The following is a 143,050-nucleotide window of genomic DNA, read 5'->3' as shown; positions in this document are numbered from 1 at the left end:
ATTTCTCCCCTCCTCCTTGGTTTTCCTAGGCAGACCCCGCAGAGGCTCTCAGAACATTTAACACTCTAACCCTGTACTCCAAAGCTCTCATCTGATGAGGACATAGGAGGACACAGAGGCACGAGCCGGGCTTGTAAGGACTGAGTAGAAGAGACTCTGGGAGGCTAAAAGGGTAGAGCAGGGACCTGAGCCCGTCTGGAATGCTGAGGACTGTTTCAAAGGTGGGGTGGGCGGAAGTTCTCCGGGTTAAAACTTGGGGCCAAAATAGCTCCTCAGAAGTCTTGCAGCCCACAGCAAAGTAAGGGCGTGACCTAACGATGATAGACTTTGACCTTCTAGTTTCTTAGTTACACTCTGTCTCTAGAACAACTCTGTCTGCTTCCACCACTGCAGCCCCCACCAGGGTGGAATTAGCAGCTCTGATCCTAACCTGACACATGTGCAACACAGGCAGTGACCTCCATCTTTTCTGGTCACGTGCTGCCCTTGGAGCTTTAGATGGGATTGTTCTCCAGACATCCTTCTGGAGATTCTGGACTGAGCAGGTATGGGATGGAACCTGAAATTCTCCCGTAAGGCCATGATGCATATGCATGCAGGGTAGAGAATTTTTCCTCTCTGTAAGGAAGTTCCCCCTGGTGCCCCTGGAGCCATCTGGGAGGGACACCATTAAAAACTCCAGGGCTGAGAAGATGGCAGAGTTGGTGACATGCTTGCCTGCAAGCCTGAGGTCCTTAGTTTAAACCCTAGAACTCATGTTTTTAAAATGTTAGGGATGGCAGTGTGTTCTTATAACTCTAGAGCTGAGGAGCCAGAGATGAGCAGGTCACTGGAGATTTCTGGGCCAGCCAGCCTAGTCATTCAAGAAGTTTTGTGCTAATGACAGACTCTGCCTCATAAAAATAAAGCAGTACAAGGAATGTGATTCGGTTGGCAGAGTTCTTGCCTAGCGAATGTTAAGCCCTGGTTTCCATCCTCAAGACTGCATAAGCTAACTGTAGTGGTGGCCTTATAATCTTAGAACTCAGAAGGATTAACCCAGCAGGAATGGGGCAAGGGGGATTCTCAGGTGTGGTTTGGGAAACTGCTTAGTAGAATACATTCAAGCCAAGCCTTTGCTTCCTCTATGTCCTATGCACTTCACCTGAAGGCACATGCCCAGGGTCATGGAAGGGGTGGGGTTCATAAGGAAGAAGACATGCAGCGGTCACCACAAGTCCCTCTAGAAAGGACCCAAAAGTCTAGTAATGGGACAGCCACTATCCCAGATCACAATTTCCACTTTCTTGGGTGACCCCAGTCTTTGTTGCCCACAGGACCCCACCACCACAAGTTGGCACTCAAGATGGACAGTCATGGAGTCAGTGACCAATGTGAACATAGTATAGGTGACACCATTGACCTCAAGCCACAGGGGAACAAATAAAACCATGTGGAAGCCATCAGGTAAGAGTCAACTAATTGCAAATGTCACTTGATTCATGGATTGAGACTCCAGTTGAGGAGTTGAGTCAGTTTTTTTGTTTTTTGTTTTTTTTGGTTTTTACGAGACAGGGTTTCTCTGTATTGTTTTGGAGGCTATCGGTCCAGCCCGGCCTCGAACTCACAGAGATCCACCTGCCTCTGCCTCCTGAGTGCTGGGATTAAAGGCGTGCGCCACCACCGACCGGCTGAGGAGTTGAGTCAGTTAATGACTTAAATCAAATGATTAAAATTGATAAATGTTTTTTTCAAAAAAAATTGAATTTTTAAAAGAAACGTTCAGAGCTAAAGGGAAGGCACAAGAAAATTAAGAGCATGTACTTCTCCTGCAAAGAGCCCAGATTCAGTTCCCAGTATCCATGCTGGTTAGCTCACAGCTGCCTGCCACTCCAGCTCTGGAGGTGGGGAGTGTGGTTCAATGCTTCTTTTGGCATCTGTAGGTATGGGTACTCATGTGTGTCCGTGCGACATGTGAACACATACACATAATTAAAAATATTTTTTCAAAAAGCAACACCCAATAAGAGCCTGGATTATCCCAAAGTTTTAGCAAAGGGGTTGAAAAGTCTTTCTAAACTAAAATATGTTAGTAACTAAAATGGGAGTAAAATATAATTTTTAAAGTAAGAAGTAGTCTGTATACATGAACAAAATCTCATTGGGTCAGGCTTGTGATTTACAGGTAGACTAGTGGCTTAGATGCCACCTGTGAGGAGTGAGCCTATAGTTCAGTGATAGAGTACTTGCCAACATGGTGTGAGACCCCGAGCTTGACCCCTAACTGTACCAAAACCAAACAAACAAACACAAAAACACAAAAGGTCACATTCAATGGATTTCAAACAGATCCATCTAAAAAGAGGAGGGGGGAGTCTTTTTGTGATGTAAGAGTGGGAGCGAACTCCCTGAGGATGTGACACGGGCCAGACACTGTGGAGAAGGCGGGTGGACCAGGCTTCTGTGGTGTTTCCAACGCACTGCAGCAAGCATGAGAAGCAGCAAGTGACCACCTGAAAGGGGAACTCAAGACAGGATGCTTGTGTTCTCAGTCCCGCCAGGCCTGGTGCATCAGTGAGGAGACCCTCCGGGGTCCACACAGGCGGGCGGGGAAGAATGAGGCAAACTCTCTGGAAATCCTACCCTTCTTGTTCTCCTATTGTCCTTCTTCCCGCCTCTGTGGAGCAGGAGAGCCTCCCGCGCTTTATCAGTAGGCATGCCTGCTGATGCACATGTGCAGAGTTCACACTCTGCTTTCACCTTCGGTGTGAGTTCTGTGCTGAAGACCCATTTTCCAAGGAGAACCCAGGCTTCCTACACCCAGGTCCTCAGCTGATGCCAGGTCTTCATCTGACGCGGGGCTGCTTCTGAAGCCATTGCTGCCTCACGGACTCTGAAGGACCATGAAGAGCAGGTGAGGCCACAGTATTTTGGGGACCAGCTCTGACCTAGGTGACTCCTGCCCAGACTGAGCCCTAGAGCTAGGCATGGGCAGGACACATGATAGATGTCTACGTGATTGCCTAAGTCCTTGGTTCACTCTCTTAAGGCAATCAGACCAACCTACTGACAGACAGATGGATGGATAGATGACCGTAATGACAGACCAACAGCCAGCCAGCCAGACACACACACACACACACACACACACACACACACACACACACACACACACACTTGCCATGAACCCCAGGCCCCCCTTTACCTCAGTTCCTCTTTCTCAACTTCTCCACAGCCCACACTGCTCCCCACTTCTTACATTTTCCTTTCTACTCTTGTCCAATGGCTTCTAATTTCTAGGAAGTTCTCCAGTACTTTAACTTCTTGCCCAGCCTGCCTATGCCCTTCCTTCCCATGGTCAGTGTGACTGGGTGGCCCAGTGGGAACTACTTCTGCTTAGCAACAAGGCCCGGAGTTCCTCACTCTTCAGAGAAGCCCAGACCAAGCTCTCTTCCATCCACCTAGCGAATGGAACTCTATGCTAGGTTCATTCAGGGGCTCTGCAGAGCCATTAAAGGGACCTGGCATGCAGAGTCCAAGTACTTGGTACTCCGTGAGCCTCACAGACAAAGGTGAGATCTTGCTGTCCAGGAACCAGCCCAGATCTGTGGTTCCATCCCCGTGATGTTTTTGAGACAAATCACCCACCCTAGATTCCTTTCTGGGGACAAGAGTGGATGTTTACACAGATCTCTGCCTCACCCTAGCCCCACCTCTGAGGTGTAGGCTGAGAGTCTGCAGCTCAGCTGGCCCCAGTCCAGGATCTGGGAGATCCTGAGCCTGAATTCTAGGACCCAGGGACTGAAGACCATACGTGTCATGTGGCTGAGGAAACTATGCCTTGCCCTGGTTTACCCATCTTGATATTGGGTAACACGGAGCTGCATTAATTTGCCTGCGTAGCCCATCTCTTGGAAGTCTTGATGTCAGTCATTTTCACTTAGGATAATACAACCCAAGCCTGTGTTACCTGGCATGCTAGCCAGGACAAGATTCTAGGATGAGAGAAAAGCAGAGGGTGTAAGATCAGAATTCTTGGAAATCATAATATGGAAGAAAAGTTCAAACTGAAATAAAATATCACTAATTTAATATTTCACTACACTTTGAGGTAAGACCACCAGTTGGAGTTCAGCATTATGAACACACACACACACACACACACACACACATCCCCCCACATTCACACACACATTCTTCTACATAAATGCACATACACACATATACATATACACATACATTTACACACATACACATCATACACACACATACACAACACATACAAATACCAGACACACACAGATTTACATTACTCATACATCCCCACATACATATACATACACACACACACACACACACACACACACACACACACACACTTCTTAGCACTCCATGAGGATGGGGCTATTACTTCCTTATACAGATTGGAAGACTGAGGTTACTTAGAGAGATATCTGTTGAATATTTTTACCTATTGCACAGCTACTGAGGAGAATTCACTCTTCTATGATTTCCAGAATATAAAATTCAACAATTAAATGTGGGGGCAGGATGGAGACATGGCTCTGTGGCTCATAGAACTTGCTCATCTTGCAGAGGACCTGAGCTTGATTCCCAGCACAAACATAATGGCTCACACTTGCCAAGAATTTCCATTCCAGGGAACTCTGGACTCTTCTGGACTCTGGTCAACAGGTATATGGTACACAGACAGGCAAATAGCTCCTATACATAAATAAAATAAATAAAATCCTTTTTAAGTCTTAGAGGAGAACGTTTGGGAGACGTTGAAAAAAATCCCGAGTGTCCTCACACTGCCTATAAAGCCCCAGGCACCAGTCCCATCTACAGCCTCATCCTGGTGGGTGTACAGCCTGCAGGGGGTTACAAGAAAGTGCCACATTCCACTCTCCATTCCAACAGTAGTCCACTTTCCTCTTAGGAGGCCACCCATCATCCCCCTCTACTGACCTCTTGTCCCCCCTTCCTTCCATAGTGGCAGAATGAGAGCTGATGTATGAATTAGGGATCTAATGTGTTGGTCAACCTGACATGTGTAGGGTGAAGCAAAGGAACTCAAGGCCACCTCCCCGGGGATATCACAGACTCGGGAAAACAAAGGCACTGTTGCTATGCCTGAGGTCCAGTCAGACCCCTCAGACACCCCAGTGGGGCGATACCTTGGTCGCCTAGGCAAGCCAAGAGTTTTTCTTGAGGAGGTTGTGCCTGCCCGTCAGTGTGAAGTCTGAGCAAGGCGACTGCAGGAAGAAGAGTCCTTGTCAAAGCCACAGGAAGTACAGGATCCCTGAGGCCTCAAAAGGTATTCCATGTACCCGTAAATTCCATGGGAGCAAGGCTGGGAAGGAGCCAGGTAGAAAATGCCAGGAGAGCAGAGCTAGGCCAGATTCCCAGCAAGGGGACACCCATGGTGCTCATGGCCTTTGGAAGGGCAAGCAGTGGGGGTCGGGTTGTCCTGTGACACTGAGTGGCCAGCAGTCGGAGCCGGTTGACTCTTCGCCGATCGTGTTGAGCCGCCTCACCCAGGCCACCACACGTCTCTAGTGTCTCACCGTTTCCACTTATTTAATGGGCGATATAATTGAAGTACCTTCCTTGTCCCCTCCAGCAAATAGTTAGCAATCCTGTCAAAGGCCATGGCCCATCTGAAGGAAGCAAATTAAAAATAATTAGTAATGATCACAGTAACAGCAATAATAATTAATTATTATAGTAACAATGAGATTGAGAGGGTGAGCTAGCTCTACTTACCCAAGTGACACACTTCATCCTGTCCACATACTCCTGCAACAATTTTGTGTGTGTGTGTTCAGTAGTCCTGTGGAGAGACAATTACATTCTATCCAATCAATGGGATGTATGCTGTGTCTAGCAATAGCAATGGCAACAGCAAGAAGCCAGTTTGGGGTCTGTGTATAATTAGGCAGCACTGACCATCTTCTAGATGACCCCTGACTATTTTTTGAGCTGCAAGGAAGAGATGGATGGAAAAGCTTATTTCTGTGAGCCTCGGGCCAGAGGAGGAATCATCAGAGGCACTCATCCCACAGGAATGCTCTATGCACCCCCTAAAGGACCCTGAAGACAGAGCCAGCAGCTGTACAGGAATGAGGACTCTTGAGCAGGGTGTGGTGGTACATCCTGTGACCCCAGCCAGCACTCAGAGGGGCAGAGGCAGGAGGATTGTGAATTTGAAGCTATCCTGGGTTACATAGTGAGTGCACACACACACACTATCTTAATCTTCCACCCTCTCACCCCAGTCAAAAAAAGAAGAAAGAAAGAAGGAAGGAAGGAAAACTCTACAAGCAGTCATCCCAGGGGTGAAGGAAAACTTCATTCCTCCACATTTTCTCCTGCAGAGGCAATGGTAACAGGCAGAAGCAAACCAAGCTGTCACTGAGAAGTAGGTCACCTCTGCCTGTGAAGATGTGACCAGAGATAACTCTATTTGCTGGCACTAGACAGTCATTCTGCAGGGGACAGACTGCCATGAGACTCTGAGACAAAGTAGAGGAAACTTTTGAAGAAAAACTATACTCCCTGAAAACTAAGATGCAACTGACTTACATCAGAAAGGAAACCAAAGGTGGCAGGGATTTGAGACATGGAGGAGGGATTTTGGTTTTAGGAAGAATGCAGGACAGAGGAAGGGAGGGGTGGGGGAAGAGAGTTTCATCTGGAGTCAGGAATCACATAGGCTCTGCTACTGCTCTGTCCCAGATGTGTGTTCTTCTGCTAGTGACTCAAGACCTTGATTTCTTCACTTAAGAAATTGGGGGAAGTCTTCAGAAGATAATGGCTATGAAAGAGCAGTCATTTATTCACATTGAGGATGAATTTTGATTTTTTTAATACTGGTTTATTTTTATTTATGTATATGTCTGTCTTCATGTGTGCAGATGCCTTTGGAGGCCAGAAGGTGGCGTCTGATTCCATGAAGTGGGAGTTACAGGTGGTTATGAGCTGCCCATTGTGGGTGCTGGGAACTGAACCCAGGACCATTACTCAGAGAGAAGATCTTAAACACTGAGCCATCTCTCCAGCCCAGGAGAACTTTTTTTTAAAAAGAAAAGCATCTGGGTATGTAATGCAAGACTTTAATCCCATCTCCCAGCACTTCAACACCAGCCTTATCTACATAGTGAGCTCTAGGCCAGCCAGGTCTACACAAGGAGACCAATGGTGAGGCAGAGGGACTATAGGTGCCTTAGCCGCTGAGAGAGCACAAGGGTGATGGAGACACACAGGACAGCTCAAGTGGACAAGAGGCCATATTCACCATGTGTGACAATCTCCGGCAAAACTATTTAAACAGCCGGCATGGGTGCGTGCAGAAGCAACTTGAAGTCAGAGAGCAAAGGGGGCAGGCAACAGGAAGACGGAAGCCAACCCTTGTGCGTCATGTTTGCAACCCATCTGTAGGTATCTGAAGACTCCCTTGAAAGTGTGTGTTTTCAGCCGGCATGCCATCTAAGTCCCGGCAGAATCTAGGTCACTGTTGTACCTTCACATCAGAGGTGTCCTCTACAACAAAGACGGAAGGAAACCAGTAATTCTCTGCCCGGCTCTGTGACCTTCAAAGTAGGGGACTGATATGGAGGCATGTTCTCAGCTAGCCCATGATAGCCTACAGACAAGAATGACCAGGATAACCTCAACCTCTGATGCCTAGAGTGCTGGAGTTGCAGGCTTGGACTGAAACACCCCATGGCCACTGAGCTGGCTGCTTGTTTTTGTCGTGATCCTTGTCATGTAGAATTTTAATGACCATTTCAGGACAACTCTGATGATGGAATCGCTTGCTTGTGGGCAGTGACTGCAAAAGGCTGGAGTCCAGAAAGCTGAGTGTTTGCACACACATTACCATATCACCGCCCTATACCCTCCTCACCTCCCAGCCATGGCTGCCTCCACCCAGCACACTATGGCAGCCTTCAGCATGCCAGACCTGGGAGGCTGGTAGCTTCCACAGTCACGCGGTTTGAGTTGGATGCCAGAGCAGAAGGTGGGTAGGCTCAGCCAGGCCCTGGTAGCAGTGACTCACATGCCAGTGATGACTGAAAGGAAGGGAGAGTGGCGTTCGGAATCCACGGGGAAAGAACAGGCTGGCAAGGCTGGGTGAGCTTGGGTTCTTAGACGTCAGCTCTAAAGGGCTCACTTTGGGAACTGGGGGCAGAGTAGAGCCTCAGATATCCGAGTCTGTGCTGGGGTCCAGGCCTGGGGTCTCTAGGTAGGACCAGATATTCTCAGAGTCAGAGATAGTACAGGGTTGAGGCAATTATGATGAGTGGGGTGATGGTTGGTGGTTACAGAAAGGCCAGCGGTGATTATGATGTGAGGGTCTCTGTGACAGAGGAGTGTCCAGGGAAGGAATCCAGTATGATAGGACATCAGGATAGAGTGAGAAAAGCAGAAGCTAGGCCTCATGACTGAGGAATCAGGTGATTTGTGGGTGGGTTTCCTTGGCTCTAGCCTACCCCTGTCACAAGTGTGTTAGAGTCAGTTCTCATCCATGAGATACAGGCTGGTAACAGCAGTATCCAGGGAGCCTCAGTCGTCTGAGCAGGCTGGAAAGGTTTCCTGGAGAAATCATACTCAAGCAAAATCCTGTGGAGAGGGCAGTCTCCACACGACCTCCCTTGGGAAGGGCCTGCTGGATGTGTCCACACAGTCTCACCTCTATCCCCGAGGTTAATCTGCACCAGAGCTCCCACTGAGTCCATATTGCAGGTAGAATGAGAACCAGGTGATGAGCTTCCAGGGCAATTAGATAACCTGCCTCAAAAGTTAAGGTGGAGACTGATGGTGGAAGATACCAGCACCAAGCCCAGCTTCCACACCCATGCACACTCACCTACTCACACCCTCATGCACGTGTGCACACACAGACAACGCACGTATATATATACACTATAAACACAGAGAGAGTGAGAGAGAGAGAGAGAGAGAGAGAGAGAGAGAGAGAGAGAGAGAGATGCTTGGAAGCTGTTTTCGCTTTTACTGATAATAGCAGAGTGACATTTACTCATAAATAGCTTCCTAGGATTTTTGTGAGATTTGGGGTTTTTTTGGTTTGTTTGTTTGCCTGTGTTCCTTAAATCAGAGAGGCACTTGATACATACCTGTTGAATGAATGAATGAATGAGTAATTGTTGTTGCTTTCAGGACACTGTCCTGACTGCCTATGAAAGAAAATCCAAATTTGTTGGATAGCAGCAGCAATAAACACTGAAGTGGCCATGACACCGCTCATGATTCTGGTTCCTTCAGCCCTCACTGGCTCCACCTCTTCCATCTTTCCACTCTGGAAGGAAGGGAAGAACCTTTGTTCTTCGCCTCTGACAAGCTCTGGGCCTTGGGTCTGAAGTATTTGATTCTTTTCCACCTGAGACGTTATTTTTCAGCCTCCTCTAGATGGCAGTGAGGATAATAGAAGCAATGGTGGTGACTATGGTAGTGACTGATGATGGCTGGTGATGGTGATGATGGTGATGGAGGAGATGGTGGTGGTGATGGTGACAATGATGATGATAATGACAGCTGACATGTTGATAGTTATGGTAGCGAAAATAGCAGTGAAGGAGGTGGCAATAGTGACAATGGTGGTGATAATGATATTTTAGATGGTGATAACCATAGTGATTAAGATACTAACGCTGAAAAAAAAAGATACTAACGCTGATGGTGATGGCAATGATTGTGATGATAGTGATGGAGATGATTATAGCAATGGTGATGGTGGTGGTGGTGGTGGCAGCGATAGTGGTGATGGTAATGATGGTAGCTATGGTGATGGCTATAGTCATGATAACGATTATTAATGAGGTGATAGTGACAATGACAGTCATGGTAGCTGTGGTGGTGATGGTGGTGATAAAGGTGATGGTCCTAGTAGTAATTATGATGATGATGATGACAATGAAGGTATCGATAATGACGACAATGGTGTTGGGAGCGGTAGTAGTGACAGTGATTGCCATAGCTGTGAAGATGATGGTGGTGGTGATGCTATTGGTGATAATAGTGCTGATGGTAGAGACAGTGCGAGGGGCGTGGTATTGATGGTGGAAATGATGATGGTGGCCACAGTAGTCGTGATGACGCTGGGGCAATGATATCGATACTGGTAGTGGTGTGATAGCAGTGGTGGTCATAGCTCTAACGCTTGTGATGATGGGGCTGATGTTAACAACTAAACAGAAATTCACCCAAATAATAATTTTATCTCAATATCATGTGGTCAAAAGATCAAGTACTACATTCTAAACTCTCTCCACATTCTAAATTTTGAACACTTTTCAATCTTTATAGACTCTGTCTTAGCCTATTCTTGGTCATCTATCCCTGACTGACAATAGAGGGTTTGAAGGTCACCTTTGGCAGATGGATGAGGAGAAATGGTAGAACATTCCAGAGAAGGACAGGGCATTAAGAGGGTGCTCAGGTACCTAAAATAGTTATTTTTAACAATTCACTACAATTCATTCATTTATTCATCCATTCATTCATCCATTAATTCATTCAGCTACCCAACCGCTTTCTACTTTTCATTGACTAACGCCCCTGTGCCTCTGGCACTGTAGACCATAGTACTAACAAAGGCCCCCCCATATCTCTCCAGGGGCAACACAAGATCCCATCTTGTATCTGGGTTCCAGCGACAAAAATATCTATACCTTATAGTGTGTTGACTTAGATAATTAGGTATCCTAACCTGGAAATGTAACAAATCAAAGAAATCAGAGAGGGAGAGAGAGAGAGAGAGAGAGAGAGAGAGAGAGAGAGAGAGAGAGAGAGAGAGAGAGAGAGAGAGAGAGAGAGAGAGAGAGAGACCTCTCAAGGGAGCTGGGAGCTTTCTTTTTAATAGATGGGGTTTAATTCTATAGCCCAGAATTTTCTTTCTCCTGCCTCAACCTGAGTGTTGGAACTCTAGTATATACCAGGCTGGCTTTTCAAATGAACTCTTAGTACAGTGACACTGTTTTAGGCTTGGGCCTTGAGAAAGGCAGGAGGGCAGAGAAAAACATTCAAGTGGAATCCTGCTGGGCAGAATTATTTCTGGGGCCTGAAAAGTCACAGAACATGAGCTAGAGTTCTGTTGCTCAGTAGAGGCAGGCCAGCAGGGACAGAAAACTGTGCGAACTCCAGGATGAGGCCGGCTGCTTCCATTTCTAATCTTAAGGACAAAATGTTCCATCAGCTCTGTTTTCCAGCCTGGAGGGTGACAATGAGAACCAGCAGGAGTTGCTTCTGAAGACAAAACTCATCTGCTTCTAAAGGGTTGTGTCTGAGAGCAGGTTATCCTGTCCACTCATGGATAGGTTTGATCATGTTTCCTTCTTGTCCTTTCAGTGGTTTCTTTTAAATTTTTTTATTATTTTAATTTTAAATAGCTTGTTTTACATGTCAATCCCAGTTCCCTGTCCCTCCCCTCCTCCCGAACTCCCCCATCATCCCTCCCCCAGCCTTCCACCCTATTGCCAATTCCTTCCACATAGGAGATATCTAGAGTCTGTCATTTCACTCAGGGTAGGGTCCAGGCACTCCCCTAAGAGTCCAGGCTGAGAGAGCATCCCTCTTTGTGTTATAGACACACATGTCTGTTTATATGCCAGGGATAAGCACTGATCCACTGCTCAGGGCCCCATAGGTTGCCCAGGCCTCCTCACTGACTCTCATATTCGGGGGTCTGGATCCGTTTGGTCTGGACCCCAGACAGACAGCTGGGAGGCCAGCTGTCTGTTTGGGGTCCAAGAGCTCTCCCCTGTTCAGATCAGCTGTCTCTGCTGGTTTTGCCAGACCATTCTTTGCCAATTTGCTCATCACTCCTCTCTCTCTGTCACTGGGTTCCTTGGGTTCAGTTCAGTGTTTGCCTCTGCTTCCATCAGTCACTGGATGAAGGCTCCAGGATGGTTATAGACATTCCTTTTCCCCCATGACCTACTCTCTCTTCCTCTTCTCCCCCTCTCTTCTTCCCAGCTCCCACTCCCCGCTACCCCTTGCCGTGTTCCCCATCTGTTCAGAGGATCTTGCCTCATTCCTCTTCTCTTGGGTACCATGCATATCTTTTAGGTTCTTTCCTATTTCCCAGACTCTCTGTCAGTGGAAGTGCAGACTGGCACTATCCTGATCCATGTCTAAAATTCATATATGAGTGAGTACATACCATGTTTGTCTTTTTGTGACTGGGTTACCTCACTTGGGATGGTTTCTTCCAGTGTTATCCATTTACCTTCGAATTTCAAGATTCCATTGTTTTTTTTTCTGCTGAGTAATACTCCATTGTGTAAATGTACCACATTTTCTCTATCCACTCTTCAGTTGAGGGACATCTAGGTTGCTTCCAGGTTCTGGCTATTGCAAATAATGCTGCTATGAACATAGTGGAGCAGATGTCCTTGTTGTATGAATTTGCATCTTTTGGATATATGCCTAAGAGTGGAATTACTGGGTCTTGTGGTAGATTGATTCTCATTTTCCTGAGGAATCTCCATACTGATTTCCAAAGTGGCTGTACGAGTTGGCACTCCCACCAGCAGTGGAGGAGTGTTCTCCTCTCTTCACATCCTCTCCAGCATAAATTGTCTTCGGTGTTTTTGATTTTAGCCACTCTGACAGGAGTAAGATGGTATCTCAAAGTTGTTTTGATTTGCATTTCCCTGATGGCTAAGGATGTTGAGCACTTTCTTAAATGTCTCTTGGCCATTTTAGCCTCCTCTATTGAGAATTCTCTATTTAGTTCTGTACCCCACCTTTTAATTGGATCCTTTGGTGTTTTGGAGGCTTGCTTCTTGAGTTCTGCTCTTCAATGTGTTGGTACAGGAGACACTTCCTGAACATAACACCAGTGGCACAGACACTGAGATCGACAATTAACAAATGGGACCTCCTGAAACTAAAAAGCTTCTGTAAGGCAAAGGACACAGTCAACAAGACAAAAAGGCAGTCCACAGAATGGAAAAGATATTCACTAACCCCACATCTGACAGAAGGCTGATCTCCTTTCAGTGGTTTCTAAAGAGATGTCCTCCACACTCACTCTCTTGAACTCTGCCTCTCCTTCTTTAAATGGGACTTTGAATGTGGAGTACTTGCATAAGATGACATCTGCAGAAGCCTCCCTTGTATCATGGTGTTCTTTGTCCCGGTTAGGCCCTATTGCTGTTTCAGCCCCAAATGAACACACAGACGCTATGTTAATTATTAGACGGTTAGCAGATAACTAGGACTTCTTATTGACTAGCTCTGTCTTAATTATTAACTCATTTCTATTAATCTAAGTATTTCCACATGGTCTTACCTTACTGGGGAAGGGTCGGGACCTCTAACTCTTTTGGTGGCTCACATGGTGACTACAAAGAGTCTCTGTAGAGAAGAGAGCAATTTCCTGTTTGTCTCTGCTTATATCCTGATTCTGCCCAGCTACGTCACTTCCTGTCTGGTCAATCAGTGTTTTATTAACTAACCAATAAGAGGAACATATATACAGAAGGACATTCCCCATCACTCTCTCACTACTCACCCCTAGGTCCCTAAGCAGACCCTACATTACTCTGACTTCCTGCTGAGTCCAAAAAGAGAGCATCCAGACCGTTTCCATTGCTGGGGAAGGGCTTGTTTTCTCAACAAAGCCTGTCTGCATGCGGGCTCTCCCTGACCTTGTCTGTAGGTGACCCACCTCTGTCACTATTTCCCGTGGGGCTGCCCTTGGCTCTTTCTGCTAATGGATTGTCACTAAGCCTACCTGCAAGTAGGTAGACAGCCCTGACTGGGTGTATAGATGGGTAGACACTCATAGCTCTCTCTGAAGTGGCTGCATCTGGACCTTAGTGCGAATGAGATACCCCAGTCTTCATCCAGGGCCTCTTTCCATGTAGATCTGGGCCTTCCCCGCCTTCCTGGGAGCATCTGTGTCACTGCTTAACTCCAACCCTCTCTTCTCATCACTAATCAGTATGCCCTTTCTCTTACATGCTCTGTTCTCCCAGCTCCCCACAGATGGAATTCTTTACTTCAGTTGCACCCCTGCACTTCCTCAGAGTGTCTCCAGATTCCTTGGAGAGGGGAGACCAGTGCCTTTCTCTCCTACATAGCTGCATGCTTCCTTGAACACAGATCACATGCCATTTATAATTGCTGACCATTCACCTTCCTGATTTCAATGCCATAGCCCTGTGACCATAAGAATCTATGGGTCCAGCTCTGGTTGGGAAATGGACCTGCCCACAACCATGGAGATGTGCGAGGAGACAGCCTCCAGCTCTTGAGTTCTTAGGGACTTCCCTTCCCAGGGCAGGTGGCATCTATGAACTGAGTAAGATGGTGTGGTAGTTTGGAAGAAAATGGCCCCCAATGCAAGTGGCACTATTAGGAAGTATGGCCTTGTTGGAGTAGGTGTGGCTTTGTAGGAGGAAGTGTGTCACTGTGGGAGTGGGGTCTGAATTCTCCTATGCTCAAGCTACTCCCAATGACACAGACCACTTCCTGCTGCCTGCAAGATGTAGGCCTCTCTACATCTCTACTTCTCTACTTCTAACTCTCTGCGTCTCCAGCACCAAAAATGCCTGCCTGTGGTTATGTCCCACCATGATGACAATGGATTGAACCTCTGAACTGTAGCCACCCCAGTTAAATGTTTTCCTTTATAAGAGCTGCCGTGGTCATGGCGTCTCTTCACAGCAATAGGAAGGATAAGGCAGACGGAGGAGGTTCGTGGTCAGGCCATTTCATCCCAGCAGAGGTCTTTGCCTGGAAGCGGTCTCTTCTCACGAGGAGGCGAACTCTGTGGGCACAAGATAGTTCTCTCACCTTACACCCTCATCCTTTCGGTTCCTTCAACGGTTCCGCTTCTCTGAGGAGAGTCATGCATCCCAAACTCATCTCTGCACCTGCTTCCGGAGCAAACAGTGCAGACATCAGCTAGCTCTTTTCAAATAAATAAAATCTGTACATTAAAAATAAACTTTATTTTATTTTTAATTTGTATATTTTTATATACATGAGTACCATATTTGCATCACTTCTACACCTCCATCTCCCCCTCCAACCCCTCCCATGACCCCCACTCCCTTTCAAATTCATGACCTTTAATTATTATCCTCTCTCTCTCTCTCTCACACACACACACACACACACACACACACACACGACAACTTGGGATTCGATACAAGAGAGTTTGTCCCTAGTAAAACTGATTCTTCTTCTCTCAACAGCCATTGATTGTCTGTAGCTCTTTATCTAGGAGTGGGGTATTGCAAAATTTTCCCCATCTGGGGAGGTAGTGTTGTACCCAGAGTCCAGACCCCGAAAGACCAGATCCGAGGCAAAAACAAAGAGTGTTAAATTGCGAGCTCCAGCCCAGGTCTCGTCCATCTGACACAGCGGTGGAGTAGGAGACACCCCGAGTAGCAGTGGGACAGGGTATATAGTGGGGTAAAGCAAGGGGGTGTCTGGAGGGCTACAGACTGCATAGAAACAGACTCAGGATCGGTGTACTTCTGAGCTGGGGGCACCTGTCTTTGGCTAATTCGTCAGTTGCAGCTTCAGCGAAGTTGTTACCTCTTGGGCAGTTGCTGTGGTTACTGCACTCCACCTTTATAAGGCAAGTGTTTTCAGAACCTGCTAATTTAGTTCCTTACCATATAGGGGATATCACTGAGTTTCTTTTTAGCAATGCAGGCAAGAACAGGGGTGCTGTACAAGGCCGGGGGTGCAGCACACTCTGCCATATCCTGATGAGTCAGGGGCCTACATCCTGCTGGGCCTTTTCTGCAGCCTGTTATGGCTGCAGGATGACCAAGGCAGGGGTCTGGGCAAGAGCCTGGACTCTTCAGTATGTTGACTATTGTCATGCAGGTCTTAGCCAGGGAATCATATCATTGGATGCAGCATTACTGTTACATCCAGAATGCACTCTCTCACAGCAGGCATTCTGATCCTCTGAATTTTAAAGTTCAGAGCCTTAGGTGTAGGAGTAGTATTGTAGATGAACCAAATTGGATTGGGCACCCAAGAACACGTATTCTCTATATTTTGAACAGTTGTGGATCTCTGTAAGAGTCTGCATCTACTGCTGCTGTGGGGGAAGCATCTTTGCAACAGGCTGAGAGTTATGCTTCCTTGTGGATATGTAGATGAGTGTTCAGGATACAGGCAGAAATTATACTTGTTTAAGATAATGGCACTGGTAAGTTCTCCTCTAGGGTCTATGGCTTCTCCGGTGTGCTTAATTGGGTAATTTACACTACATTGCATGAGTTACTTCCTATTGGGCAGACCCTGAGTCTGATTAGGCAGCTGTTGGTCGCCCCCAAGATTAGGGTGTTACTATTGCACCACTGGGACATCTTGATGGACCAGTCATAGTTGTGGTTCCTAAGCTTGACAGCTGACACCACATGTCTTCATCATTCTTTTATTCAGCAAATACTATACACCATCTACATACAGATGGCATTCTGGAGCTGGAGGTTTAGCAGCAAGTAATGTGGGTTCCATGGATCAATAGCAAGAGATCAACAAAGACCTGGAAAGCTTGTGAATAAGAAGGTGGGAAATACTCTGAGAAAAGACAGGGATATCAGTTACTTTTCTCATCACTGCCACCAAAACTTGAAAACAAGCAACTTCAGGGAGGATTTACATTAAGTACATCCCATCGTGGTGAGGAAGGCATGATGACGGGAGTGGTCCATGGCTATGGCAGTAGCAAAGGAAGGCTGACTGCTCACATCTCAGAAGACCAGGAAGCAGGACTGGAATATTAAGCTCAACGTTTTGCTCCCCATCTCCATCCACAGAGATCTACTTCCTTTAGCCAAGCCCCACCTCCCAAGGATTCCACAACTTCTCTACGCAGAGCCACCAGATGGTGAGCCTGTAGGGGGCACTGTTACATCTAAACCCTAATAGCAGGACAGAGAGACAGGGGCACTTGGAATCACCCTGAATGTGGTCAGGGGCTTGTGGCTAAGAGTCTCTAAGGGGGATACCCACATTAGTGCTGATGTGTGAAAAGGATGCAGCTGTGTGGGGACTGATTGCCTAGCTGCCACACAGCTCACCAAAGGTTCCAAGTCTCAAGTGAACCTAGGAGGCTTCCCTAGCTCCCATTCCTTATGGGCCACCGTTGGCCTGTGTTCATGATCTCAGTGATGCCACCACTGCCCATTAGTCATTCCACCCAGATCCTTGGCAGCCACCCTAATGCTCCCAGGAGAGCCAGATGTCACCAACTTTCTGGGACAGCCACACCTCTGAGGCCATTTCTGGGCCTTATTTTGACCAGGCCCTTAGCAGGTCATTAGTTATTGTAATGCTCACCCAATGAGTAGTCCTTGTCCAGATCCAGTGTCTCTCTTGGCTAAGCTCTCTGTCAATGCTAAACTCACCTGCCCCCCCAAACTCCTGTCACCTGTAGTGTGAGGCTGCAGGGCATCCTGAAAAAGCAAGGTGGCTGAGGCCTGTGGTAAGTCCCCTACACCCCATCATTCTGGTAGGCAGAAGTGACCACCACACCATTTCCTAGCCTTGTTCTCTCTGAGACTCTAGGGAGACTCCTTCCTGCCTTTATCCAGTGGCTGCTGGGGGCCACTCATCCCTCATCACTCCAACCTCTGCCTCCACCACCCCATAGCTGACTTCTTGGAGTTCAAGGTCCCCTTTCTCAAAAGACACCAGTCATGCTAGGTTGGAGCACACCGACATTGCTTCATGTGAATTTTCCTCTGCAAAGATCCTGTTTTCCAAATATAACCCCATCCCAAGGGACTGGGGTGTTGAGACTTCATATCTCTTGTGGGAGGCGGGGTGCACATCTTACCCCTAAGACATGCCCTTACCTTCTTCGCTTTAATCACATCCTAGTTTCCTATTCTTCCCAAGGATCCATCTCCGCTCCATCCGCATCTGTTGTGTAATCACTTACTCAGAATTGAAACATTCCCTGCTGGAAGGAGGAGGGGGTGTTCATAAGACTCAGGGAGTTAAAGAAATAAGAGTCATGAGGTCCTTAGCCAAGGTGATTAAGGCAATAAATAATTGCTAGGGTGGAGAGACTCTTTAGTGGAGCTACCTCCAAGTTGTGCAGGAAGCTCCCAGGATGCAGCTTTCATAAGTCGCCACCCATGCTGGCTGAGATACGGCTGTCTTTGAGTCATCACTCGTGTTCCTGTAAATGACCCAGTCACCAAGCTGGGCTTGAGTGGGATCATTTCTTTGGTCTGTTGCAGTGCCCTCTGGGGTGAATATACATTAGTTCACATTTCCCCAGGGAAATTCGCATGGCACTCTCCAATACCTTGCTTGCCAGTGTTCAACCTTCTTTGGTCTATCAGCACAGCCACACATTCAAGCCTAAGTCTACTTGGAGCCTCAGTGAAGCAACATGGAGCTATCTGTGGCTAAAAGGACATGGAGTGTTGGGAAAGAGGAACCCACACGCACATACCAGCTATGGTACATTCACTAGCTGGTCTCTGTGGAAGCCATGGTGTCAGACCCACTCTGGAGAAACACTGCCTGAACCACAAGCCCTTGACCAGTTACCACTTGAGGATCTCGGGCTCGCACCTCCAACCCAAATGCCAGCAGGAACTTCCCACTGTGACCTTTCCACAGACACTGATCTCTCCTCCACCCAGTCCTGCTAGTGCCTCCCTAGTGCTTGTCCCCCAGCATCTGTTTGCTGTCTGTCCCCCACACACCAGCATCACCTCTCCAAGGACAGACTCTTTATCTTCCAGACCCTAAAACTGTGCCAGGCAGGAGTGGATGCTCAATAAATATTTGTTGGAGAGATGGTTAGACATACTTTGCTTTAAATAGAGTTACCAACATGGGTTTGTGCAGTCCAGAGTGTGAGCGAGGATGGCTGTGCTTTGGGTTTTGAAGAACACAAGCAAGCAGAGGGAAGATTGAAGTGGGGGGGGGTGGTCAGCAGACTTGGGCAGACCTGGGTCGTAGGAATGGGTCCCCTAGATGGAGTTGTTCCTTGCTTCCAGGATTGGCTCTCACCCCCATCACAGACACCAGTGTTAGGAGAGAGCAGCGAGGGAGGGGATGGGAGGGAGAATGTCTGGTCCCCTCCCATACCCCCCAGTGGGAGCTTTTTCTCTCTCCAAATTAAGTTGATTGTTTTATACTTTTTCTCTCAGTGACCATTACCTTAACAGGTTTCTGCCTCTCTCTCTCTCTCTCTCTCTCTCTCTCTCTCTCTCTCTCTCTCTCTCTCTCTCTCTCTCTCTGTCTCTCTCTCTCTGTTTCTCTGTCTCTCTCTCTCTGTCTCTCTCTGTCTCTGTCTCTGTCTCTGTCTCTCTCTCTCCTCCACCAGCTCCTCAGAGTCTCTTCCACTTGACTTTCATCTCTCTCGTCTCCTGCTCCCACCCTTCTCTCCAGAGTGTGCAAGCCCCACAACCCCCATAAACTAATCAATATGAAGCAGTTGGCAGGGAGAGAGAAGCAGCGGAGGCTGGAACCCTGACGCCCGCAGAGCTGGGCTCAGTCAGGTGTTCATTTGTGGGAGAGGCTCTCTGGGGTACATGGAAGTGCTAAGAATCTTCCATCAGATAAGTGTGTGTGGAAACTCCCCATGTGAGCCCACGATGACCCAACATGGGAACTTCTGCTGGCTCTGGCCAGGCCCTGAGATCCTTGAGGAGTAGGAGTAGAAGGAATTCAGCCTGAGAAAATTCTGGGAGATCCAATAGTCCCTAGGGTCTGGGGCTAGGGATCTTGGCTAGGAATTAAGTAGTATTTTGCTGCTATTGTTCTTTGAGGCATGGTTGATCTATGCAGCCCAGGCTGATCTGGAACCCTGTATTCTCCTGTGTTGGCTTGCAAGCAGTGAGACTGCCAGTACATGCTCCCATAGCCAGTTCTTATTACTGCTAAGTACTGTTGAGAATGTTATTTTGTGTTCAGTCTATATTATAAACACGCTTTTGGTGTTTTAAATGAGCAAAGTAGCCAAAAGTAAGCCAGCTAGCTATTTGATTGACAGCTGACAGACCCTTCCCATCCTGCAGCTGTTCTCACTAGGGGCCGGGGAGCTGTGTTTCATCTCCTCGGTGACTCAATACAAAGTCTGTGATTGGCACTGATGAGAAGCTTGGGGTTGGCACCACACATAAAACCAAGCTGTGACTGATGGAACTGGAAGCCATGAGTGTGTGAGTCACCCAGGCTATAGACAAGAGGCTTCCCATCTGTGTGCTGTTCCTCAGTGTAGCAGCATTGGGTCCCAAAGGAGGTTTCTCTACACACCTTTTATTGATGGTTCACAGGTTTTATTTTTCGTAGCTGGAGTGGCTGCCACATGAAGAGAAAGGTCTTCTGAGGGGTTTTAGCAGCTGTGGGAAGACGGTTGAAGAGTTCAGTAGAGCAACTGAGGGCAGAAACAGTGCAGCCCAGACCAAGAAGCTATAAGGAGGTGTGGTGGCTTGAAAGAAAATGGCCCCCAAAGGGAGTGGCGCTATTAGTTGGTGTGGCCTTGGTGAAGCAGGTGTGGCTTTGTTGGAGGACGTGTGTCACTGTAGAGGAGGGCTTTGAGGTCTCCTTTGCTCAAGCTTTGCTCAGTGTGACACTTAGCCGTTTCCTGTTGCCTGCCAGATGTAGGACTCTCAGCTGCTTCTCCAGCACCGTGTCTGCCTGCACGCCGCCATGCTCCAGTCCCCAATACCCCACAGGAATAGAAAGGCCTGCCACTCCAGCCTTCAAGACCTGCCAAGGAAGGGAGGACCATTGTCCCCGCTACTCTTGCCAGTGACCCATTCTTTGCAGAACTGCTCTGTTAGAGACTGGGTACTCTTGGCAGAGGCCAATCAAGAGTCTCAGAGTGGCCTGGAGAGATGGCTCAGAGGTTAAGAGCATTGACTGCTCTTCCAGAGGTCCTGAGTTCAATCCCAAGCAACCACATGGTGGTTCACAACCATCTGTAATGAGATCTGGTGCCCTCTCCTGGCGTGCAGACATACATAGAGGCAAAAAAAAAAAAAAAAGAGTCTCAGAGTGAAAGCATTTGCGCACAGGTTCTTTGTTGTTTGTTGGCTGTTTGGTTGCCACACTCTGTTGCCACCCAGGGCTTCAGTGTCCACTAGCCCATGAAAGTTTTCACTCTCCCATTTACACTGCGTCTGAGTTATCAATAAATAGAAGTTCCCTTCTATGTGAACTGAATGGAGAATGTTCCCCCATTGTCTCAGGCATCTGAACACTAGGTATCCAGTAGGTGGCACTGTGTGGGGAGGCTTTAGTGGGGCAGCCTTGCTGGAAGTGCATCCCTGGGGTCTGAGAGGTAAAACAAACCAAACCAAAAACAGACACCTCTCTTCAGTTCCAGTTTACTCTCTTTGTTTCCTGTCGTGGTTGGAGACGTGCCAAGCCTGCTGCTTTCTGCCCTGTCTCCCTACACAGTGAACTATTAGCTCTCTAGATGGCTAACCCAGCATTAGCCCCTCCTTATGTCAGTTGTCTTGGCCATGGTATTTTATTACAGCAACAGAATATCAACTGATACACACTTGTTGGTTCTTTTCCTCACTATCTGTTCAGTTCATTCTTGGTGTGTATGGAGGGACGGGGGTGGGGTAAAATAACACAAGTTAAGAATTGACCATCTCATCAGGGACTATGATATGGTCGCATAGTTCACTTTCTGGTTCACAAATGGCTCCTGGCTCTTTAAGATCTAAGACCTCTTCCTCCCCCCACCCCCACACAGACACACACACATACACCTGTCTCTTTCCCCAGGAAACAACTCCCACAGTGCTCAATGGGAACATTAGCACTCTCCCTTAAAGGTGAGCATCCCAAAGCCAGGATATAGGATGCTGGGATACAGCCAAGCGGAGCATGGCAGAGACTCAAGTCAGAATACAGCAGTGTAGCCTCAGATGACACAGATGGAGAAGCGCTTCCTCCACACTCTCCTTTCTTGTTACACTGTAACATATTGCACCAGAAGATTACACAGGGACGCTGCTGTCACAGCCAGTTGGGTGAGGAGGGGTAGCCACAGATTCAGTCTAGGCAAGGTCATGAAGAAGAAAGTTTACTTCTTTCTGTCAACCCTCTCACCGTCTCTGGGAATGCAGGTGGTGAATGGATGACCCTGGGCAGTGAGTAGCTGGGCAGATAACTGTGCTGCTGTCACCCAGTGGCTTTGTGTCATCCAGACAGCAGCCCATGGTACCCCTTTCCTTCCTTGGGAAAGCAGGACTAGGATTCAGAGCCCAGGTTTGGGGTGGAAAACAGCTCACATTCCTCCAGGGTCCCCACTTGCCAGCTGAGTCTCCACCGCCCTCCTCCCTCTCTTTGTCTGTAAGAAGGAAACCCTGGCCCCAGCCTTTGAAGTCCATCACACAATTTTGACAAGACTAGAAACTGTGACCAGAGGGATAGGGGGCATGAAGTTGAGACCCCCAAATTAGCAATTCCATTTATACATGAGCTTATCATTTTTACTGTTTGGAGGTTTCATACATTTACATAACAAATTATAGTCTTTTTCATGCCCTGTGGGTCTCTTCTCCATGAACCCTCATCCATATTTGTATGTCTTCTTCTGTGCAATGTGATGATCTACTGAGTTTAACTAGAGTTTCTTCTATTTTTATTATTTTCATTTTTGGTTTTTGGTTTCTCAAGGCAGGGTTTCTCTGTATAGCCCTGGATGCCCTAGAACTAGCTCTGTACACCAGGCCAGCCTCGAACCCAGGGATCCTCCTGCCTCTGCCTCCTGAGGACCACCTTGCCTGGCAATTAGAGTTTTTGCTGAGCAGGGGTGAGAGTTCTTTCCTGGAACCAAGAACAACCTACCAGGGTCTACATCACTGAAGAAAATAATACCCTGCCTCCTAATAACTACTAGTTGCCAGTATTTCCCAGGAAGGAGTGAGGCCTCATGGGATCCTTCCCTCTCCGTGGTGAGATGTTGAGGGATGCAGCCATATGCAGGTCTTGTGCAGACATGAGTGTGCCGGCTAAGCCGCGTTAGGAAGACATCTTTTTGCTGCCTGTCACCCCAATCCTTGGCCTCTTATACTCTTTACACCTTCTCTTCCTCGGTGTTTTCTGAGCCTGGGGTAATATATACCCCAGTTAGCACCAAGCATCCACCATAACTTGGTTTCGGCATCAACTTCTTCCTGATAAGTAAGAGGCTTCTGGGATAAAGATGGTGCCCTGCACTAATCCGTGGCCATACACATGGTGTCTGGAGGGCAATTTCACACATGACCTTTGAGCAACACAATGGTAGCAGGGTCCCCTCTAGGGCCCATGACTTCCCCAACCATAGGTTTACAGAAGCAAGCATGCATTTGGTGACATACTAAAACTTTATAATACAACCAATCCTAAGGGTGCCGCAAAGCTACATCTAAACACTTAATGTTTTTAGAACTTGATGGATATAACTATCCTCAACGCCACAGAGATTGCATCCTGATACCCCAGAGTCTCCTGTGGGGTGAGGGGTGAAGGAGGTGGAGAGAGAAGTCACACACCTTGGGAATAGGCACATGGGCACCTGCCCTGCTCTGTACTCTCTCTCCAGTGCAGGTTCCTGTTTCTCTGTCAGCCCAGGCCATTCCTCTGGCCTACTTTTCTTGGATCTCATGGCTGCCACACAGTAGGACTGCAGGAAAAGGCAGCCTGTGACACAAGGATAGGTTTGACTCCCTAGCCAGGCTTTCCACTTACAATATGGTATGCAGATAAATCATAAAGCACTTCTTTACACCCAAAAGTCACACCGTAAAGCACTGGGAAGCAGCACACAGTAAAGTTGCCCTTTGTGTCCTCAGTTTACCCATCTGTGAACACAGGTTTCCCAGCCTGGGCTTCGCCAGCATTTGAGCTGGATCATTTTTACCTATGAGATAAGGATCCTCTGCGTTCCAGCATCACTGGAGTCACCTCATGAGATGCCTGTAACGTCTCTCCCCACCCCAGCCCACCCCCAGTAGGAGCCAGAAAAGTCTCCAGGGGACAAAAGTGACCTTGAATACCTCTTGCTTGTGGCTCTGAGGTTCCACTCAGGCTCAGCTACTTCTGGTATTTTGAGATTAAGTCAGGAGGCTGGCTTCCGCAGAGACCTCAGAAACACGCTGCTGCCATGTGCTGGACGATATCCTCTTTCTAGCCTGTGGTCTGCAATCTCTCTCGTGCAAATTGGTGTGGAGAGGATGGTCCTGCAAATGGACGGGGAAATATGAATGTGAGGGTTGCGTGTGTGCTCAGGACAAGAGTCAAGTCGGGGAAGAACACAGGTTTGGAGGCTGGTGTGGTCCTTCTTGGAAAGCTGTGGTCTTCCTTACACTTAACGGTCTCGGTGAAGGGAGGGAGGGTGACCCTCAGAGACATGACACCCCATTCCCACATGAATCGTGAGAATGCGTTTTTGGCCATGGTCTCCAGGGTGGACACTCAGAATCAAATGGCTCCGCTGTACTGTGTAGCTTGTCAACGTGCCCTCTGTGAGCTCAGACCCCTCCCCCTCCTGCCTCCATGCTTTACAGTGTTGCTCTTCGACGCGCCCTGGGTGAGCCTTTAATTTAGATAGGGTAAGTCCTCAGGCTTTCTCCTTTGTAAATGGCCTCTTTGATCCTTTCTGATTTCATTTGAATTGTCCCCCCATACAGAGTACAGATCTGACAGAGAAGAACTTCATGTTCTCTTAGCCAAACCCATTCAAACCAGCGCTGTCTGGCATATACAGTGGGTAAGCCGTTGAAATCCGGGGCCTGTGATTAAAAACTGGAATGGCTAAAAAAAAATCTAAATTCATGAATTCCTTGAAGTATGGGGGTTACTTCTGGAGTCATCTTTGGATGATACACTACAGTGAAGTATCACCCATACCTTCCAGCAAGAGCAGAGTCGCATCCAAGATGGCCAGGAGAATGCAGTTTCCATAACAACAATGGAGCCTTTGTCTGCTCAGCACACAGGGTCAGTAGCACCTGCTGATAACTGATGTTTAAGAACCTGACCCTGTCACCTTTAATCCCAGCACTTGGGAGGCAGAGGCAGGAAGAAGGACTATGGCTTTTTTCCCCAGGAGGTTTCCAAGACAACAGACGCTGTGGCTTCTAGTGAAGCCGGGGCTGTGTCTTCTCTCGTCTCTCTAGCCTCCCTCAGATGTCTGGTCCAGCCGTCTTAGCTGCTGACTTCCCGTATGTCCCAGCTGCACTCTTCCCTCAGTGTGGGGGATCAGCTACACTTGTCTATACGGTTTGAACTTGTGCTTAAGGAGAGCAGCCGCGTGAGGCCACTACCGGCAAGACCAGAGCCATAAACCTCACGTTGCTACCTCATCCCTCTGCTCTTGTGTTTAGCAGCTCATTCCCACTCTGCAAGATCCCAAGCTCCTGCCTCAGGAACTGCCTCATTGAACCTTCCCTCTAACTCCAGGGCCGTGTGCCTGCATAGCATGGGGCAGGGTTCAATTTCAGCATGGTGCTTGCTCAACTCACTGCCTGTCAGGTAGAACACAGAATGCCCTCCCCTCAATACTGAAAATCCTCAGGTGCCAAATGCAGTCGCGAGGGCAGCCTGTTGCAGAGGTTTCCTCTCTTCATTGACTCTTCAGAGAAAGCTCTGCTTGGAAAGAATGGGCCCTCTGTGGTGTGGCCAGGACTCTCTCATCTCTGTGTCCAGGCTTGGTAAGTCCTGTTCCGCTCTGTAGGAAGAGGTGTCTGGTTTGATGTGGCTCTACCACCATCAGAAGAGCAAAGGGGCTTGTGAGAGGGCTCAGCAGGTAAAGGTACTTGTTGTGCAAGCCTGGAGAGCCTCATGCAGGTAGAGAGATAACTGACTCCACAGAGGCGTCCTCTGATCCCTCCACAAATCAATCAATCAATAATCAATTCAAAGCTAAGAACAGAAAGCCAGGTGAGCTCCCCATAGCTCAAAGTTCCCTTTTCACTCAAAGACCAAGGACAAGGTCTAGGCTCACCTGAGGGTACAAAGAGTCACCCCACCTCTGAGGTTGAGTTGTTGAACTGATCCCCAAGTGCTTACTATGAACTGATTGGACAGTTATCAGGCCCACATTAGGAACTCCTTCATGGCTCATTGCCCCTCCAAACTCCAATCTCTGTCCTGACATGGGGCCAAAGGACAGCCAGTGTTTGCTCACAATGGGGACACTGGGGCAAGGGGGGGCTGACTGGTGTCTGAGCTATGGCTTCCTGGTTTTTGTACCCCCTTGTGTCTGATAAGAAAAGCCTTCCTTGGGGAAACAGAGAAGTGAGCAATGGAAAAAACATCAATGAGACACGCTGCTTGCCCTGTCCTGGTGTTCATGTGCTAGGCCCTAGTTAGCCCAGGGCTGCCCTTGACCCACCCCCATTACTGCAGGTCTCATCTCTTGAACTAAATGTACTGTCCTTAGGGTCCCACGTGTGACATCTCAAGGGTTCCAGTCTTGGGAATTAGTTTGGGGCTGGAACCTGGAGGCCCCGGGCAGTTTCTCACCCTCATTTGAACTATCGCTCTCCAGTGACAGATGCCCACCCTTCCTCACAGTGACACTGAGAACTTTCTTACCTGGCTCATGAGGGCACCAATGTCCACTGCCAACTGAAGCCCAGAAAATGTCAGTTTATATTCGCGAAGCACATGGAAGGCCAGGTCTTTCCTGGGAAAACCTCCTCACATTACGAAAGCACAAAGAGACATACCACCCCAGATTCCCTTTGGAGGTTTGAGGAGTGTTGTCCTGGGGGAGGCTGGCTCACTTCCGGCGAGGAATCTGTGCTGTACCCATAGTCCTATTTGTTAATCACTAGTTGATCTGGAGGCAGCAGGTCGGGGGCAGAGAACTTTATTTTCCTGAGCACCACAAGCTACTCTGTAGCTCAGATAGCCACCCAAGGCCAATCCAGGATGGACTACGTCATGAGAACCCAGAGATAAGGGGAACAATATCAAAAGAGGGTGACTTGCCACCCAGGTTTGCCTAAGACCAAAAGCTCTTCCGAAGTCACAGGACTTTGGAGCTAAAGCCAGGGGAGTCTGGGACCAACTGGACAGTTGGTCACTCTCCCTACATGTTAGAAATGCCGAGACTAGATAGAAACTCTGGTGTGCCTGTGTTAAGTGACCCTGCTCCTCTGCTAGGTTGCTGACACTCAAACCCCTATTCCACACAGCTAGCTCAGGGTAGCATCAACCAAATCTTGGTTTTCCAAAGCTCCCAGGGCAGGTGATGTTGACATACCAGAGGGCATTCTGGGTAATTCACTTAAAGTCACAGAAAAGCACACAGTCCTGGAGCTGGGCTTAGGAAACTATGTGGGGGGGGGAAGGAGAGTCTAGGAAGTCAGGTGTGTTATTGAATCCTCCCTCCCATGATGAAAAGCCAGGCAGAGAAAGCTACTGTTGGGGCTGTGTCCAGGGTCAGTGAAGAATGCAAGATGTAGAAGTTCTAACAAGGAAGCTCTAATTTTAAAATAGAAGTTAAATATACATGTAAGAATTATCATTGAACCATGTTCTTGAATGTGGTGACCCAAGACTGTAATCCCTGCTCCTCAGGAAACTGAAGCAGGATGCTATCTTTAATGCCTTCCAGTGTTAGAGAATTCAAGCCTGCCCTGGACAACTTAGTGAGATGGTATCTCAAAACAAAAAGCAGGAAGCCAGGCGGGCCTTTGACTACACCTGTCACCCATATTCTCATGCCGTACTAACAAATGTAAAAACAAAAAAAAATCCTGGAGAAATGACTCAATAGTCAAGAGCACTCTGCTCTTGCATAGGACCTGGGTTCTGTTCCCAGCACCCACATCAGATAGCCCACCTGTAAATCTAGTTCTGGGTGATCCAATACCCTTTTGTCTCCTATATGCACATATGCTCATGTAGGCACACACACGTACATAAATAAAAATAAAGACATCTTTTCTTAAAGGTGAAAAGTGACTGGGGATACTAGAGTTAAAACTCAATGGTATGACATTTGCCTAGGGTACATGAGGCCCAGAGATCAATTCCTGGCACAAGAAAAGAGAATAAAAATAGATAGGTAGTTTGAATTCCAGATCCAAGGGCCCGTGCAGAGTTTTGCCAAAAATGCTTGCCTTGCCCACAGCTGCTTCCCAGTGTCCAGGGCAGAGTGTAATTGTGACCAAAGAGACTGGCTTACAAAACCATGGACGGTACTATCTGGCACTTTGTGGGAAGTTTCTCAACCCTAGACTGAGAGGGAGGGGGAGAGAGAGAGAAGACAGGGTTCCTTGTGTGTAGCGGATGAGTGGTCCAAAGAGAAACTCCCAGGATGTGCCATGGGAGGTGGGGAGGGCAGAGAAGGCCAGAGAGAGGAGCAGGGTGGTTACAGGGCTGTTGGCCAAGAACCTAACAGTGGTAGGACCGTTGGATGGAACATGGGTAGACTGAGTGTAAAAAACTGAATAGCCTGTCTGGGGCAAGTCAAGTCCGTTGTGAGAAGGGGATCGGTCTCACCATTGTAGGCCTTCACTGACATCTCTTCCCCCGGATGTGGCAACGAGAGGAAGACGGGTCCTTCCTTCTTCCACCTGGGAGAGAAGCACAAGAAAGTGAAAGAGAGTGGTCTGTAGACTGGGCAGCACAGGGAGGGTGGCAAAGGTGGTGTCTTTTCCCTGGATGACTGAGATAAAGTCACAGGGAAGGGACAGAATGGAGGGTGTCTGGCAGAGGAAGTCCAGCTCTGGCTGGACCTTTGCAAGTCGGGCAAGCTCCCAGAGGTGGGGGCATAGGCATGTGCTTCCTGAATCGAACGCTACGTGACCAAATGGTAGTGTATCACCACACGCCTGGAGGGTACCGGCATTCACTTCCTTCCACTGACAGAACTGAGCACAAGCCTCCATTCCACGTGTGTGAAAAGCCAATAAACATGGAGAAAGAGGAGAGCAGAGGGGCTTTATCAGACAATAATAAGAGTGGAGGGGCTAACTCCGGAACACACCGGCGACATAGGCATCTTCTCTTTGGAAAGACCTGTTATTACATGTAGAAGGGATTGTATGTTGTGTGTTCAAAGATGCCTTACAGGAAAATCTTTGGATTTTGATTTGGAAAAATCACAGAATTTATCTCTAGTGTGAGGTTAATTCTAGGTCAGTAAAGAGGGAATGGACAGCTCCAACTAGCTTAAACCAGTTCCTTGATGTTTTCCTGAGGAGAACCTCACTTGAAATAAGCAAAGGAACATAGCAATTTAAATGGATATTTGCATTTACACGTAATATGATGTACCGTCATTTACAGGGCCATCCCAAACAAGCATAGGTGTTAGCCCCTAAAACTCCCTACCTAGTGATTGAATCTCCCCACGTCTGTGTCCATGCCTGCTAATGTCAGCTATGCAGGGCTCCTATCTGTTGCTGCAATAGCCTTGGGGACGGGGTATCATTTTCTCTGCAGACCTGAGAGATCCAGCATGCATTGCACTCACTGCCTACTCCTTCTCCTGGCTGGACACCTGATGCTTTCTCATAGCTAGCCAGCCAGCCCAGGAGTCTGACAACACCGCCAACCAAACCGACAGAGGGTTCTCACAGTTGAACATCTCCAGCTACCAGATTGCCCATGGCAATGCCAACTTTGCCTTCAGCCTCTACCACCTGATAGCATCCCAAAACTCTGAGAAGAACATTTTCTTCTCCCCACTCAGCATCTCCATCACCTTGGCTGTGCTGTCCACGGGGGCTGGAGGGGACACCCAGACTCAGATCCTTGAAGGCCTGGGCTTCAATCTCATGAAGCTGCCATTGCCCGAAATCCAGGATGGCTTCAGGTCCGTGCTTCAAGTGATAGGTGGTCCATCTGCTGAGCTGGACATCTCTGTAGGCAATGCACTGGTCCTGAACCAGGACCTGCAGCTCTGCCCTGAATCTGTCAACACTGCTGAAGCCTCCCATAACAGCAAAGTCTTTCGCAGTAACTTCAGAGACATGCAGAGCCTATGACTTGGCTCATCAACAACTATGTCAAGGAGAAAACCCGTGGCAAGATCAAGGATTTGGTTAGTGGCCTGAGCCCCGACATTAGGATGGTTTGATAAATTATGTCCTCTTCCGAGGTGAGCTCAACAAGGCGCCAGGCCACTGCCGAGCATATGCTCCTGCTGGGAGGTAGGCAAGGGTGGGCTGTGGCACCCAGGCACTGCTAGCTGTTTCCATGGTCCCATTTTGTGAGGACCTTGGGATCTCAACAGAGCTAGTCCTCTTTCAAACTCAGCTTTTTATGTTTACTTTGGAGGGGTGAGTGCGTGCCGCAGCACACATGTGGAGGTGTGGGAGATGGTTTTCTCCTTTCATCACGTGTGTCCTGAGGGTAACGCTCAAGTCATGAAACTTTATGGCAGAGCCTCTATAGCCTGTGTGATCTCCACAGCTCCAGATCTCAGCTTGTAACTGGTTCTGATTCAGGATCCACCAGGAGCAAAATGCAAACATTCCCAGACAATCACCCAGGCAAATTAGTCACCACACCTGTGTGCCACATGTGGCGTGTTCACACACCACTGACCACCCCAAAACAACTTCCTTTCAAAGATTCATTTTGTTGGGTTTGTTGTTTTTGTTGTTGTTTGCTTGTTTAGTTGTATGTCTGTATGGGGTATATGCCTGTAAGTACAGGTGCAGGCCAGAATCAGAGGCATCAGATCACCTGGAACTGGAGTTACATCTGGTTGTGAGCCACCAGCTAGTTTCTGGGAATCGAACCCCAGTCCTCTGGAAAAGCAACATGTGCACCTAACTTCTGTGCCCATATCTGTCTAGCCCAGTGCTTCTCAACCTTTCTAATGCTGCAACCCTTCAACACGATTCCTCATGTGGTGACCCCAACCATAAACTAATTTTTGTTGCTACGTCATAACTGTAATGTTAACTATTATGAATCAAAATGTAAATATTTTTGAACATAGAGGTTTGCCAAGGGGGTGGTGACCCACAGGTTGAGAATCACTCTCCTAGATGATTCTCAGTTGAACCAAGCTGCCGATCAGACCAACCATTCCTCCTAGATGGCTTGAATGGGGTGCCACAACAATGAGGAAGGGTCTTCAGTGGTTATACCATGGCTCTGGGATGCAGGTGGCACTCCCTGAAGGAAGATTTGGCTTCTCTGTCTCCCTTATCCCTCAGGTCTGTGGAAGAAACCCTTTCCTTCCTCGGAAGTCTTCGACAGTAACTTCTACGTAGATAGGAACACGGTCCTGAAGGTGTCCATGATGCTGCGAGATGAGCAGAAACTGGTTTCTTGATGAAAGACATGTGCCCTGCACGGTGCTGCGGATGGATTACAAAGGCCATGCTGTGGCATTTTTCATCCTTCCTCAAGAGGGCAGGATGGAGGAGGCAGAGCAGGTGCTGTCCCCAGGCATGCTAAAAAGGTGGAACCACTTGCTTCAGAGTAGGTCATCAAGATGTTACATGGTATTCAATCTACAGTGCCATTTACAAATGGGCCCTTCTCATGAAACTCAGTGGCCAGAAACTGGATTGACCACTATCCTGTGAAGGCATTGGCCCTGGCTCTGAGACTTGCCTTATCTTTTTAGACAGCGAACTCTCCCATGGTGGTTAGCCCAGGGTCCTGCTCTCATTTGAGAGAACCTCTCTAGAGTTATGGTCTTGAGTTCTTCTGTTGCACAGGCCTTGGGTAGAGTGACTTTACCTCTAAGGGTCAAACTTTGTGCAATGAATATGAGCATTGCCCCCCCCAGCTAGATGACTGAGCTGATGTAGAAGGGTTAAGAAAATTCTATCCACCCACCCAGGTTCATGCACAGAGAGAAAGAGAGGGAGGAGGGAGGAAGAGAAAGTATCCTGCCCCCCCCCAGGGCCCCTCAGGTCCGGTTACAGAAATATCTTGTTGCAGTTCTCCAAATTCTCCATTTCAAATTACTGTGCACTGGATGAGACTTTGCCCAGCCTGGGTTTCCAGGACCTATTTACCAGGCACCCTCACAGTGGTGCTTCTGGAAGCCAGACTCTGATGAAAACAAAGGCAATGGCTTCCTTCTGAGGAAGGCTCAGATCGGCTGGGCACCTGCTGCTTTAAACAAGACAGCTTCCCCTCATACTGAAGCCCTGAGTGGCGGTGATTTTAGTCATACGGAAGCAAAAGACAAGGCAGAGGCCTCATTCAGGCCGGGCTTCACCTCAGCTGAGACAGGGCATCAACCCATAGACGTCGGCTGGCCCAGAGCAGATGTGACCCATGGGGTGGAGGGGCTGGCACTTGTCTCCTAGAGTACCCGCATCCCTCCACAATGCAGCCTCTAGGGAAGAGGGGTGTCCAAAGGCAGTAATTCCACCAGATAAACTGCAGGCAACTCAAGAATGCTCAGAGGAGGGTCAGTCTTCGCCAGAGGAGAAGCCCCTTAATTGGTTGTCCAATACCAAGTGGTCAGCCCTGAAATCATACACATACAAGAAATGCTAAGAGGAGGAGTTAGAGAAGGGAAAAGGACGGGTGAAATGGTGTAATTATGTTTCAATTAAAAAATCACTCCTCTAGATGGCTAAGTAGACATCTGGGGCCTGCCACCACTATAGGCACCTAGCGGAGGTGTTGTCAGCCTCATGGGTGCTTCTGGAAGCCAAACTGAAGTGGAGTAGAGTCATTTTCTTCTGAATTAGGCCCAGATCAACAGGGCCCGGCTGCTTCAGGAGCTGGCTCAGACAATAGAGAGAACTCAGTTTTTTAAAGCCGGGGGTTGTGACAGGTGCCTGTAAACCCAGAGGACAGGGGTTTGCACACTAGCCAGCCTACCTCACCAGAGAGAGAGAGAGAGAGAGAGAGAGAGAGAGAGAGAGAGAGAGAGAGAATATCTAACATGTCTCCTCTCTTTGCAGTTTCCCAAATTCTCTATTGCAAACTCCTATGCACTGGACAAGTGGACAAGATTTTTCCTGACCTGGGCTTCCAGGACCTGTCCACCCAGCACACTGACTTCTCGAATATCAACCAAGAAGAGAAATTGCAGTTATCCAAAGTAAGTAAGAAAGTGTCATCAGCCCTGTAGATCTGTCTGAGAGACTTCTGCCCCTGAGAAGGAGGGGGCAGTAGAGACCCTCCCTGCTACCATGCAGTTTCTGAGTATGCTCAGTCTTCCACGGGTATGAGCACACACCCAGCAGCACACCAGTGGCGGGACATAGTCTCAGTGGGGAGATGATATGACAATGGCCACCCATGCCCTCAGACACTTCTGGGTTAGGCCAGGGGTCTGGAACTGAGGGTAGGTCAGAGGCATGGGGAGTGAAGAATGCACTATAGGGACAGCAAAGGGGGGAGGGGCTGAAGCCTGTACTGGCGTATTTTCATAGGAGAGCCAGAGATCCATTACTTTACACGTGGGGAGTAGACATAGTAACGGTTCACCCTACGAGAGGACTCTGGATTTCTGTTTTACTCCTTGCCTTGGGATACTGCCTGATCTTTGATTTAATTATCCTTATCCCTAAAGTGGCCACAATGATGCTGACCTCCTAGGAGGTGACATAAATACAGAGAGGCACACCGAGGGGCTCAGGAGTGACATCTGTCGTTACTGTGCACTTTTGAGAGGCTGTGAAGCCTGTTTCTCTCTTAGGTTTTCCACAAGGCCACCCTGGATGTGAACGAAGTCGGCATGGAGGCTGCGGCAACCGCTAGTGTCTCTGTCACCTTTTTATCCACCCAGCACAAGAAACGTGTCCTCGTATTCACCTGGCCATTCTTCACAGTGATATATTCCACCAGCACCAAGAGTATCCTCTTCATGGGAAAGGTGTTCAACCCCACAACATAGCTGTCCCAGGACTAGCTGGTGTGTTGCCAGCAGGAGCAGTGGTTCAGGAGGGCTGGGTAGGAATAGCTCTCATCTGTGACATATAAGAAGCATCAACTCACAAAGACAGAGAGGTCACTGGTGACCTGGAGAGCCCCCTCCAGCTGACACCCATTCAAAAGTCAGAGTACATTAGGGACTATGGGAAATGGTCATGGCCCTAGCGAAGCCACAAGCCCAGGAAGAGGTTGGAATAACCCCTCAGCTCACAACAGAAAGTGTTGCCAAGGGAAGCGGCAAGGGCAAGACCAAGGAGGCTGTTCCCCAGTCAGGCCTCTAAAACACAGCTTTGAACAGGACCCAAGGCAGCCTCAGGAGAACACTGACAGGGGAGGGTCCCATAGGTGGACATTGCCGAGAGGGATAGTTCTGGGGCTCAGTACCCCTCCTCCAGGTTATACTCACAAGCACATAGAAGGGCTTAGAACTCAAGAGGTCCTGCAGCTCCCAGAACTGCGTGGCTGAGCCCAGGACAAGTTGGATTCTGGTTTTCAGCATCCCTGTTGGAACTAAAGTCAGGCCCAGGCTGGCTTATGCCCCTCTCAACACTCACAGATGGGTGAGTGAATAGAAGAAGGCAAGCTGGGAGCCCGTCTAGGTTTGCTATGGCAACGACCCTGCCAGAGTGACGCGTGACTTCGTGAGACCCCGGTATGACACAGCAGAGAAGACGAAAGTGCCTCGCCCTCAGATCAGGGAGAACGATGCCTCCTTTTGCTGATGCTGTGCGGCTCCCTATTGAATACAAGTTCAAAGCTTTCTACGAACAGCCACGGCCTCTCTGGCCTGGCGCGTGCCGCTTCTCCTGCAGTGTGTCATGTAACTTTAATCACAGGTCTCTTTCATTGCCCGCTTCTACTACAGCTTCTCATCTCCATGCCTCTCTCTTGCAGCCATTGTCTGAGAACCCACACAGGACCAAGGTGGTTTGTAAGCCTCCTCAAGCCAGACTGTCTTTCCGTCATCATTCTTGGCTAGCCTGAGCATCACTTTTCTCCCCACCTTACCCTACAGCCTATCAGATGGAGCATCTTAGAGACAGGGCCTTGTTATTCCCAAATTTCCAAAGCTCCCCTGGCTTTAGGTAATCCGTATAGCACAGGCCCAGACAGAAGAATGAATGAATGAGTGCATGCATGCATGAATGAATGAGTAAAGAGAAAGATAATGAATGGAAGTTTACTGAGTTATGTTTGCATCACCTATGCCTAGTATCAGACAAATATTTAGTTGCTCAGGTGTCGCTGTAATGATAAATGGCACACTTGTTGAGAGTATAAGTAACTGTTTATTGTAGAAATTACTTACAAGAGAAAACAGGCAACCAAGGTGAGTCAGTAGCTTTCGTCACAGAACTGGAAGCCAGAAAGAGAGCGTGCCTCTCTCCTGTAGCGCCTTTTATTAACTCCTCCGTACAAGCCTCTAGCCACGCCCAAAGTGGGCATGACTAGCAGTCCTAATGTCTCTTCCTATAATTCCCCTTTTAGTCTAAAGAAGATTTCAAGCTTAAAACAAAACTACCTTGTGTCAATGAACAAAATGTCTCAAACATCTATCCCATCTAAGCCTAAGCTTATCTAAAAGAAATACCCAAGTTTGAACACCTCCTTCTAATCCCAACCCTAAAATAATTGAAAACTAACACTAACAGGTGTAAACTATCTTGCAATATCAACAGTAGGGAGAGGGGGCGTGGAATTCTCAAAACTACTTCTTGTTGAAATGGGACGATGACAATCTCAAGGGAACCTGTGGGAAGAAAAATGTTAGTGTAACAAGAATCTTAAGTAGGTTAGATAGTCTCTGTTTGGCAGGAGATGCTTGATTGAAGTTCTTGACTGGAGTTTCATTGTTTATTGAAGCTCTTGTCTGAAGCTCTAGTCAGATTGTAGAAGGTGCACTGTATCAATTCCTTGGTCTGCAGTTGTGTCGAGTGATGTAGTTTCAAGCCAGTTTTAGGATGATACTTGTCAGGTTGAGTCGATGATGTGGAAGGGTTCAAATGCATCAAGTTGAATAAGGTGGAGTCGATGTGGGGCCCAATTTTCTTTCTGAAGTGGTTGAAGATTGTTGTCAGGAAGTTTTTTGTTCTCTAGAAAACTCAAACACTAATGTTAACAAAGAAATTTTTAATGTTTGTATGTATGAATACTGGGAAAGGCAACAATAAAGAAGATAGTAAACATGAAGGAGATTAGACTTTCAGAAAAAGAAATTCACAGATGGCAGTCCCTAATTTTTTTATCTTATATCAATGGCTCTTTGATATAATACAGAAATTTTTAATTTTATTTAAACAATATGCTTGGATTTAGAGTAGGAGAGCCAATCCAACTCTAAAGCCAGCTTCAGTTAAATGAATGGGGACTAAAGCATATTAAGAAACAAAGAGAAATGGGTATTATAAAAAAACAATATAGAGAGATTTAGACTTTGATATCACACAGTGAGTTATTGTTTGTTTGATGGTCTTCAGGGTAGCTATCCATTTTTCTTTAGGTATCCATATGCCTAGTATTTTTTTGTTGAGTTTTTCAGTGAAGAAAAAAAACAAAACACTTCTCTTTCCTTTTATGAGGTCACCTTACCCATGGTAGATTATGACCTTGTAGATGAGCTGTCATCTTTCCTCCTCCTGAGGTGTCATTTGTTTTGATTGAATCTTGATTGATTTTGATGGAATCCAAAGTTTTTCTTCTCCTGTGGAAACAAACAAAGGCAAAACCCCTCCCCCAACGTAACACATATCCTGGTTTCCAGACTGAGGTCATAACATCCTTGAAATACACCAGTTGTTTTAGTTTAGAAGTTTTTTCTGTAGCTCCTAGCCAATAAGAGACCCTATCTCAAAAGAGCAGAGTAGATGGCTCCTGAACCATGTCCCCTGATACACACACACACACACACACACACACACACACACACACACACACACACGCACAGAAAGACACATACACACACAGGAAACAGTCATGTTGGGTTAGAGAACCATCCTGATCCAGCATGACCTTGTATTAACTAATTACATCTTCAGCAAGGACCCTATTAGTAGATGAGGCTACTGATGTCCTTGGGGTTGATACATCAACATTAGACCTAGAAGAGGGGAAAATTCAGTCTTGAAGTCATGTAGGAGGACAAGGAAAGCATTCTGGAGGCATGCAGGGGCTTGCTGGGCTGATATCTATCAAGATAATTTCCTCTTAGTCATACCTGCTCCACATTTGGATCTACCAGCTCCACCTTGTGCGAGCAACTACAAGCCCCCGGCATGGGGACCTTGGAAAATGTCACAATGCTTGAGTCTGCACTCTGCACCATGCTGGGAAGAATCATTCAGTAAGCCCTGGTTTCAAGAGGAAAAAAAACAATCTCATAAGGTTCCCCAGGAGTCCTGGGTATACCTTTGTTCTGAGCCAAGAGCACTGTCATTTACATCAGCCACCCAGACGTTGAGATTCTAATCTGCTGCCTGACCTGGAACATTCCCTTCTGCCTCCTGGGCCTCAGCTGGGTTCTTAGGACGTACAGGATGGACACAATGACCCCTATGTTTCTGGCATTGCCAGACTTTCTCAGTGTAGCAGTTATCAGACTTCTAGGTTTGTTATCTGGCAAGCACACAGGCCTGAAGGAAGTGGTTCAAAACCCGTTTCCCCAAGTCCATGGGAAACTGACTGCAGAAAATGAAGAATCCAGACTAGAAATGGGGTAGTGTTCTGTTGTGTCCTGTTCCCTGCCTCTGCGACGTCAGTCTACAGTAGCCTGCCACTGTTACCTCCAAGAGTGTCCTCAGAGCCAAGCAATGGTGGTGGAAGTGGGTTTGGAAGCAGTGACAGGCAGACTGATGAGAGCCTGCATCCTGAGCCACGCTGCCTGCAACTGGCCTGTCGTCTAGGACAAGGCAATGCAGGCTGGGGGCAGTGCCTTGGATGAGCAGGTTTCTTTGGTGACAGGGTTTCGAGGGGACCAGGGGATCAGAAGACAGAAGACAGAGAAGATAAGGCAGTTTGGGGTCAGGAAGTCTTGCACAAGCTGTGTCTTATGCCAAGCAAATGTCTAAAGAAGTTCAGTATCTTATATGCTATTTCCAGGGAAGAAATGGGACAGAGCCAGAAGAAACTATCATAAAATGGGACTAAGTCAGAGGGAAGCTAATCATGTTGCTAAAGGGGAACAGGGTATCTCAAGAACATTAAGACAGAGCACACAGCGACCTTGGGACTGATAAGTCCAGTCTCTTCAGGGGTAAAAGCCAAGTCCCTGGAACAGAAAGCAAGTCCACCCCTGAGAAAGGACACAGAATTAGGTCCCTTTTGTCCTTTCATCAGGGCCCCTGAGCATCTTTATCTTGGGTATACACTTGAAACTTTAAGGCCCATGGCCCTGGTAGCTGCAGGGAGGGGGAAGGAGAGAGGGACCTCACCCTCAGGAATTGGCAGTAGGTGGGGAAGCTCAGGCTCTTGGCGAGTAGAAGCACTTGTCTGTAGTCTGTCTGACCTGTGACAGGTGGACCCAAGTCATGACTCCTTGTAGCTGACAAGAACTTCTTAAGTTTTCAAAAGAGAAAAGAAAAGGAAACAAAACAAAACACTTACTTGTACTAGCATTACCATTGTTTGTAATTTGCACTGAAATCCTCTTTGTGGAAAAGTCTGTAGACCCACATCTTTGAGTCACAGGAAAAGCTTGGCGACCCCAAAATGTTTCTGAGTTAAAAGCAGTAGCAGTCCTTCCTCTGTCCAGAGGGCTGGATATATAGATCCGACAGAGATGTTCTCAGCACCCTGAGAAGCACTTTTAAGTCTGTACTTAGGGAACAACCACAGGAAGTTTAAATTCGATTAATGGTAAAATCTGAACCTTTGAAGTCTTAATATAACAGCAGCATTCCTCAGATCTTTACAGCTTGCATGCAGGCACTTTAAAACATGCTCGCAGACCCTAACATCTTACATTTTCACATCCCCAGGCCTTTATACCTTGCATTTACATACCTCCAATTACTTTCTTAGACTCCTGCAACTTACAAACTTCAAACCTCTTCTTTCTAGCCTATCATGGGACATAGTCGGCTGGTCACTGAGCGCTGTCATTGCCAAGCAAGTTCCTTTAAATAAAGGGAATAGTAAAAGGTTACATTGAAACCTGTTTTGTGCCTTCATCATTCTTTTGATGTGAGGTCGGCCTAGTGAGATAAATTGTCTGTATCTGCCTTTTTTTCAGCAGGAGACCTAGCAGCTCTAGGAAAAATAAAATCCAAATTTTTACAAAAGTGGAACGAACTGACCAGGCAGCTGCAGCCTCACGGGAGGAGCTGGGTACCTGCTGTTGAACTGATAGAGCTACAGTTAGGCACCCGCATCAAAGATCTGAGAAGGATCCATTGGAACAGGAAGTATAAACCAAAATGACCTCTGTATCAATCAAAATGATAGGAACGTTACCAGGGCCCCTAGGCTCCTGTGATGACCTAGGTGGCTTCACTGAGGGGCAGATGTCGATCTTCAGCCATCACACAGGAGAGCTTCAGTCTTCAGCTGCCAGACCGAGAAGCTCTGAGAGATTTTCCTGTGGAGGAAAAATTGGGAAAACTGACCTACTCTGGTGAGGTGGAGTAGGGCAGTCAGTACAACAGGCTGTACAGTTTGGAGATGCCCTGGCAGTGAGTAGGGCAGAGAGTAATTCTTTGCCTAATGGTTAACATGACCACAGTCCAGGTGGAGTGGCCTGTGCCCCATCAGCTTCTTAGGAGACCTTAAGGTCGCCGGTAGGAGATGGCTGTTGGGTTCTGGAGTTGCACGAATAATGAGGACCACACCACTGAAGTCTACTAACCAGAAGCAAATTTTATTCCAAACACCATGGGACACAAAAATTTCTAGTTAGCTAGGGCCAAGGACAGAATTTGGGCTCCTGACGCTAAGACACTTAGTGGAGGTTTTGAGCTTCTTATAGTAAAAATCAAGCACCAGGTGATGGATAAATGGGATTTTTATAATCTTCAGATTAGGCTTTGGGGACAGTTAGGGGAATTTTTACAGTCTTGAGTTTAGGCCTTGAGTCATGTAATATTCCGAAATTTACAACTTTCGATTTCAGGGTGTTAGTTCAAGATATTTTCAAAAGCCAGTGGCTACCTTGACACAGCTGCCTTCCCCTGTAGCTGAAAGAAATGCAGGGCAGAGGGTCACTTGGAGGCAACTGTTAAAGGTTAACCTTTGTCCCCAGAAGTTATCAGCTCCCACTTTCCAAAATATGTGGACATCCTGAAAGGATAAATAAAAAGAAGAGCAAAGCGGGTGTGTCCTTCAGGCCCTGCCAAGGTATGCCACTGAGCAAACCTGCCACACCGAAACAGGGTTGGGGCTAGAGGTTTGTTGGGGGAAGGGGAGGGGGAGGGTAAGAGAGTGAAAGGCCTTATTGGAGTGGGGACCTGAAAGGGGGAGGGGGAGGGGGAGGGGGAGGGGGAGGGTAAGAGAGTGGGGACCTGAGAGAGGCAGACAGATGAGAGGAAGAACAGAAGCGAGAGAGGAGAGAAGAGGTGAAGAGAGGGTAAAAGGCAGGAGAAATGAGAGAAAAAAGAGGTAAAGAGGTGTGAAAAAAAAGAAAAGAAGAAAGAAGGGAAGGAAGGAAGGAAGGAAGGAAGGAAGGAAGGAAGGAAGGAAGGAACCTGGCAGGCACCTTTTAAGAGTGCGTGTGTCTCATAGCTGGCGGCGGGTGATGACATGACTGCTTGGTGGCAGAGGCAGACTGCTGGGCCATGGAAACTGACTTACAAGTTTTCATATTCCTGGGCCCATCACTGGCGTGTCTATCTAGCACAGGACACTTTCTCACTAGGCATTTGAAATGCCATGTCCAGCCGATCTCTGAGTTTGAGGACCCATCTATTAAATATATCTGTCTTTAAATACATTTTACTTACTTTTAATTACTTGTTTTAGGACTAACCATGAAGACGTATGTACTAGGTAAAATAAAGCTTGTCCCTGTAAATGAATTCCGTTTGTACTTAGCATGACTGTCAGCATAGTTCTGAGACACTAAAGACTTGATCATTTATGAGCTGTCTGATCATTAACTTGCACGTCTCAGTTATCTTTAACAGTTCACGAGATAGTAGCTTTTATAAGATTGGAAGTTTACGGCTTTATCCCTGTTAAGTTTGAGCCTTAAAGATTTGAATTGAAGGTTTAATTGAAGATCCTTTGGCTTTAAAATAAAAAATTAAACCATAAATACAGTCAACTGGGGGACAGGGAACTTTTTTTTCAGCCTTTCTTGGTTCACCTTTAGAGAATAGCCTGGCCTCTTGTATGACTCAGTTTCTCCAAATAGCTAAAAGCTTAACCAGGTTATGAAAGACAAAGAAAATAATCTCTTCAAGTCACTTACTGTTAACCTGGGTAGCCCTTAGGAATTTGTAAACCTTATTTACCAAACATATCTAATTTTTCAAGTGTATGTTGTTCCTTATCCAATTTTTTCTAGAAGCCCAATGTTGAGCTTTTACCAAGGACATAAGTAGTTAGACATATATCTATCTCTAAGTCAGTTTCTGTTAATCTGATTATACCTTTATAATCTTAGGAATTTATCATTATACAAAAATCCATCCATATCCAAAATATTTTGGAGAACTGCTGCTGCTTCAGTCTAAAAAGAAGATATAACAATAAGCAGAGGGCTCAATAGGCCTAAGTTTTGTGAGTGTTGACTTACTTGGTTTATACCATCTGGTCTTTTTAACCAAGATGATAGTTAAGTTACGTAGCATGTACTCTTTTTTTTTTTTTTTTTTTTTTTTTGAGACAGGGTTTCTCTGTGTAGCTTTGGAGCCTGTTCTGGAACACACTCTGTAGACCCAGCTAGCCTAGAACTCACAGAGATCTGTCTGCCTCTGTCTCCCAAGTGCTGGGGTAAAAGGTGGGTGCTCCACACCTGTAATACTCTTTTTTAACCATGGTAAAGATGGCTGCCAGCTGCTTTGTTGCTTTCATCCTGATGATGTCGTCAGCCAAGATGGATGTGAGCCACATGGCTAGTATTTAAACAGCATCTATTTTCCTAAACGAGAGTTGGGCCCCTGGGCCACGTAATGTGTGGTAACAAATTAAGACGACCTATGTATAGATTTTTCAACTGTCAACATTGTGTTACAGATTTTTAACCATACCCAATAAACTTAAAATCCTGAGATAGAGTTCACACAATATTTTTAAGAGAATTTTTGTTTTAGTGCAGAGTTCGAAGAAATCATAAAGATAAAAGATTTTCAAGAGAGGAAAGGTTAGAGACAACAGACTTTTGGGAGGCAGAGAAAATAACACTTAGATAGAAGAGATTAACATCACTTGTTTATGCAGTGGCAGAAGTTGTTACCATTCTTTGACCATTGAGCTGTACTGAGGCCAAACTGTTTGCAGCAACACAATGAAGCTTTAATCCCCGAGTCTGAGGACGAGGAGAGAAAGGGTTTATAGGCCTAGGAGAGTGTAAGACTAAGTAGACTGAGAGACTTGTCAGAGAAATATACAGAGGACAAGTGTCCCTTTCCATGTGATTGGAGCCCAGTACAGCAAAAGGAGCCTCCTGGTACACCAATGTGGTTGTTGTAGTAATCCAACAGAGACATAGCAGGCAGCTCCAGGGTGACACTTACCCAGTAGGGGATGAGAGACAACTGGTTAGAGAGGTAGAGGAGAAAATAGCTGAAGCAGTGGACTGAATGAGTCTTTGGGGAAAGGGAGGGGCTTCAATAGATGGAGAGGAATAAGTGTCTTCGTAGAAAGATACCCATGGCTTCAAAAGCCAGAGAGAAAGAGAGACATGTCATGAGTGCCCAGGAAGTATAGGGATGGGGGTGTCCTTCTGTACATGTTTCTCATATTGGCTGATGAACAAAACACTGACTGATCAGGCAGGAAGTATAGGCTGGGCTAGGAAATGAGGAGAATCCTGGGAAAGGTAGTCAGGGAGAGCCCACCAAGGGAGTCACCCTGTAGACCACAAAGGAGTAACAGGTTCGAGCATTCTCCAGTAGGCTAAGACCACATGGAAATACATAGATTTTATAGAAATGTGTTAATAATTAAGACAGAGCTAGCAATAAGAAGTCCTAGACATCAGCCAACAGTTTAATAATGAATATAAGTCTCTGTGTGGTCATTTGGGGCTGGAAGCAGCAGCAGGACCTGTCAGGGAAGAAGAACCATCAGCAATAGTATAGCAGACTCCAGGAGCCAGAGAGACACTTAATGAGTAGGGTAGGAGAGGCGAATGGTTAGAGCAGGTGGTAGAAAGAAGCAGCTAAGAGGCAGACTCTAGAATTTGAAGTCAAGTATGTTGAGTGGAAGAAACCAGCAGAAGCAAATGATCCATGCATACCTCAGGACAGTTGAGTCAGCAGCTTGGCTCAGTTAGGAGAAGCTGAGTTCCTTGAAAGGAAGCTCATATACGCCCCTCGTGGTTTTCAAGCACCCGACAGTGAATTGAAGACATAGCCCCTCCAAGGTTGAGGAGAAGGTTTTTATTGTAGATATGAGAGAGAGTACAGCCAGAGACACCAGAAAGATTCCAAAGCAGGGAAAGAAAGTAGTAGAGTAAACATAATCAGTGAGACCAGGCCATGAGGGTGGGGGTGGGGGAAGCAAGAGAGGAAGAGAGAGAGAAGAGTGGAGACTAGCAGACACTTTGGATTGGTAATAGGCACTGCCAGCTACACAGTTAGCCATTTTCACTGAGAAAGCCTTGGATCAGTCTAGCTATCAACAGCTCTCTCCTTATTTTTCAAACTTGTGCCTCAATGTCTAAGAGAATTTTACTTTTCCTAAACCAACAGATGTCTCAGACACCAACATGGCCCCAGGTGGTGGCCCAGACCCCAGGCACTGGCGCAGTCTTCATCAACACAGACCCTGGCTGTGGCAGGACCGTGGACCCAGACATGGCTCTTGGCAACAGTCCTTGTGGCAGCAGCTGACAACACTGGCCACTCTTAAGTGGCCTGGCCCCTGCAGCAGCAAGGTCCTCAGACACACCAACACGGTCACAGGTTGTAGCCCAGACCCTGGGCATCCACATGGCCCCTGGCCACAGCATGAGCCAGGGACATAAACATAGACCCTGATTTACCGCAGGACCACAGACCCAGACACGGCCTTTGGCGGCAGCCTGGGTCCAGGATGTCACCATGACCACTGCATGGCAGTGTGGCCTGCAGTTACCAACCTGGCCCCAGGCGGAAAGCCAGACCACAGTCCCTTGCAAGGCACCCAGTGGTGACAAGAGCCACAAACACCAATACAGGCCCCCCTTCTGCTTCAGGGCCCCTGACCAAGACCTGGCCCTTGGTCATAGCCCAGGCCCAGACATTACTCTGAATTGGGGTGGCCAGCTGGCCATTCACGTCAGCCTGTTCCTCACCACCGTCACCTCTCCAGCCCACTTCCTCGCCATCCCATGAACCATTCTGCCTCTCCCTCTCTTCCACCTACCCACCCTGTATTCTCTCACCAAAATGGTGCCCAATCATCCGACCCCAAGTCTCTAGGTTGGACCACAGGTGGCACTTGTTTGAGTCCTCTGCACCCCAGTCCTAAAGAATAGCAAGGAGCTGTTGCCTTTCCTCCCTCCCGTGACTGGGCCCAGAGACCTCAAGCAGCATTTGGTATGATGGCACCCAGCTTGGTATGATGGTACCTGGTTGATTTGTGACCCCCCCACACACACACCGATTCAGTTCCAGAAGGGGCTGAATGGCCCACATTTTAATTTTTTAATAACCTGTAAAACAAATTTCTATCCTCATAAAACTACTTTTTAATATCGAGATTCTTGCAGTCATGAGGATGAATAAATACCCTTTTTTACTTTTACATAAAACTGACTAGGAAGGACTGTTTGGAGCAATGATCTTTTCAGGCAATGGCAGGTCATTGAGGGACTGTTGTACCTAGGAGCTGGAGCACTCTGCTGTCCTCTGAGCTGGGACTCTGAATTCTGGCTGTGTCCCCCATCTCCATTCCTACCCCTCCACTGTAAAATCCCCTGCTGTAGTTGGGGGAGGGGATCTAGAAAACAAAAACAAAAACAAAAACAAAAAAACCCAAGTAGGCTTTTTTGTCCAAAATGCTTTGTCAGGGATTCCATGCTCCTAGGGCTTCTGCAAATAAGGGGTGGAAGTCTCTATTGTGGGATCTAATAATCCTGTCTATAACATGGCCGGTTAGCTCAGTTGGCTAGAGCATGGTGATGATAATCCTGTCTATGTAAAAGAGGGGGGGGATAGACTCTGCTTAATGTGTTAGAGTTACTTGTAGGTGATTTTAAAACTGCATGATCAAAAACAAAACAGACACCATAAAACCCAAGCCAAAACAAACAAAAATCACTTTCTCCTCATCTTCCAAGGCATCAGGAAGCCAAATCAATTTAAGTACTGGTGTCACAGGCTGGGCAGTGGTGGCACATGCCTTTAATCTCAGCACTTGGGAGGCAGAGGCAGGTGGATCTCTGTGAGTTTGAGGCCAGCCTGGTCTACAGAGCACATTCCAGGACAAGCTCCAAAGCAATACAGAGAAACCCTGTCTTGAAAAAGCAAATCAAACAAACAAACAAACAAACAAAAAGCAAAACAAAACAAAAAACCAAGAACTAGCATCACTTTGTCCTTAGATCCTTTTATCTTCATTTTTTTTTTGTCTGTTCATGTCTATCTTTTGTCCCTTAGTCTGTTTTGGAGTGTGATCTATGACCAGATTTACTGGGATGGTGAATTAAAATTGAATCAGCCTTACACTATGAATCTAAGCAAGTTCTAATAAAATTTTACCATACAAATCCATCAATATGAAACTCATATGGCTCCTCTGGGCAATATTTTGTCTTTAAACTTTTGCCTACGTGTTTCCCAAGGGCAAGATTTTTTTAAATGAAACTAAAGTATTTTTTATAAACACTTTAGCATATTATAGGAACTAGAATGCAAAAGCAAATAAAGCATTTAAAGGAGAAAATGTACCTGTCTTAGTTAGAGTTTCAATTGTTGTGAAGAGACACTATGACCGAGGCAACTCTTATAAAGGAAAATATTGGGTGACCTACAATTTCAGGGGTTCAGTGTATTATAATCATGACAGGACATGGCAGTACATAGACAGGCATGATGTTGGAGAAGGACCTGAGAGTTCTCCATCTTAATCTGCTGGCAACAGGAAGTGAACTGTGACACTTGACAAAGCTTAAACACAGGAGACCTCAAAGCCCACCCCCACAGTGACACTCTTCCTCCAACAAGACCACACCTACACCATCAAGGCCACACCTACTCCAACAGGGCCACACCTACTCCAACAAGGTCACACCTACTCCAACAAGGTCACACCTACTCCAACAAGGCCACACCTACTCCAACAAGGTCACACCTACTCCAACAAGGCCACACCTACTCCAACATCTCTTAATAGCGCCACTCCCTTTGAGAGCCATTTTCTTTCAAAGACTGTCTTAAGAATTTTGCTATGCCTGGAAGCAACCTAGAGGTCCCTCAACTGAAGAGTGGATAGAGAAGATGTGGTACATTTACACAATGGAGTACTATTCAGCAGAACAAAACAATGGAATCTTGAAATTTGCAGGCAAATGGATGGCACTAGAAGAAACCATCCTGAGTGAGGTAACCCAGTCACAAAAAGAGAAACATGGTATGTACTCACTCATATATGAATTTTAGCCAGCATACAATCTCACTGCCAGAGTGTCTGGAAAACAGAACCTTCATCTAGCGACTGATAGAAGCAGAGGCAGATACCCACAGACAAACACTAAACTGGACTCCTGGAATCTAGTGTCAGAAAGGGAGAACTGATGGGCAAAGGAGTTAAGACTGGGCTGGTTTAACCCACAGAAACAGTTGACCTGAACAAGGGTGAGCTCTTGAACTCCAGATTGATGGCTGTGTGGAAAGCATGGAACTGACCCAGACCTCCTGAATGTGCGTGTCAGTGAGGAGGCCTAGGTTATCTATGAGGCCTTGGGTAGTATTTATCCCTGGTGTACAAATAGACTTTGAGTGCCCACGCCACAATATGGGCGGCTCTCTCAGCCGGGACTCTTGGGGGAGGGTCTAGGCCCTGCCCTGGATGAAATGACTGTCACTGGAGATCCACCATGGAGGGCCTCACCCTCCCTGGAGATCGGAGTGGAGATTTGGTGGGGGACTGGGGGACCTGGAAGGGAGGGCAGGGGAGGAGGGGAGGGAGAGGGAGCTGGGATTGACATGTGAAACAAGCTTGTTTCTAACTTAAATAAAAATAAATTAAAAAAAAAGAATTTTGTTATCCAATGTTTTATTCCCGATGTTTCATTCGGATGACCTCCCTGGCCTGACTTTTTAAAAAGTTATCTATGTATTATGGCCATACTTACTCTTTTTCTCATGTTCAGGTATCCCTGTTTAGTTACTATTTGACCTGAACCAGCAGGTCATTCTTTGGTGACAGGGACCTGAGAGAGCAGACCAGGAGATCAGAAGATAAAGAGAATAGAAGATTAAGTTTGGGACCAGAAGGTATTTTTGTCTATGTCCTATGTCAAGCAAGCCTCTTATGAAGTGCGCTATTTTACATACTATTTCCAGGGAAGAAATGGGACAGGGACAGCAGAAACAATCACATGATGGACTAAGTCAGAGGGGAGCTAATCAAACAATGTTACACAAAGGAACAGGGTATCTCAAGATCATTATAGACCAGAACACGGCAACCTTGGGACTGATAAGTCCTGTCTCTTCAGGGGAAAAAGCCAAGTCCCTGGAACAAAAACATCAACACTTTTAAGGCTCCAACCTCAGCCCCAGACTGGCATTGCCAAGTCTCCTGACGAAGACACAGAACTAGGCTCCTTTTGTCTTTTATCAGGACCTCTGAGAAAGTCTGAGAGCAGCCCAGCTCTCAGTGGGGCGGAGTTGGGACAGGGTGGGGACAGAGCCTCTGTGGTCAGTGACAATTTCAGGCTACAATTTAGTCTGCCCTCTGTCCTCTCCTGAGCCAGGTGGACTGCCACTGTGACACTCAGTCGCGTTACAGAGTAAGTACACCTGCTGCTATGGGACCTGGTGGGCTTGAGGATGTGGGTGGATGGGGCACAGACCCTAGGCATGCCTGTCCAAGCTACAGCCAACGACTCCCAAGAATGAGGCTCAACACATAATCCTAAACTTACTTAAAACATTATGAGAAAAAAATTGGTGACTTTTTTGTAACTCCATTGTATATTGTTCTACAAGTCTGTCTTAAGCCGTTGTCTGCTTCACCAATCTTTCTACAGCACTGGGTACCGCTGCTTCTCTCTGCAGCCCCATAGCCTCCTCCTCCTCCTCATCTCTTGGTGGATAAGGTGGGACTTTCTTTGAGGATGTCATCCCCCTCATTGTGTCTCTCACTTTGCCCCCCTCCCCGACTTTTCCCTCTCTGAGAACATTTTCCCACTCTCCATTCAGAACCGCTGCCGCGATGAGGCTCTTCTCCATTCTGTGCTTGCTGCTCCTCAGCCTCGGGGTGGCCTCTCGCCCCCGCTCCCGCTCCCGCTCCTGGGAGAAGAAGGTGAAGGAGTCCTCTGTGGGTGCTGGGGTAACTCCCAGAAGCGAGGACTTTGCCTTCAACCTCTACAGGGCCTTGGCTTCTGAAGCCCCTGGTCAGAATGTCGTCTTCTCCCCCTTGAGTGTGACCATGAGCTTGGGCATGCTCTCTCTGGGGACTGGCTCCCACACTAAGACACAGATCCTGGAGGGCCTGGGACTCAGTCTCCAGCAAGGCCAAGAGGACAAGTTCCACAAGGGCTTCCAGCAGCTGCTGGAGAGGTTCAGCCAACTTAGAGATGACCTCCAGTTGAGCCTGGGCAGTGCCCTTTTTGCAGACCCAGCAGTACATATTTGGGACAGCTTCCTGAGTGCCATGAAGACGCTGTACATGGCAGACACTTTCTCTACCAGCTTTGGGAACCCTGAAATGGCTAAGAAGAAGATCAATGACTATGTGGCCAAGCAGACCAAGGGCAAAATTGTAGACTTGATCAAGGATTTGGACAGCACCCACATCATGGTGTTGGTAAATTACATCTTCTTCAGAGGTAAGCGTTAGGCTCAAACTTGAGCTTCCTCTCTTTTCTGTTTTTATTGCAAGATAGCATTCCTCTCTCACAAAAGAACAACTCGTCCAGGTGCCAGCTGGATGGAGAAAGCAGTCACGTGTGAGACAGAGCCTCCCTACAAGACTCTCAGAGATTCACCAGGCAGCAGCTGGCCCCTGTCATAGCTATCATAACAAAACAGTACTGATACCAAATCCACTAGGACCAGGAATACGGACCTGGTTGGGTTCAAAATGGCAGGGGACAGGCATCAAGGGCTTCTGAAGGTGAATGTGTTAGTTACTTTTCTATTGCCATGATGAGACACCATTACCAAGGCAGCTTATAAAAGAAAGCACTTGCTGGGCATTGGTGGTGCATGCCTTTAATCCCAGCACTTGGGAGGCAGAGGCAGGCAGATCTCTCTGTGAGTTGGAGGCCAGCCTGGGCTACAGAGCGAGTGCCAGGACAGCCTCCAAAACTTCACAGAGAAACCCTGTCTCAAAAAGAGCACTTAATTGGGTCTTGCTTACAGTTTCAGGGGTGTGTCTGTGACCATTATGACAAGGAACACAGTAACAGGCTGACAGGCTTGATGCTAGAGTGGTAGCCGGGAGCTTTACGTGTCACTCACAAGCACTCAGCAGAAAGATAGAAAGCCTTGACACTTTACGTGTCACTCACAAGCACTCAGCAGAAAGATAGAAAGCCTTGACACTTTACGTGTCACTCACAAGCACTCAGCAGAAAGATAGAAAGCCTTGACACTTTACGTGTCACTCACAAGCACTCAGCAGAAAGATAGAAAGCCTTGACACTTTACGTGTCACTCACAAGCACTCAGCAGAAAGATAGAAAGCCTGGGCCTGGTGCGGGCTTTTGACACTTCAAAGCCCACCCTCAATCTCATACTTCCCTCAATAAGGCTGCATCTCCTAATCTTTCCCTAAACAGAGGACCAAGCATTCAAACATAGGAGCCCGTGGGGGGGCATTCTCCTTCAACTCACATGTCAAGAGTTTAGGAATATGGGAAAACAGGCATGTATAAGGTCCGGGCTGCCCCAGAGTCATGAAGGGATTTGACCTTCAAGGTCAAGAGGTGTGGTTGCTCCTGCTGCTGAGGTGGCTCTGTAGAGACACTTTCTGGACTGTATCCACTCTTCAGGCACAGCCAAGGATCTCTCATTCTTACCCAGTGCTTTCTCCTACCCCGTCTTCACCTTTAGCCAAGTGGGAGACAGCCTTCAGTGCCAAAAACACCCAACAGAAAGATTTCTACATCACTCCCAAGAAGACCATACAGGTGCCCATGATGAACCGTGAAGATGAGTACTACTACATCTTGGACCAAAGTATTTCCTGCACAGTGGTAAGGGTCCCTTACCAAGGCAACGCCACTGCTCTGTTCATTCTCCCCAGCGAAGGCAGGATGCAGCAGGTGGAGAGTGGCCTGAACGGGAGAGTACTGAAGAACTGGCTGAACACAGGCACAAAGAGGTATTTTCTAAGTCATTCTGGGGCCACACCCCTCTACCTATCTTGGGGTTACACATGATCCAGGAACACAGTGTTGGTGGGAAAGACTCCTCAGACAGCGAGCTGTCTCCAAACCCAACGACTTCCTGTGATATCCTCAGCCCAGGACTTGGTCCAGCATGAGAGATAAGACCAGAAAAGAGGGATTCTGGGGTGAGACCAGAGTGGGCAGCCCAAGTCTAAGTACAAAGCAGGGGACACTCCAGCAGAGATGAAGGTTCCATAAGGTCTGTGAAGCCACAGAGAGAGGTGTAAGGACGTCTCAGCATCTCATGCTATCTAAGAATGGCTTTTACTCTCTCCAGTCGGTTCAGACTTTACCTCCCCAAGTTCTCCATTGAGGGTACCTACCAACTAGAGAAAATCCTCCCCAAACTGGGCATCAGGGACGCCTTCACCTCCCATGCTGACCTATCTGGCATTACTAACCACGCCAATATCAAGTTGTCTGAGGTGAGTCTAGGTGCTCCTGAGCACCTGCTTTCATAAATTACCATGCCATATCACCCTATTCCATCCCACCCCACCCCATCCCACTCCACCACACCCCACCACACCCCATCCCACCACACCCCATCCCACCACACCCCATCCCACCCCACCACACCCCATCCCACCCCACCCCATTCCACCACACCACACCCCACCACACCCCACTCCACCACACCCCACCCCATCCCACCACACCCCACCCCATCCCACCCCATCCCATCCCACCACACCCCACCCCATCCCACCCCATCCCGCCCCACCACACCCCATCCCACCACACCCCACCCCACCACACCCCATCCCACCCCATCCCACCCCAGCACACTCCCCATCCTATCTCACCCACCGCATCCCATCACACCCTATCCCATTTCATCTAATTAGGTCCTATCTTGATCTATCCCATTCTGTCTCTTCTGATCCTGTTCGTTCCTTTCTATCCCATTATGATTCCTTTCCCCCTAGAAATTCAAAGACTTTCCTTTGTGTCTTGTTCTTCTTACATTGGGAACCTATATTTGCCACCTGACCTTGGAGGAATCTGTGCCTGTCTGAGTGCTGTGTTGTCCATCTCCCTCCCGCGCCCCCCCTCGTGTGTGTCTGTGTGTCAGTGTGTGTTTCTGTGTGTCTGTGTGTCTGTGTGTGTCCCTGACAAAGAGTTTGGCTCTGTCCTTATTGAACAGCACAGAAAGTGTCACCTGGAGAAGAAAGAATGGTACACTTTGTAGAAATCTTTAACAGAATTTTATAAGGGATTAAGTCACTGCCTCCAACGGCCACAGACATCAAACAGTACTACAAACATCATTGTTTATAAACTGATATCCACAAGTGAATCCACTTTTAGAAGATTACTTTCAACTCCTGTGTCTGCTGTTTTCAGCAAATGACACACATGCATTGTACTAGACCAGGGACGTGGAAGAGTGCATAACTTAAGACTACAGGGGGACTCCAGGGCAAGTAAGGTTGATTATTTGCATTGTTGTCTTAAAAGCAGGTTAAACCAACAGGCAGAGTCGCAGAGTCCATAGTAGGACAACAGCCTTATGTCACCTCTGTGTATATTATTAACCCCGGCTGTGAAGTCCAACAAAAGTTTCAGTTCATTTGAAATATAAGTAACATTTTTGTCACGATGCATCACCACAACCCAGCCCCACTGTCTGCTGGCAGATGGTACATACATCCTTGGTGGAGGTAGACGAGTCAGGAACCAGAGCAGCTGCTGCCACAGGAGAGCTCTTCACATTCAGATCTGCTCAACCAATGACTGTGGAGATAAAGTTCGACAGACCCTTTCTGTTTGCCATCGTGGAAGGCTTGAATCTGTTGTTCCTCGGCAAAGTGACCTATCCCTGAGGTGGGACTCTTTCCAAAACCCACTGGCCTACCCACAAGGTGTTCTAAATAATATTGATATACTAAGGGTGGCTTCCTTGATCACAGTTGCAAGGTACGTGTTCTTGCCCTCATCTTTCATCCATGATTGGCACTGAGCCCAAAGAGGCCAGCTGATTTCTTCAAGCTCCCACCACATTTGTGTCATAGTCACGTCTAGACCCCAGGCTGTTTGTGCTCAGTCTAGCACTACAATCCTTGTAAGAGACTGTCCACTATAGGTAAAGTCACCAGGAAGCACATTTTTAAGTGTGGCATTCCACCTATCAGCAGCAACTATCAGTTCATCGTGGTTTAGGAAGGACACTGGACTAAGGCTCTGGGACGGCACTAAAAGCTATGTAACATGGGAATGGAATGACCACGCTCCTCTCTGGACCTTTGTTTTTCTGTGTATACAATGAAGGATTAGAGCAAGAAGTCCATCCACTGGTATGTGAAATCATTGCACCGGTTGACTGCTCTGTGCCAGTCATGGTTGATATAAGATCTTATTTCAGTAGTACATTTGAGTATCCGGGTAGAAGTGTCTCACCACGAACAAAGGGCTCAATTCTCAAACCTGACTGGGGCGGAACAAAAGAGGCCTGTTGCAAACAGTAGAACACGGATTGTAGATTGACTTGTTGATTTTCACCTTGACAATAGCAATAAAGCATTTCGCAAAGACTGGATCTCATTGTCCTTGTGGAGACAGCCCTGGGATAGTGACACTCACTGTGTTCCAAAGTTGGTGCTCTCCCTCATGAGGAAAGATGTCACCACCATCCCCCTTTGACTGACAGAAAACGGGAAGGTTTGCTGGAGTTTAGGTGGCTTACCCAGTCACATAGATTGCACATGTAAGAGCTAAGAATAATGGTAAATTGGTTATTTTCTCATCACTGCAGCAAACACCTGATAAGAAGCAACTTAAAAGTTTCTTTTGGCTCATGGTTTGAGGAGATAGTTCGTCACGGCGAGAAAAGCATAGTGGCAGGGGAGGCTTTCAGCTGTGGCAGCAGAAGTTTAAGGCTGCTTGCTCACATCTGCGTGTATCAGGAAGCAGGTGTGGGCAGAAAGGAAGGCTGGGCTATAGGCCTCATCCCTCAGCTACCCACTTGCTTCATCTACGGGCCATCTCCCAGTGTTTCCCGCAACTCCAGAAACAGCGTCACCAGCTGGGGACCAAGTGTTAAGATACATGAAGGGAACATTTTACATCTGAAACATAACAGATAAGGAGTATGACCCCACAGCTACCCTCAGTCTTGGCTTCTGCAGGTGTGTCTGAGTCTCAGCACCCTGGACTAACTCGGGTGAGTTCCCTGTTGTCCTCTATCAAAGAGGGAATTTGGCACATCAAAGAGCAGATGAGTGAATGAGTGAGCAACTCCTCCACCAAACCTAAAACTGTCCCCCGGTTAGCTACACCAGAGCACTTTACCCTCCCCAATATGTATATCACTATCATGGCTCCCATGAGGCTGTGCTTAGTGCTCCGATCCCTGGATCATATTGAAGAAGGGTGGCCGGTAGGAATAACAAGGTGTGTGTTAGCCAGGATTCCCCAAAGGAACAGAGCTGATAGTGTGTGTGTGCCCGGGTGTGTGCATGTGTGTGTGTGTGTGTAATTTATTATATATTCACAGGATGCACTTCTGGTAGTCCAATAATGGCTGTCTCACACTGGAAAGGCTGAGGATCTGGCGGTCCAGGACAAGGCAGCAGTTCCAATCTAGCACTGGAGGCCTGGAGGAGTCCTGGAGAGTGGCTGAGTCTGCATTGGAATCCTGAAGAAGCCGGTTGTGACATGGGTGAAGGAATGTCATAGCTACAGGCAGGACAGACACACTTGCCAATGAGAGCGAGGGAAAGCCGGCAGAAAGCCAAGTCTCCTTCTGCCATGCCCTTCTATCTGGGCTGCCGCTAGAAGGCATGGCCTAGAGTTACCGTGGGGCTTCTTGCTTCTGATAGTCTCACCGAGCCCAGCGGCTTGGGTTTCAGTTGATTGATTCCAGATGCAGTCAAGTTGACAACCAAGGTTATCTATCACACAAGGTCAACACCTTTTAAAAAAAGGTTTATTTCGTTTTTATTTGTCTGAGTAAACGTGCGTGTGTGAGTGTGCACGGGTGTGCACTGGTACACAGGTACCTTCAGAGGCCAGAAACGGGCATCAGATTCCTGGGAGTTGGAGTTTCAGAAAGGTGTAAACCTCCCTCCCATTGCGGTTTCTAGGAATGAACCTTTAGGTTTTGACTGGCCCCTGGAGTACTAAGAACTCTGTGCCAGTCTGCCCCGGGCACTCTTCATTTGCAATCACATTCATTCATCACTACCTAGCAAGGTCTGTCACTGCCACAGTGACAGTGAAGGCCTGGACCCTCGTGCCCGGCACATACGTGCTGGCTTGCAGCAGTGTACATGGCTGGGACCGGATCCAGAGATCTTGTCAGCGATTATGCTGAATGATCGGAGTCCACAAACAGGGCCTATCGTGGGGTCGTCCCACCCCCTCATATCTTCTCCTTGCATAACGTCTGGTAATTCTTGCCAAATTGTGTCTCTCCCTGTTTGCCCAATCTGTTGGAGGTCAGAGAGGAGTCCTGTCTAAGGGTCATGTGTGAGACCAAGGTCCGTGCTTCCGAGAGTTTACTCAACAAGCAGATACAAAGCAAACACTGCGTGGGCCGAGTGTCAGGGGAAGGAGAAGCAGTTCATGGGACCTCTATTGCATATCACACATCAGCGTTGTCTTAGGCTTACTGGAAGATACGGGCCTCAGTTGCCATGTGGTCCTGGGATGCACAGAATGGCAGTTCAGAGATATGAACTGAAGGGTTTGCAAAAAAACAAAACAAAACAAAAAACCAATGACACAGAGCTGGCCCTGAAGAAGGAGTGGAACTTTGGTAGGCAGGAAATTTGGGGCAGGTAGGGGACTTCCGGACAGAATGAGCAGCTGGAGAGGTGAGCAGGGGACAGACAAGGTGAGGTGACAGGGAGAGTACGGAGACCGGCCGCAACCCACGCGGGGACATGAAGGGAAACGCTGGGAAAGGAAGCGGCTGTCCTGGCTGTCCAGAGACAAGAGCCTTGGACACGGGACTTGAATTTTCTTTCTAATGTCTCTCATAACTGACGCTATAGTGTGAAAACCATTCACTCCTTACCCTGAATGTCCCTGGACCTCTTCCTATCCTTCATTCCCAGGCTGCACATCAACCGAGACCTCCCCTTGGCCCTCTAGGAGCACACTTTTTTCTCTAAGGCTCTGCCAGAGCCTCACCCAATGGGGAAGGGCTGTTGTGTGGAGCTTCTGCACACACAGCAGCTGCTCCCCAAGACACCCACTTGTTCTTAGCCTCCTGTGGTAGCCATAACACCTACACGTGCACCCACGGACACTGCACATGTATACTCTCCCATGCCTTCATATACACAAACCTCAGTCAATAAATAAATACGTCTTACTGGCTCAAGCCTAGGAATCAGGATGTTAATGGTAAGGCCCTAAACTCTCCCTTGAGATTTGGACGTACATATGGTGCTCCCCCTACTTAATAGGCCGGGCTACACAGCGTGGATGAGGCTGTGAGGAGAGGTTAGGCCCATGCAGCAGATCAGCAGCCCCTTCTTAGAGTTTTCTCAGGGAGTGGAGTGGCAAGGAGATTGGAAAGGTTTCTTTTTGTCATTGCTAGGGCAACCAAAGAGTAGTGAGTTAAAATAATATTGTTGGGGATAGATATACATCTCTTTTGGAAAGCCATTATTGGGGGGGGCATTGATAGGGTAGGGAAAGCCAGAATGTATAGAAATAAATTATTCTAGTTCTGGAAACTAAATGATTTGAAGTTCTAGAATTGTCACAGTTCAGCTAAAATGGAGGTGCTTTAGAATGGTGTGGCACAGGCTAACAGAGGTTGGGGGGGGCAGATATTTGGAGATGGAGGTTGGGAACCAGGAGGAGGATGGTGAGGGCGTCTGATTAGCACGTACCCAGCACACAGGGTCGCTAAGGAAAGGTGCACAGAAAGCCCCTCTATCAAAAGCTCTGAGCAAAACTCTAGTCACGAGAGGCCTCTGAGGCACACAGGAGCTGCAAGACCCAGGCAATAAGTGTGCTGTAATGGCTATCACAGAAATGGCAGCAGGCCAGGCCTTCACCCCTGAAGTCAGAGGCCTGTGGTGTCCTCCAAGGAGCATGCTTGACTCACAACCAATCCCAGCAGACACAGCAGGTGATCCCACCTTGGGCTGCCACAGAGCAGGGCTATAGCCTCTGGGCTGGAGTCAGGTTACCTCAGCAGTGGGCTCCTCTGCCCTGAGGTTTCTGTCTCATCACAGCCAGGCTGGGTAGGAGCCATCAGGGAGAAAAGCTGTGTGGTGGAGAGGACAGACACCATGCAGCTGGTCTGGTTCAGGCCTGGCTTGGCTCAGGACCAGCTGGCATGTGGCCTTGGGAGCTTGCAAAGAAGACAATCATCAAGGGAGCCCACCTCAGAAGTTGCTGGTGAGGATGCAACAGGGTTTTAGGTGGGAAGAACAGAGGAACCGTGGTAGCTAACGTGGCCTGAGAGAAGAGCAGAGAGGGAGCTACTACCTCGGGAGGAGAGTCCAGTGTGGCACCGCTGAGGTGTGAGCCTGCCTGTAGCCTTCTGACGTGTCTGTCCTTACTCCTCTCTTGCTCCTATGGACTGAGAGGGAGACTGGTCTCTTCTCACTCATCTGCTGATGCAGAACAAATTGTCCCCATGTGCACAGCTTGAAACAACAAACACGGAATACCCCACAGTGTCAGGCACCCATGAGGAGCCAGGCTGGGTGGTTCTGCCTCGGGGCCTCTCACGAGTCACACTGTTGGCTGAAGACCTGACAGGCACTGGAGGTTGCCTGTCTAAGTGAACTCTCATGCCCGTTTTCTTTTTCTTTCCCTTGGGTGCTGTAAACTGAACCCAGGATCTTGTGCTTGCAGGGCGAGCCCCCCCCCCAACCCCCGAGTCCTCTCAAGGATTTTGATGGGAAATCTCTCTTGGCTACTCACAGGGCTAAGCTGAGCCCCCGCCAACATCACCAGGCTGGCCTGCCAAGAACTTCTAAGGGGAAAGTGAAAGACAGGATGGGGGGGGAGAGAAGAGGAGGAGGAGGGAGAAAGAGGAGAGGAAAGGACGTGGAGGGGAGATAGGGAAAGGACTGCTACACCTGAGCCTGTGCACACATGTAATCCCAGCACTTGAGAGGCTGAGACGGGGGGGGGACGGACGGACCAGGAGTGTGAGCGCAGCCTGGGCATGCTAGCTGTTTTACTTGTCGCTAGCTCCCAATGCCTGATGAAAGCAACTTGAGGGTAGAAGGGTTTACTTTGGCTCTTGGTCTCTTGTCAGGACAAGAACGGTTCCATGATCTATGGTGGATCAGCTTGTCGCATCTCATCCAAAGGATCAGGAACCAGAGATCTTGGTCAGAACTCAGCCAGTTAAATCCCTCTAGCTCATAGTTTTAGTCAAAAGTTAGCCGCTGGGTGTCCAAAACAGTGCCACCAACTGGTGGGCAAGAATTCAAACCCCTGACCCTCTGGGGATCATTCTACATTCAAACCAGAGCATTGCACTATATAGCAAGATCCTACTTCCAAAAACAAGACTGAACAAAAACCGAGCAGGAAGGAAGGAGGAAATGCAGCTGTCTTTTCATAACTCAAATCTGTAATGCTCTCTCTGTTTGCTGCCCACATTCTATCCAAGAGATACAAGTGATACCTGACACTGTCACAGAAAAGCCACCACTGTGGTGAAGAGTCTACAGGACTCATTGATGAAAACCTCATGATTGTACAGAGTGCAACATCACCTTATAGAACTAAATTGTCTTGGGCCATTACTTAGTGCCCATAAATACCCATTCAACACCAAATGTGTTAAATGAATGGACCTTTAGGTTTCACGTGTTAGGATTCTCTAGAGGAACAAAAGTTATAGAATGAGTCTATTTAGAGAGAAAGGGGATTTATTAGAATAGCTTACAAGCTGTGTGGTCCAGGTACTTCAATAATGACTGTCTACCGATGGACGGTCTAAGAATCCTGTAGTTGTTCAGTCCATGAGACTGGATGTCTCAACTGGTTCCAGTGTGTGGCAGAATCCTGAAGAATTATGCTCTAATCCCAGTGAAGGAATGAACTTGTCAGCAAGAATGAGACGAAGTAGACACACAGAGAGAGAGCTTTCTTCTCCCATGTCCTTTATATAGGCTGCCAGCAGGAGCTGCAGCCTAGATTAAACTGTATTTTCCCACCCCAAACATCTGGATTTAAAGTGAATTTTCCCACTTCAAATTACTTAAGAAAAAATCCTTCATGGGTGGACCCAGCTGCTTGGATTTTAATTAATTCCAGAAGTAATCAAATTGGGAACCAAAAATAGTCATCCCAAGTCTATCCCTTGCAAACTTGAAACATAATCATATAATAAGTTATATTTAATTTCCAAATGTAAACAATCACCAGATCATATCCCTAACATGGTATAACTGCACCATGTACAATTACAAACCCATTACATATTTAACCAGGTCATAATTATGCCTAACATGATACAACTATCCTTTATGTAACCACAAACTTAGTATTGATTATAGAATAGATTTAAATATGTTGGCCACTGATACTCTCTTAATTGATGTTACATTACGTGGTAAAGAGATTGAAGAAAGAAAACACAAAAATCTGTACAAACACATTCTTAAAAATGACAAAAACACTCATGTCAACTATAATCTTCTTTTCTGCAACTGGTCACTTGGCTTTAGCTGATATTTGTAACTACTTTTCTCTACTAAAAGCAGATCTCAGCTCTTTTCCTGGAGGAGTGACCCATACCTTCATTCCTGAAGGCCTGTGCCTGGATTATACTATCATAGTTTCCTATTGGCTTTAATCACAGGACATGGTAACACCAAGAGACGCCCTGAAGGATCTTCTGCACTCCAGACACAATCCTCCTTACCTCCACTGTGGAGAGGCAATGCAATTTCCCCTTGGTAATATGGTCCATCAATCATTCCTCCTAACACTATTATTCCTTTCATTGCCTATTTGCTTAGGGGCATTAGAAGACCAGATGGAAGTCTGAGTTTCCAGTTCAGTGGGGGTATTTGTTGTGTCTCCAGACAGGAATGCTTCCCACTCTGGAGCAAAAGCTTCTAGTCCAGCAGATCTTAAGATCACGGGAACAGGAAGCAAAAACTTCCCTAGTGAATCACTATAGGTGATACTGAGAGGAACTATTCTATTGTTTACACTTCAACTCTGGGACCTGTATATCCTGGCTAGAGGAGAAGCTATACACTATTTTCGATGTTGACTCAAAGAATATACTCCTTCTGAAGAGCCCTGCCCCAGCCCTTCAGGCTGCTGTCGCCATATTGACACTGTAAGAGTGTCTCCAAAAGGTCATTCCATAACTGTATCAGGCTGTCTACTTCAAGATGGTAGGGAACATGGGGATGCCAGTGAATTCCATGGTCATGGACCCAATGTTTCACTTCTCTGGCTGTGGACTGAGCTCCTTGGTCAGAAACCATACTGTGTGGAATACCATGACTATGGATAAGGCATTCTGTAAATCCACAGATGATGGTTTGGGTAGAAACATTACATACAGAAAGGCAAATCCATAACCAGAATAAGTATCTTCTCTAGTAAGGACAAAGCAGTGTCCTTTCCATGGAGGAAGTGGCCCAGTGTAATCAACCTGCCTCCAGATTGCTGACTTGTCACACCAGGAATGGTGCCATGTCTGGGGCTCAGTGTTGGTCTCTGCTATTGGCAGATCTGGCACTCAGCATCAGATGTAGGCAGATCAGCCTTGATGAGTCCATGGACACCCCCATCTCTGCCACCATGGCCACTTTCTTCATTAATTCACTAGGTAATGACAGGGGTGGCAGGGGAAAGAAGTCAACCATTGACAGAATGGGTCATCCTATCTATATGATGGTTGAACTCCTCCTCAGCTGAAATCAGCTTTTGATGAGTGTTGATATGGGACATCTTTCACCACTTTGGAGAGATCTATCAACACATGAAAACTTTGTAGATTTACAAGACAAAGAAAGTCACAAATCAAGGCAAGTGTAAAATGCAGGGGTGGGAACCTCAGAGAGGCAGGTACATCAGGATGGGGGACCTCTCTACAGGCTCCAGATGTTATCTGCTGGCATCCTTAGCTATTGGGTTAAAGCTAGTTGTCCATAAGTTAATAGACTCTATTGTCACACCTCTAGTTCTGACACAGAGGGAGGCAAACATGGCTGGTCTGGGGAGGCAGCCAGGAGAAGGGAAGTAGCCTCTGTCCTGCAATGTCCCCATCTCTCTACAGGACTGCAGTCAGATCAGCCAGCCAGGCTCTGCAGACGGATTGCTTTCAGGGATTTTCCTTCACCAGTGGACAAGGCAGCTTCCCTTCAGAAGTCTGATAATCAAAGAGGGGACAGCAAGTCTCAATTGTGAATATGCCCATTGCTGCCAGACAGGACAGTTACACAGGAGCAGGTGGGATTTATCTTTTTACTCTGACTATTCCCCGGTTCCATGTTGATCTTTGAACCATCAGAGAAACAGAAAAGCCATAACCTCAAAATCCAGCTGCATCTGCCTTATTGATTGGAACACAGAGACAGGTGTTTCCGCTAGCTAGAGTTTCTAAATTCATCTTACCAGAAATCATCCTGTCTGCCTACTTACAGTCTAAGCACAGAGCACACCTTGTCAGCATTTCCTAAGAGGTGGGAGGAGTCCCTGGTGGGATAAATAGACATCAGTGTGCAATGGGAGACCAGGAACCCAGGAGGGCAGCAGCTGCGAACATCAGGACTCACCTAACGCAGACACTGGCAGCGGCAACAGCTCTGCAGGTAATGCCCAGGGTTCCTTCTCTCCAGGGACAGAGGAGAAGCCTTTGCAGGAGTGTGGAAATGATGATGACGTAGTGTCTTGATTTAGGGGATGGAGAGGAAATGTTTCTGGGGCACTAGATTGGGAGTCAGGGGACATTTCTAGGGTACATATGAATCTTGTCTCCAGTCTGGGTCTTCAAGTCTATGGGAGATGTGGATGCCATGGCTATGCTCCTGGAGAGTGAGCGGAGCCTGCTTCTTCCTACGCTTCACAGGGAGGACGTATTGAGACCTTGTCTAGCCTGGGTGCTGCCGTCATAGCTAGGAGGAGACAGGACGGTTACAGAGTCCCTTTGGGGGAGGTGGCAGCCCTTCTGTTCTTACAGCAGAAAGAAAATAACTTGGTGTCAGGATACCCAATTCCCCAGCAGATACTATGGCTAAGAGTAGAGGTGCTGCCCTCTCCTATGGAGGGAAAGAAGGCAATCGCTCAGCCACTGAGCCAGGTCTCCTGCACAAACAGACTAGCTTGTTTTCTGTGGAAATAATTTTGAAGTATAATATAATTGAAGGTTTTAACAAGGAAATGGATGTATCTGTTTGGTATTAAACACAGGGTAAAAGAGGCTAAAATCTCTGATCCCTCTGCAGGCAAGCCACAGACCTGAGGACTTGTGGCTCTGCTCCAACACCTCTGCTCCCCTGTCCCCTCCGCTCCCCTCCTATACCCTTCTGGTCTTCTCTACCCTCTATCTGCCCCCTTCATTCCCTCATGTGATCCCCCTCTCTCCCTGCTCATATCCTCCTGTCCCCTCTTCCTTCCACTTTCTCACTCCTGCATCCTTTCCCCCGCCTTGTCCTGTCTCCTCCTATCCACCTTCCCCGCCATCCCTTTCCTGTACCATCTACATTCTCTTCTGAACTCACCTATAGAGTGGACAGAGGCTAAAGCTGGGCACCCGTGTTTACCACAAAAGCAAGCTTTCACATGTGGTCTTTTAGGATGCATGTCCCCCCCCATTCCAGGAGTGTACGGTGGAGATGACCCTCTGTAAATTCGCTAAAAACACCCACGATGCCCATGATAAGCCAAACACCTTCACTAATAACATAACCTGCACCGCTCAACAGGCTGCCCAGAGGGATCCACACATTTGTCAGCCACCACCACACAGCCATGCTGACAGTCTAGATGAATATGGCCTAGGCATCAGAGACTGGCACACCATTAATTTTTCTTCCTGTCAGGAATCCTTCTAAGCCTGAGATACAAACCACCATGTGAATCCTGGAGGGCTTAAAGAACTACCCTCAATGTGCCCTTCTAATGCCTTTTCTCAGGGGTATCATGGCTTTGGGACTACGACAGATGTGTGCAGTGCTTTCTTTAAATCAGGCCATCCCATGTCTAGAAACATGAACCAGATACAGACAAGGGCAGGGAGAAGCCATGGACATGTCATCTGGAGTTGGGGGTGGGACATTTGCTACTGATCTAATTCAAAGATCCTTCACTGAGTCCTGACTACAAGCTGGTGACGGTGGGTGGGGCACAAGGGCAAATTAAGAGAATTCCCTGATTTCTAATGAGTCCTTGTGCTAAGCCAGAACAGGAAAGAAGTTAAGATTACACAAGGCTTGTGCCCATCCCTGGGTCCTTCTCTTCCTTACATTGTGAACTGACATATCCCTTCATTTCTATGGTTCCTGATTCTCTATTAGGAAAATTGGCTACCAGAGCATGATTTCCTCCGGTGATAACTGGGTGCATGAGATCTGGCACTGCCATTTGATGGGCCAGAGCACCTCCTATGGATGGTCACAGAGGCAGAGATGAGCAGCAGAGCAAGGACACAGTGCAGGCCAGGGTGTAGGAATACAATATGGTCAGGGCACCACCTGGCCCTCCCAGAGACTTAACAGATCTTTCTTGTCAACCTAGAGAGCAGAGAAGATGGCCCTCCGGGTAGCTTTTATTCTTTTGGTGGCTGCATTCTGCCCTGCTGTCCTCTGCCAACAAGATGGAACATTGGGAAAGGAAACCACAGTCCAGGAAGAACAAAACAATGAGACAAAAGTGGACAGCTTAACCCTGGCCTCCATCAACACCGACTTTGCCTTCAGCCTCTACAAGCAGCTGGCTTTGAAGAATCCAGATAAGAACGTCATTTTCTCCCCATTCAGCATCTCATTTGCCCTGGCCTTCCTGTCCCTGGGAGCAAGCAGCAACACCCTGGAAGAGATTCTGGAAGGTCTCAAGTTCAATCTCACAGAGACTCCTGAGGCAGATATCCACAGGGGCTTTGGACACCTCCTCCGCATGCTCAGCCAGCCAGGGGACCAGGTGCAGGTCAGCACAAGCAGCGCCATGTTTGTTGAAAAACGCCTGCAGATCCTGGCAGAGTTCAAGAAGAAGGCAAGGGCCCTGTACCAGGCTGAAGCCTCCTCGACTGACTTCCAGAAGCCTCATGAGGCCAAAAAGCTCATCAATGACTATGTGAGCAAAAAGACCCATGGGAAGATCAAGGAACTGATGTCCGACCTGGATGATCAGACGTCAATGGTGCTGGTGAATTACATCTACTTTAAAGGTGAGGATGGCCACTGGTTGGGCATGGAAGGAGAAGATGTTGGGTGGGTACCTTGTGTCTTTACAATGACGCCTTAAAAGGAGGTGCTCATGGCCTTGGAGACAGGGGTGTTTAACTTCTTTTTTGTTTGTTTTTGTTTTGTTTTTTTTTGAGACAGGGTTTCTCCGTATTGTTTTTGGAGGCCACGCTGGAAATTTCTCTGTAGACCAGGATGGCCTGAACTCACAGAGATCCCCCTGCCTCTGCCTCCCAAGTGCTGGAATTAAAGGCGTGTGCCACCAATGCCCAGCTGGTGTTTAACTTCTTATTGCTAGCAAGCCCTACTCATCCCTTTGGATCTTCTAGATATAGTTGCTGTTCCTGGTACTTACTCCACAGTACCCCTGATATCTCAGTTTAAGAGGGCTGAAACTGGGTGTGACTTAATTTTACTGACTAATAAATGCATAGCTCAGGTGTCCAGGCTTACCTGAGTGTGCATAACACATGGTTTCTCCCTACAGAAACAGTGTCTTAGTCAGTGTTTTGTTGTTGTGAATAAACACATGGCCATGGCAACTCTAATGAAGGAAAACATTTAAATTGGGCTGGAGCACTTACACTTCGGGGTTTCTGTACATTATCATCATAGTGGGACATGGCAATATGCAGGCAGACATGGTACTGGAGATGTATCGGAGAGTTAAACATCTTGTGGGCAACAGGAAATTGTCTGAGACCCAGGCCAGTATCTTCAGCATTTATGAGACCTCAAAACCTGTATCCACAGTAACACACATCCTCCATGAACCACCCCCAATCCAACAAAGGCACATCTCCTGATAATTCCACTCCCTGTGAACTTATGGGGGGGCAATTGCATTTAAAGTGCCACAGAAGAAGTCCCTACTTCAGGCCACTACATTATTTCTAATATGCTCCTACAGAATTGTCTTCTAGAGAAACTCCGTCTTTAGGAGGATACAGGTGATCTAGAGACTTCTTGGCCTAAGGAGCCTAGCTACCCCATTGGTAAGAGGGAAGCAGCTTGAAGTGCCCTGTTGGCAGCTTTTCTGCATGACCTCTCCCATGAGCCTTTTCTGCAATGCCGGACCAGGACATGGAAAAGCAAGGCCTGAGGAGAAGCCATTAGTGGGAGTGTTCTGTGTTTAGTGTCTGGATATGTCATGGACTTTTAGTTTTTTAATTAGTAGCCCAGGCAGCCTGCAGGGTCACAGTGTTCGACTAACAATCCAAGGACAGGGGGTCTGAGGTTGGAGGCAGGAGAGTTGGGAAACTAGGCTAGAATTGCTGTGGGTAAGGTTAGTGGGGAGACATCCAGTGCTCACACCTACAAATCCCTTCCTGAAAGACCAAGGAGGAAGGCAATAGCTCACAAAATGATGCCTGATAAAAATCTTGATGTGACTATATCTGGGGTGGATTTGGGAGTCTGGACTCTGGATAGTCCAGAGCAAAGGAGGGCAGGCTCTGATACTACAGACAAAACACAATTGTCCATGGACAGAGTAGGACAGGAGGACAGAGGACAGGAATCCAGGATGGCCCCAGAGAAGCTGTGATCTGAATGGAGGGGAAGCAGAGTGATGGCTGGAGGATTAGACTGCAGGGTGTGTCTCTCTCTGCTGGCCCAGGATCCAAGCTCAAGGATGCTTGGCTGTGAGGTGGGGATGTATGTTTATGTTGCTGGATCCTGAGCCCAAGAAACTGTCAAAGTACCAAATCCTCCAGCGTGTGCTGCAGATGGTCACATGCACTTGGGACATGGGACTAGTCTCAGTAAGATGTCTCTGATTCATCAAGGTGAACATAGTCCATGTGGGAGAACAGGTCTCATTACCTATGTCTTGGCCAAACAACTATGGGCACTGGTAATCCAACTCTGGGAAGATGAAGATCTCTCTAAACCCATTCATCGCTCTAGTTTCTACCTTCCATTAGGTGGTTCACAGTAAGGGGCACCATCTACAGATCCTGTTTCTCCTAAAACTCGTCCCACAAGACATGCCTTCTAGACATGAGGAAGAATGGATGCCATCTCTCCCCAGACTCCAGTTCAGCACTGTCACTCTCGTCTCTCTGTTACACACCCACCCACAAGTCCCTGGCTGTTTTTCAGATATCTCATGTAGGGATGCTTTGATTTTGAGTTTCCCATTTCCAAATGAAGTCTTTGGATCACTTCTCAATCATAGTTCTACATCTGCCAAGGTTTTTTCTAATCTATATCATGTAACAGTAAGGGAAACTGTGTTGTTGAAGACAGATTGATTACTATCAAGACTTAGAAGCAGGGCAGAAATGGGGTGGAGGTGAGTCTCTCAGGTGTTGTCACCATCTGATGACCTGCTCCACATTTAGGAAAATGGAAGGCGCCCTTTGACCCTGATTTCACATATGAGTCTGACTTCTACTTGGACAACAAGAGGTCTGTGAAGGTGCCCATGATGAAGCATAAGGACCTGACCACACCCTACTTCCGGGATGAGGAGCTGTCCTCCTATGTGGTGGAGATGAGGTACAGAGGCAATGTCAGTGCCATGTTCATCCTCCCTGACAAGGGCAGGATGCAGCAGCTGGAATCCAGCTTACAGCCAGAGACCCTGAGGAGATGGAAGGACTCTCTGAGACCCAGGTGCGTGTCCACAGGAATAGTGTTGGTGGCTCCCCATCCTGCTGTCAGCCTGGAACCCAATGTTCCTGTACCCAGAGTCTCAGTAGCACTTAGTGTAAGGATGAGACAGTCAGAAGGGGCAGGCGATGTGGAGGTGAATTTCCCTCTGCTGACTCAGTAGTTTGGGCTCTAACTGACTTTACTCTCATTTTTGTTGTTCACAAGATGACATCAGCTAGAGCAGGAGCTGAGCAGTCCTCTGTGTCTAAGAGGCTGTGATTACAAGGAATCTTGAATGGGTTTAAGGTGGCAGAGGGGAGCGAGGCTGAGATGATATCAGCCATGAGCATCAGCTCTGCCCTGTGAAGCCATCTCATCCCCTCAAACTCATTCACTCACCAACAGGGCAGTGATGACTTGAAGACCTACTGTGTGCAAAGTCCCTATTTAGACCCTGAGAACATATCAGAGACTCAAGCACAAAACTTCTTACACTTGTAATTGAGGAACACAGAGTAGGGAGATGGAAAGGCAACTAATCAGTATTTGATTTGCGAAAAGGTGAGAAGGGGTTAAGATGAAGAAAGGGAATTTCAAGGAAAAGGAAAAGCTGGCGTGTGGTGCAGTGTGCAGTTTTAAATAGAAGGATCGTTACATGAGGTTCAAGGGTCCACATGACAGAGGAAAGGCTGCATTTTGTGCATCTCAGAGGAACAGCTGGCACCAAGACTCATTGTCTGCCCCTCTAAACACGCTCAGGCACTGATGGATAATTAATGCATTAGGGAGAGGAAAGTCATGCGATGTAGGCACAGACTGATAGAGGGCTCCTGTCTGCTGAGAGCGCTCTATGGAGAGGCGCCCAAATACACTGTGATTTGAGGGGAACACAGTCCAGGGACTCCTTCATTTCTCTTTTTCATTCTCAGGATGATCCATGAGCTCTATGTGCCCAAGTTCTCCATCTCCACTGACTACAGCATGGAGGGCATCCTTTCACAGTTGGGCATCAAGGAAGTCTTCTCCTCACAGGCTGACCTGTCTGGGATCACAGGGGACAAGGACCTGAGAGTCTCTAAGGTAAGCTGAGATGTTAGGAAAAGCCATGTTGGGTACTGTGACAGATTCCATGGCAGGCAAGGGAGAAGGAGCTGGAGGACAAACACGCCAGGCAAAGACAGCTTAAGTGAGAAGTTTTATTAGAAAGGGAAGGAGGAGAAAAGAGGTAAAGAGACACAAGACACAGAGAGGACAAAAGAGAAGAGTAAGACAGGAAAATTCCTGTCTGCCCCAGGGGAATAGAGAAAATAGAGAGGGAAGGAGACAATGGAGAGAGAGAGGGAAAGAGAGAATGGAGAGAGAGAGGGAAAGAGAGAATGGAGAGAGAGAGCAGAGAGACTGAAAAAGAGAAGAGAGGACAGAGTGGAGTAGGAAAGAGAGCGTAATTGGGTGAGGGTCTTTCTTTTAAAGGGGTCCTTTGCACCTGTGCTGACCAGGGTACTGCCTGAGTGTATTCTGCCAGGTGATGGGGTCAGGCCAGCATAGTGCCTGAATCCTTACACAAGACACATTGGGTGGTTGTCATTGGTGCCTGAATGTGGAAGGTGAAGGCCAGATGGTAAGGAGGATGGCAAATGGGTGAGAAAGCCTGCATTTCTGAGATTCTGGATTGCAATCTAAATAGTCCTGCTGGGTACCATGCAGCCACGCCCTCCTCTACCCCCTGAATACATCCTCACCCTGGAGCCTGAGTGGGAAAGAGCCTGTAGTTGGTCTTTAACTATCGTGAGCACCAACCTGTGCTGTAGTGAGGATGTCACCCACAATGCACTGCAGGAGAAAACACTTCCAGACTCAGCTTCTTCACTGCACACATGGCCCAGTGCTTCTTGACAGGCACACAGAACAATACCAGTAAAGGAAATCACAAGGGATGAATGACAGTGGAAATGAAAGCTTAAGAATAGAGAGAGGATGTCTTATGACCACACACTACATTCCCAGATGCACAGCCTGGCCATGCCTAGAGTTCTGTCCAGTGCCCACTCAGAGCCCTGGGCTCAGGTCTGTACAGCAGGGCATGGCAGTGTGGGAATGAGAAGCCATGTCCTGTGCATTGCTGTCGCGTGTCCCCAGGAGGCTGCAGCAGGAGGGATGCTGAAGCCTGCACTGGCTGTCAGCACCCTGGCTGTTCCCTCGGGGTCTCCTGAGAAGCTGATGTGGAGTAAGGACTGGAGTTGTTTATACCCATCCCCCAGTGTGCAGTGGGTTTGAGGGCAACACAGATCCTCAAGACTGAGCAGACTCCGGGCATGCCTCATCTCACACCCTGAGCAGAGACTTGGAAACCCCAGGGTGAGAGCTCGTGCAAGGAACAAACACCTTCACCAGCAGAATCTGCTCTCCTCCCTCCTGGTCTCCAGTGAGTGATGTCTTTCTCCTCAGGTCGTCCACAAGGCTGTGCTGGACGTGGGTGAGACGGGCACAGAGGCAGCGGCTGCCACAGGCCTCAGGATGATGGGATCAGCTCTAATTATGAACCCTCTGAGACTGCGTTTCAACAAGCCGTTCCTGATGATTATCTATAACACAAACACTCAGACTCCACTCTTTATGGCCAAAGTCACAAATCCCAAGCAAAACTAGAACATCCCAAGTGCTGAGGCTTCTTCCCAGGAGCCAGGGATTAATCCTGTATGAGAGTATCTATCTGCATTTTTGCTTCCATGCTCTGATTGGCTGTGGCATGCCTGGATTGGACAATGACAGTAACTAACTGTATGACTGCCACATGCACAGAGTCCTGGGGACAGTCAGTGTCAGGCTCCCAGTCCTCTTGGCAGCACTAGCTCATATTCCTGAAGCTGAAATCTATCCTTGTGGCCACTCCTTCCCGCCACTATTTTATCTGCCTCTACACAAAAGCCTGGGCCCTGGAAGGTAGGCTCACCCCTGTCTAGGCTCTTGTTATGTCTACATTCAGCTTCCACAGCCTTCATGGAATCATGCAAACTTATAGGTGAACCATGTGTCCCTCAGCCCCAGGACACAGAAGGGAACCCGCTACCATGAGTCTATTTCCAGCATCTGGGGACCAGTTGGTGTCCAGTTCCTGCCTCACACCTTTCCTCTTCCATTCACTGTCCCTTCAGGGGATCCTCACACTTCCCACATCTGGCACAGTGTTGGAGCCCTCACTCCTGCAGCTGCATGGAGCCTGTCCTTCAGATCAGCTCCCTTCTCCCTTCTATACCTACTTAGGGTAGAGGAGCCTTTCTCTAGTTTCCTAATGACCACACTCACAGAACAGAAAGACTCCTCTTCTTTCCTTACCCAAACTGGAGGGCTTGAAGCAAAAGATCAATAAACATAACTGCATGAAAAGTGATCAGGCAGTTTCACTCAGCTTCCACTGGCAGGGGCATGGCCTCTAGTAACAACAGGGTAGTAGAGATTGTCACTCACAATCTGTGACTTGTGTGATGGACCTCTCACCTTATGGTATCTTCATTCCCTTTTGGATGAGGAAACTGAGCACTAAAATGCTTAGTCATTTTCCCATGATTTGTGGCTAGATATTATGACTGGCACGATGTTCTTCAAGTGTCCTGATGCCAGAGGAACACTCTACATCAAGCCTGGGTTCTGTACCCAAGGCTTCACCATGGTGGTGGCAGGTGGATCATAAAACAAGGCTTGGGATGCTTCAAAGAGAACACCCACATGGGTCTAAGTATCATGTGACCTCTGTGCTGAGGTCAGAGGAAGCTGAGACTGTGGTCACTATAGGCTTAGGAAAAAGGCATTGGATAACAAAGAGCCTGGCCCTGTGAGGATGCTCGAATAACTGAGAACCGCAGGGAACTCTGGATGGGTGAACCACTGTTGCTGACTTGGGACACTCCTAACTCTGGGTGTCTATAAGACTGAACTGTTCTAGGCAGATCTGGGATTGTACTATGGCAGTTTCAGAGAACATCAGACCATATCTGAGAGGAGAAAGGGTAATTCAGCTCAAGGATCAGCTGATTTAGTGCCTGGGTAGAAGACAAGAGGGAACCACAGTGAATTTAGGTTGGGGTTGGGTGGCTATGGAGAATATTAGAGACCAGAAGCATTGCTGGAACCATGCACAGAGTGAAAAGCTATACAAATGGGGCTTACATGAATCTTGAGGTCATAAGAGCACACATTGAGCAGGTGGGCATGTGGTTGCTGAGAATTATAGCCTGGAGGGTCACACACAGAATGCCCTACCCAGTGCGCACTAAGGTATCAGTGCATGAAGACTATGGAGTGATAAGAAGGGACCCATGCATTGAAAGCAGCCATGTCCCAATTGCAATGGGTCCAACAGTCATTCAAGGCTCTGAGGTGGCCACCTCATGTACTCTATGAGCCCTGGCATGCCTCAGCTGCATCCCTCCATTCTTCCTGGCTTTAAGTCAGGTATCTAAGGAGCCTGGTGCTGAGTACATCTCATTCTGCCTGTGAGCCATGTCCAGAAGTTGTGGGAGATGTCAGAGTCATCTCCTAAGGGAGTCTAGGACACAGATATCAGGGTTTGAGTCTTCCCCATCCTATGAGTTTTCCCTCAGGAATTGACCACCAAATGTTTCCCTGGTGATGAACCCACTGCAGGGACTGCTTCACTTCACTGTGCAATAGAGGTAGCAAAGTGTGGAAGGAGAAGAGGCATGCTTACAGTAGTGATCTCAGATACCTAAGGACAGGACGAAGTATATAATGGTATCCCTGCCCATGTGAGGGTCCCCAAGGTGCAACTGTGTGATCTGCAGGTCACAGTCAACTCCAGAGCCTTCTGAGAGGATGCTGTGCTGCTGCCCAGTTGTCTGCCTTTGTCCATTTTCTGATGTTTTTGCTGAGGAAAAGAGAGCAGGAAGTATGTAGAGGACTGTGTCAGTTAGCCTTTTGTCACTGGGACAGCACAGCTGAGATAGCCCACTATGGGAAGCAAATGTTAGGTTTGAATCTAAGTTCCATACAATTCTTTCCAGAGTCTACTGACTTCTTAGCTTTGGGCCTGAGACAAGTCAAGCTTTATACATATAAAGACAGTAAGGGACGAATGAGGGCTGGGGACAGGGAGAGGTGGGTAATGTGTTTCCCACCAACTCCAACAAATGCAAAAGACAGATTTATGTTCTGAAACAGAAGAAAGAAAGCCAAGTGTGCTCACATGAATTTGATCCCAACTCTGCTGAAGTGGGTCCATGGGACACCCTGGTTAGCCACCCAGGCAATTCAGTGTCTTCCAGACCTACAAAGAGTCCCTTTATCAATGCCATCATGCATGGAGAATGACAGTTGAGGTTGACCTCTGAACTCATATGGATTTGCACATGGATGCACAATACACATTCACAAGTACACAGAATCACATAAAGTAAATGCTCAAGGAGAGAGAAAAGAGGGCTGGGGAACTAGCTTCCTCGTGGGATGCTGGCTTTGCTTATATGTATGTAGTTTGGGGTCCCCAGTTCTGTTACAGAAAGGAGACAGCCACCAGGATGGGAGGAAATGTCTACAGCTCAAGCATCTGTACCTAGAATTCTGATGAACACTTGGATAACACAGCCACACTTCACACCACCAGGAAGGCTGTGCCCTTTTCATGTGTTACACTAGTTTTTCCTCACAGCCAGGATGGGTGAGGATCAGCAGGGACCAAGGCTGAGTTGATGGAGAGGATGGACACCATCCAGCCCCTCTGGACCACACTCCTGGCTTGGCTCAGCATCAACTGCTGTCTGACCCTGAGATGCTGCACAGTCGCAGTCAGTAACGGAGCCCACCTCATCAGGTGCTGCTGAGGATGCAACAGGGTCTTATGCATGAAGGACAGAGCAACCCTGGTGGCCATCATGTTCTCTGTTTGGAGAGAGAAAGAAGGGCAGGAAAGGGAGCTCCTGCCTAGGGAAGAGTCCCCTGTGAGACACCACTGTGTGTTGAAATGATCCACATGAGATAATTATTGGCAACAATGCTACTAAGACAATTAATGGTTTAAGTGCATTTATTAATGGTCAGACTAAGAGTGAACAAATGCTTCCAAAAATCTATAGCTAAACAAACTCAGAAGACAGCGTGTTTAAAGACAAAACCCACAAAGACCATAAACTGCATACTATTTAGATGAAGATCAGATCAAGTTGAAATTTTCTTTCCTGGCATAACAGAGTACTTTCCTCAGTTATAACATGACAAACAATTTTGAGTTATATCTTCTTTATTTATTGCGGTTCCCTGCAACTCCGGTTGATTCTTCTGCACCATGGACGTGTCCATGGGAATCTCAACCACATGTGAAGACAGACATGACTGCTGTGGGGGAACAGAGAGGGCTGAGAACTGTGTGAGCAAACACGAGATGGAGTCAGAGCATGGAGGACTCACGTTAGTCATGTCTGTGTGACCCTGCATGTTGTCTTGTGACATGTCTGTCCTCACTCTCTCGCTTGGTGCTAAGAACTATGAGGGAGACTGGTCTCTTCTCACTCATCTGCTGGTGCAGAATAAATTGTCCTCAAATGCACAACTTGAAGCAATAAACATGGAATATTCCACAGTGTCAGGCACTCATGGGGAGCCAGGCTGGGTGATTCTTCCTCAGGGCCTCTCGTGAGTCACACTGTTGGCTGAAGACTTGACAGCTGTGGAAGGTTCCCTGTTCAATTCAATCTCATGACCATTTTCTTTTTCTTTTTCCTCTGGGGACATTCCACTTTCAAACCATAACCCTTCCCTACATAGCAAAAAAACAATACTTACCCCCTTGCAAAACAAAAACAAAACAAAAAAACTAGTGGATAGGAGGGAATGGTGAATCTGTAGTTTCATAAGTCAGGTCTATGTTGCCCTCCAGGTTTGCTGTCAACATTTTATCCATGAGACATAAGTGATAACTGACACTCTCACAGAAAAGTCACCATTGCAGTGAAGAGTCTACATGGCTCATTGATGAAATCATCATGATTGAGCAGAGTGGAACATTACTTTATAGAACTAAATTATATGGGTTATGACTTTGTCCCCATAGTTACCCATTCATCATTGAACACATTAAGTGAATGGGGTATTAAGTTTCAGATCTTAGGGTGTTCTAGGGGAACAGAAGTTATCCAGTGAATCTGTATATAGAGAAAGGGGATTTGTGGAAATTGCTTACACAACGTGGTCCAATTAGTTCAACAATGGCTGTCTACCAATCAAATGTCCAAACATGCAGTAGTTGGTCACTCCACGATGCTACATGTCTCGTGTGGTCTTCACTATATGCTGGAATCCTGAGGGAATAGGCTCTGATGCCAGTGAAGGAGTGGACTTGTCAGTGACAGTGAGAGCAAGCAGGCAGAGAGATCAAGCTTCCTTCTTCTATGTCCTTTCTATAGGCTGCCGTCAGAAAGTGTGGCCTGAATTAAAGGTGAATCTTCCCATCTCAAAAGATCCAAAGTAAAAATGTCATTCCCTATTTAAAATCATCATGTAAGAAACATTTCCTGACAGGAATTTCCTGATGCTTGGGTTTTACTTAAATCCAGATGGAGTCATGTTGACGGTCACATGTCCACCTGGTATCATCTTGACACATATCATGTTCCCATCGAAAACAATAAACAGGTCTTAGTTATGTCTTAACTATCCCATGTACAATTGTAAATACAGTGTATATTTAACATGTCAAAGTCACACCTAATATGATGTCACTATGCTTTATCTGACCAGAAATTCATTATTAATTTGATAATAGATAGTGATGTTCTTTGAGAGTCATTCTGTTAGCATGTCCTAACTGAATATTATACCCACTGGTATTCTCTGAATTAATGTTATATTGTATGATAAAGAAATTGAGGAAATAAAACACTAATACTTAGATAAATACATTCTTAACCTTAAATGACCAAAACACTCATGTCAGTTATAACCCTCATTTTTGGAACTGGTCACACAGCCTTCACTGGTATTTATAACTATGTTCCTCCATTACCTACTCTGTATTTCCTGCACACTCAGCAAGCACATCACCTGGTCTTTCATCTCTCCTGGAGAAGTGTCCCATGCCTTCACTCCTGTGTCATCCTGAGTGGATTACTTTGTTACAGTTTCACAAGACTTTAATCTCTGGATATGGTAACACAAGGAGATCCTCTGAGGGATCACATGAACTCCAGGAATAATGTTTCTTCCCTCCACTGTGGAGAACTAGTCCAATTCTGCTTTGTAATCTGGATCAATCACTCCAGCTAACACAGTTATTCCATTCTTAGACTGTTGGATAAAAACCAAAGAAACCCAAAGTATCCAGGTAGAAGTCTGGGTTTTCAGTTCAGTGGAATGTTTGCTTTGTCTCCTGTCACGGGCAATCTGACTTCTAAACCAAAACTTCAAGGGCATCAGAGTTTGTGTCATGGTAATAGAAATCAAAAATCTTTATTTATATCATTTGGGGTGATTGTGTGGGGAGCCCCTCCCTTTTCACTTCTTAACTCCTGAACCTGTAGATTCTGGCTACAGGACAAACCATACTATATATAGGAAAACAATTGGATGTGTATATCACTTTCTAGAGAATGCTGCCACAGACCTCCAGACTGTTGCCAATAATTGGTACTGTAACTGTGTCTTCCAAGGGTCATTCCATATCTCTATCAGGCCCAGTGTTTCAGGATTGTTAGGGACAAGATAAGATCAGTGAAATCACACTTCTTGGGCTCTGAAGTGAGTTCCTTGATCATAAGCAATACTGTGTGGAATAACGTGATGATTGATAAGGTACTCCTTAAATCCATGGATGATGGTTTTGACAGAAACAGTCCACACAGGAAAGATAAATCCATAACCAGAATAAGTATCTGCTCCAGTGTTTTAGACTGGGATTCTACTGCTGTGAAGAAACACCATGACCACAGCAACTCTTATAAAGGAAAACATTTCATTGGTCCTGGCTTACAGTTCATAGATTTAGTCCATTATAAGTATGATAGAATTCAGGTAAACATTGTATTGTAAAGGAGCTTAGAGTTCTATACCTTGATATATAGGCAGCAAAAATGAACTGAAGTACACTTCCTCCAACCATGACACACGTACAGCAATAAAGCCACACCTCCTAATAGTGCCACTCCCTGTGGGTCAAGCATTCAAACATTTGAGTCATTGAGAACAACCATCACATCCAGTAAGGACAAACCATTTTCTTTTTCAAGAAAAAAAAGTGATCTGATGTGGTCAACTTGTTATCAGGTGATTGCTGGCTATATAAGGAAAATGATGCCATATCTAGGTCTTAGTGGTGGGCTCTACTTTTGGCAGATCTGGCACTCAGTGGCTAATGAAACTGGGTCACCCTTGCTATCTGGTGGTTCATGTTGCTAAACCCATATGTAACCTTCATCTCTATCAACGTGACCACTTTGTTGATGGGTGTTGTGCTGACTGGTCTGTGTCAGGCACACAAACAAATAGTTAAATCAAAGAAGGGAATATTAATTTAGAATATACTTCCATAAGATCAGGCTCTAAGGAATTTTCTTCATTGGTTATTGAAGAAAGAGGGTCCAGCCCACTGTGGCTGCTTGAACTCCAGGTGTGGTGGTTCTGTAAGAAAACCGAGCAAGCCAGGGCAAGCAAGCTAGTAAGCAGTATTCCTCCAGGACCTCAACTCCTGTCTCAGGTTCTTTCATTCTTGAGTTCCTCTCCTAAGTTTCTTCGATGATGAACAGACATGTGGAGCTAAAAGAAAAATACACCCTTCCCTCCCCAACTCGCTTTTTGGTCACAGTATTTTATCACAGGCATAGGAAACCCTAAATAAGACAAGATGGTTCCAGTGCAGTGGGGCATTGCTGTGACAGACCTACTGTGGTTTGGGAGGATAGTGGGAGGACTTTGGGACTTTGGGCTGGAGAAGCCACTGAGTGTTGGGATCTCAGTGGGATGTTGTGTGGGAGCTGGAAGACAAGAATGTCGAGAGCTGTGCGGAGGATGGAGGCCTGGCTTGTGATGTCTCAGAGGGAAGTTTAAAGAATAGATTGAGTCCATGGAGGGGCAAAAAGACATAAAAGAAGACAGATCTTATATGAGATCAGGGTAGGGATCTGAGAGCTGATTCAGCCTCTTTGGATTGAAGGGGAGCTGGGTGCCCTTCTCTGAGATTGCTGACATTTGTGGGAAGGCACCATGGGTTGTCTGCTTCTCTGTTACATAGAGCCCTGCATTTAGGGTTCTGTTTAGCCAGCCAAAATCCTTCTTGTTAAGACCAGCACCTCCGTTTTGGGGACAGCAGCTTGGGGCCAGACACCTTGCAGCTGAGACTTTAACCCCACTTTTGACACAAACTCCACAGCTGCCATCTTAAAGAGAATAGCAGATGCTTTATAATAGTCATTGTGAGTGAGTATGGTATGAGAAGACTGGTTTGGGTTACCCACATTCCCTGTTCTAATGTAGAAGCAATTTCACAAAAATATAGATTTACAAGAGAGAGTCACAAATCAAGGCAAGTTTAAAATACAGGGGTGGAAACCTCAGAGAGGCAGGTGCATCAAGATGGGAAGCTCTATATAGCTTCAAGATGTTATCTGCTGACATCCTTGGCTATTGGGTTGAAGCTAGTTGTCTATAAGTTAATAGACACTATTGTCACAGCTTCTGACACAGAGGGAGACAAACATGGCTGTTCTGGGGAGGCAGCGCTTAGCCCAGGAGAAGGTGATTATTAACCTCTGTTCTGCAATGTTCCTGTCTCTCTACAGGACTATAATCAGATCAGCCAGCCAGGCTCTGCAGATGGATTGCTTTCAGGGGTTTTCCTTCACCACCAGGCAAGGCAGCTTCCCTTCAGAAGTCTGATAGTCAAAGTGGGGAGAGCAAGTTGCTGTTGAGAATATGCCCATTGCTGCCAGACTGGATGGTTACACGGAAATAGGTGGGGTTTGTCTTTTTGCTTCTGACAACTCCCTTGTTCCACGCTGAGGTTAGAGCCATCGGAGAAACAGAAGCCAAAACCTGAAAATCCAGCATCACCTGCATCGTTGATTGCAAAAGTGTTTGTTAGGTAAAGCGTCATAATTCATGTCACCAGAAATTCAAGCACAGAGCACAGCTTGTGTGTTTCAGCATTTCCTAAGAAAAAGGAGGAGGAGGCCCTGGTGGGGATAAATAGACATCAGTATGCTATGGAAGAACAACAGCCTGGGCGTGCAGCAACCCTGAACATAGGGACTCACCTAAAACAGATGCTGGCAGCTTGCATCAGCTCTACAGGTAATGCTCAGGGTTCTTTCTCTCCAGGGACAGAAGAGGAGCCTTGCCAGGACTGTGGTATTTGCAATAGCTGGGGTCTTGATATGGGGCATGATAAGGAGTTGTTCCTGGGCACTGGGTTGGACATTTCGGGGTGTATATAAATCTTCTCTCCTGTCTGCATCTTCATGCCTATGGAATATGCTTGTACCATGGGCGGTGCTCCTGGAGAGTGGATGGAGCCTGCTACTTCTGCACAGGAGAAAGTATTAAGACATAGTCAAGCCTGGGTGTTGCTGTCATAAGTAGGGGGGCACAGGACTGTTACAAAAGCCCTATGGGGCAGGTGGCATCCCTGCTGTGCATACAACAGAAAGGAAACCCCTTGGGTTCAGGGACCTCACTTCTCTAATATCATGGCGAAGAATAGGGTTCTACCTGCTCATAGCGAAGAAAACAGACAACCACTCAGCCACTCAGCCAGGTTTTCTCTTGCACAAGCAGACTAGCCTGTTTTCTGTGGGTATCATTTTGAAGTAAACTATTATTTGAATGTTTTTCCAAAGAAAAGGATTCATTAATCACAATAAACACAGTTAAAGGCAGCTGAAGTCCCTGGCTCCTCTGCAGGCATGCCCAACACACCCTTCACCTGATCGCTCCACTCTCCTCCTACACTCTTCTAGTCTTCTCCCCCTTCCATCTTCCCCTAACTCCCTCATGTGATCCCCTCCCTCCCTGCTCATATCCTCCTGCCCCCTATCTTCCACTTTCTCACCCCTGCATCCTATCCCCATCTTGCCCTCTCTCCTCCCTAGCCATCATCCACACCATCCCTTCCCTCTATCATCTACATTCTCTGAACTCACCTATAGAGTGGACAGAGGCTAAAGATGGACATCCATGTTTACCACAATCACAGGCTTTCAAATGTGGTCCTTTAGGATGCATGTTGCTCCCATTCCAGGGGTGTATGGTGGAGATGGCCCTCTATAAATTCCCTAAAAACACCCACAATGCCCATGATAAGTCAACACTTTTACTAATAATGTAGCCTGAACAATTCAACAGGCTGCCCAGAGAGGTCCAGCCATTGGCTAGCTACTGCCACACAATCGTCCTGACAGTCAAAATGGCATATGGTCCAGGTACCAGATACTGGGACTCCATTCATTTTTCTTCCTGTCTGGAGGTCTTCCTAATCTAGGATACAAACCATCATGTGAAATCCTTGAGGGCTTGAAGAGCAATCCCCAATTTGCCCTTCTAATGCCTGTCATTAGTGGTGCCAAAGCTTTGGGACTATATCAGATATCTGCAGTGACTTCTTTCAATTAAAAATCCCATGCCCTGGTACTACAATTTGAGTGGCCACAGCACCTTCTATGGATGGTCACAGAGGTGGAGATGAGCAGCAGAGCAAGGACACAATGCAGGCCAGGATGCAGGACTAGAATATGGTCAGGGCACCACCTGGCCCTCCCAGAGACTTAACAGATCTTTCTTTTCAAACTAGAGAGCAGAGAAGATGGCCCTCCGGGTAACTTTTGTTCTTTTGGTGGCTGCATTCTGCCCTGCTGTCCTCTGCCAACAAAATGGAACATTGGGAAAGGAAACCACAGTCCAGGAAGAACAAAACAATGAGACTAAAGTGGACAGTCTAACCCTGGCCTCCATCAACACTGACTTTGCCTTCAGCCTCTACAAGCAGCTCGCTTTGAAGAATCCAGATAAAAACATTGTCTTCTCCCCATTCAGCATCATAACTGCCCTGGCCTTCTTGTCCCTGGGAGCAAGCATCAACACCCTGGAAGAGATTCTGGAAGGTCTCAAGTTCAATCTCACAGAGACCCCTGAGGGAGACATCCACAGGGGCTTTGGGCACCTCCTCCACATGATCATCCAGTCAGGGGACCAGGTGCAGGTCAGCACAGGCAGCACCATGTTTGTTGAAAAAAGCCTGCGGATCCTGACAGAGTTCAGGAAGAAGGCAAGGGCCCTGTATCAGGCCGAGGCCTCCTCGACTGACTTCCAGAAGCCTCATGAAGCAAAAAAGCTCATCAATGACTATGTGAGCAAAAAGACCCATGGGAAGATCAAGGAACTGATCTCAGATCTGGATGATCAGACGTTAATGGTGCTGGTGAATTACATCTACTTTAAAGGTGAGGATAGCCACTGGTTGGGAATGGAGAGGGAGAACATAGTCTCTCTTGTCCTGTTTCTCCTAAAACCTGACCCACAAGACAGTGCCTTCTAGACATGAGGAAGATTGGATGCCATCTCTCTCCAGACTCCAGTTCAGCACTGTCACTCTCGTCTCTCTGTTACACACCCAACCACAAGTCCCTGGCTGTTTTTCAGTTATCTCACATAGGGATGCTTTGGTTTTGAGTTCTCCTTTCCAAAGCAGACCTGTGGATCACTTCCCATTCATGCTCTACATCTGACAACGTTGTCTCTAATCCAAATTATACAACCAGTAAGGGAAACTCTGTGTTGTTGAAGATGGATCCATTACTGCCAAGACTTAGAAGCTGGGCAGAGAAGGGGTGGAGGTAGGATCTCTCAGTTACCATCTGATGACCTGCTTCATCCTTAGGAAAATGGGAGACACCTTTTTCCCCTGATTTCACATTTGAGTCTGACTTCTACTTGGACAACAAGAGGACTGTGAAGGTGCCCATGATGGAACATAGGATTCTGACCACACCCTACTTCCGGGATGAGGAGCTGTCCTGCTCAGTGGTGCAGCTGAAGTACACGGGCAATGCCAGCACCCTGTTCATCCTCCCTGATGAGGGCAGGATGCAGCAGCTGGAAGACAGCTTACAGCCAGAGACCCTGAGGAGATGGAAGGACTCTCTGAGACCCAGGTGGGTATCCACAGGAACCAGAGCTGGTGGCTCCCCATCCAGTTGTCAGCCTGTAACCCAATGTTCCTTTACCCAGAGTCTCAATAGCACTCAGTGTAATGGTGAGACAGTCAGCAGGGAACAGTGGAGATGGGTTAATTTCCCTCTGTTGACGCAGGTAGTTTGGGCCCTGATTTTACTCAAGATGACATCAGGTTGAGCAGGAGCTGAGCAGTGCTCTGTGTCTAACAGGTTGTGATTACAGGGAATCTTGAATGGGTTTAAGATGGCAGAGGGAAGTGAGTTTGAAATGACATCAGCCATGAACATCAGCTCTGCCCTGTGTAGACATCTCATGCCCTCACACGCATTCATTCAGTGGGGGTGCAATGATGACTTGAAGACCTACCATGTGCCAAGCTCTGATTTAGACCCTGAGAAGATATCAGAGACTCAAGCACAAAATTTCTTACCCTTTTGGATTCATCTCATAGTTGAGAAAGAGAGAGTGGAGACATGGAATGCAAGTGTTCCGTATTTGATTTGTGAAAGGTGAGAAGGAATGAGGTTTAAAAAAATGAGGGTTCAAATAAAGGAAAGCTGGAGTGTGGTGCAGTGTGCAGTTTTAAATGGAGGGATCATTAGGCGAAGTCTGAGGGTCCACATGACAGGGCATCTCAGACTGCATTTGGGGCATCTCAGAGGAACAGCTGGCACCAAGGCTCATTGTCTGCCCCTGTAAACAGGCTCATGCACTCGGCCCTAGCGGATAATGAATGCATTAGGAAGAGGAAAGCTATGTGATGAAGGCATGGATAGGAAGAGGGTTTCTCTTTGCTGAGAGCAATGTCTATGCATAGGTGCACCAGATACACCATGCTTTCACTGTCCAAGGACTCTGACATTACTCTTTTTCATTCTCAGGATGATAGACAAGCTCCAATTGCCCAAGTTCTCCATCTCCACTGACTACAGCATGGAGGGCATCCTTTCACAGTTGGGCATCAAGGAAGTCTTCTCCTCACAGGCTGACCTGTCTGGGATCACAGGGGAAAAGGATCTGAGAGTCTCTAAGATAATCCAAGACACACTGGGTGATTCCCATTGGTGCCTGAATGTGGATGGGGAAGGCAAGTAGTGTGGGGGATTGTAAATGAGTGAGAAAACCTGCATTTCTGAGATTCCTTCATTCTGGGAAAGTTGGTTCACAGCCTATATACCTCTGCTGGATACCATGAGCCAATCCCACCTGTATCAACTAAACATAACCTCACCAAGGAGCCTGGGTACAGGAGAGTCTGTGCTATATTTTCAACCATCACTGGCCCCAACCTAAGGTGTAGTGAGGATGCTACCCACAATGCACTATAGGAGATTTCACTTCTAGCCTCAACTTCTTCACTGTACTGATGGCCCAGTGCTTGATGATTAGCGCACATAGCAGTAGCAGTAAGGAAATAGCAAGGGTGAATGGCAGTTGAGAGGAATACTAAATAATAGTAGTGAAGATGTCTTATGACCACACACTACATTCCCAGACACACAGCCTGGCCATACCTAGAGTTCTGTCCAGTGCCCAATCAGAGCCCTGGGCTCAGGTCTGTACAGTGGGGCATGGCAGTGTGGGAATGAGAAGCCATGTCCTGTGCATTGCTGTCAAGTGTCCCCAGGAGGCTGCAGCAGGAGGGATGCTGAAGCCTGCACTGGCTGTCAGCATCCTGGCTGTTCCCTCGGGGTCTCCTGAGAAGCTGATGTGGAGTAAGGACTGGGGTTGCCTATACCCATCCCCCAGTGTGTAGTGGATTTGAGGGCAACACAGATTCTCAGAGACTGAGCAGACCCCGGGCATGCCTCATCTCACACCCTGAGCAGAGACTTGGAAACCCCAGGGTGAAAGCTCGTGCAAGGACCAAACACCTTCACCAGCAGAATCTGCTCTCCTCCCTCCTGGTCTCCAGTGAGTGATGTCTTTCTCCTCAGGTCGTCCACAAGGCAGTGCTGGACGTGGCTGAGACGGGCACAGAGGCAGCAGCTGCCACAGGAGTCAGGATAGTGGGATCAGCTCTAATTATGAACCCTCTGGAAATACAATTCAATAGGCCATTCCTGCTGACTATCATTGACAGTAGTACTCAGATTCCACTCTTTATGGCCAAAGTCACAAATCCCAATGAAAACTAGAACATCCTAAGTGTTGAGGCTTCTTCCCCGGAGCCAGGGATTAAGACTGTAAATGTGTCTAAGTGTATTTTTGCTTCCATGCTCTGATTGGCTGAGGCATGCCTGTATGGAACAGTGAGTGAATAATTCTTTAATGCTGGCATGCATATGGTCCTGTGCACAGTCTGTATTGGGCTCCTAGTCTTCTTGGCATCACCTGTTCATTTTCCTGAACCTTGAAACTGTCTTTGTGGCCCTCCCTGCTGCCACTCCAGTATCTGTCTCTACCCAAAAGGCCAGCCACTGTCTAGGCTCTGGTTATGTCTACCTTCAATGTCCAAGCCTCATGGGATTATACAAGCATATAGGCCAAACATGTGGCCCTCAGCCCCGGAACTGAGAAGGGAAACTGCTGCCCTGAGTCTGTTTCCAGCATCCGGTACCACTCGGTGCCCAACACCTGCCTCACACTTTCTCTCTTGCACCCACTGGCCCTTCAGGGGCTCCTCATACTTCCCGCTTCTGGCACAGTGTTGGGAGAGCTCATTCTTGCAGCTTCATGGAGCCTGCTGGTCTGATCAGCTCCTTTCTCCCTTCAACACCTACTTAGGTCAGAGGAGCCTTTTTCTAGGTTCCCAATGACCACCCTCACATCACAGAAGGACGTCTCCACCATCCCTACCCAGAATGCAGGGATTAAGTCAAATGATCAATAAACGCATTACTGCATGGAAAATGTCCAGTGTTCATTCAACTCCAGGTGACAGGGGTGTGCTCTCTAGTGACAATACAGTAGTAGATATTGTCACTCACAATCTGTGACTCGTGTGATGGACCTCTCACCTTATGACATCATCATTCCCCATCATGGGTGAGGAGACTGAGGCAAAAAGGAGTTTAATCATTTTCCCATGACCTTACAGTAGACATTATGACTGTTGGGATGGAACTCCAAATGTCCTGATGAGGAAAGCAATAGTCCTCTCCAAACCTGGGTTCTGTGCCAGAGGCATCACCATGGGGTTAGCAGGGGGATCATAGAGTAAGGCTCTGGATGCTTCACAGAGAGAATCCACATGAGTCCAGGATCATGTGACCTCTGTGCTGAGGTCAGAGGAGGATGTGAAGGTGCTCAGATGATCAGAAAGAATGCTTTGGGCAGGGTGAAGAACGGTGGAGGGATTTCTAAGAATTGTGACAGGTTTAGAGAAAGGCAAACAGCCATTGGATGCCAGTGAGCCTGGCCCTGTGAGGGCCCTTTAACGACGGAGAATGACAAAGGGATCTGGATGGGTGAGCCACTGTTCCTGTCTTGGGACCCCGGTAACTCTGGGTGTCTGTAAGACAGAAGACTGCTCTGGGCAGATTTGGGATTGTACTATGGCAATTTCAGGGAACATCAGATGGCATCTGAGAGGAGAATGGTGATTCAGCTAAAGGATCAGCTGATTTAGTGCCTGGGTAGAAGATAAGAGGAAGCCAAGGTGAATTTGGGTTAGAGTTCCGGGTGTCCATAGAGAATCTTTAAGACTCAGGCAGAGTGCTGCATGGAGAGGGAAAGTCGTCTATTCAGAACGGGAATTAACTTGAATCTTCAGCTCCTAAGTGCACACATTGAGCAGGGGGGCATGTGGTTGCTGAGACTTACAGCCTTGAGGATCACATACAGGATGCTCTACCCAGTGAGCACTGAGCTACCACTGCATGAAGACTATGGAGTGGTAAGAAGGGACCCATGCATTGAAAGCAGCCATGTCCCAATTGCAATGTGTCCAACAGTCATTCAAGGTTCTGAAGTGGCCACCTCATGTACTCTATGAGCCCTGGCATGCCTCAGTTGCATCCCTCCATTTTTTCTGGCTTTAGACCAGGTATCTAAGGAGCCTGGTGCTGAGTACATCTCATTCTGCCAGTGAGCCATGTCCAGAAGTTGTGGGAGATGCCTGAGTCATCTCCTAAGGGAGTCTAGGACAAGGGACCAGGGTTTGACTCTTCCCCATTCTATGAGTTTTCCCTCAGGACTTGACCACCAAATGTTTCCCTGGTGATGAACCCACTGCAGGGACTGCTTCACTTCACTGTGCAATAGAGGCAGCAAACTGTGGAAGGAGAAGAGGCATGCTTACAGTAGTGATCTCAGATACCTGTACTCCAAACTAAGGGGAGAACAAAGTGTCTAATGGTATCCCAACCCACGTGAGGGTATTTAAGGAGCAGCCACCGTGATCTGTGTAATCTACAGGTCACAGTCAGCTCCAGAGCCTTCTGAGAGGATTCTCAGCTGCTGGCCAGCTGACTGCCTCTGTCAGTTTTTCCATGTTGTTGCTGAAGACAAGAGAGCAGGAAGTATGTAGGGGACTGTGTCACTTAGCCTTTTGTCATTGGGACAGCAAATTGGAGATAGCCCACTGTGGAAAGAAAATGTTACATTTCAATCAAAGTTCCATAGAATTCTGGCCAGAGTCTATTGGCTCCTTAGCTTTGGGCCTGAGACAAGTCAAGCTTTGTGCATCCAAAGGCACTAAGGGAAGAATGAGGGCTGGGGGTGTGGCCACACTCCTGGCTTGGCTCAGCATCAACTTGTGTCTGACCCTGGGATGCTGCACAATTGGCAATCAGTAATGGAGGCCATCTCATCAAGGGCTTCTGAGGATGCAAAAGGGTCTTATGTATGAAGGACAGAGCCACTCTGGTGGTCATCCTAGTCTCTGTTGGGAGAGAGAAAGATGGGCAGGAAGGGGAACTCCAGCCTATAGAAGAATTCCTAGTGAGACACCACTGTGTGTTGAAATTATTCATGTGAGATAGTTATTGACAGCAATGATATTAAGCTAATTAATAGTTTAAGTGCATTTACTAAGAGTCAGACCAAGATTGCCTCCAAAAATCTGTAGCTACCAAACTCAGGGCACAGCATGTTTAAAGACAACAACCACGAAAACTATAATTTACATCCTGTTTAGATGAAGTTCCAATAATTTGAAATGTTCTTCCTGGCAGATCATAGAAACTATTTCAATCATAACATGACAAAACATTTGAGTTATATCTTCTTCATTTATTGTGGTTTCCTTTACTCACTCTGGTTGATTATTCTGCATTATAGATGTGTCCATGGAGGCCTCAACCACATGTGAAGTCAGACATGACTGTTGTGGGGAAACAGGGAGGGTTGAGAACTATGTGAACAACCACAGGTGGAGTCAGAGCATATAGGACTCACCTCAGTCATTTCTGTGTGACTGTGGATATTGTCTTCTGACATGTCTGTCCTTACTCACTCCCTTGGTCCTAAGACTAAGAGAGACTGGTCTCTTCTCACTCATCTGCTGGTGCAGAACAAATTGTCCCCAAATGCACAACTTGAAACAATAAACATGGAATATCCCACAGTGTCAGGCACCCATGAGGAGCCAGGCTGTGTGGTTCTGCCTCAGGGCCTCTCATGAGTCACACTGTTGGCTGAAGACCTGACATGTGCTAGAGGTTCCCTCTCCAAGTTCAATCTCATGACCATTTTATTTTTCTTTTTCCTCTGGGGACATTTCACATTCAAACCATAATACTTCCCTACATAACAAGATTCTATTTTTTAAAACAATACTTAATCAAAAAGCCAGTGGGTAGGAGGAAATGGTGAATCTATGCTTTCATAAGTCAAGTCTGTGTTGCCCTATCTGTTTGATGCCCTCATTCTACCCATGAGGTACTAGTGAGAACTGACACTCTCACAGAAAAGTCACCTCTTCAGTGAAGAGTCTACATGGCTCATTTATGAAAACCTCGTGATCATGCAGAGTGCAACATTGTCATGTGGAAATAAATTATTTTGGGTTATGACTTTGTCTCCATAAATACCCTTTTATCATTGAACATATAAAGTGAGTGGGCCATTAATTTTCAGCTGCTGGGATTCAAAAGTTATAAGATGAATCTGTGCATAGGGAAAGAGAATTTGTGGCAGTGGCTTACACAATGTTGTCCAGTGATTCCAACCATGGCTGTCTACCAAACATAGGTCCAAAAACACGGTAGTTGGTCAGCCCATGATGCTAGATGTCTCACGTGGTCTTCAGTGTATACTGGGATCCTGAAGAAGTAGGCTCTGACAACAGTGAAGGACTGGACTTGCCAGTGAGCGTGAGAGCAAGCAGGCAGAGAGAGCAAGCTTCCTCTTCCATGTCCTTTCTATAGGCTGCCAGAGGAAAGTGTGGCCTCTATTAAATGTGGATCTTCCCACCTCAAAAGATCCAGAGTAAATGTGTCTCTCCCTGTTTAAAATCATTATTTAAGAAATTTTTCCTGCAACATTAAATACATTGGGGTAACACTAGCCAAACAAGTGGAAGACCTGTATCGCAAGAACTTTGAGTCTTTAAAGAAAGAAATTAAAGAAGCCCTCAGAAAATGGAAAGATCTCCCATGCTCTTGGATAGGTAGGATCAATATAGTAAAAATGGCAATCCTGCCAAAAGCAATCTACAGATTCAATGCAATCCCCATTAAAATCCCAGCACAATTCTTCACAGACCTTGAAAGAACAATAATCAATTTTGTATGGAAAAACAAAAGACCCAGGATAGCCAAAACAACCATGTTCAACAAGGCAATGTCTGGAGGCATCACCATCCCTGACTTGAAGCTCTATTATAGAGCTATAATCCTGAAAACAGCTTGGTATTGGCACAAAAATACACAGGTAGACCAATGGAATCGAATTGAAAACCCTGATATTAACCCACACACGTATGAATATCTGATCTTTGACAAAGAAGCTAAAAATATACAATGGAATAAAGAAAGCATCTTCAACAAATGGTGCTGGCATAACTGGAGGCTGGCATGTAGAAGACTGTGGATCGATCCATGTTTATCGCCATGCACAAAACTTAACATAATGGAACAAAGACCTCAATATAAATCCAGCCACACTGAACCTCTTAGAAGAGAAACTGGGTGGTACCCTTGAACGAATTGGTACAGGAGACAGCTTCCTGAACACAACACCAGTAGCACAGACAGTGAGATCAATAATTAATAAATGGGACCTCCTGAAACTTAGAAGCTTCTGTAAGGCAAAGGACACAGTCAGCAAGACAAAAAGGCAGGCCACAGAATGGGAAAAAATATTCACTAACCCCACATCTGACAGAGGGTTGATCTCCAAAATTTACAAAGAACTCAAGAAGCAAGTCTCCAAAACACCAAAGAAACCAATTAAAAAGTAGGCTGCAGAACTAAATAGAGAATTTTCAATAGATGAGTCTAAAATGGCTGAGAGGCACTTGAGAAAGTGCTCAACATCCTTAGTCATCCGGGAAATGCAAATCAAAACAACTCTGAGATACCATCTCACTCCTGTCAGAATGGCTAAAATCAACAACACCAATGACAATTTATGCTGGAGAGGATGTGGTGAAAGGGGAACACTCCTCCATTGCTGGTGGGAGTGCCAACTGGTTCAGCCACTTTGGAAATCAGTATGGAGATTCCTCAGAAAAATGGGAATAAACCTACCACAAGACCCAGCAACTCCACTCTTAGGCATATATCCAAAAGATGCCCATTCATACAACAAGGGCATCTGCTCCACTATGTTCATAGCAGCATTATTTGTAATAGCCAGAACCTGGAAGCAACCTAGATGACCCTCAACTGAAGAGTGGATAGAGAAAATGTGGTACATTTACACAATGGAGTACTATTCAGCAGAAAAAAACAATGGAATCCTGAGATTTGTAGGCAAATGGATGACACTAGAAGAAACCATCCTGAGTGAGGTAACGCAGTCACAAAAAGAGAAGCATGGCATGTACTCCCTCATGTATGGATTTTAGACATAGATCTGGGGAGTGCCAGCCTACAATCCCATGGCCAGAGAGTCTGGGAAACAGAAACTTCATTCAGTGGCTGATGGAAGAAGAGGCAGACTCCCACGGCTAAGTACTGAGCTGAACTCAAGAAAGCCAGTAACAGAGAGGGAGGATTGATGGCCAAAGGAGTTAAGACTGGGCTGGTTTAACCCCCAGAAACAGCTGACCTGACAAGGGTTAACTCTTGAATCCCAGGCTGATGCCTGGGAATCCAACATGGGACTGATCAAGACCCCCTGAATGGGGGTGTCAGTGAGGAGGCCTAGGTAATCTATTGAGCCTTGGGCAGTAGATCAGTATACATCACGAGAATACACATGGACTTTGGACTCCCATCCAACAATGTGAGATGAACTCTCACTCTGAACTCTTGTGGGGAGGGTCTAGGCCCTGCCCTGGATGAAATGATAGACTATGGACACCCCCATGGAGGGCCTCACCCTCCCTGGGGAAATGAGGGCATAATGGGGGTTGGGGGGAGGGCACGGGAGGAGGGGAGGGAAAGGGAGAAGGACCTGGAACTGACTTGTGAACCAACCATGTTTCTAATCTAAATTTAAACTTAAAAATAAAAAAAATTTAATTAAAAAAACAATGATTCAGAAATAAAAAAAGAAATGTTTCCTGACAGCAATTGCCTGACACTTGGGTTTTACTTAATTCCAGATGGAGTCAAGTTGACAATCACAAGTCCACCCCTTGCCACCTTGACACATATCATGTCCTCCTTAATTCATGCTTAATTTCCTACTGAAAACAATAAGCACTTACTAGGTCTGTATTGCACATTTTAACTATCACATGCACAATTGCAAATACAGTATATATTTCACATGTCAAATTTACACCTAGTATGATATAACTATGCTTTATCCAACCATAAATGCGTTATTAATTTTATAATAGGCAGTTATGTTCCTTGAGAATCATTCTTTTATTATATCTAGCTTGATTATTATATCCACTGATGAATTGTTGTTCCATTGCATGATAAAGAAATTGAGGAAAGAAAACACAAATATCTTTACAAGCACAATCTTAACAAAAAAATGACAGAAATGTGCATGTCAGTTATAACCCTCATTTCTGGAACTGGTCACACAGCCTTCACTGGTATTTATAACCATGCTCCTCAACCAACTGCATTTCCTGCACACTCAGCAAGCTCCTCACCCGCTCTTCCCTCTTTCCTAAAGAAGCGACCCATGCCTTCATATCCTTGGACATACTGTCTGGACTAGATTGTCCTAGTTTGCCATGACTGTAATCTCAGGACATAATAACAGAAAGAGATGTTCTAAAGGATCATATGAACTCCTGACATAATCTTTCTTCCCTCCACTGTGGAGAAGAAATCCAATTCTGCTTGTTTACCTGGACTAAGCATTCCACCTACCACAGTTATTCCATTCTTAGACTGTTAGATTAAAGCCATTAGAAACCCAAAGTGACGAGATAGAAGTCTGGATTTTCAGTTCAGCAGTATGTTTTGCATCATGGCAGAGGCAATGAAACCTCAAGAACCAAATTTTCTAGGCCAGCAGAAATCATGTGATGGGAATAGGAATCAAAACTCTTCATATAGATCACTAATGGTGATTGTGTCTGGACACCTGTCCTTTTCACCTCTTCACTCCTGGACCCATGGGTTCTGGCTACCGGAGAAACAATACCATATAGTGGACAATGATTTGATACATGCATCACCTTCTGGAGAATGCTGCCACAGCCCTTAGAACTGTTTTCACATAATTAGCGCTGCAAATGTATATTCAAAGGGTCATTCCATTTCTCCATTAGAACAGCTGCTTCAGGATGGCAGGGAACATGGTAAGATCAGTGGTATCATACTTCTCAGGCTCCGAAGTGAGTTCCTTGATCAGAAGCAAAACTGTGTGGCATAACATGATGGTTGATTAGGTGTTCAATAATTCCATGATGATGGTTTCAGCAGAAGCAGTCCATGCAAGAAAGGCAAATTCATAACCAGAATAAGTATCTGCTCCAGTGTCTTAGATTGAGATCCTATTGCTGTGAAGAAACACCATGACCACAGCAACTCTTTTTTTCCTTTGTTTTATTTTTTCTTGTTAATTACTTGTTTTATTAATTAATTTAAAATGTTCTAACAAAGGCAACTTGAGAAATGAAGTATTTATTCTGATTTACAGTTTACAGGCAGTCAGTCATGGCAGGAATTTCATGGCAACAGGATTAGACAGCTGGTCATACTGAACCCATGTTCATGTGGATGGTAACAATGAATGTGTGGACTCAACTGCTGTCTACTTTTTTATTACTTTAATTTTAAATAGCTTGCTTCACATGTCAATCCTAGTTCCCTCTCCCTCCCCTCCTCCCACACCCTGTCACCATACCCCCCCCCAGCCTCCCACTCTATCCCCACATGCTTCCACATAGGGGATATCCAGGGTCTGTCACATCGCTCAGGGCAGGGTCCAGGGACTCCTCTAAGAGTCCAGGCTAAGAGAGCATCCCTCTTTGTGTTATGGACACACGAAGTCCATTTGTATGCCAGGGATAAACTCTGATCTACTGCCCAGGGCCCAATAGGTTGCCCAGGCCTCCTTACTGACTCTCACACTCAGGGGGTCTGGATCAGTCCCATGCTGGCCTCCCAGCTGTGGGTCTGGGGTCCAAGAGCTCCCCCTTGTTCAGATCAGCTGTCTCTGCTGGTTTTGCCAGCCCATTCTTTGCCAATTTGCTCATCGCTCCTCTCTCTCTGTCACTGGGTTCCATGGCTTCAGTTCAGTGTTAACTGGGTGTTTGCCTTTGCTTCCATCAGTCATTGGATGAAGGTTATAGGATGGCATATAGGGTAGATGTCAAGTTCATTAGCAGGAATGGGCATTTAAGGTGGTCTCTCCACTATTGCTTAGCTTGCCAGTTGGTGTCATCCTTTTAGATCACTAGAGGTCTCACTGTTGCCAGATATGTCTTCTAACCTATGACTCCCTCTATTATGGTATTTCTCGTCCTGTTCTCCCCCTATTCTACCCTCCACTCAACCTTCCTGTTACCCCATGACATACTCTCTCTTCCTCTTCTCCCCCTCTCTTCTTCCCAGCTCCCATCGCCCCACACCTCTCGCTGTGTTCTCAATCTGTTCAGGAGATCATGCCTTGTTCCTCTTCTCTGGGGTACCATGCATATCTCTCTTAGGTTCTTTCCTGTTTCTCAGACTCTCTGTCAGTGGAAGTGCAGACTGGCACTATCCTCATCCATGTCTAAAATCCATATATGAATGAGTATGTACTATGTTTCTCTTTGTGTGACTGGGTTACCTCACTCAGTATGGTTTCTTCTAATGCCATCCATTTACCTGCGAATTTCAAGACTCCATTTTTTTTCTGCTGGGTAGTAAGTACTCCATTGTGTAAATGTACCTCATTTTCTCTATCCACTCTTCAGTTGAGGGCATCTAGGTTGCTTCCAGGTTCTGGCTATTACAAATAATGCTGCTATGAACATAGTGGAACAGATGCCCTTGTTGTATGAATTTGCTTCTTTTGGATATATGCCTAAGAGTGGAATTGCTGGGTCTTGTGGTAGGTTTATTCCCATTTTCCTGAGGAATCTCCATACTGATTTCCAAAGTGGTGTACAAGTTGGCACTCCCACCAGGAATGGAGGAGTGTTCCCCTTTCACCACATCCTCTCAAGCATAAATTGTCTTCAGTGATTTTTATTTTAGCCATTCTGACAGGAGTAAGATGGTACCTCAGAGTTGTTTTGATTTGCATTTCCCTGATGATTAAAGATGTTGAGCACTTTCTCAAGTGTCTCTCAGCCATTTTAGACTCCCCTAGTGAGAATTCTCTATTTAGTTCTGTACTCCACTTTTTGGTGTTTTGGATACTTGCTTCTTGAGTTCTTTGTAAATTTTGGGGATCAGCCCTCTGTCAGATGTGGGGTTAGTGAATATCTTTTTCCATTCTGTGGACTGCCTTTCTACTGGTGTTATGTTCAGGAAGCTGTCTCCTGTACCAACTCGTTGAAGAGTATCTCCCACTTTCTCTTCTAAGAGTTTCAGTGTGGTTGGATTTATGTTGAGGTCTTTGATCCATTTGGATTTAAGTTTTGTGCAAGGGGATAGACATGGATTTATCTGCAGTCTTCTGCATGCCAATTTCCAGTTATGCCAGCACCATTGGTTGAAGATGCTTTCTTTTTTCCATTATATAATTTTAGCTTCTTTGTCAAAAATCAAGTGTTCATAGGTGTGTGAGTTAACATCAGGGTTTTCAATTCGGCTCCATAGCTCTACCTGTCTTATTTTTGTGCCAATACCAAGCTGTTTTCAGGACTATATCTCTGTAATAGACCTTGAAGTCAGGTATGGTGATGCCTCCTGAAGTTCCTTTATTGTATAGGGTTGTTTTTATTATCCTGGGTCTTTTGTTTTTCCATATAAACTTGATTATTGTTCTTTCAAGGTCTGTGAAGAATTGTGCCAGAATTTTGATAGGGATTGCATTGAATCTGTAGACTGCTTTTGGTAAGATTGCCATTTTTATTATGTTGATCCTACCAATCCAAGAGCATGGGAGATATTTCCATTTTATGATATCCTCTTTGATTTCTTTTTTTAGTGACTCAAAGTTCTTGATATATAGGTCCTTCACTTCTTTGGTTAATATTATTCCCCAGGTATTTGATGCTGGTTCTGGCTATTGTAAAAGGTCATGTTTCTCTGATTTCTTAGCCACTTTATCATCTGTAACTAATAGGGATACTGATTTTTTTTTAGTTAACCTTGTATCCTGACACTTTGCTGAAGGTGTTTATCAGCTCTAGGAGTTCCCTTGAGGAGTTTTTTGGGTCACTTATGTAAACTATCATAACATCAGCAAATAGTGAAAGCTTGACTTCTTCTTTTCCTATTTGTATCCCCTTTATCTCCTTTTGTTGTCTTATTGCTCTAGCTAGAACTTCAAGTACAATATTGAAGAGATATGGAGAGAGTGGACAACCTTGTCTTGGTTCCTGATTTTAGAGGAATTGCTTTGAGTTTCTCTCCATTTACTTTGATGTTAGCAGTTGGTTTACTGTATATTGCTTTTATTATGTTCAGGTATATTCCTGTTATCCCTTATCTCTACAGGACCTTTATCATGAAGGGGTGCTGGATTTTGTCAGAGGCTTTTTCAGCATCTAGTGAGATGATCATGTGGTTTTTCTTTCGCAGCTTGTTTATATGGTGGATTACATTGATAGATTTTCTAATGTTGAACCATCCCTGCATTCCTGGGATGAAGCCTACTTGATCATGGTGGATGATTTTTCTGATGTCTTCTTGAATCCGATTTGCTAGTATTTTATTGAGTATTTTTGCATCGATGTTCATGAGGGAAATCTGTCTATAGTTCTCTTTCTTAGTTGTGTCTTTGTGTGGCTTGGGTACCAAGGTAATTGTAGCCTCATAAAAAGAGTTTGGCAGTGAGCCTCCTGCTTCTATTATGTGGAATACTTTGAGGAGTATTGGAGTTAGCTCTTCTTTGAATTTAATGTAGAATTCTGCACTGAAGCCATCTGTGTCTGGGCTTTTTCTTTTGGTTGGGAGACTGCTTCTATTTCATTAAAGGTTATAGGTCTGTTTAGATTGTTTATCTGTTCTTGATTGAGTTTTGGCAAGTGATACCTATCCAGGAAATTGTCCATTTCCTTTAAATTTTCGAATTTTGTGGAGTACAGATGCCCTGATGATTCTCTGGATTTCCTGAGTGCCCGTTGTTATGTCCCCCTTTTCATTTCTAATTATGTTAATTAGCATGCTCTCTCTCTCTCTGTCTTTTGGTTAGTTTGGACAAAGGTTTGTCTATTTTGTTGATTTTCTCAAAGAACCAACTCTTTGTTTCAATGATTCTTTCCAATGTTTTCCTGGTTTCTACTTGATTGATTTCAGCCCTCAATTTGATTATTTCCTGGCATCTGCTCCTCCTGGGTGAGTTTCCTTCTTTTTGTTCTAGAGCATTCAGCTGTGCTATTATTTCTCTAGTGTGACTGTTCTCCAGTTTCTTCATGCGGGCAGTTAGTGCTATGAACTTTACTCTCAGCACTGCTTTCAGAATGTCCCCTAAGTTTTGGTATGTTGTGTCTTCGTTCTCATTGAATTCCAGGAAGTCCTTAATTTCTTTTTTATTTCTTTCTTTACACAGGGATGGTGCAATTGTGCATTGTTCAATTTCCATGAGTTTGTAGGGTTTCTGCGATTTGTATTATTGTTGAATTCTAATTTTAATGCATGGTGATCTTATAAGATACAGGGGGTAATTCCAATTTTTTGTATCTGTGGAGGTTTGCTGTTTCCTATTATGTCGTCAATTTTAGAGAAGGTTCCATGTGGTGCCGAGAAGAAGGTATATCCCTTTGTGTTTGGGTGGAATTTTCTATAGATGTCTGTTAAACCCAGTTGGGTTATAACTTCTATTAGTTCTTTTATTTCTTTGTTAAGTTTCTGTCTGGAGGTCCTGTCTAGTGGGGAGAGCAGAGTGTTGAAGTCTCCTACCTACTGTGTGAGATTTTATGTACGATTTGAGCTTTAGTACTGTTTCTTTTACGAATGTGGGTGCCTTTGTATTTGGGGCATAGGTGTTCAAAATTGAGACTTCATCTTGATGCATGTTTCCTCTGTTGAATATGAAATGTCCTTCTTCATCTCTTTTGATTGGTTTTAATTTGAAGTCTAGTTTGTTAGATATTAGGATTGCTATACCTGCTTGTTTTTTGGGTCCATTCGATTGGAAAATCTTTTCCCATCCCTTTACTCTGAGGTAACATCTGTCTTTGATGTTGAGATGTGTTTCTTGTGTGCAGCAGAAGGATAGGTTCTGTCTTCGTATCCATTCTGCTAGTCTGTGTCTTTTTATAGGCAAGTTGAGACTGTTGACATTGAGGGATATTAATGACCATTGATTGATGATTGTTGTTTGTGCTTGATTTATTGGTAGTGGATTTATTGTGTGTAGTTCTCCTCCCTTTTTCTTTTGGTGTTTGGTAAAGTGGGGTTATCTATTGCCTGTGTCTTTGTTAGTGTAGTTATCTTTGTTGGGTCTATGTTTTCCTTCCAGCACTTTCTGTAGAGCTGGATTCATGGATACGTATTGTTTAAATCTGGCTTTGTCATGGAATATTTTGTTTTCTCCATCTATGGTAATTGAAAGCTTTGCTGGATATAGTAGTCTGGGCTGGCATCCTTGTTCCCTTAGCGTTTGTAGGACATCTGTCCAGGATCTTCTGGCTTTCATAGTTTCCATTGAGAAGTCAGGTGTAATTCGGATAGGTCTGCCCTTATATGTTACTTGGCCTTTTTCTTTAGCTGCTCTTAATATTTTCTCCTTATTCTGTAGGTTTGATGTTTTGATTATTATGTGGCGAAGTGTCTTCTCCATCAGGTGATTGCCTAGTTAGTAGGAAATTGATGCATTTCTGAGGTTCAGTGTTGGGCTCTGCTGCTGGCAGGTCTGGCACTTAGAGGCAGATGAAGCCGGTGGTAAATGTTGTCAGACCCATGCATAACACTCATCTCTATCTCCATGACCACTTTTTTCACGGGACCTGTGCTGGCTGGTCTGTATCGGTCCCACAAACAAATCATTAAATCAAAGACAGAACATTCATTTAGAATATGCTTCCACACGGCCAGGCCCTAAGGAATTTCTTAGTTGCTTATTGAAGAAGGAGGGTCCAGCCCACTGTGGCTGCTTGCATTCCTGGACAGGGCAGGAAAGGCTGTGAGCAGCATCCCTGCAGGACCTCAGCTCCTGTCTCAGGTGCTTTCATTTTTGAGCTCCTCTCCTAAGTCTCTTCTATGATGTACAGACATGTGGAGGTAAAAGAAAAATGCACCCTTCCCTCCCCAACTTGCTTTTTGGTCACAGGTTTTGTTCTGACACAGCGAGGCAAACATGGCTGTTTCAGACAGGCAGCACTTAGCCCAGGAGAAGGTGATTAGCCTCTGTCCTGCAATGTCCCCATCTCTCTTAGTACTGCAATCAGATCAGCCAGCCAGGCTCTGCAGACAGATTGCTTTCAGGGACTTTCCTTCACCAGCAGACAAGGCAGGTTGCCTTCAGAAGTCTGATAGTCAAAGAGGGGAGAGCAAGTCTATTGCGAATATGCCCATTGCTGCCAGACAGGACGGTTACACAGGAGCACGTGGGATTCTGTCAACATTGAGGCATGTGTTTATTAACGTGTGAGCCTCCCTACAGAAGCCGGGGTTATGGGAAGAGAGTTGTGTGCTTTTCTAAGTGACTTAGAAAGTACAGGATAAATGTGAGCTACAGCACTAATTGATGAGAAGTAGAGTGGTCGTGCACACTCTTCTTACTTCTAACTCTCCCCCTTTCCACATAGGCTCTTTTTTTGTTTCTGATTTTATTTCTGCATTTGATAAACAAAAGATAGTCCCAGGAAATCCAGGAGGCTTGCTTAGAACCCAATTGGGCATTTTCACATCAGGAGGTGGTTCTGCCAACATGGGCCTCTAAACCACGTTACAAGAAATCGTCCTGTCTGCCCATTTCCAGTCTGAGCACAGAGCACAACTTGTACTTGCCAGCATTTCCTAAGAAGAGGGCGGAGTCCCTGGTGGGGATAAATAGGCATCAGTGCACAGTGGGAGATCAACACGAAAGGCATACAGCAGCCCCGAACATCAAGACTCAGCGATCACAGGCGCTGGCGGCGGGCATCGGCTCTGCAGGTAATGCAGGTTTCCTACCCACTGGGGACACAGAAGGAGCCTTCCAAGGACTGCGCGGCGCTGGTGATGACATGAAAACTTAGTGTAGGAGGAGCTGTTAGTGGTTGGAGTCAGGGGACATTTCTGGGTTGCATGAAAATCTTCTCTCCAGTTGGGTCTTCCGGCCTATGGAAGATGTGGGTACCATGGGCTATGCTCCTGGAGAGTGAACAGAGCCTGCTCCCTCGGGCCCTCCACAAACAGGACGCATTAACTAGTCTGTGTGCTGCTGGTGGAACCAGGGTGACACAGGACTGATGCAGAGTCCCTCCGGGGGTGGTGGCAGCCCTGCCATGCTGACAGCTGACAGGAGCTGCCTTGGGGTCAGGAACCCTCTTCCCTAGTAGATCCCATGGCCACACAGAGTAGATTTGCCATCAGCTAGGGAAGGAAGAAGGCAGTAGCTCAGCCACTGAGCCAGGTCTCCTGCTGCATGCACTGAGCAGCCCCTTTCCTCTGAAAACAAACTGGCACAAAATATGGATCCGTGATTTTCCAGAGAAACGATTGCAGCAGTTTAAAAGCAAACACTGAGAAAGGCGGCCAAAGTCCCTGCTCCTCTGCAGGCATGTGACAGCCCTGGGGACAAGCAGCCTGCTCCAACACTTCCTCCTCTGCTCCCTCCAATTCCCTCTGTGCCATTCTGTATTCATCTTTCCTCTTCCCTCGCCTTCCCTTTGGCTCCTCCTCCTTTCCTTACCCCTCCTTCATCCTATCTCCCTGCTGCTTTGCCTCCATTTTCTTTCTTCCATGTTCTCACTCCTTCGAAATTTCTGCAACCTCTTGCTGTCCCCTCTCTCCACTTCTTCCTTTCTCATTTACCATCCACGTTCACCTTTCAACGCCTGAGCAAATGGACAGAAGCTAAACGTGCTTGCCCATGTTTACCATAATCCCAAACATATAGTGCAAGTCCTTTAGGATGCTTGGGCCCGCACTCCAAGGGTGTATGGAAGAGACAGGCCTCTAGACATTCCCTATAACTAACCCCATTTAACCCGATAAGAAGCCAGACACTTACCAATAATGGACCCTGGGCTACTCACCAGGCTTCACATAGAGGTCCACCCATTTGCTTGCTACCACACAGCCATCCCAAGAGCCAAAACAAACTCTGCTCCAGGTGTCAGAGATGAACACCACCCACCTTTCTTCCCACCAGGAGGCCTTCCAAGGCTGAGGTGTAATCCACCATGTGGTGCCCTGGCAGGGATGAAGGACTTTGCCCTGTTTGTCCTTCTACCACATGATTTAAGAGGGGCCAATAGTTGGGCACTGCACCAGATGTCACCAGTGCTGCCTCTCAGTCACTCTCCCCAAGTCCAACTTCATGCACCAGAATCAGTCAAGGGCCTTGAGGTTTCTCAGACTTGTCACCAAGAGGCCAGGTCAGGGCCAGTGCTAACTACTGCTCCAAGGAGCCTAAGTTCTGCAGTGGGGGTGGGTGGTGCACAGAGGAAGAGGAATCAGTCTTCTAATGGATCCTTCTGCAGAGAAGGAGAGAGACATTCTGATCAGACAGCACTCGTTCCCATCCCTTTACCCCTCTTCTGGTTTGCTCTGTGACCCTGGCACGTCCTCGAGCCTCTTTGGATCGTGGTTCTCTGTAAGGAGAACCGGCTACTGCAACAGCACTTCCTCCCGTGATGACAACGGGAGTGCACGATGGGGTGCTGCCATATGAGTGGCCAGAGCTCCTCCATGCATGGTCAAGGAGGCACGCAGGGGCAGCAGATCTGGGACACAGAGCAGCCCTGTGCGAGGACAAGGAGATGGTCAGGACACCACCTGGCCATCCCAGACTCTAATGATCTTTGCTTTTCAGATCAGAGAAGATGGCCCTCCTTGTAGCTCTGGGGCTCTTGATGGTGGGGATCTGCCCTGTTGCCCTCTGTCAGCAAGATGGCACATTGGGGAGGAACACTGAACTTCAGGAAGATCAGAACAATGGGACACTAGTGGACAGTGTAACACTGGCCTCCATCAACACCGACTTTGCCTTCAGCCTCTACAAGCAGCTGGCTTTGAATAATCCAGATAAGAACATCGTCTTCTCCCCATTCAGCATCTCATTTGCCTTGGCAGTCCTGTCCCTGGGAGCAAGCAGCAACACCCTTAAAGAGATTCTGGAAGGTCTCAAGTTCAATCTCACAGAGACCCCCGAGGCAGACATCCACAGGGGCTTTGGGAACCTCCTCCACATGCTCAGCCAGCCAGGGGACCAGGTACAGCTCAGCACAGGCAACGCCATGTTTGTTGAAAAACACCTGCAGATCCTGACAGAGTTCAAGGAGAAGGCAAGGGCCTTATATCAGGCTGAGGCCTCCTCCACTGACTTCCAGCAGCCCCATGAGGCCAAGAATCTCATCAATGACTACGTGAGCAAACAGACCCATGGGAAGATCAAGGAACTGATCTCAGACCTGGATGATCAGACGTTAATGGTGCTGGTGAATTACATCTACTTTAAAGGTGAGGATGGCCACTGTTTTAGGGTGGATGAAAAGGGTGGAGGCTGGGTACATTGTGTCCTTATGCTGACCACTGGAAAGGAGTGGCTCATGGTCTTGAATGCATGGGGGCCTCACTTCTTGTTACTAGCAGACCTTACTTCTGCTTTGAGACTTTTTATATATAGTTATGGTTCCTTTAATGTTCAAAACAAACCCTTAGCTCTCAACTAAGGGGACTGAATTTGGCTGTGACGTGAACTTCCTGACTAACAGAATGCACAGCTTGCATACCCAGTCCTACCTGAGTGTGCAGAAGCCGTGGTGTCTTCCTGTAGAGACGGATCCCTCAGTCTGCCCTCCCCAGCTTTTCTAATATGCTCCTGTAGAAGGTGTCCATCCCTGCCGGAGAGCCTCTGTCTCTAGGGGGTACTTGTGGGCTGGGGACTTCTTAACCTAAGGAGTCTGGCTACCTAAGCTTAAGGGGGAAAGTAGCGTGCATGACCCATAAACATTCAAAAGCTCTATGGGTAATTCCTATGCAGGACTCTTCCCTTGAACCATTTCAGAAATGAGCTGGACTGCATGAAAACCAAGGATTCGGGAGAAGAGATTAATGAGAGGGAAGCGTCAGCCAGGCACTGTTCTGTATTTAGGTTATGGCTGCTTTGTGGAAATTTGCTTTTGTAGAATTACTAGCTCAGAAGCTTGAAGGTCAGAATGCCCAAGACACACTCTAGGGCCAGTGAGTCTGATAAGAGTTGGGTGCAAGAGACTTGGGAGACACAGCTGTGGATGTAATGGGTAAGGTTAGTAGAGGACATCCAGAGACCACACCACTGCCTGATAGAAATTAGGGAGCAAGGTGACAGTCCAGAACCTGGTGCCTGACAGAAGTCATGATATAATCAGACCTGGGCTGGATCTGGGACTGGATTAAGGAAAGCCCAGGGTAGAGGGAGGGCAGAATCTGAGACTGTGTGTAAAAAAAAAATCAAGGTGGCCATGGACAGGTAAATAGGAAAGAAAGGAGGGCAGAGGACATGAGGACAGAATGGCTGCAGAGCTGGTGTGATCTGGGAATGCTTGAAGCACGATGATGGCCTGAGGGATGAGATTGCATGGTGTGGCTCTCTAGCATCAGGACCAAAGCTCCAAGGCTGCTGGGCTGTGAGGTAGGGATGCATGTTTAGATTGCTGGATCCTGAGCCCAAGCAATTGCTTCAGTACCAAGTCCTGCAGGGTGCGTTGGTCATGGGGACATAAACTAGGAGTCTGGGATAAGTGTTAATGGGATGTCTGTGATTTGTGGAGGTGGCCATAGCCCATGTGTGAGCTGAAGACATGCTACTCACATTTTAGTCCACAATCTATGGGACGATGGACTATCCATGGTGTGGACGAATTCAGTCTCTCTAGTCCTGTTTCCCCTCAAGCCTGTCCCACAAGACCTTGCCTTCTAGACACGATTCCTCCTGAGGAAGAAGGGATCCTACATCTCTCCAGGCTTCAGTCTCACCACTGTCATGCTCATCTCTCCCTTCCACACCCCTAGCCCAGAACCCTGACTATTATTCATGACTCCAGTAGCCAGGCTGTGGTTTGAAGTTCCCTTTCCAAACCAAGATTGGAGTCTCTTCTCAAATCTAGGAACTTGTCCACCTAGTAAGTTTTTTTCCAATCCAGCATTTGCCACCCCTGAGGGACACTCTGTGTTGTTGATGATGGGTTGATTGTTGTCATAAGTTAGAAGCTGGACAGAAATGGGATTGAGGTGGGGACTCTCAGGTGATGTTACTATCTGATGACCTGCTTCATCTTTAGGAAAATGGAAGAAGCCATTTGACCCTCTTGACACATTTGATTCTGAGTTCCACTTGGACAAGAAGAGGACTGTGACAGTGCCCATGATGAACATTGAGAACCTGATCACACCCTACTTCCGGGATGAGAAGCTGTCCTGCTCAGTGGTGCAGCTGAAGTACACGGGCAATGCCAGTGCCCTGTTCATCCTCCCTGACGAGGGCAAGATGCAGCAGCTGGAAGACAGCTTACAGCCAGAGACCCTGAGGAGATGGAAGGGCTCTCTGAGACCCAGGTGAGTGTCCATAGCAACCAGAGCTGTGGATCCCCATCCTGCTGTCACCCTAAAACCCAATGTTCCTGTTCCTCATAGTCTCACTTGTACCCTGTGTAATGGTTGGAGAGTGAGTCCAGATAGGTGGGGTGGAGGTGAATTTCCCTCTGCTGAGTAGGTTTTTTGGGGACTGAATTTACTGTTGTTTTTGTTGCTCACAAGATGACATGAGCTACAGCAGGAGCTGAGTTCTCTGTGTCTAACAGGCTGTAATTACAAAAAATCTTGAATGGGCTTGGGAAGCAGAGGAGAGTGAGGTAGAGATTATATCAACTCTGAGAATCAGCACTGCCCTGCATAGCCATCTCTTCCCCTTTTCACCTGTTCATTCGCCATTAGTGCAATGATAACATGAAGACCTACTAAGTGTCCGTCTCTGATTTAGACCCTGAGTGGATATCAATGGCTAAAGCACAATGCTTCTTACCCTTGAGCAATCATGTTGTGATTGAGGAAGAGTGAGCATGGTCATGAAAATACAACTATTATATAACTAATTAAAAGATGGGGGGAGCCAGGTGGTGGTAGTGCATGCCTTTAATCCTAATACTAAGGGAGCAGAAGTAGATATATCTCTGAGTTTGAGGCCACCCAGGTTTATAGAGCTTGCCACAGGACAGCCAGAATTACACAGAGAAGCTGCATCTTGAAGAAAAAGAAATAAGAAAAACAAAATATCGATATCTTTTGGTACCAGCCCCTCAGACCTCTCAGGGTTCAGCAAGAAAGCTTACAGCAGTTTGGACTTAGATTTGAGGGTGAAGTGAATTCTCCACTATGCGCTTTTCAGCATCAGTTTATCATTCTGTTTCTCCTCTAATAATCCTACTTCCCAATCCTCCTAGTACATTCTTTCAGATTCTTCCATCCTCAAAACTCTTCTCCTACAGGAGCCTTGAAGGGACAATGAAATTACAAGAGTTACCTCTCACTGGTCAAGACCACATTCCTAGGATACGTGATTATGGAGCTGAGCCATTGCCATGGCAACATAAGGTCCCACGGCCATAGGAGCGAAACCTTGTCTAGATGGGGTGGGAGTACAGAGCCCAATGACAACTTTGAGACACAGATCCATAGTTAGTAGACTGGCAAATGAAGAATTGGCATGCTTTTCTTTGTAGCCTTGGTTGGACATCTGTGGCTATCACCTTGTTCATAACTATACGGTTTCAAACTTATGATCTCTTTACAAAAAGCAGTTAGTCTGAGTAAAAGAACAAGACAGGTTGTTAACTGTCCATAGTCTTAGTGGGACAAATAGGTCTTTTAATGAAACATGACCCAGTATATATTCTATATGTCAAAATCACATAGCTAAATGAAAAGTCATCGTCTAGACTACTCACAGATATATGTGCCCAGCAGATGGAATATTTTCACGAGATTAACACACAGGTAGTCAGAGAATACCCAAATATATTCTTAGAGAAGTAATGAAGTTCTTAGGGAAGAAACAAAGTCACTCATGAGAGAAATTACAGACAGGAGCAACTGGTTTCCAGAGCCGGAAACTCCATGACCTTGCCAGGTGGAGTTCACTATCAGAGGATCACTCATCTGTAGGTCGTCCTGTTGAACACTAGTGATCACCTGCTGTGTCTCTCATGGCCCCTGACAACAACAGAAAAGAGAAAGAGAAAGAAAAGAAGGAAGGGAGGGAGGAAGAAAGGAGAAAGGAAGGGAGGGAGGGAAGGAGGGAGGAAGGAAGCAAGGAAGGAAGCTGAGAAGTGTTGAGGTAAAGAATGGGGAAACCCAGGGATAATGAGAGCTGGAGTCTGATACAGTGTGCACTTTCGAATAGAAGGGTCATTAGATGAAGCCAGAAGGTCCACATGGCAGGGGAAGGACTGCATTTTGTACATCTCAGAAGAAAGCATTCTCAGCAGAGGCACAGCTGCTGCTGAGACTCGCCGTGTGTCTGTAACCCTGCTCAGGCCCGGATGGATAATTAGTGCAATAGGAAGAGCATCATTGGGTAGAGGGCTGCGCTCCAGTGAGAGAAACAGGGTGGATTGAACGGGCCATGGAGGCCAGTGACCTCATACGCCATTTTCATTCTCAGGGTGATCAGCAAGCTCTCTCTGCCCAAGTTCTCCATCTCCACTGATTACAGCCTGGAGAACATCCTTCCACAGCTGGGCATCAGGGAAGTCTTCTCCACACAGGCTGACCTGTCTCGGATCACAGGAAACAAGGGCCTGAAGGTCTCTCAGGTAAACTGACTGCCCTTCCTCTCTCCCCTGAACACAATCTTACCTAGTAGTCAGAGTGGGAAAGAGCTTGTACTGGTCTTAGACCACCATGGGAACCAACCTGTGCTGTAGTGGGGATGCCTCCCACAATGCACTGCAGGGCAAAACACATCCACACTCAGTGTCTTCCCTGCAGCGCTGGAGAGTACTTCCTGACAGGCACACAGAGCAGTAGCAGTAATGAAATCACAAGGGATTAAGAATAGAGAGAGGATGCCTTAGGACTTCACACTACATTCCCAGATGCACAGCCTGGCCATGCCTAGAGTTCTGTCCAGTGCCCACTCAAGCCCTGGTCTCAGATCTGTACAGCGGGGCATGGCAGTGTGGGAATGAGAAGCCATGTCCTGTGCATTGCTGTAGTGTGTCCCCAGGAGGCTGCAGCAGGAGGGATGCTGAAACCTGCACTGGCTGTCAGCACCCTGGCTGTTCCCTCCGGGTCTCCTGAGAAGCTGATGTGGAGTAAGGACTGGGGTTGTCTATACCCATCCCCCAGTGTGTAGTGGGTTTTAGGGCAACACAGATTCTCAGAGACTGAGCAGACCCCGGGCATGCCTCATCTCACACCCTGAGCAGAGACTTGGAAACCCCAGGGTGAGAGCTCGTGCAAGGAACAAACACCTTCACCACAGAATCTGCTCTCCTCCCTCCTGGCCTCCAGTGAGTGATGTCTTTCTCCTCAGGTCGTCCACAAGGCGGTGCTGGACGTGGGTGAGACGGGCACAGAGGCAGCGGCTGCCACAGGAGTCAAATATCTCTTTAAGTCTAGGAAATGGTTCACAATGATTGTGTATTTCGACAGGCCATTCCTGATGATTATCTATGACACAAACACTCAGACTCCACTCTTTATGGCCAAGGTCACAAATCCTAAGAGGGGCTAGCTAGCTAGCACTTCACAAATGGTGAGGCTTCTTCCCAGGAGCCAGGGATTAAGCCTGTGTGGGTGGTCTCTATGCGCATTTTGGCTTCCACGCTCTGATTGACTGAGGTACGCCTGGATTGGACAATGACAATAGCTGTATGACTGGTGTAAGGACTCAGGCATTACGTTGGCCTGTCCATGTTACCTGGAAGAATGCCCTCAGGCAGTACCCTGGTCAGCTCAGGGTTCCATGAGTACTGGTCTGCACGCAGGTGGAAAGGACCCCTTTAAAAGAAAGACCCGCCCGCTTGAGTTCTCTTTCTGCTCTCTCTGCTTTCCTCTCCTTCTGCTCCTGTCTCCCTCTTCTCTTCTGTCCTCTCTGTGTCTCTGTCTCTTTACCTTTTTTCTCTTTCCTTCCCACCTCCCTCTCCTTTCTAATAAAACTCATCACTTAAGCTCTGTCTGCCTGGCGTGTTTGTCCCCCACCGCGGTCACCCTCGCCGGCCATGGACTCTGCCATGGCTCCTCTCGCAGGACCGTATTCCAGCTTTGTCCTAACACTGGTGCAAAATAACAACCGGGACCAGCACAGGGACCTGGCGACAGTCAGTGTCAGGCTCCCAGTCCTCTTGGAAACACTAGCTAATGTTCCCTGAGCCCGGAGTCTGTCTCTGTGGTCCTTCCCTGCTGCCACTCCTGTATCTGCCTCTACCCAAAGCCTGGGCCCTGGCAGGTAGGATCCGCCTGTCTAGACTCTGCTATGTCTGCTGTCAGCATCCACAACCTTCATGGGAATATACAAGCATATATGCCGAACACGTGGCCCTCAACTCCGGAACTGAGAAGGGAACCTGCGCCCTGAGTCTATCTCCAGCATCCGGTATCACTTGGTGCCCAACACCTCCTCACACTTCAACTCTTCCAACCATTGCCCCTTCATGCATTCCTGACTCTGTTCACATCTGGCACAGCGTTGGGAGAGCTCATTCCTGCAGCTGCATGGAGCCTGTTGGTCTGATCGGCTCCTTTCCTCCTTCTGCACCTACTTAGGGCAGGGGAGCCTTTTTCTAGGTTCCCAATGACCACCTCACATGACAGATGGACGCTCAAATGCAAGGCTTTGAGCAAATAGTCAATAAATGTGAATCTTCACAGAAAATGGCCACACACTGTTCACTCAGCTCCAGTTAGCAGGGGTGTGGCCTCCAGCGACAATAGCTTGGTGGAGAATCACAGTCTGTGACTCACGTGATGGACCTCTCACTTTATGGTATCATCATTCCCTCTCATGGATGAGAAACTGAGGCACAGCGAAGCTTAGTCATTTTCCCATGGCCTCACAGTAGATATTATGACTGGTGAGATATACTTCTAAGTGTCCTGATGTCAGAGGAACAGTCTACACCAATCTTGGGTTCTGTGCCCAAGGCATCACTGTGGTGGTGGCAGGTAGATCATAAAACAAGGCTCTGAATGCTTTGCAGAGAACACCCAGATGAGTCTAATGTGGTGATATACTATCTATGATTTATTAAAGCTTGTCTGAGGATTCAGAAAACAAAGTCAGCCACAAGCCACAGAATTCAGGCACACACCTTTAATCCCAGCATCCAGAAGCTAGGAGGCAGTGGTACACACTTTTAACCCTAGGACTCTGGAGGTGGATGATCCCTTCGACTTCGAGGCCACCCAGAGATACATGAGATTGAATCAGTCTAAAAGAGTAATAGATCACATGCCTTTAATCCCAGCACTAGGTGGGTATAAAAGATAAAAGTAGGGTCTTCAGTATGCAGTATGAGGCATTTGTTCTCCAGCCACACTGAGGACAGGCAGCAGTTTTAGACTTGGTGAAGAGCTTGTGTATGGATCAGCCCTTCCAGCCTGTGCTACAGGTGAGAGCTGGAGTGGCCAGCAGCTTTGCTTCCTTGGTTTTCAGCTTGAATCCCAATATCTGTCTCTGGGCCTTTTATTCATTCATGTTACAATCTAATGACCATGTGACCTCTGTGCTGAGGTCAGAGGAGGATGAGAATAAAGAATGCTTTGGGCAGGGTGAAGAACAGGGAGGCATTTCTAAGAATTATGATTGATTGGTTTAGAAAAAGGCAAACAGCCATTGGATGTCAAAGAGCCTGGCCCTGTGTGGACCTTCAAATGACTGAGAATGACAGGGAACTCTGGATGGGTGAACCACTGTTCCTGTCTTGGTTCCCTGGTAACCCTGGGTGTCAGTAAGATGGAGAACTTCTCTGGGTAGAGTTGGGGATTGTACTGTGGGCAGTATCAGGGTAAGCAGACCACATCTGAGAGTACAGTGGGTGATTAAATTCAAGGGATGGGATGGTTTCATGCCTACATAGAGGAGGAGAGGAGTTTGTGGTGAAATTGGGTTGGAGTTCTGGGTGTCCATGGAGAGTCTGTGAGCCCAGAACCTCAACCAGAGTGCTGCATGGAGAGGGAAAGTTGACCATTCAGAATGCGACTTACTTAAGACATGAGGCTCCTAAGAACACACATTGAGCAGGTGGACATGTGGTTGCTGAGAATTACAGCCTGGAGGGTCACACACAGGATGGCCTACCCTTGACTATGGAGTGATAAGAAGGGACCTATGCATTGAAAGCAGCCATGTCCCAACAATTGTAATGTGTCCAGCAGTCATTCAAGGCCCTGAGGTGGCCATCTCTTGCACTCCCTGAGCACTGACATGCCTCAGCTGCATCCCTCCATCTTTCCAGGGTTTAATTCAGGTATCTAAGGATCCTGGTGGTGAGTACATCTCATGCTGCCCATGAGCAGGTGCAGAAGTTGTTGACAAAGTCTGAGTCCACCTTTTAAAGGATTCTAGGACACAGATATCAGGGTTTCACTGTTCCCTATTATTGAGGATTTCCTGGGAATTTGACCACCAAATGTTGCCCTTGTGATGAAACCCCTCCAGGAATACCCTCTGTGTACAAGAGAGGTAACAAATGTGTGTGGTGGAGAGAAGAGGCTTGTTTACAGTAGTGAATTCAGACACCTGTACTGCAAACTAAGAGCAGAACAAAGTATGTAAGGGTTACCACACTGAGATGGGAGGGTCCCCAAGAGGCACCCCCTGTGACCTATATGATCTTCAGATCCTCACTAACTTTTCTTTCCCTAAAACCATCACAACCAACTCCTAGGTCTCTTAAGAAGATGCTGAGCTGCCACCCAGTTGGCTACCTCTGTCTGTTTTCTGTAGTTGTTACTAAGGGTCATGGAGCAGATAGTATGTAGAGGAATGTGTCAGCTAGCCTTTTGTCACTGGGACAGCACATCTGAGATAACCCTCTGAGGAAGCAAAGGTTTGGTCAAAATCAAAAATCACTGTTTGAGAAACATGGCATGTACTCTCTCATATATGGAATTTAGACATAGATCTGGGGAGTGCCAGCCTACAATCCCATGGCCAGAGAGTCTGGGAAACAGAACCTTCATTCAGTGGCTGATGGAAAAAGAGGCAGACTCCCTCGGCTAAGCACTGAGCTGAACTCAAGAAAGCCAGTAACAGAGAGGGAGGACTGATGACCAAAGGGATTAAGACTGGGCTGGTTTAACCCCCAGAACAGCTGACCTGACAAGGGTTAACTCTAGAATCCCAGGCTGATGCCTGCAAATCCAGCATGGGACTGATCAAGACCCCCTGAATGGGGGTGTCAGTGAGGAGGCCTAGGTAATCTATTGAGCCTTGAGCAGTAGATCAGTATTTATCCCGGGTATACACATGGACTTTGGACTCCCATCCAACAATGTGAGATGCACTCTCACCCTGAACTCTTGGGGGAGGGTCTAGGCCCTGCCCTGGATGAAATGACAGACTATGGACACCGGCAAGGAGGGCCTCACCCTCCCTGGGAAAATGAGGAGATATTAGGGGGGGGGTTGGAGGAAGGGCACGGGAGGAGGGAAGGGAAACGGAGAGGGATCTGGAACTGACTTGTGAAGCAATCTTGTTTCTAATCTAAATTTAAATTTGAAAATAAATAATAAAAAACAGAAAAAAGGAAAAAAATCACTGTTTCAGAGAAATCAGGCCAGGATCCGCTGGTATCTTAGCTTTGGGCCTGAGGCAAATCAAGCTTTGGGCATCTAAAGACACTATCAGGAGGATGAGGGCTGGGGACAGGGCGAGAGATGGGAACAATGCTGGTCTCACATGCATGAGGACCAGAGTTCTCTTCCCTGAGGTCACATTAACTTGTGGTTCCAGCTCTGGGGTGGAGTCAAGCGGATCCCAGAGAATCACTGGCAGCCAACCTAATTCCAGGTCTATGGAGAGACCCTGCCATATAATCAAGATGGGTGGGGAATGGTATGTGGATGTACTCTGACCTTCTTATGGATATGCACAGAGATGCACACATACACATTCACAAATACACAGAATCAAATAAAATTTTCAAAATTCTAAAGGAGAAGAAAGCTAGTGAGGTAGCTTAGTGGGAGAATAGCAGCTTGGCTTTTATATGTGGAGTGTATGGTCCCAGTACAGTGAGAGACAGCAGACAACCCTAGAATGGGAAGAGATGTTTACTTCTCAGTCACCCACACCTAGAATTCTGATGAACTCAAATGGTTGTGTAACAAAGCCTTCCTTCACACACCAAGAATGCTGTACATTTATTTATTCTTAATAGATATAAGTACTTTTATTAATGTTCGGACCAAGAGTGAGATCTTGTCTCCAAATAGTCTGTAGGTACCCAAGCTCAGGGGACAGCATGTTTAAAGACAAAAACCACAAAGGCCATAATTTACATACTACTTAATGAAAATCAGATTATTTGAAATGTTCTTTCCTGAGCCAGGCATTTCCTGATGCTTGAGTTTCGCCTAGTTCCAGATGGAGTCAAGTTGACTTGGTATCACCTTGACACATAACATGTCTCCTTAATTCATGTGTAACTTCTGATTGAAAAGTATAATCAGGTATTAGCTATGTCTTATATGAATTAACTATCCCATGCACAATTGCAAATGCAGTATATATTTAACATGTCGAACTTGCACCTAATATGATGTCACTATGCTTTATCTGACCAGAAATGCATTATTAATTTTATAATAGGTTGTGATGTTCTTTAAGAGTCATTCCTTTAGTATGTCTAACTTGATTATTATATCCACTGGTATTCTCTGAATTGATATTACATTGCATGATAAAGAAATTGAGGAAGGGAAACACAAATATCTAGACAAATGCATTCTTAACTAAAACATGGCAGAAACTCATGTCAGTTGTAATCCTCTTTTCTGGAACTGGCCACACAGTCTCAACTGGTATTTATAACTGTGTTCTTCTAGTACCCATTCCTTTTTTCCTGCATACTCAGCAAGCACCTCACCTGGTCTTTCCTCTTTCTTGGAAAAGTGACCCATGCCTTCATGCCCTTTGTCATCCTGAGTGGATTAGGTTGTTGTAGTTTCCAGTGACTTTAATCTGAGTACATGGTAACACAGAGACTCCCTACAGGATCACATGGACTCCAGACATAAACTTTCTTCTCACCACTGTGGAAAAGCAATTCAATCTGCTTTGTAATCTGGACCAATAACTCCACCTAACACAGTTATTCCATTCTTAGACTGTGGATAAAAGGCAGTGGAATTTAGGTCATGGAGATAGCAATCAAAGACCTCCATTTAGATCACTAAGGATGATGGTGATTGGAATTTCTCCCTTTTCACCTTTTAATTCCAGGACTTGTGGGTCCTGTCTTTGGGAGAAAACATACTGTATACTGGACCATGATTCAAAGCATGTATCACCTCCTAGAGAATGTTGCCACAGCTCCTCAGATCGTTGCCACATAACTGGCACTGTAGCTGTGTTATTAAAGGGTCATTCCATCTCTCTATCAGGTCAGCTGCTTCAGGGGACATGTTGAGATCAGTGGAATCACACTTCTCTGGCTCTGAAGTGAATTCCTTGATCAGAAGCAATACTGTGTGGAATAACATGATGGCTAATAAGGTGTTCTTTAAGTCCATGGAGGTTGGTTTTGACAGAAACAGTCCATACAGGAAAGACAAATCCATAACCAGAATAAGTATCTGCTCCAGAGTCTTAGACTGGGATTCTACTGCTGTAAAGAGACACCATGACCACAGCAACTCTTATAAAGGAAAACATTTCATTGGTCCTGGCCTACAGTTCAGAGGTTTAGTCTACTATCAGCGTGGTAAAAAACATGGCAACAAGCAGGCAGACCCAGTACTGGAGAGGAGTTGAGAGTTCTACATCTTGATCTGCAGGCTGCAGAACTGAACTGAGACACACTTCTGTCAAGTATGCCGCTCGTACTACCATAAGACATACCTTCCTCAGCCAGTCTTTGTGTGATCTGCACACAACTAGCTGAGGCCAGGGTACTGTGTACTGCAGCCCCAGCAACAGAAAAGCAAATATGACACCACCAGAGTCTAGAGACTCTACACCTGAAAGACCTGAACAGCCCAATGCATATGAAACAGATGAGAAGGACCTTAAAAACAACTTCATGAAAATGATAGAGGCCCTCGAAGAGGATATGAGAAAATCCCTTAAAGAAATGGAAGAGAAAACAAACCAAAAAATCCAACAAATGCAAAAATTAGAGGAAAAAACAAAGCAAAAATTGTAAGAAACAATTCAAACAGTGCAAGGGTTGAAAGCTGAAATAGAAATAATAAAAAACACAGTCTGAAGGAATTCTGGAAATAGAAAAGCTGGGCAAACAGATAACCAACAGAATACAAGAGATGGAAGAGAGAATCTCAGGTATTGAAGATACACTAGGGGAAATAGATACATCAACCAAAGAAAATCTTAAGTCCAACAAATCCCTAACACAAAATTCCAGGAAATATGAGACACTGTGGAAAGACCAAACCTAAAAATAATAGGTATAGAAGGTGAAGAAAATCACCTCAAAGGGACAGAAAACACATTCAACAAAATCATGGAAGAAAACTTTCCCAACCTAAAGAAAGACATGCCAATGAAGATACAAGAAGCTTACAGAACACCAAATAGAGTGGATCACAAAAAAAAACAAGAAAATCCCCTTGCCACATAATAATCAAGACCCCAAATATACAGAAAAAAGAATATTAAGAGCAGCTAAGGAAAAATTTCAAGTAACATATAAAGGCAAACCTATCAGAATTACACCTGAATTCTCCATGAAAACTCTGAGAGCCAGAAGGTCCTGGATAGATAGTCTACCACCACTAAGAGACCATGGATGCCAGCCCAGACTACAATATCCGGCAAAGCCCTCGATCACTATAGACGGAGAAAACAAGATATTCCACAACAAAATCAGATTCAAACAATACATATCCACCAACCCAGCCCTAAAGAAAGTTCTGGAAGGAAAACTCCAACCCAAGGAAGTTAACTACAACCAGAAAAACAGAGGCAATAGATATCCAACCTTACTAACAGACAAAAAGAAAAAACGGGTGGAAACCACATATAATTCCACCACAAACAACAATTCCAAAACAAACAAGAATGAGCAATCAATGGTCAGTAATATTCCTCAATATTAATGGTCTTAACTCGCCCATGAAAAGGGATTTGAAGACAGAACCCATCCTTCTGCTGCATACAAGAAACACACTTCAGCCTCAAAGACAGACATTATCTCAGAGTTAAGGGTTGGAAAAAGATTTTCCAATCAAATGGACCCAAGAAACAAGCGGGGGTAGCAATCCTAATATCTAACAAATTAGACTTTAAACTAAAATCAATCAAAAGAGATGAAGGACATCATTTCATACTCATCACAGTAGAAACCCACCAAGATGAAGTTTCAGTTCTGAACATCTATGATATCTATGCCCCAAATACAAAGGCATTCATGTTCCTTAAAGAAAAATTACTAAAACCCAAATCACATATAAAGCCCCACACACTTACAGTGGGAGAGTTCAACACCCCACTCTCACCACTAGACAGGACTACCAGACAGAAACTTAGCAAACAAGCAAAGGAACTAATAGAAATTATGACCCACTTGAGATTAACAGATATCTATAGAACATTCCATCCAAATAAAAAAAGAGATTCCTGCTCCAAGACCCCAACCCCAGCGAGTCCAGCTTCAGGTGAGATTGGGTCTCCGGCGGGGACCACCCGCCCATCACCAATCCCCCCTCGATCTTCGGGGCTGCTCCTGGCATCCAGAAGACCCGCCCACACAGGAAAGACATCAGCCCCTCCAAGACCCCAACCCCAGCTAGTCCAGCTTCAGGTGAGATTGGGTCTCCGGCGGGGACCGCCCGCCCATCACCCATCCCCCTCGATCTTCGGGGGGCCGCTCCCGGCATCAAGAAGACCCGCCCACACAGGAAAGACATCAGCCCCTCCAAGACCTCAACCCCAGCGAGTCCAGCTTCAGGAGAGACATCAGCCCCTCCAAGACCCCAACCCCAGCGAGTCCACCTTCAGAAAAGACATCAGCCCCTCCAAGACACCAACCACAGCTAGTCCAGCTTCAGGAAAGAGATCAGCCCCTCCAAGACCCCAACCCCAGCGAGTCCAGCTTCAGGAAAGACATCAGCCCCTCCAAGACCCCAACCCCAGCGAGTCCAGCTTCAGCATCCCCAGCTTCAGCTGCAGGAAGGAAGGAGACCAGTGGAGACGGAAAGACCCCACCAGCACCCACTGGAAGAAGAGATGGGAAGAAGACAGAATAAGAGATCACTCAGCAATAGAAACACCAACATGACCCCACCAGAATTCAGGGATCCAACACCAGCAAGACCCGAAAAGCACTACGTAGACAAAGAAGAGGAGACAGACCTTAAAAATTATTTCATGAAGATGATGGAGACCCTCAAAGAAGAAACGAGGAAATCCCTTAAAGAAATAGAAGAAAAAACAAACAAAAAATCCATGAAATGGGGGAAAATTCAAGAAATAAACAAATCTCTCAAAGAATCTAAAGAGCACCAAGAAAAAACAACCAAAAAAAAATTAAGGAAACAGCTCAAACAGTTGAAGAATTGAAAGCTGAAATAGAAACGATAAAGAAAACACAGAATGAAGGGATGCTGGAAATAGAAAAGCTCGGTAAACGATCTGGAACTACAGATGCAAGTATCACCAATAGAATACAAGAGATAGAAGAGAGAATCTCAGGTGTTGAAGACTCATTAGAGGATATAGAGTCGTCAACCAAAGAAAATCTCAAAACCAACAAATCCTTAACACAAAATATCCAGGAAATATGGGACACCGAGAAGAAGGCAAACCTGAGAATAATAGGCATAGAAGAAGGTGAAGAAATTCAACTTAAAGGTACAGAAAACATATTCAACAAAATCATAGAAGAAAACTTCCCTAACCTAAAGAAAGATATGCCTATGAAAGTACAAGAATCTTACAGAACACCAAATAGGCTTGAGCAGAAAAAGAAGTCACCTCGCCATATAATAATCAAAACATCAAACCTACAGAGCAAAGAGAAAATATTAAGAGCAGCTAAAGAAAAAGGCCAAGTAACATACAAAGGCAGACCTATCCAAATTACACCTAACTTCTCAATGGAAACGATGAAAGCCAGAAGATCCTGAACAGATGTCCTACAAACGCTAAGGAAACAAGGATGCCAGCCCAGACTACTATATCCAGCAAAGCTCTCAATTACCATAGATGGAGAAAACAAAATATTCCATGACAAAGCCAGATTTAAACAATACGTATCCATGAATCCAGCTCTACAGAAAATGCTAGAAGGAAAACCTAGAGCCAAGGAAGATAACTACATTCACAAAGACACAGGCAATATATAATCATACTTTACAAAACACCAAAAGAAAAAGGGAGGAGAAACTACACAAAATAACTTCACTAACAATAAATCAAGCGCAAACAAGGATCACCAATCAATGGTCATTAACATCCCTCAATGTCAACGGCCTCAACTTGCCTATAAAAAGACACAGACTAGCAGAATGGATACGAAGACAGAACCTTTCCTTCTGCTGCATACAAGAAACACATCTCAACATCAAAGACAGACGTTATCTCAGAGTAAAGGGCTGGGAAAAGATCTTCCAATCAAACGGCCCCAAGAAACAAGAGGGCGTAGCAATCCTAATATCTAACAAATTAGACTTCAAATTAAAATCAATCAAAAGAGATGAAGAAGGGCACTTCATATTCATCAAAGGAAAAATACATCAAGACGAAGTCTCAATTTTAAACATCTACGCCCCAAATACAAAGGCACCTACATTCGTGAAAGAAACATTACTAAAGCTCAAAATGCACATAAAATCTCACACACTAATAGTAGGAGACTTCAACACTCCGCTCTCACCACTAGACAGGACCTCCAGACAGAAATTTAACAAAGAAACAAAAGAATTAATAGAAGTTATGACCCAACTGGGTTTAACAGACATCTATAGAACATTCCATCCAATTACAAAGGGATATACCTTCTTCTCGGCACCACATGGAACCTTCTCTAAAATTGACCACATAATAGGAAACATAGCAAATCTTCACAGATACAAAAAAATTGGAATAACCCCCTGCATCTTATCAGACCACCATGCATTAACATTAGAATTCAACAATAACACAAATCGCAGAAACCCTACAAACTCATGGAGATTGAACAATGCACAATTGCACCATCCCTGGGTAAAGGAACAAATAAAAAAAGAAATTAAAGACTTCCTCGATTTCAATGAGAATGAAGACACAACATGCACAAACTTATGGGACACTTTGAAAGCAGTGCTGAGAGGAAAGTTTATAGCACTATGTGCCCACATGAAAAAACTGGAGAACAGTCATACTAGAGAATTAATAGCACAGCTGAATGTTCTAGAACAAAAAGAAGCAAACTCCCCCAGGAGGAGCAGACGCCAGGAAATAATCAAATTGAGGGCTGAAATCAACCGAGTAGAAACCAGGAAAACACTGAGAAGAATCAATGAAACAAAGAGTTGGTTCTTTGAGAAAATCAACAAAATAGACAAACCTCTGTCCAAACTAACCAAAAGACAGAGAGAGAGCATGCTAATTAACAAAATCAGGGATGAAAAAGGGGACATAACAACGGACTCTGAGGAAATCAAGAGAATCATCAGGGCATACTTTGAAAATCTGTACTCCACAAAATTTGAAAATTTAAAGGAAATGGACAATTTCCTGGATAGATATCACTTGCCAAAACTAAATCAAGAACAGATAAACAATATAAACAGACCTATAACCCCTAATGAAATAGAAGCAGTCATTAAAAGTCTCCCAAACAAAAAAAGCCCAGGCCCAGATGGCTTCAGTGCAGAATTCTACCAGAAATTAAAAGAAGAGCTAATTCCAATACTCCTCAAAGTATTCCACACAATAGAAGCAGGAGGCTTACTGCCAAACTCTTTCTACGAGGCTACAATTACCTTGATACCCAAGCCACACAAAGACACAACTAAGAAAGAGAACATCAGACCAATATCCCTCATGAATATTGATGCAAAAATACTCAATAAAATACTCGCAAACCGGATTCAAGAACACATCAGAAAAATCATCCACCATGATCAAGTAGGCTTCAGTCCAGGAATGCAGGGATAGTTCAACATTAGAAAATCTATCAATGTAATACACCATATAAACAATCTGCGAAAGAAAAACCACATGCTCATCTCACTAGATGCTGAAAAAGCCTTTGACAAAATCCAGCACCCCTTCATGATAAAGGTCCTAGAGAGATCAGGGATAACAGGAACGTACCTGAATATAATAAAAGCAATATACAGTAAACCAACAGCTAACATCAAACTAAATGGAGAGAAACTCAAAGCAATTCCTCTAAAATCAGGAACAAGACAAGGCTGTCCACTCTCTCCATATCTCTTCAATATTGTACTTGAAGTTCTAGCTACAGCAATAAGACAACTAAAGGAGATAAAGGGGATACAAATAGGAAAAGAAGAAGTCAAACTTTCACTATTTGCAGATGATATGATAGTTTACATAAGTGACCCAAAAAACTCCGCAAGGTTACTCCTAGAGCTGATAAACACCTTCAGCAATGTGGCAGGATACAAGGTAAACTCAAAAAATCAGTGGCCCTATTATATACAGATGATGAAGTGACTGAGAAAGAAATCAGAGAAACATCACCCTTTACAATAGCCAAAAACAGCATCAAATATCTGGGGATAATGTTAACCAAGGAAGTGAAAGACCTGTATATCAAGAACTTTGTGTCTTTAAAGAAAGAAATCAAAGAAGATACCAGAAAATGGAAAGATCTCCCATGCTCTTGGATTGGTAGGATCAACATAATAAAAATGGCAATCTTGCCAAAAGCAGTCTATAGATTCAATGCAATCCCTATCAAAATTCCATCACAATTCTTCAAGGACCTGGAAATAACATTAATCAACTTCATATGGAAAAAGAAAAGGCCCAGGATAGCCAAAACATCCCTATACAATAAAGGAACTTCAGGAGGCATCACCATACCTGACTTCAAGCTCTATTATAGAGCTATAGTCCTGAAAACAGCTTGGTATTGGCACAAAAATAGGCAGGTAGACCAATGGAACCGAATCGAAAGCCCTAGTTTTAACTCACACACCTATGAACACTTGATTTTTGACAAAGAAGCTAAAATTATATAATGGAAAAAAGAAAGCATCTTCAACCAATGGTGCTGGCATAACTGGAAATTGGCATGCAGAAGACTGCAGATAAATCCATGTCTATCCCCTTGCACAAAACTTAAGTCCAAATGGATCAAAGACCTCAACATAAATCCAACCACACTGAAACTCTTAGAAGAGAAAGTGGGAGATACTCTTCAACGAGTTGGTACAGGAGACCACTTCCTAAACATAACACCAGTGGCACAGGCACTGAGATCGACAATTAACAAATGGGACCTTCTCAAACTAAAAAGCTTCTGTAAGGCAAAGGACACAGTCAAAAAGACAAAAAGGCAGGCCACAGAATGGGAAAAGATATTCACTAACCCTACATCTGACAGAGGGCTAATCTCCAAAATTTACAAAGAACTCAAGAAACAAGTCTCCAAAACACCAAAGGATCCACGTGAAAGGTGGGGTACAGAGCTAAATAGAGAATTATCAGTAGAGGAGGCTAAAATGGCCAAGAGACACTTAAGAAAGTGCTCAACATCCTTAGCCATCAGGGAAATGCAAATCAAAACAACTCTGAGATACCATCTTACTCCTGTCAGAATGGCTAGAATAAAAAACACCGAAGACAATTTATGCTGGAGAGGATGTGGAGAGAGAGGAACACTCCTCCACTGCTGGTGGGAGTGCCGACTCATACAGCCTCTTTGGAAATCAGTATGGAGATTCCTCAGGAAAATGGGAATTAATCTACCACTAGACCCAGCAATTCCACTCTTAGGCATATATCCAAATGAGGCAAGTTCATACAACAAGGGCATCTGCTCCACTATGTTCATAGCAGCATTGTTTGTAATAGCCAGAACCTGGAAGCAACCTAGATGCCCCTCAACTGAAGAGTGGATAGAGAAAATGTGGTACATTTACACAATGGAGTACTATTCAGCAGAAGAAAAAAAAAAACAATGGAATCCTGAAATTTGAGATTTGCAGGCAAATGGATGGCACTAGAAAAAAACATCCTGAGTGAGGTAACCCAGTCACAAAAAGAGAAACATGGCATGTACTCTCTCATATATGGATTTGAGACATAGATCTGGGGAGTGTCAGCCTACAATCCCACGGCCAGAGAGTCTGGAAAATACAACCTTCATTCAATGGCTGATGGAAGCAGAGACAGACTCCCACAGCTACACACTGAGCTGAACTCAAGGAATCCAGTGACAGAGAGGGAGGACTGATGAGCAAAGGGGTTAAGACTGGGCTGGTTTAACCCCCAGAAACAGCTGACCTGAAAAGGGTTAGCTCTTGAATTCCAGACTGATGGCTGGGAATCCAGCATGGGACTGATCAAGACCCCCATGAATGTGGGTGTCAGTGAGGAGGCCTAGGCAATATATTGTGCCTTGGGTAGTAGATCAGTATTTATCCCGGGCATACAAATGGACTTTGGGTGCCCATCCAACAATGAAAGATGCACTCTCACCCTGGACTTTTGGGGGAGGGTCTAGGCCCTGCCCTGGATGAAATGACAGACTATGGACACCCCCATGGAGGACCTCACCCTTCCTGGGGAAATGAGAGGATATTGGGGGGGGTGGGAGGGTGTTGGAGGAGGGGAGGGAAAGGGAGAGGGACCTGGGATTGACATGTGAAGCAACCTTGTTTCTAATTTAAATTTAAATTGAAAAATAAAAAATAAAAAAGAGGACACCTTCTTCTCAGCGCCTTATGGAACCTTCTCAAAAATCGACAACATGAGGCTGGGCGCACAGGGAAGTAGCGGTCCCTCTGGCATCATCAGGTAAACAGGCCAGCTTCCCGGCCTGTGTTCCAGAGCCTGCAGATCGCCTGGGAACTGCACAGAGCTCCCAAGCCCGGCGGGAGCATCAGGTAAACAGGCCAGCTTCCAGGCCTGTGTTCCAGAGCCTGCAGATCGCCTGGGAACTGCACAGAGCTCCCAAGCCCGGCGGGAGCATCAGGTAAACAGGCCAGCTTCCCGGCCTGTGTTCCAGAGCCTGCAGATCGCCTGGGAACTGCACAGAGCTCCCAATCCCGGCGGGAGCCAAGCACCCCAGACTCCAGATCTTCTCTCCCACCAACGATTCCAGGAAAGGAGAGGAGGCTGGGAGTACAGGGAAGTAGCTGTCCCTCTGGCATCATCAGGTAAACAGGCCAGCTTCCCGGCCTGTGTTCCAGAGCCTGCAGATCGCCTGGGAACTGCACAGAGCTCCCAATCCCGGTGGGAGCCAAGCACCCCAGACTCCAGATCTTCTCTCCCACCAAAGAGACCAGGAAACTACAGGAGCCAGGGAGACCAGGGGAGTAGCTGTTCCGGATCAGGTACAACAGGACCCAGCATAGGGTCCAGGGGACCAGGTAGGAGGCTAAGCGCCCCAGATTCCTGTTCTTCTTCTCTACCCACGGACCAGCATTTGGACAAGGCATAGAAGAACCACCAGATTACTGGACTTACTAGCACCCACCAAAGGGAACTCTGGTCCCCAGACCAGGAAGGGGCTCTTTCTGCACCCACTAAAAGAAGAGATGGGAAAGAGACAATACAAAAACACAGTCAGCAACAGAAAAACAAATATGACACCGCCAGATTCTAGAGACTCCACACCAGCAAGACCCCAATATTCCAACGCGAAGGAAGCAGAAGAGAACGACCTTAAAAGCACTTTCATGAAAATGATAGAGGCCCTAAAAGAGGATATTGGAAAATCCCTCAAAGAAATGGAAGAAAAAACAAACCAAAAAATGCAAGAAATGGAAGAAAAAACAAACCAAAAAATGCAAGAATTGGAAGAAAAAACAAACCAAAAAAGGCACGAAATGGAAGAAGAAATGAAGCAAAAAATGCAAGAAATGGAAGAAAAAGCAAAGCAAAAAATGCAAGAATTAGAAGAAGAAACATACCAAATAAGGCAGGAAATGGAAGAAGAAACAAAGCAAAAAATGCAAGAAATGGTAGAAAAAACAAAGCAAAAAATGAAAAAAATGGAGGAAGAAACAAACCAAAAAAGGCAGGAAATGGAAGAAGAAACAAAGCACAAAATCCAAGAAATAGAACAAAAAGCAAACCAAAAAATGCAAGAAATGGAAGAAAGAACAAACCAAAAAATTCATAAAAGGCAACAAACGGACGAACAGATAAACAGAAAATTGCAAGAAGCAATGCAAACGCTGCAAGGGTTGAAAACTGAAATAGAGACACTAAAAAAACACAATCTGAAGAAAGGCAGAAAATAGAAAAGCTGGACAAACAGTCAGGCACTACCAATACAAGCATTACCAACAGAATAGAAGAGATGGAAGAGAGAATCTCAAGTGTTGAAGATACATTAGGAGAAATGGATTTATCAACCAAAGAAAACCTTAAATCCAACAAATCCTTAACACAAAACATCCAGGAATTATGGGACACCATGAAAAGACCAAACCTAAGAATAATAGGTATAGAAGAAGGAGAAGAAATCCACCTCAAAGGGGCAGAAGGCATATTCAACAAAATCATAGAAGAAAACTTTCCCAACCTTAAGAAAGACATGCCAATGAAGGTACAAGAAGCCTACAGAACACCAAATAGAGTGGACCACAAAAAAAAAATCCCCTCGCCACATAATAATCAAGACCCCAAACATACAGAATAAAGAAAGAATATTAAGAGCAGCTAAGGAAAAAGGTCAAGTAACATATAAAGGCAGACCTATCAGAATTACACCTGATTTCTCCATGGAAACTCTGAAAGCCAGAAGGTCCTGGATAGATATTCTACCTACACTAAGAGACCATGGATGCCAGCCCAGACTACTATACCCGGCAAAGCTCTCAATCACTATAGACGGAGAAAACAAGATATTCCATGACAAAACTAGATTCAACCAATATGTGTCCACTAACCCAGCCCTACAGAAAATTTTGGAAGGAAAACTCCAACCCAAGGAAGCTAACTACAACCAGAAAAACATAAGAATCCCTCTCTACCAACATCCAAAAGAACAAAGGGGCAAAATTCCACCCATAATTCCACCAACAACAACCATCGCAAATCGAAGGAGGATGAGCAATCAATGGTCATTAATATCCCTCAATATTAACGGCCTTAACTCACCCATAAAAAGACACAGACTAGCAGAATGGATTCGAAGACAGAACCCTTCCTTCTGCTGCATACAAGAAACACACCTCACCCTCAAAGACAGACATTACTTGAGAGTTAAAGGTTGGGAAAAATTTTTCAATCAAATGGACCCAAGAAACAAGCAGGGGTAGCAATCCTAATATCTAACAAACTAGACTTTAAAATAAAATCAATCAAAAGAGATGAAGGAGGTCATTACATACTCATCACAGGTGAAACCCACCAAGACGAAGTGTCTATCCTGAACATCTATGCCCCCAATACAAAGGCATCCACATTCGTTAAAGAAACATTATTAGAACTTAAATCTCATCTAAAGCCCCACACAGTTATAGTGGGAGATTTCAACACACCACTCTCACCACTAGACAAGAATACCAGACAGGAACTCAACAAAGAAGCAAAGGGTCTAATAGAAGTAATGACCCAACTGGGATTAACAGATATCTATAGAACATTTCATCCACATAAAAAAGAATATACCTTCTTCTCACCACCACATGGAACCTTCTCAAAAATCGACCACATACTTGGCAACATATCAAACCTCAGCAGCTACAAAAAAATTGGAATAACTCCATGCATCTTATCAGACCACCATGCATTAAAATTAGAATTCAACAACAACACAAATTGCAGAAAACCTACAAACTCATGGAAATTGAATAATGCTCAACTGCACCATCCCTGGGTCAAAGAGGAAATAAAAAAAGAAATTAAAGACTTCCTCGAATTCAATGAGAATGAAGACACAACATACCCAAACCTATGGGACACTTTGAAAGCAGTGCTACGGGGAAGTTCATAGCACTAAGTGCTCACATGAAGAAACAGGAAAACAGTTATACCAGAGAATTAACATCACAGCTAAAAGCTCTAGAACACAAAGAAGCAAACTCCCCCAGGAGGAGTAGACGCCAGGAAATAATCAAATTGAGGGCTGAAATCAACAAAGTAGAAACCAGGAAAACAATACAAAGAATCAATGCAACGAAGAGTTGGTTCTTTGAGAAAATCAACAAGATAGACAAACCTTTGTCCAAACTTACCAAACAGCAGAGAGTGAACACGCAAATTAACAAAATCAGAAATGAAAAGGGGGGACATAACAACAGACTCTGAGGAAATCCAGAGAATCATTAGGTCATACTTTGAAAACCTGTACTCCACAAAACTCGAAATTTTAAAGGAAATGGATGACTTCCTGGACAGCTATCATTTGCCAAAACTAAATCAAGAACAGATAAGCAATTTAAATAGACCTATAACCCCTATGGAAATAGAAGCTGTCATCAAAAGTCTCCCAACCAAAAAAAGTCCAGGTCCAGATGGCCTCAGTGCAGAATTCTACCACAAATTCAAAGAACAGCTTATACCAATTCTTCTCAAAGTGTTCCACACAATAGAAGCAGAAGGGTCTTTGCCAAACTCTTTCTATGAGGCTTCAATAACCTTGATCCCCAAGCCACACAAAGATACAACCAAGAAAGAGAACTTCAGACCAATATCCCTCATGAACATTGATGCAAAAATACTCAATAAAATACTGGCAAATCGGATCCAAGAACACATCAAAACAATCATTCACCACGATCAAGTAGGTTTCATCCCAGGGATGCAGGGATGGTTCAACATACGAAAATCCATCAACGTAATCCACCATATAAACAAGCTGAAAAACAAAAATCACATGATCATCTCACTAGATGCTGAAAAAGCCTTTGACAAAATCCAACACCCCTTCATGATAAAGGTCTTGGAGAGATCTGGGATAACAAGGACATACTTAAACATAATAAAAGCCATATACAGTAAACCAACAGCCAACATCAAACTAAATGGACAGAAACTCAACGCAATTCCTCTAAAATCAGGAACAAAACAAGGCTGTCCACTCTCTCCATACCTTTTCAACATGGTACTTGAAGTTCTAGCTATAGCCATACGACAACAAAGGGGGATCAAGGGGATGCAAATTGGGAAGGAAGAAGTCAAACTTTCACTGTTTGCAGACGATATGATAGTTTACATCAATGACCCAAAGAACTCTACCAGGGAACTCTTACAGCTGATTAACACCTTCAGCAAAGTGGCAGGTTACAAGATCAACTCAAGAAAGTCAGTAGCCCTACTATATACAGATGATAAAAGGGCTGAAAGAGAAATCAGAGAAACATCACCCTTTACAATTGCCACAAACAACATAAAATACCTTGGGGTAACGCTAACCAAACAAGTGAAAGACCTGTATCGTAAGAACTTTGAATCTTTAAAGAAAGAAATTAAAGAAGCCCTCAGAAAATGGAAAGATCTCCCATGCTCTTGGATAGGTAGGATCAATGTAGTAAAAATGGCAATCCTGCCAAAAGCAATCTACAGATTCAATGCTATCCCCATTAAAATCCCAGCACAATTCTTCACAGACCTTGAAAGAACAATAATCAATTTTGTATGGAAAAACAAAAGACCCAGGATAGCCAAAACAACCCTGTTCAACAAGGCAACGTCCGGAGGCATCACTATCCCTGACTTGAAGCTCTATTATAGAGCTATAATCCTGAAAACAGCTTGGTATTGGCACAAAAATAGACAGGCAGACCAATGGAATCGAATTGAAAATCCGGGTATTAACCCACACACGTACGAACATCTGATCTTTGACAAAGAAGCTAAAAATATACAATGGAATAAAGAAAGCATCTTCAACAAATGGTGCTGGCATAATTGGAGACTGGCATGTAGAAAAATGCGGATCGATCCATGTTTATCGCCATGCACAAAACTTAAGTCCAAATGGATCAAAGACCTCAACATAAATCCAGCCACACTGAACCTCTTAGAAGAGAAACTGGGTGGTACCCTTGAACGAATTGGTACAGGAGACAGCTTCCTGAACATAACACCAGTAGCACAGACAGTGAGATCAACAATTAATAAATGGGACCTACTGAAACTGAGAAGCTTCTGTAAGGCAAAGGACACAGTCAGCAAGACAAAAAGGCAGCCCACAGAATGGGAAAAATATTCACTAATCCCACATCTGACAGAGGGTTGATCTCCAAAATTTACAAAGAACTCAAGAAGCAAGTCTCCAAAACAGCAAAGGACCCAATTAAGAAGTGGGCTGCAGAACTAAATAGAGAGTTTTCAATAGAGGAGTCTAAAATGGCTGAGAGGCACTTGAGAAAGTGCTCAACATCCTTAGCCATCCGGGAAATGCAAATCAAAGCAACTCTGAGATACCATCTCACTCCTGTCAGAATGGCTAAAATCAAAAACACCAATGACAATTTATGCTGGAGAGGATGTGGTGAAAGGGGGACACTCCTCCATTGCTGGTGGAAGTGCCAACTGGTTCAGCCACTTTGGAAATCAGTATGGAGATTCCTCAGAAAAATGGGAATAAACCTACCACAAGACCCAGCAACTGCACTCTTAGGCATATATCCAAAAGATGCCCATTCATATAACAAAGATGTCTGTTCCACTATGTTCATAGCAGCTTTATTTGTAATAGCCAGAACTTGGAAGCAACCTAGATGTCCCTCACCTGAAGAATGGATAGAGAAAATGTGGTACATCTACACAATGGAGTACTATTCAGCAGAAAAAAATAATGGAATCATGAGATTCGCAGGCAAATGGATGACACTAGAAGAAACCATCCTGAGTGAGGTAACCCAGTCACAAAAAGAGAAACATGGCATGTATTCTCTCATATATGGATTTTAGACATAGATCTGGGGAGTGCCAGCCTACAATCCTATTGCAAGAGAGTCTGGGAAACAGAAACTTCATTTACTGGCTGGTTAAGTACTGAGCTGAACTCAAGAAAGCCAGTATCAGAGAGGGAGGACTGATGATCAAAGGGATTAAGACTGGGCTGGTTGAACCCCCAGAAACAGCTGACCAGACAAAGGTTAACTCTTGAATCCCAGGCATCAGCCTGGGAATCCAGCATGGGACTGATCAAGACCCCCTGAATCTGGGTGTCAGTGAGGAGGCCTAGATAATCTATTGAGCCTTGGACAGCAGATCAGTACCCATCCCAAGTATACACACGGTCTCTGGACTCCCATAGAACAATGTGAGGTGCACTCTCACCCTGAACTCTTGGGGAAGGGTCTAGGCCCTGCCCTATATGAAATGACAGACTATGGACACCCCCATGGAGGGCCTCACCCTCCCTGGGGGAATGAGGGGATAACGGGGGGGATGGGGGGAGGGCACGGGAGGAGGGGAGGGAAAGGGAGAGGGACCTCGTACTGACTTGTGAAGCAACCTTGTTTCTTATCTAAATTTAAAATGGAAAATAAAAAAAATATTAATAAAAAAAAGGAAAAAAAATTGACAACATACTTGGCAACATATCAAACCACAACAGGTACAAAAAAAATTGGAATAACTCCATACATCTTGTCAGACCACCATGCATTAAAATTAGAATTCAACAGCCACACAAATTGCAGAAACTCTACAAACTCATGGAAACTGAATAATGCACAATTGCACCATTCCTGGGTCAAAGAAGAAATACAAAAAGAAATTAAAGGCTTCCTAGAATTCAATGAGAATGAAGACACAATATACCCAAACCTATGGGACACTTTGAAAGCAGTGCTAAGAGGGAAGTTCATAGCACTAAGTGTCCATATGAAGAAACTGGAGAATAGTTACCCTAGAGAATTAACAGCACAAGTGAAAGCTCTAGAACACAAAGAAGCAAACTCACCCAGGAGAAGTAGATGCCAGGAAATAATCCAATTGAGGGCTGAAATTGATAAAGTAGAAACTAGGAAAATAATAAAAAGAATTCTGTAGCGAAGAATTGGTTCTTTGAGAAAATCGTCAAGATAGGCAAACCTTTATCCAAACTTACCAAACAGCAGAGTATGAACATGTAAATTAACACAATTAGAAATGAAAAGGGGGACATAACAATGGACATTGAAGAAATCCAGAGAATCATCAGGTCATACTTTGAAAACCTGTACTCCACAAAATTCAAAAATTTAAAGAAAATGGACAATATTCTGGATAGATATCACTTGCTAAAATTAAGGCAAGAACAGATAAGCAATTTAAATAGACCTATAACCCCTATGGAAATAGAAGCTGTCATCAAAAGTCTCCCAACCAAAAAAAGTCCAGGTCCAGATGGCCTCAGTGCAGAATTCTACCAGAAATTCAAAGAACGGCTTATACCAATTGTATTCCACACAATAAAAGCAGAAGGGTCTTTGCCAAACTCTTTTTACGAGGCTTCAGTAACATTGATACCCAATCCACACAAAGACACAACTAAGAAAGAGAACATCAGACCAATATCCCTCATGAACATTGATACAAAAATACTCAATAAAATACTTGCAAATCGGATCCAAGAACACATCAGAAAACTCATCCACCATGGTCAAGTAGGCTTCATCCCAGGGTTGCAGGTATGGTTCAACATATGAAAATCCATCAATGTAATCCACTATATAAATAAGCTGAGAAACAAAAATTACATGATCATCTGACTAGATACTGAAAAAGCCTTTGACAAAATCCGACACCCCTTCATGATAAAGGTCTTGAAGAGATCCAGAATAACAGGAATTTACCTTAACATAATAGAAGCTATACACAGCAAAACAACAGCCAACATCAAACTAAATGGACAGAAACTCAAAGCAATTCCTCTACAATCAGGAACAAGACAAGGCTGTCCACTCTCTCCATACCTTTTCAATATTGTCCTTGAAGTTATAGCTAGAGCCATATGACAACAAAAGGAGATCAAGGGGATACAAATTGGAAAGGAAGAGGTCAAACTTTCACTATTTGCAGATGATATGATAGTTTACATGCAATCCCCAGTAAAATCCCAGCACAATTCTTCACAGACCTTGAAAGAACAATTCTCAACTTTATATGGAAAAACAAAAGACCCAGGATAATAAAAACAACCCTGTTTAACAAGGCAATGTCCGGAGGTATCCCCATCGCTAACTTCAAGCAGTATTACAGAGCTATAGTCCTGAAAACAGCTTTGTATTGGCACAAAAATAGACAGATAGACCAATAGAATCGAATTGAACACCTCGAGATTAACCCATACAGGATGAAAACCCGATCTTTGACAAAGAAGCTAAAATTATACAATGGAAAAAAGAAAGCATCTTCAAAAATGGTGCTGGCATAACTGGATGCTGACGTGTAGAAGACTACAGATAGATCCATGTCTATCGCCATGCACATAACTTAAATCCAAATGGATCAAAGATGTTGAATACATCCAGCCACACTGAACCTCTTAGAAGAGAGAGTGGGTGGTACCCTTGAGTGAATTGGTACAGGAGACAGCTTCCTGAACATAACTCCAGTAGCATAGACACTAAGATTGACAATTAACAAATGGGACCTCCTGAAACTGAGAAGCTTCTATAAGGCAGAGTCTTGTCAGCAAGACAAAAAGGCAACCCACAGATTGGGAAAAGATATTCACTAACCCCACATCTGACAGAGGGCTGATCTCCAAAATTTACAAAGAACTCAAGAAGCAAGTCTCCAAAACACCAAAAGATCCAATTAAAAATGGGCTACAGAACTAAATAGAGAATTCTCAGTCTAAAATGGCTGATAGACACTTAAGAAAGTGCTCAACACCCCTAGCCATCAGGGAAATGCAAATCAAAAGAACTCTGAGATACCATCTTACTCCTGTCTAAATGGCTAAAATCAAAAGCTCCAGTTTATGCTGGAGAGGACGTGGAGAAAAGGGAACACTCCTTCACTGCTGGTGGGAGTGCCAACTTGTTCAGCCACTTTGGAAATCAGTATGGAGATTCCTCAGAAAAATGGGAATCAGTCTATCACAATTCCACTCTGAGGCATAAGCCCAAAAGATGCACAATCATGCAACAAGGATGTCTGTTCCCCTATGTTCATAGCAGCATTATTAGTAATAGCCAGAACCTGGAAGCAACCTAGATGCCACACAACTGAAGAGTGGATAGAGAAAATGTGGAACATTTACACAATGGAGTACTAATCAGTGAATAAAAACAATGGAATCTTGAAATTTGCAGGCAAATGGATGGCACTATAAGAAACCATCCTGAGTGAGGTAATCCAGACATAAAAAGACAAACAATGCATGTACTCACTTATATATGGATTTTAGACATGAATGAGGGGAGTGCCAGCATACAATCCCACTGCCAGAGACTCTAGGAAACAGAACCTTCATCCAGCAACTGATGGAAGCAGAGGTAGACACCCACACCTAAACACTGAACTGAACTCCTGGAATCCAGTGACAGAAAGGGAAAACTGATGAGCAAAGCAGTTAAGACTAGGCTGGTTTAACCCACATAAACAGCTGACCTGAACAAGGAGGACCTCTTGGACCCCAGATTGATGGCTGTGTGGAAAGCATGGGACTGATCCAGACACACTGAATGTGGGTGTTAGTGAGGAGGCCTAGGTAATCTATGGGACATTGAGTAGTATTTATCCCTGGCATACAAATGGACTTTGGCTGCCCATCCCACAAGAAGGGATGCTCTCTCAGCCTGGACACAAGGGGGAGGGCCTAGGCCCTGCCCTAGATGAAATGACAGACTCTGGAGATCCTCCATGGAGGGTCTCACATTCCCTGGGGATCAGAGTAGAGATTGGGTGAGTGACTGGGGGGCTTGGGGGAGTGGTGGGGGGAGGAATGGAGGGAGAGGGAGCTGGGATTGACATGTGAAGCAACCTTGATTCTAACTTAAATAAAAAAGGAAGAAAAAGAGGCATACCTCCTAATAGTGCCACTCCCTGTGGGCCAAACATTGATAAACTCCAGTCATTGTGGCCAACCAGCATATCCAGTAAGGATAAACCATTTTTCTTTTCAGGTGGGAAGTGGTCAACAGGGGTCAACTTGCCACCAGGTCACTGGCTAGTTATATAGGAAAATGATATCATATCTGGGTCTCAGATTGGTCCGCTGCTGGCAGATCTGGCACTCAGTGGCAGATGTAGTCATATCATCCTTTCTGACTGGTTGTCCCTGTTGTCACACCTATGCAAAACCCTCATTGCTATCTCCATGACCACTTTGTTCATGGGCCCGGTGGTGGCTGTGGCTGGTCTTATGCCAACTGAACACACACACACACACACACACACACACAGAGAGAGAGAGAGAGAGAGAGAGAGAGAGAGAGAGAGAGAGAGAGAGAGAGAGAGAGAGGGAGGGAGGGAGAGAGAGAGCTGAATTAATAAGGGAATCTTAATTTAAGAATATGTTTCCATAATATCTGGTGCTAAGAAATCTTAATTAGTTGGTGATTAAGGACGTCAAACTCATGGTGGCTGGTTGCGTTCCTGGACTGGCAGTCCTATAAAACAGCAAACTGAACAAGCTAGGGCAGGAAAGGCTGTGAGCAGCGTCCCTCCTGGACCTCAGCTCCTGTCTCAGGTTCTTTCCCTTTTGAGTTCCTCTCCTAAGTCTCTTCAATGATGGACTGCAATGTGGAGGTAAAAGACAAATATGCAGTTATCTCCCCCAAATGATTTTGGCTATAGTGTTTCATAAATAGGACACTGGGGGGCCTGGTGGGGAGGGCAGGGGAGGAGGGGAGGGAGAGGGATTTGGGATTGACATGTTAAATAAAAAAAGAAAGCAAGACAGAGAGAGGGAGGGAGGGAGGGAGGGAGAGAGGGAGGGAGGGAGGGAAGGAGGAAGGAAGAAAGGAAACCCTAAATAAGACAAGATGGTTCCAGTGCAGTGGGGTATTGCTGTGACAGACCTACTGTGGTTTGGGAGGATAGTGGGAGGACTTTGGAACTTTGGACTGGAAAAGCCACTGAGTGTTGGGATCTCAGTGGGATGTTGTGTGAGAGCTGGAAGACAAGAATGTCGAGAACTGTGCAGAGGATGGAGGCCTGGCTTGTGATGTCTCAGAGGGAAGTTTAAAGAATAGATTGAGTCCGTGGAGGGGCAAAAAGACATAAAAGAAAACAGATCTTATATGAGATCAGGGTAGGGATCTGAGAGCTGATTCAGCCTCTCTGGATTGAAGGGGAGCTAGGTGCCCTTCTCTGAGGTTACTGACATTTGTGAGAAGGTTAAAGTGACTCCTGGCAAACCGAAATGCACCATGGGTGATCTGCTTACCTGGTACATAGAGCCCTGCATGTGGGCTACTGATTACATGGCCAAAATCCTTCTTGTTAGAATGAGCACCTCCATTTTGGGGCAGCAGCTTTGGACCTGACCCTGTCTGCTGAGTCTCTAACCCCACTGTAGGCAAAAACACCACAGGTGTCATCCTAAAGGAAATAGCAGATGCTTTATAAGACCCATTGTGAAGACTATGGTCCAAGGTAACTGGCTTAGGTTACCTAAACATGTTCTAATGAGGAAGCAATTAAAAAACTTTATAGATTTACAAGAGAAAGAAAGTCACAAGTCAAGGCAAGTTTAAAATGCAGGGGTGCATCAAGATGGGGGAGCCTATCTACAGGCACAAGATGTCATCTGCTGGCATCCTTTGCTATCGGGTTGAGCTAGTTTTCTACAAGTTAATAGACTCTATTGTCACAGGTTTGATTATGACACAGAGGAAGGCAAACATGACTGTTCCAGAGAGGCAGCACGTAGCCCAGGAGAAGGTGATTAGCCTCTGTCCTGCAATGTCCCCATCTCTCTACAGGACTGCAATCAGATCAGTCAGCCAGGCTCTGCACACAGATTGCTTTCAGGGATTTTCCTTCACCACCAGACAAGGCAGCTTCCCTACAGAAGTCTGATAGTTAAAGTGGGGAGAGCAAATCTCTATTGCGAATATGCCCATTGCTGCCAGACACGATGGTTACACAGGAGCAGATTGGATTTCTCTTTTTGCTTCTGATTACTCACTGGTTAAACATTGATCTTTGAACCATTGAGAAACAAGCCATAACCACCTACATTATTGACTGGAACACAGTGTTTACTCTAGGTAAAGTTTCATAATTGGCATTACCAGAGATCATCCTGTCAGTCATTTTCCAGTCTGAGCAAAGAGCATACCTTGTCTGTGACAGCATTTCCTAAGAGGTGGGAGGAGTCCCTGGTGGGATATATAGACCTCAGTGTGCAGTGGGAGAATAGCAATCCAGGAGAGCAGCAACTGAGAACATCAGGACTCACCTAGTAGACACTGGCATCAGCAACAGCTCTGCAGGTAATGACCAGGGTTCCGTCTTACCAGGGACAGAAGAGGAGCCTTGCCAGGACTGTGGTATTTGCAATAGCTGGGGTCTTGATATGGGGCATGATGAGGAGTTGTTCCTGGGGCACTGGGTTGGACATTTCTGGGGTGCATATAAATCTTCTCTCCAGTCTGCATCTTCATGCCTATGGAATATGCTTGTACCATGGGCTGTGCTCCTGGAGAGAGAATGGAGCCTGCTCCTTCTGCACAGGAGAAAGTATTGAGACATAGTCAAGCCTGGGTGTTGCTGTCATAAGTAGGGGGACACAGGACTGTTACAAAAGCCCTATGGGGCAGGTGGCATCCCTGCCGTGCATACAACAGAAAGAAAATCCCTTGGGGTCAGGGACCTCACTTCTCCAATATCGTGGCGAAGAATGGGGTTCTACCCACTCATAGAGAAGAAAACAGACAACCACTCAGCCACTCAGCCAGGTTTTCTCTTGCACAAGCAGACTAGCCTGTTTTCTGTGGGTATCATTTTGAAGTAAACTATGGTTTCAATGTTTTCCCAAAGAAAAGGATTCATTAATCACAATAAGCACAGTTAAAGGCAGCTGAAGTCCCTGGCTCCTCTGCAGGCATGCCCAACACACCCTTCACCTGATCGCTCCACTTTCCTCCTACACTTTTCTAGTCTTCTCTCCCTTCCATCTTCCCCTAACTCCCTCATGTGATCCCCTCCCTCCCTGCTCATATCCTCCTGTGAACAGATAATCAATGCAATGGGGAAACAAATATTTTTATTAACAGGAGAAAGCACTTACATACAAGCTGGGAAAATGAGAAGCATGACCGGCTTCCAAGAGAGAGTGCTTTTACCTTTCCTTATACATCTCATCTGTTCCTTATACCACTGTCCACGCCCCCTTCAAAGGCCCCCTTTCGGGTGTGGACAGTATCGTGGGTTCACCCCTACACTCCTGTCCCCTCTTCCTCCACTTTCTCATTCCTGCATCCTTTCCCTACCTTGTCCTGTCTCCGCCCTATCCATCTTCCCCACCATCCATTTCCCCTACCATCTACATTCTCTGAACTCACCTATAGAGTGGACAGAGGCTAAAGTTGAGCACCTGTGTTTACCACAATCACAAGTTTTCAATATGGCCTTTTTGGATGCATGTAGTCCCCCACTCCAGAGGTGCATGTAAATTCCCTAAAAACACCCACAATGCCCATGATAAGCCTAACACTTTTACTAATAATGTAACCTGGACCACTCAGCAGGCTGCATTTCTCCGTTACCACCACACAGCCATCCTGACAGGCAAAATGAATATGGCCCAGGCAGCAGACACTGGACACCATTGATTTTTCTTCCTGCCAGGAAGCCTTCTTAGCCTGAGATAGAAACCACTATGTGAAATCCTGGAGGGCTTAAAGAACAATCCCCTATTGGTTCTTGTGGCTTTGGGACTACAACAGATGTGTGTAGTGCTTTCTTTCAATTAGCCCATCCCATATCTAGAAACATGAACCAGATGCAGTCCAGGGTGGGGAGAAGCCATTGACATGTCATCTGGAGTTGGGGTGGGACATTTGCTACTGATCTAATTCAGAGATCCTTCACTGAGTCCTGACTACAAGCTGGTGACGGTGGGTGGGGCACAAGAGCAAATTGAGAGAATTCCCTGATTTCTAATGAGTCCTTGTGCTAAGCCAGAACAGGAAAGAAGTTACGATTACACAAGGCCTGTCCCCATCCCCGGGTCCTTCTCTTCCTTACATTGTGACCTGACATACCCTTCATCTCTATGGTTCCTGATTCTCTGAATTGGCTATCACAGCATCACTTCCTCCAGCAGTTACTGGGGGCATGAGATCTGGCACTGCCATTTGAGTGGCCAGAGCACCTCCTATGGATGGTCACAAAGGCAGAAAGGAGAAGCAGACCAAGGATACGGTCAGCAGAATATGGTCATGGCACCAACTCCCCCTCCAAGACTTAACAGATCTTTCTTGTCAACCTAGAGAGCAGAGAAGATGGCCCTCCGGGTAGCTTTTATTCTTTTGGTGGCTGCATTCTGCCCTGCTGTCCTCTGCCAACAAGATGGAACATTGGGAAAGGAAACCACAGTCCAGGAAGAACAAAACAATGAGACAAAAGTGGACAGTCTAACCATGGCCTTCATCAACACCGACTTTGCCTTCAGCCTCTACAAGCAGCTGGCTTTGAAGAATCCAGATAAAAACATCGTCTTCTCCCCATTCAGCATCTCATTTGCCTTGGCAGTCCTATCCCTGGGAGCAAACAGCAACACCATGGAAGAGATTCTGGAAGGTCTCAAGTTCAATCTCACAGAGACCCCTGAGGGAGACATCCACAGGGGCTTTGGGCACCTCCTGCACATGCTCAGCCAGCCAGGGGACCAGGTGCAGGTCAGCACAGGCAGCGCCATGTTTGTGGAAAAACGCCTGCAGATCCTGGCAGAGTTCAAGGAGAAGGCAAGGGCCCTGTACCAGGCTGAGGCCTCCTCCACTGACTTCCAGAAGCCTCATGAGGCCAAGAAGCTCATCAATGACTATGTGAGCAAAGAGACCCATGGGAAGATCAAGGAACTGATCTCAGACCTGGATGACAGTACGTTAATGGTGCTGGTGAATTACATCTACTTTAAAGGTGAGGATGACTACTGGTTGTATGGAGGGAGAGGATGTTGGCTGGGTACCTTGTGACTTTACAATGACCACTTGAATTGCAGTGCTCATGGCCTTTTAGACATGGGTGCTTACCTTCATATTGCTAGCAGACCCTACTTCTCCCTTTGGATCTTCCGGATATAGTTGCTGTTCCTGGTACTTACTCCACATTACCCCTGAGTTCTCATTCTAAGAGGGCTGAACTTGGCTATGCCTTAAATTTACTGACTAGCAGAATGAATACCTCACATGGTTTTGCCAACCTGAGTGTACAGAAGCCATGGTTTCTCCCTGCTGTCTTAGTCAGTGTCCTATTGCTGTGAAGAGACCCCATGAATACAGCAACTCTAATGAAGGAAAACATTTGATTAGGGTGGCTCACTTACATTTCAGAGGTTCAGTCCATGATCATCATGGTGGCAGTATGCAGGCAGACTTGGCACTGGGGAGGTATTTGAGAGTCCCTTATATTGCAGGCAACAGGAAGTAGTCTGAGACTCTTTAACGGATCTTCAGCATTTGTGAGACCTCAAAGCCAGCCTCCACAGTGACACACTTCCACCATGAACCACACCTACTCTAACAAAGACACGCCTCCTAAAAATGACAATCCCTGTGACTTTATGGGGACCAATTGCATTCAAACTACTAGAAGGAGTCCCTCATTCAGCCCATTACAGGATTTCAAAATGTGCCCATACAGTCTGTCTGCTAGAGAATCTCCATCTTTAGGATCTTGACCTAAGATCCTGGCTACCCTAATTTTAAGGGGAAAGCAGCATGGCTGACAATAATTGAAGTGCCCCGTTGGCAGCTTTTCTGCATGATCTCTCCCATGAGCCTTTTCTGCAATGCTGTACCATGACATAGAAAAGCAAGTTCTGAAGAGAAGCCATTAGAGGGAGGGATTGGTCAGCCAGGCAGTGTTCTGTGTTTAGTGTCTGGATAAGTCATGGACTTTTAGTTTGTAAATTAGTAACCCTGGCTGCCTGCAGGGTCTCAGTGTTGAATGCACACTCCTGGGACAAGGGCGCTGAGGTTGGAGGAAGGACAATTGGGAGACTAAGCTTGAATTGCCATGAGTAAGGTTAGTGTGGAGACATCCAGTGCTCACACCTACAAAACCCTTCCTGGTAGAACAAGAAGTGAGGCAATGGTTCACAAAATGATGCCTGATTAAAAATCTTGATGTGACTAGATCTAGGATGGATTTGGGAGTCTGGACTCTGGATATTCCAGAGCAGAGGAGGGCAGGCTCTGACACCACAGACAAAACATAATTGGCTGTGGACAGAGTAGGGTAGGAGGCCAGAGGATGGGAGTCCAGGATGTCCCCAGAGAAGCTGTGATCTGAATGGAGGGTAAGCAGAGTGATGGCTGGAGGATTAGACTGCAGGGTGTGTCTCTCTCTGCTGGCCCAGGACCCAAGCTCAAGGATGCTTGGCTGTGAGGTGGGGATGTATGTTTATGTTGCTGGATCCTGAGCCCAAGAAACTGTCAAAGTACCAAATCCTCCAGCGTGTGTTGCAGATGGTCATATGCACTTGGGATATTGGCCAAGTCTGGGCAGGATGTATGGGATTCATAAATATGAACATAGCCCATATGGGAGAAGAGGATTCATTTCCTATGTCTTAAACAAACAGCTATGGGCACTGGTAATCCAACTCTGGGAAGTTGCAGATCTCATGAGCTTCAAGACAAACACATTCATTGCTCTAGTTTCTACCTTCCATTAGGTGGTTCAAGGTGAGGGGCACCACCTACAGACCCTGGTGAGGGAGAACATAGTCTCTCTTGTCCTGTTTCTCCTAAAACCTGTCCCACAAGACAGTGCCTTCTAGACATGAGGAAGATTGGATGCCATCTCTCCCCAGACTCCAGTTCAGCACTAACACTCTCATCTCTCTGTTACACACCCACCCACAAGTCCCTGGCTGTTTTTCAGATATCTCACATAGGGATGCTTTGATTTTGAGTTCTCCTTTCCAAAGCAAGCCTGTGGATCACTTCCTATTCATGCTCTACATCTGCCAAAGTTGTTTCTAATCCAGATTATGCAACCAGTAAGGGAAACTCTGTGTTGTTGAAGATGGATTCATTACTGCCAAGACTCAGAAGCTGGGCAGAGAAGAGGTGGAGGTGGGGTCTCTCAGTTACCAGCTGATGACCTGCTTCATCCTTAGGAAAATGGGAGGAACCTTTTTTCCCTGATTTCACATTTGAGTCTGACTTCCACTTGGACAACAAGAGGACTGTGAAGGTGCCCATGATGAAACATAAGATTCTGACCACACCCTACTTCCGGGATGAGGAGCTGTCCTGCTCAGTGGTGGAGCTGAAGTACACAGGCAATGCCAGCGCCCTGTTCATCCTCCCTGACGAGGGCAAGATGCAGCAGCTGGAAGACAGCTTACAGCCAGAGACCCTGAGTAGATGGAAGGACTCTCTGAGACCCAGGTGAGTGTCCATAGGAACCAGAGCTGGTGGCTCCCATTCCTGATGGCAGTTCCTGTTCCTCAGAAGGTAACTAGCACTCTGTATAATTATAAGAGAGACAGCAGGGAACAGTGGAGACAGGTAAATTTCCCTCTGTTGACTCAGTAGTTTTGGCCGTGATTTTACTCTCATTTTTTTTTTGCTTGATGTTCACAAGATGACATCAGCTAGAGCAGGGACTGAGGAGTCCTCTGTGTCTAAGAGGCTGTGATTACAATGAATCTTGAATGGGTTTAGAATGGCAGAGGGGAGTGAGGTTGAAATGATATCAGCTCTAAGCATCAGCTCTGCCCTGTGAAGCTGTATCATCTCATCACACACATAGGAATGCAGTGATGACTTGAAGATTTACTGTGTGCCAAGGTCTGATTTAGACCCTGATAGGATATCTGATACTCAGGTACCAAATTTCTTACCCTTGTGGGCTCATCTTTAATTGAGAAAGAGCGTGGGGACATAGAATGCAAGTGTTCCCTATTTGATTTGTGAAAGGTGAGAAGGAATGAGGTTTAAAAAAATGAGGGTTCAAATAAAGGAAAGCTGGAGTGTGGTGCAGTGTGCATTTTTAAATAGAAGGATCATTAGGTGAAGTCTGAGGGTCCACATGACAGAGGAAGGACTGCATTTGGGGCATCACAGAGGGACAGCTGGCACCAAGGCTCATTGTCTGCCCCTGTAAACAGGCTCATGCACTCGGCACTGGCGGATAATGAATGCATTAGGAAGAGGAAAGCTATGTGATGAAGGCATGGAAAGGAAGAGGGCTTCTCTTTGCTGAGAGCAATGTCTATGAAGAGAGGCACCAGATACACCATGCTTTCACCGTCCAAGGACTCTGACATTATTCTTTTTTATTTTCAGGATCATCGATGAGCTCTTATTGCCCAAGTTCTCGATCTCCACGGACTACAGCATGGAGGGCATCCTTTCACAGCTGGGCATCAGGGAAGTCTTCTCCATGGAGGCTGACCTGTCTAGGATCACAGGGGACAAGGACCTGAGAGTCTCTAAGGTAATCCAAGACACACTGGGAGGTTTTCATTGGTGCTTGAATGTGGATGGGGAAGGTCAGGTGTGTGGGCGATTGTAAATGAGTGGGAAAGCCTGAATTTCTGGGATTCCTTCATCCTGGGAGAGCTGGATTACAGCCTATAGGCCTCTGCTGGATATCATGCAGCCAATTCCACCTGTATCAACTAAACATAACCTCATCAAGGAGCCTGGGCATGGGAGAGCCTTCCTAGGTCTTCAACCATCACTGGCCCCAACCTAAGGTGCAGTGAATATGCCACCCACAATTCACAGCAGGAAAAACCACTTTCAGCCTCAGCTTCTTCACTGTACAGATGGCCCAGTGCTTGACGATTAGCACACATAACAGTAGCAGTAAGGAAATAGCAAGGGTGAATGGCAGTTGAAATAAAAACTTAATAATAGTAAGGACGATGTCTTAGGACCGCATGCTACATTCCCAGACACAGAGATTGGTGATGACTAGTGTTCTGTCCAGTGTCCACTCAGAACCCTGGACTCATATCTGTACAGCAGGGCATGGCAGTGTGGGAATGAGAAGCCATGTCCTGTGCATTGCTGTCAAGTGTCCCCAGGAGGCTGCAGCAGGAGGGATGCTGAAGCCTGCACTGGCTGTCAGCACCCTGGCTGTTCCCTCGGGGTCTCCTGAGAAGCTGATGTGGAGTAAGGACTGGAGTTGTTTATACCCATCCCCCAGTGTGCAGTGGGTTTGAGGGCAACACAGATCCTCAAGACTGAGCAGACTCCGGGCATGCCTCATCTCACACCCTGAGCAGAGACTTGGAAACCCCAGGGTGAGAGCTCGTGCAAGGAACAAACACCTTCACCAGCAGAATCTGCTCTCCTTCCTCCTGGTCTCCAGTGAGTGATGTCTTTCTCCTCAGGTGGTCCACAAGGCTGTGCTGGACGTGGGTGAGACGGGCACAGAGGCAGCGGCTGCCACAGGACTCATGATGGTGGGATCCGCTCTAATTATGAATCCTCTGGAAGTATGTTTCAACAGGCCATTCCTGATGATTATCTATAACACAAATACTCATACTCCACTCTTTATGGCCAAAGTCTCAAATCCCAATGAAAAGTAGAACATCCCAAGTGTTGAGGCTTCTTCCCTGGAGCCAGGGATTAAGACTGTAAGTGTGTCTATGTGTATTTTTGCTTCCATGCTCTGATTGGCTGAGGCACGCCTGTATGGAACAACGAGTGAATAATTGTTTAATGCTGACATGCATAGGGGCCTGTGGACAGTCTGCATTGGGCTCCCATTCCTCTTGGCATCACCCGCTCATTTTCCTGAACCTTGAAACTGTCTTTGTGGCCCTCCCTGATGCCACTCCAGTATCTGTGTCTACCCAAAAGGCCAGCCCCTGTCTAGGCCTGGTTATGTCTGCCTTCAGTGTCCACAGCCTCATGGAATTACACAAGCATATAGGCCAAACATGTGGCCCTCAGCCCCAGAACTGAGAAGGGAAACTGCTGCCCTGAGTCTGTTTCCAGCATCCGGTACCACTCGGTGCCCAACACCTGCCTCACATTTTCTCTCTTACACCCACTGGCCCTTCAGGGGCTCCTCATACTTCCCGCTTCTGGCACAGTGTTGGGAGAGCTCATTCCTGCAGCTTCATGGAGCCTGCTGGTCTGATCGACTCCTTTCCCCCTTCAACACCTACTTACGTCAGAGGAGCCTTTTTCTAGGTTCCCAATGACCCCCTCACATCACAGAAGGACGTCTCCACCATCCCTACCCAGAATGCAGGGATTGAGGCAAATGATCAATAAACACATTACTGCATGGAAAATGTCCAGACAGTGTTCACTCAACTCCTGGTGGCAGGGGTGTGCTCTCTAGTGACAATACAGTAGTAGATATTGTCACTCACAGTCTGTGACTTGTGTGATGGACCTCTCACCTTATGACATCATCATTCCCCATCATGGGTGAGGAGACTGAGGCAAAAAGGAGTTTAATCATTTTCCCATGACCTCACAGTAGACATTATGACTGTTGGGATGGAATTCCAAGTGTCCTGATGAGAAAAACAACAGTCCTCTCCAAACCTGGGTTCTGTGCTAGAGGCATCACCATGGGGTTGGCAGGGGGATCATAGAGTAAGGCTCTGGATGTTTCACAGAGAGAATCCACATGAGTCCAAGGATCATGTGAACTCTGTGTTGAGGTCAGAGGAAGATGAGAAGGTGCTCAGATGATCAGAAAGAATGCTTTGGGCAGGGTGAAGAACGGTGGAGGGATTTCTAAGAATTGTGACAGGTTTAGAGAAAGGCAAACAGCCATTGGATGCCAGTGAGCCTGGCCCTGTGAGGGCCCTTCAACAACTGAGAATGACAGAGAGCTCTGGATGGGTGAACCACTGTTCCTGTCTTGGAACCCTGGTAACTCTGGGTGTCTGTAAGACAGAGAACTGCTCTGGGAAGATCTGGGATTGTACTATGGCAGTTTCAGGGTAAGCAGACCACACCTGAGAGGAGAATGGGTGATTCAGCTAAAGGATTTAGTGTCTGGGTAGAAGACAATAGGAAGCCATGGAGAATCCGTGAGGCCAGCACCTCAGGCAGAGTGCTGCATGGAGAGGGAAAGTCGTCCATTCACAATGCGACTTAACTGGAATATTCATCTCCTAAGAACACACATTGAGCAGGTGGGCATGTGGTTCCTGAGAATTACAGCCTGGAGGGTCACACACAGGATACCCTACCCAGTGAGCACATGAGGTACAATTCCATGGACACTGTGCAGTGTTAAGAAGGAACACGTGCATTGAAAGCAGCCATGTCCCAATTGCAATGTATCCAACAGTCATTCAAGGCTCTGAGGTGGACATGTCATGTACTCGATGAGCCCTGGCATGCCTCAGCTGCATCCCTCCATTCTTTCCAGCTTTAGACCAGGTATCTAAGGAGCCTGGTGCTGAGTACATCTCATTCTGCCTGTGAGCCATGTCCAGAGGTTGTGGGAGATGTCTGAGTCATCTCCTAAGGGAGTCTAGGACACAGATATCAGGGTTTGAGTCTTCCCCATTCTATGAGTTTTCCCTCGGGACTTGACCACCAAATGTTTCCCTGGTAATGAACCCACTGCAGGGAATGCTTCACTTCACTGTGCAATAGAGGTAGCAAACTGTGGAAGAAGAGGCATGCTTACAGTAGTGATCTCAGGCACCTGTACTCCAAACTAATGACAGGACAAAGTACCTAGACCCATGTGAGGGCCCCCATGGGTCGGCCTTTCTGAACTGTGTCATCTGCAGGCCTCAGTCAACTCCAGAGCCTTCTGAGACAATGCTGAGCTGCCACCCAGCTGTCTGCCTCTGTCAGTTTTTCCATGTTGTTGCTGAGGACAAAAGAATAGAAAGTATGTAGAGTACTGTGTCACTTAGCCTTCTGTCACTGGGACAGCACATCTGAGACAGCCACGGTGGAAAGCAAGTTTTAGGTTTGAATCAAACTTCCATAGAATTGTGGCCAGAGTCTACTGGCTTCTTAGCTTAGGCCTCGGATAAGCCAAGTTTTGTACATCTAAAGACACTAAGGGAGAATGAGGGCTGGGGAAATGGTGAGGTGGATAATGTGTTTTCTACCAACCCCATCAAATGCAGAAGACTGATTTATGATCTGATGCAGAAGAAAAAGAAGCCAGTATACTCACATGAATTTGATCCCAACTCTGCTTAACTTGGTACATGGTACTCCATGGTTAGCCAGACTAGCAATTCAGTGTCTTCCAGGCCTAAAAAGAGTCCCTTTATTAAGTCCAGCTTGGATGAGAAATGACAGTTGAGGTTGACCTCTGAACTCCATATGGATTTGCACATGGATGTACACATACACATTCACAAGTACACAGAATCACATAAAGTAAATGCTCAAGGAGAAAGACTAGAGGGCTGGGAACTTACTTAGTGGTGAGATGCTGTCTTGGCTTACATATGTGAAGACTGGGGTCCCCAGTTCTGTTAGCAAAAGGAGACAATGATCAGGATGGGAGGAAATGTCTACAGCTCAAGCATCTGTACCTAGAATTCTGATCAACTCAAAAGAGCAGGATAACAAAGCCATCCTTCACACCACCAGGAAGGCTGGGCCCTTTTACATGAGTTACACTAGTTTGTCCTCACAGCCAGGATGGGTGAGGATCAGCAGAGACCAAGGCTGAGTTGATGGAGAGGATGGACACCATCCAGCCAGTCTGAACCACACTCCTGGCTTGGCTCAGCAACAACTGCTGTCTGACCCTGAGATGCTGCACAATCACAGTCAGTAACGGAGCCCACCTCATCAGGTGCTGCTGAGGATGCAACAGGGTCTTATGCATGAAGGACAGAGCAACCCTGGTGGCCATCATGTTCTCTGTTGGGAGAGAGAAAGAAGGGCAGGAAAGGGAGCTCCTGCCTAGGGAAGAATCCTCTGTGAGACTCTACTATGGGTTGAAATGATCCACATGAGATAATTATTGACAACAACGCTACTAAGCCAATTAATGGTTTAAGTGCATTTATTAATGATCAGACCAAGAGTGAGCACATGCTTCCAAAAATCTATAGCTACCAAAACTCAGGGGACAGCATGTTTAAAGACAAAAACCACAAAGACCATAAACTGCATACTACTTAGATGAAGATCAGATCAAGTTGAAATGTTCTTTCCTGGCATTGCAGAGTACTTACCTATAACATGACAAACGATTTCGAGTTATATCTTCTTTATTTATTATGGTTTCCTTTACTTACTCTGGT

The 143,050-nt window shown here is 46.2% G+C and overlaps 6 protein-coding genes and 1 long non-coding RNA gene across 13 annotated transcripts; 6 read left to right on the top strand and 1 right to left on the bottom strand.

Annotated features, from left to right (window-relative positions):
• Positions 1-4,439: 4,439 nt before the first annotated feature.
• LOC121139456 lies at positions 4,440-8,262 on the bottom strand. Of its 3 annotated transcripts, none has more exons than XR_005876410.1 (4): positions 7,892-8,262; positions 5,749-5,815; positions 5,160-5,642; positions 4,440-4,704 (listed from the first exon to the last, which is right to left on the bottom strand). It is a non-coding gene; the product is annotated as an uncharacterized LOC121139456 (long non-coding RNA). The 3 variants fall into 3 exon arrangements; XR_005876411.1 differs by having other exon boundaries at positions 7,949-8,262; XR_005876412.1 differs by having other exon boundaries at positions 8,045-8,262.
• A 21,169-nt stretch (positions 8,263-29,431) lies between these two features.
• Positions 29,432-33,796, top strand: LOC101836597 (kallistatin). The gene is given in 9 exon segments (XM_005068267.4): positions 29,432-29,491; positions 29,493-29,945; positions 29,948-30,044; positions 30,047-30,073; positions 31,143-31,245; positions 31,247-31,414; positions 31,851-31,906; positions 32,901-32,998; positions 33,599-33,796. Coding segments are annotated over 9 exon segments (1,260 nt in total).
• Positions 33,797-47,819: 14,023 nt separating this feature from the next.
• On the top strand, positions 47,820-53,067 carry Serpina5 (serpin family A member 5). Of its 5 annotated transcripts, none has more exons than XM_040743355.1 (5): positions 47,820-47,926; positions 48,339-48,967; positions 50,196-50,466; positions 50,811-50,958; positions 52,155-53,067. In XM_040743355.1, exons 2-5 carry the CDS (start codon positions 48,352-48,354, stop codon positions 52,494-52,496), a joined length of 1,377 nt encoding a protein of 458 aa, XP_040599289.1. In that variant the 5' UTR covers positions 47,820-47,926; positions 48,339-48,351; the 3' UTR covers positions 52,497-53,067. The 5 variants fall into 5 exon arrangements, with proteins under 5 accessions (XP_040599289.1, XP_005068323.1, XP_040599290.1 ...); XM_005068266.4 differs by having other exon boundaries at positions 52,174-52,455; XM_040743356.1 differs by having other exon boundaries at positions 51,995-52,243.
• An 8,171-nt stretch (positions 53,068-61,238) lies between these two features.
• Positions 61,239-69,868, top strand: LOC101840529 (serine protease inhibitor A3N-like). The gene is made up of 5 exons (NM_001281628.1): positions 61,239-61,293; positions 63,218-63,866; positions 66,228-66,501; positions 67,410-67,560; positions 68,926-69,868. The coding sequence occupies exons 2-5, from the start codon at positions 63,230-63,232 to the stop codon at positions 69,124-69,126; spliced, it is 1,263 nt and encodes a 420-aa protein (NP_001268557.1). The 5' UTR covers positions 61,239-61,293; positions 63,218-63,229; the 3' UTR covers positions 69,127-69,868.
• Positions 69,869-79,276: 9,408 nt separating this feature from the next.
• On the top strand, positions 79,277-82,784 carry LOC121132780 (serine protease inhibitor A3N-like). Its single transcript, XM_040742565.1, has 4 exons — positions 79,277-79,913; positions 80,351-80,624; positions 81,528-81,676; positions 82,582-82,784. The coding sequence occupies exons 1-4, from the start codon at positions 79,277-79,279 to the stop codon at positions 82,782-82,784; spliced, it is 1,263 nt and encodes a 420-aa protein (XP_040598499.1).
• Positions 82,785-97,102: 14,318 nt separating this feature from the next.
• LOC101835835 (serine protease inhibitor A3N-like) lies at positions 97,103-105,451 on the top strand. The gene is made up of 5 exons (XM_013112159.3): positions 97,103-97,364; positions 99,229-99,875; positions 101,678-101,951; positions 104,056-104,206; positions 104,929-105,451. The coding sequence occupies exons 2-5, from the start codon at positions 99,239-99,241 to the stop codon at positions 105,127-105,129; spliced, it is 1,263 nt and encodes a 420-aa protein (XP_012967613.2). The 5' UTR covers positions 97,103-97,364; positions 99,229-99,238; the 3' UTR covers positions 105,130-105,451.
• Positions 105,452-132,037: 26,586 nt separating this feature from the next.
• Positions 132,038-140,098, top strand: LOC121139259 (serine protease inhibitor A3N-like). Its single transcript, XM_040742564.1, has 5 exons — positions 132,038-132,098; positions 134,100-134,748; positions 136,955-137,228; positions 138,129-138,279; positions 139,184-140,098. The coding sequence occupies exons 2-5, from the start codon at positions 134,112-134,114 to the stop codon at positions 139,382-139,384; spliced, it is 1,263 nt and encodes a 420-aa protein (XP_040598498.1). The 5' UTR covers positions 132,038-132,098; positions 134,100-134,111; the 3' UTR covers positions 139,385-140,098.
• Positions 140,099-143,050: the final 2,952 nt, after the last annotated feature.

Source organism: Mesocricetus auratus, unplaced genomic scaffold, assembly GCF_017639785.1.
Source record: "Mesocricetus auratus isolate SY011 unplaced genomic scaffold, BCM_Maur_2.0 Super-Scaffold_15014, whole genome shotgun sequence".
Taxonomy (NCBI): Eukaryota; Metazoa; Chordata; class Mammalia; order Rodentia; family Cricetidae; genus Mesocricetus; species Mesocricetus auratus.
This window is presented reverse-complemented; position numbering and strand designations above follow the sequence as displayed.

Bases quoted from the DNA above. Each gene is read 5' to 3' on its own strand.
- Serpina5 (XM_040743355.1), top strand. From the start codon at position 48,352: ATGAGGCTCTTCTCCATTCTGTGCTTGCTGCTCCTCAGCCTCGGGGTG. The intron at 48,968-50,195 runs GTAAGCGTTAGG...CTTCACCTTTAG, and splicing joins AAATTACATCTTCTTCAGAG to CCAAGTGGGAGACAGCCTTC. The intron at 50,467-50,810 runs GTATTTTCTAAG...TACTCTCTCCAG, and splicing joins CTGAACACAGGCACAAAGAG to TCGGTTCAGACTTTACCTCC.
- LOC121139259 (XM_040742564.1), top strand. From the start codon at position 134,112: ATGGCCCTCCGGGTAGCTTTTATTCTTTTGGTGGCTGCATTCTGCCCT. The intron at 137,229-138,128 runs GTGAGTGTCCAT...TTTTATTTTCAG, and splicing joins AAGGACTCTCTGAGACCCAG to GATCATCGATGAGCTCTTAT. The intron at 138,280-139,183 runs GTAATCCAAGAC...CTTTCTCCTCAG, and splicing joins AGGACCTGAGAGTCTCTAAG to GTGGTCCACAAGGCTGTGCT.
- LOC121132780 (XM_040742565.1), top strand. From the start codon at position 79,277: ATGGCCCTCCGGGTAACTTTTGTTCTTTTGGTGGCTGCATTCTGCCCT. The intron at 79,914-80,350 runs GTGAGGATAGCC...CTTCATCCTTAG, and splicing joins GAATTACATCTACTTTAAAG to GAAAATGGGAGACACCTTTT. The intron at 80,625-81,527 runs GTGGGTATCCAC...TTTCATTCTCAG, and splicing joins AAGGACTCTCTGAGACCCAG to GATGATAGACAAGCTCCAAT.
- LOC101835835 (XM_013112159.3), top strand. From the start codon at position 99,239: ATGGCCCTCCTTGTAGCTCTGGGGCTCTTGATGGTGGGGATCTGCCCT. The intron at 99,876-101,677 runs GTGAGGATGGCC...CTTCATCTTTAG, and splicing joins GAATTACATCTACTTTAAAG to GAAAATGGAAGAAGCCATTT. The intron at 101,952-104,055 runs GTGAGTGTCCAT...TTTCATTCTCAG, and splicing joins AAGGGCTCTCTGAGACCCAG to GGTGATCAGCAAGCTCTCTC.
- LOC101840529 (NM_001281628.1), top strand. From the start codon at position 63,230: ATGGCCCTCCGGGTAGCTTTTATTCTTTTGGTGGCTGCATTCTGCCCT. The intron at 63,867-66,227 runs GTGAGGATGGCC...CTCCACATTTAG, and splicing joins GAATTACATCTACTTTAAAG to GAAAATGGAAGGCGCCCTTT. The intron at 66,502-67,409 runs GTGCGTGTCCAC...TTTCATTCTCAG, and splicing joins AAGGACTCTCTGAGACCCAG to GATGATCCATGAGCTCTATG.